The sequence below is a fragment of the Carcharhinus amblyrhynchos genome, chromosome 16 (assembly GCF_965287045.1).
Source record: "Carcharhinus amblyrhynchos chromosome 16, sCarAmb.v2.hapA, whole genome shotgun sequence".
Taxonomy (NCBI): domain Eukaryota; kingdom Metazoa; phylum Chordata; class Chondrichthyes; order Carcharhiniformes; family Carcharhinidae; genus Carcharhinus; species Carcharhinus amblyrhynchos.
Window position 1 is genome coordinate 66,866,746 of NC_137339.1, and position 127,050 is coordinate 66,993,795.

The 127,050-nt window shown below is 49.9% G+C and overlaps 1 protein-coding gene across 1 annotated transcript; it reads left to right on the top strand.

Annotated features, from left to right (window-relative positions):
* The first annotated feature begins 35,283 nt into the window (after positions 1-35,283).
* Positions 35,284-121,273, top strand: LOC145353751 (rho guanine nucleotide exchange factor 12-like). Its single transcript, XM_080204525.1, has 14 exons — positions 35,284-35,362; positions 67,819-67,929; positions 71,397-71,489; positions 80,096-80,209; positions 81,853-81,951; positions 83,014-83,056; positions 86,226-86,331; positions 92,472-92,612; positions 106,942-106,965; positions 113,313-113,418; positions 116,399-116,510; positions 117,997-118,020; positions 119,527-119,694; positions 120,516-121,273. The coding sequence occupies exons 1-14, from the start codon at positions 35,306-35,308 to the stop codon at positions 120,659-120,661; spliced, it is 1,344 nt and encodes a 447-aa protein (XP_080060651.1). The 5' UTR covers positions 35,284-35,305; the 3' UTR covers positions 120,662-121,273.
* Positions 121,274-127,050: the final 5,777 nt, after the last annotated feature.

The window sequence follows — 127,050 nt, forward strand, 5'->3', positions numbered from 1 at the left end:
ACAGGTACAGCATGGGGTTAGACACAGGGTAATCTCCCTCTACACTGTCCCCATCAAACACTCCCCGGACAGGTACAGCACGGGGTTAGATACAGAGTAAAGCTCCCTCTACACTGTCCCCATCAAACACTCCCAGGACAGGTACAGCACGGGGTTAGATACAGAGTAATCTCCCTCTACATGACCCCATCAAACACTCCCAGGACAGGTACAGCACGGGGTTAGATACGGAGTAATCTCCCTCTACACTGTCCCCATCAAACATTCCCAGGACAGGTACAGCACGGGGTTAGATACAGAGTAAAGCTCCCTCTACACTGTCCCCATCAAACACTCCCAGGACAGGTACAGCACGGGGTTAGATACAGAGTAATCTCCCTCTACATGTCCCCATCAAACACTCCCAGGACAGGTACAGCACGGGGTTAGATACGGAGTAATCTCCCTCTACACTGTCCCCATCAAACATTCCCAGGACAGGTACAGCACGGGGTTAGATACAGAGTAAAGCTCCCTCTACACTGTCCCCATCAAACACTCCCAGGACAGGTACAGCACGGAGTTAGATACAGGGTAAAGCTCCCTCTACACTGTCCCCATCAAACACTCCCAGGACAGGTACAGCATGGAGTTAGATACAGAGTAAAACTCCCTCTACACTGTCCCCATCAAACACTCCCAGGACAGGGACAGCACGGGGTTAGATACAGAGTAAAGCTCCCTCTACACTGTCCCCCATGAAACCTGGTGTTGTCAGGCTTTTTACTGCGTTTACCCCAGTCCAACGCCGGCATATCCACATCATGCCCATCAAACACTCCCAGGACAGGTACAGCACAGGATTAGGTACAGAGTAAAGCTGCCTCTACGCTGTCCCCATCAAACACTCCCAGGACAGGTACAACACAGGATTAGATACAGAGTAAAGCTCCCTCTACACTGTCCCCCATGAAACCTGGTGTTGTCAGACTTTTTACTGTGTTTACCCCAGTCCAACGCCGGCATATCCACATCATGCCCATCAAACACTCCCAGGACAGGTACAACACAGGATTAGATACAGAGTAAAGCTCCCTCTACACTGTCCCCATCAAACACTCCCAGGACAGGTACAGCACAGGATTAGATAGAGAGTAAAGCTCCCTCTACACTGTCCCCATAAAACACTCCCAGGACAGGTTTAGCACAGGGTTAGTTACAGAGTAAAGCTCCCTCTTGCAAATGGAATGCTGGCCTTTATAGCGAAGGGATAGAATATAAGAGTACGGAGGTCTTGCTGCAACTGCATAGGGTACTGGTGAGGCCGCAGCTGGAGTACTGTGTGCAGTTTCGGTCGCTGCACTTGCGCAAGGATATTTTGGCCTTGGAGGGAGTGCAGAGGAGGTTCACTAGGCTGATAGCGGAGGTGAGGGGGTTGGACTATGATGAGAGACTAAATAGACTGGGTCTGTACTCGTTGGAGTTTAGAAGGATGAGGGGGGATCTTATAGCGACGTATAAGATAATGAAAGGGATGGATAGGGTAGAGGTAGAGAGATTCTTCCCACTTAGAAAGGATAGCAGGACTAGAGGGCACAGCCTCAAGATAAGAGGGGGACAGTTTAGATTGGAGTGAGGAGGAACTTCTTCACTCAAAGGGTGGTGAATCTCTGGAATTCTCTGCCCGTTGAAGTGGTGGAGGCTACCTCGCTGAATATATTTAAGTCACGGGTAGATAGGTTTTTGATAGACAAGGGAATTAAGGGTTATGGGGAGAAAGCGGGAAATTGGAACTGATCCACTTCAGATCAGCCATGATCTTATTGAATGGCGGGGCAGGCTCGAAGGGCTAGGTGGCCTACTCCTGCTCCTATTTCTTATGTTCTTATGTTCTCTGCACTGTCCCCATCAAACACTCCCAGGACAGGTACAGCACAGGGTTAGATACAGCGTAAACCTCCCTCTACATTTTCCCCATCAAATACTCCCAGGACAGGTACAGCACAGGATTAGACACAGAGGAAAGCTCCCTCTACATTGTCCCTCCTTCAAACACTCCCAGTACAGGTACAGCATGGGGTTAGATACAGAGTAAAGCTCCCTCTACACTGTCCCCATCAAACACTGTAAGAAGTCTCACAACACCAGGTTAGAGTCCAACCAATTTATTTGATAGTAATCTCACAAGCTTTTGGAAACGGTGTTCCTTCGTCAGGTGTGTGAAAGGTTCCACTCACCTGACGAAGGATCACCGTTTCCGAAAGCTCGTGGGTTTACTATCAGATAAACTGGTTGGACTCTAACCTAGCGTTGTGAGACTTCTTACTGTGATTTATCCCAGTCCAACACCAGCATCTCTACATCATGCCCATCAAACACTCCCAGGACAGGTACAGCATGGGGTTAGATACAGAGTAAAGCTCCCTCTACACTGTCCCCATCAAACACTCCCAGGACATGTACAGCATGGGGTTAGATACAGAGTAAAGCTCCCTCTACACTGTCCCCATCAAACACTCCCAGGACAGGTACAGCACAGGATTAGACACAGAGGAAAGCTCCCTCTACATTGTCCCTCCTTCAAACACTCCCAGTACAGGTACAGCACGGGGTTAGATACAGAGTAAAGCTCCCTCTACACTGTTCCCATCAAACACTCCCAGGACATGTACAGTACGGGGTTAGATACAGAGTAAAGCTCCCTCTACACTGTTCCCATCAAACACTCCCAGGACAGGTACAGCACGGGGTTAGATACAGAGTAAAGCTCCCTCTACACTGTCCCCATCAAACACTCCCAGGACAGGTACAGTACGGGGTTAGATACAGAGTAAAGCTCCCTCTACACTGTCCCCATCAAACACTCCCAGGACAGGTACAGCACGGGGTTAGATACAGAGTAAAGGTCCCTCTACACTGTGCAAGTGATGGGATCCTGCTGTCCTCTTTGCTTTGTGCTTTGAGTTGCCAAACTGGCAGCTGGGGATTTTGGCAGTGAGCAGTAACCCGGGCCCACGTGACCCAGGCTGAGCTGAGAGGAAGTTTGGGGGCAGCCCGATCTCCGGAAATTTGCAGCAAGTCGCTCTGTTTCCTGCTGCTACTGGTGAATGTGGTTTGTCTGGGAGCTGTGAAAACCCGGAGCAGGCTGGAGACAGGCAGCACGAGGTAAGCCCGGAGTTCTCATGTCTCAATCGGGAGGCGGGGGTTATGAGGTTATGGGGGTGTGGGGAGTAGGGGGAACCGGGAGTACAGAGAGAGAGAGCCAGCGAGGGCCAGGACATTGCCAGGGCTGGGAGAGCAAGCGGAAATGCTGCCTGTTTGATGCTTCTGTTAGTCTAAACTGTGCACTGCAAAAGGAAGCTGGGGTCTGGGAACTTCCCTGGGTTTCTGTTATTGTGGCGCTAAGTGGGTAGAAGTGGTGTCAGTGTTTGGGGATGATGGGGCACATGGCCCAGGGGGGCAAGAATGGTATCTAGTTCTATTGGGCTCTGCATCTGGGAGGACAGAAAGGGTTAGTTTGTGAGATTGAGATTGAGATAGAGATCTGTGTGCTACTTAGAAACCCCTTGTCCACCCCTCATTTCACCGTCCCCTTCTCCTCACCGAAGGTGGCAACTCAAACACTCACTCTCTGTCCTCGACTCACAGTCAGCTGGGATTTCCTCCCTTTGTCACCCTCTTTGTGCACCTTTGCTCCCTCACGGTGCTGGCTCTACCTGCAGCTCACACCCCGTGCACTACAACCTGCTTGTCATATTCAGAGCAAGGCCTCACTCACCACCTTAGCAGGCATGTGGCTCACGCAGCCCCCCTTGGACAGTCAGCAGCACCCAAGGTCACATTCTGTTAGAGGCAAATGGGCATCACAATCTGAAATCCCCTCTTTCCTTCTGTCTCAGTTTCTCTCTATGTCTCTCTCATTCTTTTGCCCCTTGCTGCATCTATTTTTCTCTCCACTTTTCTCTCTCTCTCACACACTGACTCTCTCTCTCTCTCTCTGTCTCTGTCTTTGTATCTCTCTCACATGCTGTCTCTCTGTCTCTGTATGTCTCTCTCCCTGGGCCTTTCTCTCTTTCAATCACTGTCTCTCTCTCTCTCTCTATCTGTTTCCGTCTTTGTCTCTCTCTCTCTCATACACTATCTCTCTCCCTCTGTCTTTGTCTCTCTCACATACTGACACTCTGTCTCTGTGTGTGTCTCTCCCTCTGCCTTTCTTTCTCTATCTCTCTCTCTCCTTCTGCCTCTCTCTATCTCTGTCTCTCCCTCACACACACTGTCTCCTCTCTCGGTGTTTCTCCCTCCCTCTCTTCTCTCTCTCCCACTCTCTCATACACTCTGTCTCTCTCTTAAAACAAGCTAGGTACAGGAAAGGCAGAAACAGAGGGAGAGGCTTAGGGCAGTGAGAGAGCATAAACAGAGAGTGGGAGGAAAAGAAAGGGAGTGGGAGTGTGAGAGACAGAGGCAGCATGGGAGGGAGAGAAAAGAGAAAGTGGGAGGGAGAGAGCAGCAGAGAGGAGAGAGCAAAGTAGTAGAAAGAAAGGAAGAGAGAGCAAAATGGGAGAGAGAGAGAAAAAGTACTCTTTCTGAAAAGTTGAGTAAGATTCCAATGATTCTGTGAAATTAAAGTTGGTTTTTGAGATCTAGATTTTTGATGGAAAAATGCTATCTCATTCAACAAAATCAAATCTTGATCAAACAGTAACCCACACATGCAGACATAAAGACGGAATGGAATGAGTGTCATTCATGAGAACGTGTTCCACCACACTGACTCTCACTGGGGTACAGGTCCCACACACACACTGACTCTCACTGGGGTACAGGTCCCACACACACACTGACTCTCACTGGGGTACAGGTCCCACACACACACTGACTCTCACTGGGGTACAGGTCCCACACACACACTGACTCTCACTGGGGTACGGGTTCCACACACACACTGACTCTCACTGGGGTACAGGTCCCACACACACACTGACTCTCACTGGGGTACAGGTCCCACACACACACTGACTCTCACTGGAGTACGGGTTCCACACACACACTGACTCTCACTGGGGTATGGGTTCCACACACACACTGACTCTCACTGGGGTATGGGTTCCACACACACTGACTCTCACTGGGGTACGGGTTCCACACACACTGACTCTCACTGGGGTACGGGTTCCACACACACACTGACTCTCACTGGGGTACGGGTTCCACACACACTGACTCTCACTGGAGTACAGGTTCCACACACACACTGACTCTCACTGGGGTATGGGTTCCACACACACTGACACTCACTGGGTTACGGGTTCCACACACACACTGACACTCACTGGGTTACGGGTTCCACACACACACTGACTCTCACTGGGGTACGGGTTCCACACACACTGACTCTCACTGGGGTATGGGTTCCACACACACTGACTCTCACTGGGGTACGGGTTCCACACACACTGACTCTCACTGGGGTACGGGTTCCACACACACTGACTCTCACTGGGGTACGGGTTCCATACACACTGACTCTCACTGGGGTACGGGTCCCACACACACACTGACTCTCACTGGGTTACGGGTTCCACACATGCTGACTCTCACTGTGTTACGGGTTCCATACACACTGACTCTCACTGTGTTACGGGTCCCACACACACTGACTCTCACTGGGTTACGGGTCCCACACAAATGGGTTGGTGCACCTATAAATGTTTTACTAGTTCATCCAGTCTCAGACATATCTTTTGAAGTAAAATCTATTGACTTTTCCAGATTGTTTGTAATTACGTTGTTGCTTGGTGAAGGTGTTTTGGACATTTACTTGTGCACATATACAATGATGTCTAGGTAAAATATCTCCATGTACCTTTTTAGACAGAGTGAACATGTAATGTTATAAGTACTATTGGTGATTAATGCATCATGGTTACCTGATCGCAGTCAGTGAGCAGGTCCATGCTTCTGATCACTATGTCTCACAACACCAGGTTAACATCCAACATATTTGGAAACATGAGCTTTCAGAGCACTGCTCCTTCACCTTGGTGTTGTGAGACTTCTTACTGTGCCTGCTCCAATCCAACATCCTCATCTCCACATCATGGCTACCTCTGAGCACTGTGTGACTGGGCCGGTGTATCTGTCTGTACCTAAGGCTGTGTGTCTGTTTTCTCAAACTTCTCTTACAGTCGCTGGCTGGGCCCAGCGTTCATTGCCCATCCCTAGTTGCCCCTTGAGAAGGTGGTGCTGAGTCGCCTTCTTGAACCGCTGTAGTCCATGAGGTGTAGATACACTCTTAATGCTGTTAGGGGGGGAATTCCAGGATTTTGACCCAGTGACAGCGATGGAAAGGCCAATATATTTCGAAGTCAGAGTGGTGAGTGACTTGGAGGGGAATTTCCAGGTGGTATTTCCAAGTGTCTGCTGCTTTAGTCCTTCAAGATGGCAGTGGTCGTGGGTTTGGAAGGTGCTGCCTACAGAACCTTGGTGAGTTACTGCAATGCATCTTGTAGATGGTACACACGGCTGTCACTGCATCGGTGGCAGAGGGAGTAAATGTTTGTGGATGTGGTGCCAACCAAGTGGGTTGCTTTGTTCTGGATAGTGTTGAATTTCTTGAATGTTGTTGGACATGCACCCACCCAGGCAAGGGGAGAATATCCACCACCATCCTGATTTGTGCCTAAGAGATGGTGTACAGGCTTTTGGGAGCCAAGAGGTGAGTCACTTCTGCCCAGTTCCCAGCCTCTGGTGTGTGCATGCATGTGTGTAAAAATGTACGCTGGTTCTTTTGAAGAGGTGTCCAGTAAGTGCCACCCTCCTGTACTAAAAGGCAGTTACTGCGGATGCTGGAGTCGGAAATAACTGTAGAAAATGCTGGATAGACCCAGCAAGCCTGGCTGCACCAGTGGAGAGAGAAGCACAGTTAATGTTTCGAGTCAGTGTAACTCTTCTTCAGAGCTGGGAGAGGTTGAAATGCGATGGGTTTTATGCTGTTGTACGGAGGGAGTGAAGCAAAGTGGGGAAAGGTGGGGAGTGTGGAGAAATTGGACAAAGAATACATGGAAGACAAAACTAAGTGAGTGTGAATGTGAGCGTTCAAACTAAAGGGGGTGTCTGTGCAAATTTGTGCCGAACCCTTTTGAAGAACAATCCAGTTAGTCCCACTTTCCGGCTGTTTTCACCCTCACTCCTGCAATTCTTGTTTCAAGTCTTCATCTGGCAAGGTGGCGCAGTGGTTAGCATCGCTGCCTCACAGTGCCAGGGACCCAAGTTCAATTCCTGGTTTTGAGTGACTGTGTGGAGTTTTCACATTGTCTGCGTGGGTTTCCTCCACGTGCTAAATTGGCCCTTCATGTGCAAAGGTGTATAGGTTAGATGCCCATGATAAATGTGTTGGGTTACAGGGGGAGGGCCTGGGTAAGATGATCTTTCGGAGAATCAGTACAGGCTTGAAGGGATGAATGGCCTCCTTTTGTGCTGTTGGAATTCAATGGCTGCTTTCTTTATGAAAGCTGTTATCCATCCTTCCTATCCCACCCTATCAGGCAGTGCATTCCTAAACACTCGCTGAATTCAAAAATGTTTCCTCACGTCATCTCTGGTTCTTGCGCCGATTGTCTTAACTCTATGACTTCTGGGTCATCGACCCTTCAACCACTGCGAATAGAGTCTCTCCTTTTACTTGATCAAAACCCAACACAGTGTTGAACACATCGATCCCATCTCCTCCTCCCCTGTGCCCTGTGGTGAACCTTTGGAAGAACCATAATAATCTCTGTCAGTGCGGATGGTGGGGGGATCGGTTCCTGCTCATGAAAGAATCGAGGACCAGAGGGCACAAGTCTGAAATGACTTGCAAAAAGAGCAAATGTGATCTGACTCTTTTTCACAGAATAAGCGATTGGAGTCTGGAATGCACTACCTGGAAGTGTGATGGAAGCAGGTTCAAGCGAGACATTTGAGAGAGCGTTATATGATTATTTGAACAGAAACAGTGTACAGTGATAGGGGGAAAAGGCAGGAGAACGTCATTAAGTCACAATGCTTGCTTGGAGAGCCGGTGCAGACATGATGGGCCAAATGGCCTCCTTCTGCTCCATAACACTCATGTGATTCCTAAGAATCTTTGAGTCATAGAATCCCTACGGTGCAGAAGGAGGCCATTTGGCCCATCAAGCCTGCATCAACAACAATCCCACCCAGGTCCCATCCCCGTAATCCCACATTTTTACCCTCCTAATCTCCCAGACACTAAGGGGCAAGTTATAGAACAAAGAATAAAAACAACGCGGGAAACAGGCCCTTAGGCCCAACGAGCCCGCGCCGCCATTTTAACATTACCAGTCCCCCCTCCACCCATGACCCTTATCTATGATTATGGCATTCCACATTGAGGGAAACTAATTTAGGGACAATTCATTACTGCCAATCAGCCTAATAGCACATCTTTGGGGTGTGGGAGGAAACCGGAGCACCCGGAGAAAACCCACGCAAGCACGGGGAGAATGCGCAAACTCCCACAGACACTGGCCCAAATCCATGGGTCTGCACAGCAAACAATGATATTCATGGCCAATCAACAGGACCTACACATCTTTGGTGTGTGGGAGGAAACAGGAGGAAACTCACGCAGTCAAGGGGAGAAGGTGTCGACTCCACATAGACAGTGATCCAAGCCAGGAATCGAACCAGGGTCCCTGGCATTGTGAGGTAGCAATGCTAACCACTGTGCCACCGAATCTCTTCTGTCCCTTTACCGAAGCCTCTATGTCCTTCCTCCAATGTGGAGTCCAGTACTGGACAGAATACTCTGACTGTGCTCCAGCAAGCTTTCTCTCTTAGAAAAGGTTTGGCATCATTTCCTAGCTTTGGTGCTCCAAGTTTCTATTTATAAAGCTCAACGTCCCGTCTGCTTCATGAAGGCTTTGTCCTTTGTTCAAAGGATGCTCATTCTGTTGAGTCTACGCTGCGTGTCCTTTGTGTGCACCTTCCACTACCCTTGTCAAGCAGAGAGCTCAAACCAGGAGCGTGTAAGTGCTCAGCGTAACTTTACCCTCACTCTTACACAAATCTCCGTGGGGTAACCATCTGGGCTGGGAATTTGTTAAGAGGAGGTGGTAAGCGGAGGTTACAATTGGGGGCAGACATCTGAGGTGTGGGCTTTACTTTCAAGCCACTGAATAGATTCTGTTGACAAACATGAGTTGCTGCTTTAATCCAGCCGTAGTCAGTCGAGCCAAATGGTCTCTCTGCACTGCATGTCATTTGTACATTGACTCATGAGGATGTAGGTGTTGCCCATCTCTTAATTACCTCTTGAACTGAGTAACTCACTCAGCCATTCCAGGGGAGCAGTTCAGAGTTGACCACTTTACTGTGTGGCCACGGAGTCACTAGATTAGGACGGCAGATTTCCTTCCCCAGTGGACACCAGTGAAACAGATGTGTTTGTCCCATATGGATTTTTATAACAGCCAAGAACAGTTCTACGGTCACCGTCCGGGGCAGTTGCAGCTGAAGTGGTAATATCACTGCATGAGTAATCCAAAGGCCCCTCTAACCTAATGGTCTGTGAACACGGGTTCAAATCCCAACACAACAACTGGGGGAATATAATTCAATTCATAAAAACTGGAATTCTAAAGCCAGACTACCTAATGGTGAAAATAATTACCACAGATTGTTGAAGTAAAAGCAATCAGGTTCACTCTGATACTGCAGCACTCCCTCAGTACTGACCTTCTGACACTGCAGCACTCCCTCAGTACTGACCCTCTGACAGTGCAGCACTCCCTCAGTACTGACCCTCTGACAGTGCAGCGCTCCCTCAGTACTGACCCTCTGACAGTGCAGCGCTCCCTCAGTACTGACCCTCTGACAGTGCAGCGCTCCCTCAGTACTGACCCTCTGACAGTGCAGCGCTCCCTCAGTACTGACCTTCTGACACTGCAGCACTCCCTCAGTACTGACCCTCTGACAGTGCAGCGCTCCCTCAGTACTGACCCTCTGACAGTGCAGCACTCCCTCAGTACTGACCCTCTGACAGTGCAGCGCTCCCTCAGTACTGACCCTCTGACAGTGCGGCACTCCCTCAGTACTGACCCTCTGACACTGCAGCACTCCCTCAGCACTGACCCTCTAACAGTGCAGCACTCCCTCAGTACTGACCCTCTGACAGTGCACTGCTTCCTCAGTACTGACCCTCTGACACTGCAGCACTCCCTCAGTACTGACCCTCTGACAGTGCAGCACTCCCTCAGTACTGACCCTCTGACAGTGCAGCGCTCCCTCAGTACTGACCCTCTGACAGTGCAGCGCTCCCTCAGTACTGACCATCTGACAGTGCACTGCTCCCTCAGTACTGACCCTCTGACAGTGCGGCACTCCCTCAGTACTGACCCTCTGACAGTGCAACGTTCCATCAGTACTGACCCTCTGACAGTGCGGCACTCCCTCAGTACTGACCCTCTGACAGTGCGGCGCTCCCTCAGTACTGACCCTCTGACAGTGCAACGTTCCCTCAGTACTGACCCTCTGACAGTGCAGCGCTCCCTCAGTACTGACCCTCTGACAGTGCAGCGCTCCCTCAACACTTACCGTCTGACAGTGCAACACTCCCTCAGTACTGACCCTCTGACAGTGCAGCGCTCCCTCAGCACTGACCCTCTGACAGTGCAGCGCTCCCTCAGTACTGACCCTCTGACAGTGCAGCACTCCCTCAGTACTGACCCTCTGACATTGCAGCACTCCCTCAGTACTGACCCTCTGACAGTGCAGCACTCCCTCAGCACTGACCCTCTGACAATGCACTGCTCCCTCAGTACTGACCCTCTGACAGTGCAGCACTCCCTCAGCACTGACTCTCTGACAGTGCGGCACTCCCTCAGTACTGACCCTCTGACAGTGCAACGTTCCATCAGTACTGACCCTCTGACAGTGCGGCACTCCCTCAGTACTGACCCTCTGACAGTGCAGCGCTCCCTCAGTACTGACCCTCTGACAGTGCAGCGCTCCCTCGGCACTGACCCTCTGACAGTGCAGCGCTCCCTCAGTACTGACCCTCTGACAGTGCACTGCTCCCTCAGTACTGACCCTCTGACAGTGCGGCACTCCCTCAGTACTGACCCTCTGACAGTGCAACGTTCCATCAGTACTGACCCTCTGACAGTGCGGCACTCCCTCAGTACTGACCCTCTGACAGTGCGGCGCTCCCTCAGTACTGACCCTCTGACAGTGCAACGTTCCCTCAGTACTGACCCTCTGACAGTGCAGCGCTCCCTCGGCACTGACCCTCTGACCGTGCAGCACTCCCTCAGTACTGACCCTCTGACAGTGCAGCACTCCCTCAGCACTGACCCTCTGACAGTGCAGCACTCCCTCAGTACTGACCCTCTGACAGTGCAGCACTCCCTCAGCACTGACCCTCTGACAGTGCAGCACTCCCTCAGTCCTGACCCTCTGACAGTGTATCATTCCCTCAGTACTGACCCTCTGACAGTGCACTGCTCCCTCAGTACTGACCCTCTGACAGTGCGGCACTCCCTCAGTACTGACCCTCTGACAGTGCAGCGCTCCCTCAGTACTGACCCTCTGACAGTGCAGCGCTCCCTCGGCACTGACCCTCTGACAGTGCAGCGCTCCCTCAGTACTGACCCTCTGACAGTGCACTGCTCCCTCAGTACTGACCCTCTGACAGTGCAGCGCTCCCTCAGTACTGACCCTCTGACAGTGCACTGCTCCCTCAGTACTGACCCTCTGACAGTGCGGCGCTCCCTCAGTACTGACCCTCTGACAGTGCAACGTTCCATCAGTACTGACCCTCTGACAGTGCGGCACTCCCTCAGTACTGACCCTCTGACAGTGCGGCGCTCCCTCAGTACTGACCCTCTGACAGTGCAACGTTCCCTCAGTACTGACCCTCTGACAGTGCAGCGCTCCCTCGGCACTGACCCTCTGACCGTGCAGCACTCCCTCAGTACTGACCCTCTGACAGTGCAGCACTCCCTCAGCACTGACCCTCTGACAGTGCAGCACTCCCTCAGTACTGACCCTCTGACAGTGCAGCACTCCCTCAGCACTGACCCTCTGACAGTGCAGCACTCCCTCAGTCCTGACCCTCTGACAGTGTATCATTCCCTCAGTACTGACCCTCTGACAGTGCACTGCTCCCTCAGTACTGACCCTCTGACAGTGCGGCACTCCCTCAGTACTGACCCTCTGACAGTGCAACGTTCCATCAGTACTGACCCTCTGACAGTGCGGCACTCCCTCAGTACTGACCCTCTGACAGTGCGGCGCTCCCTCAGTACTGACCCTCTGACAGTGCAACGTTCCCTCAGTACTGACCCTCTGACAGTGCAACGTTCCCTCAGTACTGACCCTCTGACAGTGCAGCGCTCCCTCAGTACTGACCCTCTGACAGTGCAGCGCTCCCTCAACATTTACCGTCTGACAGTGCAACACTCCCTCAGTACTGACCCTCTGACAGTGCAGCACTCCCTCAGTACTGACCCTCTGACAGTGCAGCGCTCCCTCAGTACTGACCCTCTGACAGTGCAGCACTCCCTCAGTACTGACCCTCTGACAGTGCAGCGCTCCCTCGGCACTGACCCTCTGACAGTGCAGCGCTCCCTCAGTACTGACCCTCTGACAGTGTGGCACTCCCTCAGTACTGACCCTCTGACAGTGCAGCACTCCCTCAGCACTGACCCTCTGACAGTGCAGCACTCCCTCAGCCCTGACCCTCTGACAGTGTATCATTCCCTCAGTACTGACCCTCTGACAGTGCGGCACTCCCTCAGTCCTGACCCTCTGACAGTGCAGCACTCCCTCAGCACTGACCCTCTGACAGTGCGGCACTCCCTCAGTACTGACCCGCTGACAGAAGGAGAGGTGCAGAAAAGGAGGCGCAAAGACCAAGAGATGGAGAGAGGAGATGGGAGTAAAATTCAGAGGGGAGCTGAGGTGGAGAAAAGCATGGGACTGACAGAGAAGGAATGACTGACAGTGAATGGGATTAAAAGGGAAATATCAATAAAATGAAAGGCAGGACAGGGAGATGAGGTAGAGGGTTATTGTCATCTAGACATTGTCACATATGCAGAGATAGAGTGGTAGATAATGATGAGAATGTTGCAGGACGTATGTGCTGCTGTAAAAGATGTGAGGGTTTGTGGTCCGAAAACCTAAGCAGCCTCAATGTTGGTGACCTCGTATTCCTCAATGCCTCCTCTGTCACTGCTGTCCTTAACATGGAGTTTTTGAAATGTATTTTGAGACAAATGAGGGAACAACTGTAAAATGACCATAAGCACTACTGTCGATGAGCGGCTAATGGAGCAATCGAGGATCACTGATTGGAAGCCCAAGCTTATAGGCCGAAGCCTTTATTTGAGTGGTTGGAGCGCAGGGGGAGCAGTCAAATTGTCTCAACGTGCAGACTGTCTGTGAAATGGCACTGAACTCTAAACAACAAACAGGAAATGACTGTTCCGTTCTGAGACGGAAGTCACTTTGTTGTGTGCTAGCACAGCAAATCTCACTGGGAGTCACTCTGCAACAAGTGAGCTTCGGGCAGTGGCAGCAGTGGGTGCTCTCAGCTGGGGCCTGAGGTGTGATCACCTTGGGATCTGTCATGAGGCAAATCCTCTCAGCATTAGATCCTGCACTGGATTCTTCTCATTAGATCCAGTCTGAGACTCAACAATATTCCAATCTGAGATCCTGCCAGCGTTAGATTCAGTCTGAGATCCTCTCGCTATTAGATCCAGTCTCAAGTCCCCCCGCAATTAGATCCAATCCAACATCTCTTCAGCATTGGAACTATTCCAAAATCCTCTCAATAGATCCTGTCCTGGAACTCCTCAGTGTTAAAGGCCCTTCACCTGCTCCAGAATGAGATCCCTTCAGTATTCGATCCAAACTGTAATTTCCTCAGTGTTAGATCTAGTCTGAGGTTCCCTCAGTATTTGATCAAGCCAAGATCCTCAAGGTATTTGATCCAGTCTTAGATCCCCTTGTGTGATCCAGTTTGCATTATTAGATCCAGCCTGGGATCCCCTCAGGATCAGATCCAGCCTGAGATCCCCGCAGTGTCGGATCCAAACTGAGATCCCATTAGTATTAGATCATAAGAACATAAGAAATAGGAGCAGGAGTAGGCCATCTAGCCCTTCGAGCCTGCCCCGCCATTCAATAAGATCATGGCTGATCTGTCGTGGCTCAGTTCCACTTTCCCGCCCTCTCCCCATAACCCTTAATCCCCTCTCCTATCAAAAACCCATCAACCCGCGTCTTAAAAATATTTAGCGAGGCAGCCTCCACCACTTCAACGGGCAGAGAATTCCAGAGATTCACCACCCTTTGAGTGAAGAAGTTCCTCCTCAACTCCGTTCTAAACCGCCCCCCTTTTATCTTGAGGCTGTGCCCCCTAGTCCTACTGTCTTTTTTGAGCGGGAAGAGTCTTTCCACCTCTATCCTATCCATCCCATTCATCATCTTATACGTCTCAATGAGATCTCCCCTCATTCTTCTAAACTCTAACGAGTACAAGCCCAGTTTCTTCAGCCTCTCCTCATAGCTCAACCCCCTCAACTCCGGTATGAGCCTAGTAAACCTCCTCTGCACTCCCTCCAAGGCCAAAATATCTTTGCGCAGGTGCGGCGCCCAAAACTGCACACAGTACTCCAGCTGCGGCCTCACCAATGCCCTATACAGCTGCAGCAAGACCTCTCTACTTTTATATTCAATCCCCCTCGCCATGAAGGCCAGCATCCCATTCGCCTTCCTGACCACCTGCTGCACCTGCAAGCTGGGTTTTTGCGACTCATGCACAAGGACCCCGAGGTCCCTCTGCACCGTCGCCTGCTGCAGTTTTTCGCCCCGTAAGTAATAGTCCTTCCTACCAGTCTTCCTACCAAAGTGGACCACCTCACACTTGCCAACATTAAATTCCATTTGCCATTTCCTGGCCCATTCGCCCAGCCTATCTAGATCCTTCTGCAGACTCTCCACACCCTCCGCACAATTTGCCGTTCCCCCAATCTTGGTGTCATCAGCAAATTTCGACACTCTACACTCGGTTCCCTCCTCCAGATCATCTATATAAATGGTAAAAAGCTGAGGCCCCAGCACCGACCCCTGGGGCACTCCACTAGTCACCATCCGCCAATCCGAATAGCACCCATTGACCCCCACTCTCTGCCTCCTATTTGACAACCAATCCTCTATCCACGTTAACACCCTACCCCCAACTCCATGTCCCTCGACCTTCTGCAATAACCTCTTGTGAGGCACTTCGTCAAACGCCTTCTGAAAATCTAGAAAGACCACATCCACCGGCTCTCCTCTATCCACTGCCCTAGACACCTCCTCATAGAACTCCAGTAAATTTGTCAGACACGACTTCCCTTTCATGAAACCGTGCTGCGTCTGCTCTATCAAGCAATTCCCTTCAAGATGCCTCGCAATTTCCTCCTTAATGACAGATTCTAACATTTTACCTACCACAGACGTTAAACTAACCGGCCTATAATTCCCCGCCTTTTGCCTGGCACCCTTCTTAAACAACGGCGTAACATTAGCCGTTTTCCAATCTTCCGGCACTTCCCCGGAATCCAGCGACGTTTGGAAAATAACCACCAAGGCATCCACTATCACCTCCGCAATTTCTTTCAGAACCCTGGGATGCATTCCATCCGGTCCTGGGGACTTGTCCACAATCAGCCCCTCCAGTCTGTCGAGCACCGCCTCTCTAGTAACAGTAATGTCATTAAGACCCTCCAGTCCTACCACCTTTCCATCGCTAACACCTGGCAAATTATTCACGTCCTCCTCCGTGAAGACAGAAACAAAAAAGTTATTCAATACCTTAGCCATATCCCCATCCCCTACCACTAGGACCCCTTTCTCATCCTCTAAAGGACCAACATTCACCCTAGCCAGCCTCTTCCTTTTTATATATTTATAAAAACTCTTGCTATCCTTTTTTATATTAAGCGCTAGCCCAGCTTCATAGTTTCTCCTACCCTTCTTTATCAACTTCTTTGTCAATCTTTGTTGATATTTAAACCTCTCCCAATCCTCTTCTCGCCCACTACTCTACGCTACTGCATTAGATCCAGTTTGACATTTCCTCAGTATTAGATCCATTCTGGGATCTCCTCATTGTTAGTTCCAATCTGAGGTCTCCTCAGTAGCTTTTGGATAATCTGTCTACCCGAATCTGCTCCCCAGAGCAAGAAATGCCCTGGACACCATATTGATGAAGAGCAAGACAGCGTTCTCCCCGTTGGCACCGAATCCCAACCCACCTCCACCCTCTCCAATCCCACAACCAACAACAGACAATCTGGACAGCTGTCATATAACCATTTGTGGGAGATTGCTGTGCAATTAGTGGAAGTATCCCTGCACTATTGCAGTGTGTTTACCATGGAAATAGGTTGTTGGTAGTGATGTGTTCCAGGCTGTGTTATGATATAAGGGGCCACTACAATGTAAGAAACCATGGTCACTGATGTGAGGATGTGGAGATGCAGGTGTTGGACTGGGGTAAACGCAGTAAGAAGTCTGACACTGTTGTAAGGTCAGAACAATGTCAGCCAATTAATTTACCCAGTGCAAGATCTCACTAACAGGAGAATAATAATTACGGGCTTTTGTGATGCTGATAAAAAGGGGCTAGGACACCATGCATAATTCCCCTTCAACAATGCAGCACTCTCTCAGCACTGACCCTCTGACAGTGCAGCACTCCCTCAGCACCGACCCTCTGACAGTGCGGCACCCCCTCAGCACTGACCCTCTGACAGTGCGGCACTCCCTCAGTACTGACCCTCTGACAGTGCGGCGCCCCCTTAGCACTGACCCTCTGACAGTGCGGCGCCCCCTTAGCACTGACCCTCTGACAGTGCGGCACTCCCTCAGCACTGACCCTCTGACGGTGCGGCGCTCTGTCAGCACTGACCCTCTGACACTGCGGCGCTCCCTCAGTACTGACCTTCTGACAATGCGGCACTCCCTCAGTACTGACCCTCTGACATTGCGGCACTCCCTCAGTACTGACCTTCTGACAGCGCAGAGCTCCCTCTGTACTGACCCTCTGACAGTGCAGCAGTCCCTCAGTACTGATCCTCTGACAATGCAGCACTCCCTCAGTACTGACCTTCGACAGTACAGCACTCCCTCAGCACTGACCCTCTGACATTGCAGCACCCCCTCAGCACTGACCCTGGGACAGTGCAGCACTCCCTCAGTACGGACCCTACGACAGTGCAGCACTCCCTTAGCACTGACCCTCTGACAATGCAGCTTTCTCTCAGTACTGACCCTCTGACAGTGCGGCACTCCCTCAGTACTGACCCTACGACAGTGCAGTGCTGTCTCTCAATATGATCACTTTGCTGTTTGTGAGATCTCACTGTGTGAGCACTGAACTGGTGACATTTACTTCCACTAGTAAACACACTTATAAAATGAATTAAAGATGAATGAAGCCAGAAGCAGTGCTGTTATATTGTAATTCCTGGATAGCTGTTCTATATTGATTTCTGACTGAATGATGAGTGGCTGTGTGGGGAGGCTGCATTCAGTGTACTGACGCTTTGATTGATTTGCAGCCCCTCCAGTGGCAGGCTCCAAGCCAATCCCACAGCTCATCCAGCTCTGCTTCCCTTTCCTATCATTTCCTTCTTGGAGTAAAAGAAAAACTTTTCAATGGCTTGCAGGTAGCGGAGGTGAGGGAAAGAGAGATCTCTCACTTTCTTGCTGCTGCCCAACTCAACAAGGGGTTCAGCTGAATGAGATAGAGATCGAGAGAGAGAGAGAGAGAGAGAGAGAGAAAAAGAGACCAGCACACAAAGAACAGACAGACACAGGGAGAGCATGCACATACATACGCACACTCAGACACACGGGGGAAGGGCAGACGCACACTCAGACACACGGGGGAAGGGCAGACGCACACTCAGACACACGGGGGAAGGGCAGACGCACACTCAGACACACGGGGGAAGGGCAGGCGCACACTCAGACACACGGGGGAAGGGCAGGCGCACACTCAGACACACGGGGGAAGGGCAGACGCACACTCAGACACACGGGGGAAGGGCAGACGCACACTCAGACACACGGGGGAAGGGCAGACGCACACTCAGACACACGGGGGAAGGGCAGACGCACACTCAGACACACGGGGGAAGGGCAGACGCACACTCAGACACACGGGGGAAGGGCAGACGCACACTCAGACACACGGGGGAAGGGCAGACGCACACTCAGACACACGGGGGAAGGGCAGACGCACACTCAGACACACGGGGGAAGGGCAGACGCACACTCAGACACACGGGGGAAGGGCAGACGCACACTCAGACACAGAGGCAGGGCAGACATAAACACAGACACAGGGAGAGTGAATACATGCACAAACAGACACGGGAAGAGCAGACACACACTCAGACATAGGGAGGGCAGACAGGTTCAGGGAAGTAGACAGACACAGGGAGGGCAGACACACACACACAGATACAGGGAGAGTAGTCAGACACAGGGAGGGCAGACACATACACACAGATACAGGGAGAGTAATCAGACACAGGGAGGGCAGACACATACACGCAGATACAGGGAGAGTAATCAGACACAGGGAGGGCAGACACATACACACAGATACAGGGAGAGTAGTCAGACACAGGGAGGGCAGACACATACACACAGATACAGGGAGAGTAATCAGACACAGGGAGGGCAGACACACACACAGATACAGGGAGAGTAGTCAGACACAGGGAGGGCAGACACACACACAGATACAGGGAGAGTAGTCAGACACAGGGAGGGCAGACACACACACAGATACAGGGAGAGTAGTCAGACACATACATACAGATACAGAAAAATAGACAGACGGACAGGAAGCTGCTGTCAGCTGCTCAGGGGACACTGTCGGCCGGAACGGTGTGAGCGGCTCCGCCCGGGAAGTAAGTTAAGGACGGAGCGGGGAAGAGATTAAGGGACGGACTTTTCCCAGGAAGGAGCCAAAGGGAGTGAACCAGGTGAGAAAGAGTGGGAATGAAAATGAAAATGGGGATTGGGGGAGAATCAGAGGCTTGAGAAATAAAGTGAAAACTGGGAAGAAAGTGGGAATTGGTGATAAAGTGTAAATTGGATAAGAAACTGGGGATTGGGAGAGAAAGTGGGGATTTGGCTATGGGGATGAGAGTTAGACACTCCTGACCCTCCCTGGGGGGACAATTTTGTCTGTGGTTGACAAGCCAGTTGAGTTGGCCTGTGGTCTCCAGAGTCTTTCTGTGAACAGAGTAATCAGAAGGACATTCAAAAATTTCTTCACTTTCAATGGACATTTCTCCTTGATGGCTATAAATGTAAATCGTGTTGGAAATGGGGCAAAAGAAGCGGCAGTTTGGCTGACAGGCAAGCGTCACTCGATTGGTTAATGTGTATTTTTTGCTTTTTGATTGGCTTGGAAGGCACAACTCAAGTGTGGATCTGTTGAAGCTGATCAGAGGCTGGAGATGTGACAAGTCATGTGATTGAACCTCCCTGAATAAATTTAATCATACTTAGCACCCCTAGTCCTGGGAATGTTTTATGGGGATAGTGTGAAGGGAGCTTTACTTTGAATCTAACCCATTGCTGTACCTGACCTGGGATTGTTTAATGGACATGATGTGGAGATGCCGGCATTGGAGTCGTTGAGCAGAGACTGATAGCCAAGTTCCGCACACATGAGGACGGTCTCAACAGGGATCCTGGGCTCATGTCGCACTATCTGTAACCCCCGTGACTTGCCTGGGTTTGCAAAACCTCACTTACTGTACTGTCTGGAGACAATACACATCTCTTTCACCTGTGCTTAGTGCTCCTTCCAGTCATATTGTTAGCCACTTTAAGACTTGAATAGCAGGTTAGGTGTAAAGATTTGCATTCTAATCAGTAATCTGTAAACTGTCTGTGCTGTTATATGCTCAGTCCGAGGCCAGAACTCTCCATTCACCTGACGAAGAGGGAAACCTCAAAAGCTTGTGGGTTTACTATCAAATAAACCGGTTGGACTTAAACCTGGTGTTGTCAGACTTCTTACATTGTTTAATGGAGAAAGTGTAGAGGATGCTTCACTCTATATCTGACTCTGTGCTGTACCTGACCTGGGATTGTTTGATGGGGACAGTGTAAGGGAGGTTACTCTGTATCTAACCCCATGCTGTACCTGTCCTGGGAATGATTGATGGGAACAGTGCACAGTCAGAGGTTTACAACATAGAAACGGGCCCCTTCGGCCCAACTTGTCCATGCCATCTTTTTTTTAACCACTAAGCTACTCTGGATTGTTTGTGTTTGGTCCATATCCCCCTTACTCATGTTACCCATGTAAGTGTCTAAATGCTTCTTAAAAGACAAAATTGTACCCACCTCTATTACTACCTCTGGCAGTTTGTAACAGACATTCAATACCTTCTGTGTGAAAACATTGCCCCTTTGGACCTTTTTGTATCAAACTCCATGCCTTACCTGTCTTGGGAGTGTTTGATATCAGCAGTGTAGAGGAAGCTTTACTCTGTATCTCATTGCATGCTGTATCTGTCCTGGGAGTATATGATGGGGGCTGTGTTGAGGAGCTTTACTGTTTTTAACCCCATGTTGTGTGTGTCCTGGGAGTGTTTGATAGGCACAGAGTAGAGGGAGCATCCAGTTTAATTGTTTTGAGAAGAAATCAGAGCAAAATGTTCATCATTTTAATGTTTTGTGCCGTTAATGAAATATTTTGATCATAGGTGTTTTGGTACCTGCTTTTGCCAGCCATCACATTTATTACTTTTGCAAATCACTTTGAATCTGTGCTGTCTCATTCTTGATCCTTTTACAAGTGGGAACAGTGAGTACGATCCTTTCAAACAAAGATGAGGAGGAATTTCTTCACAGTAAGAAGTCTCACAACACCAGGTTAAAATCCAACAGATTTATAGATTTATTTGCTGGCACAAGCCACTGGATTTCTTCAGCTAGGGAGTGGTGAATCTGTGAAACTCTTTGCCGCACATGGCTGTGAAGGTCAGGTTGTTGCATATCTTTAAGACAGAGATAGATAGTTTCTTGATTAATAAGGGGATCAGGGATTATGGGGAAAAGGCAGGAGAATGGGGATGAGAAAAATATCAACCATGATTGCATGGCGCAGCTGGACTGGCTGAATTCCGTCTTATGGTCTTCTGGTCTCCCTGTCCACTCTATCCAGCCCCCGCGTGATTTGGAAAATTTCTGTCATCTGTTAGCTGCCATCTTTCCAAAGGGAACAGTCCCAACCTCTCCAAACTGTCCTCATAATTGAAGTTTCTCATTCCTGGAACCTCTCTTATTTTCTCTCCAGTGCGTTCACATCCTTGCTATCCTTGGAATTGGCAGGTTGACATTTATTTATGCCTCCTTCAGGCATTGCATTCCAGATTCCTGCTACTTCTGGGTGAAAACATCCTGACTTCTCTCTCATCTTTGGAGCAATTAACTGAAATTTGTGACTCCCTGCTTACTCCCCCCTCTGTTGAGAAAAAGGGTTCCTTTATGTCCACTTAAGCTTAGCCTTCATTATTTCATAAGGTTGAAGAAAGTCTACCCACGCTCTAGTCTGCTCTGTTTCTGAAGAAAACAGCCCCGTATTTTCCCCAGATCTGCAGTCTGGGCAGCATCCTCTGTAAACCTCTCTTCTACCCTCTCTTCGGTCTGACCACATCCTTCCTGTAACGTGGTGAGCAGAGCTGTGCGCGTTACGCTGACTGTGGACTGACTGATACCCCAATGTCCTTTTCTCTGTCTTACTCGGTATCCTACCACCTTGTCTTGCTTGCCTTTGGCGAATCTTCGAATCTCTACAGTGCAGAAGGAAGCCATTCAGCCCATCGAGACTGCACCAAAGTTCCAACAGAGCATCTTACCCAGGCCCACTCTCTGCCCTAACCCCATAACCCCTGGCATTTATGCCACTAATCCCTCTAACTTAAGGGCAATTTAGCATGGCCAATCCCCCTAACCTACACATTTTTGGACTGTGGGAGGAAACCAGAGCATCCCGAGGAAACCCACACTGGCACGAGCAGAAAGCGCAAACTCCACACAAACAGTGACTCGAGTCTGGAATTGAGTCCAGGACCCTGGTGTTGTGAGGCAACGGTGCTAACCACTGTGCATTCCCTCCCATGTCTCACTACATTTCCAGCCACGTCTCTGTTTTTCAAAAGCTTTTGCTGCCAATGGAGTGTACGTGCAGTCACTGCATTGGTGACATGCCCTGGTGAAATGCTGTCGTGTTTATAGTGGGGCACACAATGTGTAGAAGGGTATGTGCGCGCCCATGGCTGGCAGCAGGAGAAAGGAACGTTTCCGTCTTGCAAACAAAAATCTTTTCTTTGCCGGGTATTTGACTGCAGTCACACTGAAAGACGTGCTGGTTAGGTACATTGGCCAAGCTAACGTTTCCCTCAGTGTACCTGAACAGGCACCGGAACGTAGCAACTAGGGGATTTTCACCCTTCATTGCAGTGTTAATATAAGCCTACTTATGACACTAATAAACTTTAAACCTTAAACAAACTCTGTCTCATGATTCCCCGTCACAGTGAGTCAATGACTATAATGCCTCCATGTTTGCAAATCAACAATATTAGTTAACAAATCCTTCCCTCCCTTTTCAGCTAGTCATCATGTTCCAGGCTGTAGGTTCCAGCAATGTCACGATTGGATTTTGGCTCATACTGGGATAGGTGTCAGTGGCCATATTGTGTGGGCAGGAGACTACAAACAAAATGTGTTGAAAATGGCAGACAGTTGGGATGGGGATGAAAGAACATTAACAAAGGGCGGCTGATACTCAGAGCAGAGAAACATAAAGCGATTCACTTTAGCATGAAAATTGCAGAAATGCTGCATAAAATTAGAGGGTACAGTTTGAAAAGGGCGAAAAGGACAGAAGGACCTGGGTGTGCATGAATCATTGAAGGTGGGAGGACTGTGGTTAATACAGCAGATAGTATCCTAGGCTATATTAATAGCGTTGCAAAGTACAGATTCTCCTAAACCTTTAAAAAACACAGGTTCAGCCTCAGCTGGAGTGTTGTGTCCTGTTCTGAGGGTAGCAGTTTTCGACAGTTGTAAAGTGACCAGTCCCAGTAAGTGGAGACAGGCCTGTCACTGTATAACACTGGGATACAGTACTGGTGGTGAGAGCCCTATTGCTATAACACTGGGGTTCAGTACTAGTGGGGATGGGTCTGTCCCTGTATAACACTGGGATACTGTACTGTTGGGGACAGGTCTGTCACTATCAGACTGGGATACAGTACTGGTGGAGACAGGCCTGTCATTGTTTAACAGTGGGATACAGTACTGGTGGTGAGAGCCCTGTCACTATAACACTGTGGTACAGTACTGTTGGGGATGGGTCTGTCACTGTATAACACTGGGATACAACACCAGTGGAGACGGGTCTGTTACTATATAGCATGGGGGTACAGTACTGGTAGTGAGAGCTCTATCACTGTAACACTGTGGTACGGTACTGGTGGATACAGGTCTGTCACTGTATAATACTGGGGTACAGTACTGGTGGGGATGCATCTGTCATTGTGTAACACTGGGACACAGTATGGGTGGGGACGGGTCTGTCATTGTATAACACTGGGACACAATACTCGTGGGCAGAGCTCTGTCACTATAATACTGGGATAAGTACTGGTGGGGATGGTCTGTCACTATAACACTGGGATACAGTAACGATGGGGACAGGTCTGTTGCTGTATCATACTGGGATACAGTAATGGTGGTGAAAGGACTGTCATTATATAGCATGGGTACAGTACTGATGGAGATAGGTTTGTCACTGTAATGCTGGGGTATAATACTGTAAACATGGATCTGTTACTGTATAACACTGGAGCACAGTACTGGTGGGGAGAGCTCTGTTATTATAGCACTGGGATACAGTACTGATGGGGATGGGTCTGTCATTGTATAATACAGGATACAGTACGAGCAGGGAGAGCTCTGTCACTGGAACACTGGATACAGTACTGATGGGGACGGGTCTGTCATTTTCTAACACTGGGGTACGGTACTAGTGGGGAGAGCTCCGTCACTATAGTGCTGGGATACAGTACGGATGGGGACAGGTCTGTCACTCTCTAACACTGGGGTACAGAACTGGTGGGAACGGTCTGTCATTATAACACTGAGATAGAGTACTGGTCGGGGCAGGTCAATCACTGCATAACACCGAGATACAGTACCGGTGGGATGGGACTGTCACTGTATAATACCGGGATACAGTAACGGCAGGGACGGGGCTGTCACTGTATAACACTGGGGTACAGTACTGGTGGGGTCAGGTCTGTCACTAATGTGGATACAGTACTGTTGGGGACAGGTCCTCTGCTGTGACTAAATTGGTGTAATTGGATTTTCGAAAAGGATTTGATCAGGTACTGAATAAGAGATTACTTAATAAGATAAGAGCCCATGGTATTAGGGATAGTACATTAGCATGGATGGATTATTAGCTAAACGATAGAAGTCAGAGCAGTCACGAACAGGGAGCAGACATGCACCCCTGCTTGCCCGGTGTGTGCGTGCCTATCCCATGTGTTGCACTGTATTGTGTGTGCGCGCTTGTGTTGCGGTGCATGTGTTGTGGGATGTGTCCATGTTTGTTGCAGTGTGTGTGTGTGCATCTAACAGGATTGGCCTCAGCCTTGAAAGTGTGCCACATGATCACACCCTAACCTGACCCGTGGTTCCTTCTTCCCTGGGCAGACTGGCCGATTTGGATGCCAGAGAGCAGCAGGTGCCCATGGGAGCTGAACGACTCGAATGAGCTGCCATGAAAGAGCTGGGGATGAGTGAGATGTAGGGGTGGGGGAGAAAATTTGCTGATGACACCAAGATTGGGGGAACGGCAAATTGCGCGGAGGGTGTGGAGAGTCTGCAGAAGGATCTAGATAGGCTGGGCGAATGGGCCAGGAAATGGCAAATGGAATTTAATGTTGGCAAGTGTGAGGTGGTCCACTTTGGTAGGAATAATGGTAGGAAGGACTATTTCTTACGTGGCGAAAAACTGCAGCAGGCGACGGTGCAGAGGGACCTCGGGGTCCTTGTGCATGAGTCGCAAAAACCCAGCCTGCAGGTGCAGCAGGTGGTCAGGAAGGCTAATGGGATGCTGGCCTTCATAGCGAGGGGGATTGAATATAAAAGTAGGGAGGTCTTGCTGCGGCTGTATAGGGCATTGGTGAGGCCGCAGCTGAAGTACTGTGTGCAGTTTTGGTCGCCGCACTTACGCAAGGATATTTTGGCCTTGGAGGGAGTGCAGAGGAGGTTTACTAGGCTGATACTGGAGTTGAGGGGGTTGAGCTATGAGGAGAGGCTGAATAAACTAGGCTTGTACTCGTTACAGTTTAGAAGAATGGGGGGAGATCTCATTGAGACGTATAAGATGATGAATGGGATGGATAGGATAGAGGTGGAGAGACTCTTCCCGCTCAGAAAGGACAGTAGGACTAGGGGGCACAGCCTCAAGATAAAGGGGGGGTGGTTTAGAACGGAGTTGAGGAGGAACTTCTTCACTCAAAGGGTGGTGAATCTCTGAAATTCTCTGCCCATTGAGGTGGTGGAGGCTGCCTCGCTAAATATTTTTAAGACGCGGGTTGATGGGTTTTTGATAAGCGAGGGGATTAAGGGTTATGGGGAGAGGGCGGGAATGTGGAACTGAGCCACGACAGATCAGCCATGATCTTATTGAATGGCAGGGCAGGCTCGAAGGGCTAGATGGCCTACTCCTGCTCCTATTTCTTATGTTCTTATGTTAACCCCAATCTGATCCTCACCACGTGACTGCAGCCTGCAGCATGTGGCTGAGTGGTTCACTGAGCCTATGATGTGGTAGAGGGCGTTGTGGGGCAGGAAGCCCCTCTTTTCAGAGTGAGAGGCTCGAAGGCCCTAAGCAGTTCCCCAGCAGGACCTCAGTTCCCGTTGAACAGGCAGTTGTTGTGGGGCGTGTGTTTGAGAGACTGTAGAGAAGTCGTTAAGGCAGACAGTGCAATTGTTATGCAGTTAGGAGGTTCGAGATCTCCAAGGATAGTGCTCAATTAAGGCCCCATTTGCAGACTAAGTGCTTGACGCACCATTACCACAAGACTCCCTGGGGGAGGGGATCAGTCAAGCCCTGAGTAATCGGCATGCCCCTCAGGCCAACAGCACTGGCTAAATGGGCTGGGTAAGAAGTCTCATAACACCAGGTTGAAGTCCAACAGGCTTATTTGGTAGCATCTCTTTATTTGACACATCTCTTTAACCTATGCTTAACCCTGTCTCCGTTCACATTGTCTGTAACTTTGAGACTTGATTACCTGTAAAGACTCGCATTCCAACCATTATCTTGTAAATTTAGTTTGTGTCTTTATATGCCCTGTTTGCGAACACAACTCCCACTCACCTGAAAAAGGGGCAGCGCTCTGAAAGCTGGTGGCTTTTGCCACCAAGTGAGCCTGTTGGACTTTAACTTGATGTTGTGAGACTTCTTACTGTGCTTATCCCAGTCCAACACTGGCATCTCCACATCATAAATGGGCTGGGTTACAGGTCTCTTGAGATGTGACAGTGAGCTGGTGCTGGAATTTATGTTTGAAGGGGGTTGAATCTGTCATGGGCAGTCATGCATTGGATTGACAGAAGGAGGGTGGCAGAAGGTCAGTACAGAGAGAGCGCTGCTCTCTCAGAGGGTCAGTACTGAGGGAGCGCTGCACCGTCAAATGGTCAGTACTGAGGGAGTGCTGCATTGTCAGAAGGTCAGTACTGAGGGAGTGCTGTGGTGTTGGAGGGGCACTACTGAGGTAGTGCCGCACTGTTTAAGGGTCAGTACTGAGGGAGCGCTGCAGTGTTGAAAGTGCAGTACTTAGGTAAGGAGATCAGAGCTGTACACAGTCACAGAGGCACGGCTTCACTTACATGGTGATGCATGAATGTGGCCTGTTTTGCTCAGTGCCCTACGTTGACTGCTGTGCCGTTCAGACCTAGCTCTCAGTGTTTGTGTTTCATGGTTAGATATGTTTAATGGGCCAGTTATCCTGGATCCCTTGAGTTCCTACCGGCATTCCCTCCTGAGCTGTGCAGGAATTGGGAATATGCCGGGCTGGGGACAATGCCATGTGGAGCACTTGCGCCCACACTCTTTTCAACACTCAACAGCCAGGCTTAGGAAAGTGAGAGCAAATGAAAGGAGATAGGAGTCTCTTGGCTATTTGTGCCCTGCCAGGAACTTCAATCTGAACCGGTTTCATCCACTGCTAATCCTTCCTACTACTAATTCCTCCCCACATTACTGCTCTTTTGACAGAACCTCCTACCCTGCCACCAGGGTGAAGGCCATTCAGCTCCTTGGCCAGTCAGTGAGATCACAGTTGCTGTTTTATCTTGACTCCACCAGGGCCTGATTTCTCAATTCCTTTTGCTTTTAAAAATCAACCAATCAATCACGGCCTGGAATATAGTCATCAACTGAATATTCGCAGTCCCCTGAAGTAGAGAATTCCAAAGAATCACAACTTTCGGAGTAAAGTAATTTCTCTTTATCGCTGTCCAAGATGGCTGACCGCTTGTCCTGAGAATGTGGCCTCAGGTTTTGTCCACTTCAGCCAGCGCAGCAAAACCCTTCAGCTCTGACCCTCTCGAATCCTCCAAGTATCTGTTTCAAGCGATTGCATCTCATTCATCAAAATCGCAGAGAATAAAGCCTATTCCTCACAAAATTAGATTTTGGCGGGCCTCTGCCACAGCTTCAGGCTTTGTAGTTTGTGCTAGAATGTGCTGTCTGGGAGGGTGGTAAAGGCAGGTTGATTTGCATCCTTTAAAAAGTATCTGGATGACACTTGGCATGTGATAACATCCTGGACCAAGTGTTGGCAGATGAAGTTAAGTGGTGTTTTTCGAGTGTTGATGTAGGCTGAGGAACGTCTTCTGCACTGTATGATTCTATGATTTACACTCTTTTGAGCAGTTATGGGCAATCTGCAGCCCGGGGTGGGGCCACATGCAGCCCATCTGGAGTTTGAGTACGGGTCATGAGATGTTAACGTTTGTCCACATGAAGGATTTGCCACATTCTTTCAAAGTTTTAAGTTTATTTATTAGTGTCACAAGGAGGCGTACATTAACACTGCAGTGAAGTTTGTGAAAATCCCCTAATTGCCACACTCCAGCACCTGTTTGGATACACTGAGGGAGAAGTTAGCATTCAGCTGATTTCTGTCTATGTAGCTTTTTTCATACTGGTATCACTGAAGTGATTTGCAAGTAAAGCAAGGGCAAGTGAAGTGAGATGCATGCTGATTCCTCACAACATTAACTGTGAGAACTGTGCTCTGTGTCCAAAGTCTAAATATTCATTTTGCTTTTACCATTTGAAATTGGTGGTAGCTCTATTAATATATGAATGATCAAGCAAGTATGACCAATCAAATTAAATTATGGAAACTAAGGGATATATCAGGAATGTAACCCCTTCAAGAGACATTGCATCAAACAAAACATCACAAAGGGAACTTAAAACATGAAATTGAAATGTGATTAACAGGTGATATAACATCCCAGTCCCTGCAGTGCTCAGTGGGCATGGCATGCACCTTGCATTTATTTAGTGCCCTCACTTGGCAAAGCGACAGGAGCATAACTGGGCAAAAGGTGAGGCTGTGTCACATCAGGAGATATTAGGGCAGGTGACCAAAAGCTTGGACTGAGAGAAGGATTTGAAGGAGCATCTTAAAGAGATTTGGAAGAGGGAACTAAATGTGTTATCTCCAAATTTGCAGATGATGCAAAGTTGAGTGGGAGGGTGATCTTTGAGGAGAATGCAGAGATGTGTCTGAATGAGATTGAGAGGCAGTACATTGGAGTGGTTTAGAAAGAAGTTCTGCACTCTGGAATCCCATGTAGCAGTTAAGCTTGTATGTCTGTGTCTCTGCTGGAAGAAATGGTGCCTTCATTAGGGCAGAAGTTGTCATTACAGTGTGACCTGTTTATATAGGTATTTTAGAATGGACTGTTGCCCACAAAGAAGTGGCATTTGGGGTTTGTTATACTTACCCAGACTTTCTGTGGGCCTTTGCACTGGGGTTTCCTGTCAGCCAGCCACCCATAAAAATGCGGCATCTGGGAGACCCCTCAGAACAGGACAGGCAATGTTTAAAAACCAGACTCGAGAATTATTACTGAGCAATGCAAAATTTGTATCAGGAAGTGTTTGTTGGAGTATTTAGATCAACATCAAGCCTGGTATAAAAGTTGAAATGAAGAGAGAAAAAGATGGGATTGAGGTTGAAAAATATGTAAAACATTTGAATCTTTTACTGTTTTGAAATCAATAATAATTGAAATCAGATGGAATGAGGCTCTATGCTTGTTAACACTTCAACGTCAGAGAGGTTGCTTGGCAATATTTGAGACTTATCATGCTGTTAGATTGAGATGGGTGAGATCTCAGTCTCTTTGGTGAGTTTTTTGATTATCAGATATATCTGCAGCAACTTCCCAATGTCCCTTGTATTTTGAATGCTAAGTCTCTGGATACAGTCCTAATATTGTGCAGATTCTGAAGTAGCATGGCAACTTGGACTGTACTCTTCTGATTTTTACTTTTCACTGCGAAGGGGCGGATACTGGAAGCTGCTGCCTAATTTAGAATTGCAGAATTACATCGCCCAGAAATAAGTCATTTGTCCTTTCATGGCTGTGCTGGCTCTTTGAAGCAGCTATCCAATTCATCCCAGCTCTTTTCCCTGGAATAGTTTGCCTTTTGAACCATTGAATCAGTTTCCTTTTGAAAGTTGTTGAATCTACCACTACTGCCTTTTCAAACAATTAACTGCATTGCCTGAAAAACTTCTCCACATTCCCACACACACACATACCATGTTGTTTTTCCCCAATTATTTCAGATCTGTATCCCCTCTGGTTACTGGCCCTCCTGACACTGTAGTAGTTTCTCCATATTTGCTCTTTCAAAGCCAGTGGTGGACAACTTGCAGCCCAGTGTGGGGTCGCAGGCAGCCCAGCACGGGACCGCAGGCGGCCAAGAGGACATTTTCTTGACTGTTGTCCATGTGCAGAGTTGTCACGTTCTGCTGATTTCCACCTACATCATTTCATTTTTATCAGTGCAGCAGGGTGGAACGCTGGCACAGTGGTTAGCACTGCTGCCTCAGTGCCAGGGACCTGGGTTTGATACCTGGCTTGGGTCACTGTGTGGAGTCTGCACATTCTCCCCATGTCTTTGACTGCAACACTATATTCTGCACTTCCTCATTTTCTTCTCGATGAACCTTATGCTTTGCATAGCGTACAAGAAACAATACTTTTCATTGTATGTGTGATAATAATAAATCAAAGTCTGTGTTGGTTTCCTCCAGGTGCTCCAGTTTCCTCACACCGTCCAAAGGACATGCTAGTTAGGTGCATTGGCCACGCTAAATTCTTTTTCTGTGTATCCGAACAGGGGATTTTCATAGTAACTTCATTGCAGTGTTAATGTAAGCCTACTTGTAACACTAATAAAAAAATAAACAAGACAAGTGATTTGCACATAAAGCAAGGGCAAGTGAAATGAGGCGTGTGATGATTGCTCACAACATTGACAGAGCTGTGTCCAAAGTATAAATATTTCTATTGTTTTTGCCCTTTGAAGTTGATAGCAGTTCTGTTAATATTTGAATGATTAAGCATTTTCTGTAGCTCGTTCTGAAATATTCAGCGTGTATTAAATGTATTTAATCTTATTTGTGGGGTCTTGGTTAGTGAACAAACCCGATTTCAATCATGCAGCCCACTGAGAAGAAGGAGGGCCACTTGTGCAGCCTAATCACTGATTGAAGCCCTATTGCATTTTCAGCACCTCTGCCAAATTTTCCCTGTGACCTTCTCTACTCCAAGGAGAACAATCCCAGCTTTTTGAGTCTCTTCCACACAAAGTCCCTTGCCCTGGAACCATTTTGGTTAATCTCCCTTGCGTCACTCTTCCCAAGACCGTGCATCCTCCCCAGATGTGCGCTGGGGGACGAATGTGAACTTGGAGAACAGCTTGCCTCACCTTTGTTTCTTCTTGTGAAACTGACACCATTGCAAAATGTGGGGCTGGAACTTATCAGGAGGACATTACCAGAGACATTTATTGATGTCAGTGGAAACCTCGAGCAATGAGCTTGGTGGCCGTTTTAACAGCCGCCAACCCTTGGATTGGGTAAAATGGAAGTTGTTGTCCACTCAACTTGTTGGGTTCCTCGAGCATGGGCTGATGAATCCCATAATTTCCAGGCAGCCACAGGGAAGAAATGACCAGGATCAGCTCTCCTGAAAGAGGCCAGCCCCCATCCCAGCCCAGAAGCTACTCAGTGTTCTATTTTGGATGCTCCAAGATCATGGATCCTTCAGAATGCAATTCTGCCCATTGTACTGATGCTGGATCTTTGAAAAATCTGTTCGATTAGTTCCCCTATGCCTCCTCCCACCCTGCCTTCCTTTTCCTCCATTAGACTGCACTAGGAATACTGTGTGCAAGTTTTGGTGTCCTTACCTCAGAAGGATATTATCGCCACAGAGGGAATGCAATGAAGGTTCACCGAACTTGCTCTGGGGATGGTTGGTCTGTCTTACAAAGAGATATTGGGCCTCTAGTCTCTAGTGTTTCAAAGAATGAGAGGTGATCCCACTGGAACATACAAAATACTCAAAGGAATAGAATTATAGAATCCCTACGGTGCATAAGCAGGCCATTCTGTCCATCCAGCGTGCACTGACCCACAATCTCGCCCAAGCCCTATTCCCGTAACCCCCCCCCCCTTATTTACCCTACTAATCCCCTGACACTAGGGTCAATTTAGCATAGCCAATCAACCTAACCCCCACATCTTTGGACTGTGAGAGGAAACCAGAGCACCTAGAGGAAACCTATGCTGATACTGGAAGAATGTGCAGACTCCCCTGTCCACGCAGACCCGAGGCTCGATATGAGCCTTGGTCCCTGGCGTTGTGACGCAGCAGTGCTAATCACTGTACCACCGTGTCACCCCATGGGAGTTGTCAGGGTAGATGTAGGCATGATGTCTGGGGAGTCTAGAACCAGAAGCATAATTTCAAAATAAGGGAGAAGCCACTGGAGCCAAGATGAGGAGAAATGGGGTTCTATAACGAGGGGACCTCCAGTGATGCACACTCAGAGGAGTGAATGTCGCTTCGTATCCGAAATGGGCAAAAGCCCCAGACAGCAGAAGCAGGGAGAAAGCCATCCGTGAGACGGGCAGCAAACTTGAGAGTGCGGATTCAAGGTGATTTGCTGAGAGCAGCAATGGTGTTGTGGGGGAGAAGCTTCAAGATGTGGAGTTCAACCCCAGGGTACGGTGACGGGAAGGTTCACTTGAGGCTATCAAGTGGGAATTGGATAAAGACATGGAATGGAGGTTTTAAAAGAAAAGTGCAGGGAGTGGAGGGGAATGGGATGAGCTGAAGTACTCTTGCAGCGAGCCAGTATAGATATGTTGGGCCTAATGGCCTCCTTCAGTGTTGTAACTGTTCTATGATCTCCCCCTCTGGTTCCTTTCCCAATCTCTTCAATCTGTGTTCCCCTCCATTTACCCATCCTCTAGCCACTGGAAGCACTTCCTCCTCATTAACTCTATCCAAGCTCCCCTCGTAAATTTAAAAACCTCGATTCAATCCATCCCTAAACCCTCTCTGCTCTGAGGAGAACAATCCCCTCCCCCGGAGTCCAGAGTCAGACATAATCCTCTCGCTGGGACGTGCACTGTTTTTAAAAGCAATTGTATGACTTTCTAGTTTTTTTTTCTGTTCTGGTGCCTCTATTTACGAAGCCCTGGATACCATTTGCCATTTTAACAGCCTTCTCCACCTCTGTACTACCACCCTCGGAGCCTTGCGTAAGTGACTCTTGGGGTGTCTCGGTTCCTGCATCCACATAAACTGCACCATTCTAAGTCACAGTTGGACGTCGTGCTTTGAGGGTACAAGAGCTAAGTTTAAACATGCAGCGTTACAGTTGGCCGGGGCTGCTGTTTCTCACGCTGACGCCTCCTCATTTCCAGTGTCCCTTGACATTAAACCTCTGTCTTCAGTTCAGCCTGCCTGTGACTGGTGAGCAGCGTTATCGCTCCAACATGCATTGCTCTCTGCATTCCACTGCCCTGCTGTCCACTCTCCCCAAGTCAGTTCGCAGAGCCAAGCAATGCTGAGACATTCTCACGTACATCATTGGCTTGCTTCAATCCTGTGAATCTTAACTCCATCCTGTACCTGCTCTGGGAGTGTTTGATGGGGACAATGTCGAGGGAGCTTTACTCTGTATCTAACCCCGTGCTGCACCTGTCCCGGGAGTGTTTGATGGGGACAGTGTAGAGGGAGCTTTACTCTGTATCTAACCCCGTGCTGTACCTGTCCTGGGAGTGTTTGATGGAGACAGTGTCGAGGGACTTTTACTCTGTATCTAACCCCGTACTGTATGTCTTTGGAGTGTTTGATGGGGACAGTGTAGAGGGAGCGTTAGTGACTGGAGGCGGTTACAATGATAGTGAGGGTTGTTGGGGCTGGAGGAGGTTACAGAGATAGTGAGGGTTGTTGGGGCTGAAGGAAGTTATAGAGATAGTGAGGGTTGTAGGGACTTCAGAAGGTTACAGAGAAAGGGAGGGTTGTAGGGGCTGGAGGAGGTTACAGAGATGGAGAAGGCAGGATCTGGAGGGATATGAAAATGAGAATAATAAGACTGAGGCGTCGCTGGGCAGTCTGAAAATAGACAGTCTATTTAAAGGAGCTTCTCAGTTTTTTTATTGTGTCATTTCCGCCTCTATTTGTTATGTGGGAAAAGTGCAGCATGCAGCCGTGCTGCGAATACCTGGAGCTGGGGGCTCACAGCTCACCCGAGCAGGGTGACGAGTTCAGAATGGAATCTGAAACAGCTCTTTCCCAGGGCCCAGTCCAGGACTGGGTGGCTTTGAGCCTCACACAAGCTGGTCAGGGCTCGGTTACATATCTCTCCATCTCTCCTGGGTTAACGAGTGGGGTGGCTAGGGGAGCAGGGCTGGAGAGTCTTTCCATCTTGCACGGAGGCAGTTCTGTGCCCCCTCCATAGTCAGCAAGCCCCCTCGATGTGTCTCACTGAACTGTGCTGCATAGGCTGTACTCACATTGGGATGAAAGGGCTGTGGGGTCCCTACACCAGAGAAGCTGCAGATTGGAAGCTGGTTTTTGTTGCTACAAACCAGTGGGCAGCAACAATTCTCTCTCCCCCCTCCCCCCACCGGTCTCCCCTCCCCTCCCCTCCCCTCCCTCCCCTCCCCTCCCCTCCCCTCCCAATCTCCACCCCACCCCCCCGGCCGATCTTCCGACCTCCCCTCCCCATTCCCCCCCGACCCGCCCCCCCCCCCCTGCGCCCCCGCCCCCCCCCCCCGGGTGAGATGGTCGGGGGGGGGGGGGCCGCTGAGCCGGATGGACGGGGGGAACCGGGTGAGACAGACAGACAAGGTGGTGGTGGTGGTGGTGGGGGCGAGACAGAGGGATGGGGTGTAGCGGGGTAGATGGGGGTAATGGTGGGCCAGACGGGGGCGGGCGAGAAGAATAGGAGTGAAGAGAGCGAAGGTGAGACAGGAGGACAGGAGAGAGTGTTTACCAATTAAAGGTATTGGGGCTTGTGGGGACAGAGTGTGAAAATGCCATTGATGTGGAAGATCACCGTCGGGCTGGATAGAGTTCGAGGGGCCGATTGGCCTGTGGTGGGGAAATTCGGAGAGCTCTCCTTACAGCTGAATGAAGCTGTGCAGGATGAGACAGGCCTGGGAATTCCTTCCGTTCCCCCTCCCCCCAGGCCCTGAGCAACAGCTCCGCCAGCTGCTGGTTTGGGCTGTGTCGGAGCTGCACAGAAATCCAGCTGCACAGGCTCAGAGTGTGGTGTGGTGGGCAGGGGGGAGCCAGCAAACGGGGGCGGAGTGTTGTCTGAAAACACTGCCCGTGAGGACTGTACCAAGGGGGAGGGAGGAGGGAGTGCAGGGGAGGGAGGGCGAGACAGGATCGAACCGTGAAGGAGAGAGGAGAGGAGGAGGCAGTCGGAGAGAGAGGGTGGCTGGAACATCAGGCTAGGACGGGCACCATGCGGCCGGCGTGTTAGTGCCGGGGAGGCGGGTGCAGTGCCACTGGCTGGGCTCCCCCTTTGCCCTCCCTTCCTGTCAACTCCAGACAGCTCCCCCCCCTCACCCCCTCCTCCCCCCTCTCCTTCATGCCGGAATCTCAACATCAACCTCCTGCTTCCTGGCATGCAGAGGAACTTACAAAGGTAGGAGCCGGGACGGGACGGGGTAAGAAAACAATCCAGGAGCCTTTTCGAGGGATGGTGGGGGGAGAAGGGGAAGGGGGCTGTTTAATTTTATTGATCAAGGGAGTGTGTGGGAATGCGAGGGGGGGGGGTTGCGGTGTGTTGGGTGATGGGGGTGCTGTACACGAGAAAGAAAGAGAGAAAGGCAAGCAGGTTTGGTATGGTAGGAAGTTGATCTGAGTGCCAGTACCTGATGGGGCGGGGGGGGGTGGTGGTGGTGTCGGGGGTGGAGGTCTGTTCTGCCTCTCCGCAGCCACAGAAGGCAGCTCAGGAATTTGCAGGGAGCTCTGCGACGCTCTTAGACAAACAGCAGCTGGCCCAACAGAGGGGAAGAGTTGTTTCTACTGTATGTGTGTGTGTATGTATGGGTGGTGTTTTGCAGCCCAAATAAAGTCAGTTCAAAAAATGGAGAATTTTCAAAGGCCACCCGTGGGGAGGGGTGGGGGCCGTAACTGCAGCAAAGTCCACACAGTCTCAAAAGCAAACTTGAAACCCCCCCCAGAGAAACGAAAAGTACTGAAGTGGACGGGAGCGGGGTTGAGGGGAAGGGGGGGAAGCTTTTGTTTTTGTCAGCTGGGGTGGGGGGGGAATTGAGCCAGCACTCGTGAGGGAGGCTGGGGAGAGGCAGGTAGCAGAGAGTGAAGGAGGGAAGAGGCCTGGAAAGGCAGACAGGGAGAGAAAGGGAGGGAGGCACTCTGGTAGGGGAGAGGGAATGAGCAAGGCTGAGATGAAGGAGGGAGGCTGGAAGAGAGAGGTAGGGGAGAAGGAGCATGTGAGGCTGAGAAGAGGAAGGGAGGGAGGCTGGAAGAGGCAGGTAGGGATGAAGGAGAGGGGCTGGGAAGAGGCAGGTTGGGAGGAGGAGGGGAGGCTGGGAGAAGGCAGGTGGAGAGGGAGGAGGAGGCTGGGAAGAGGCAATAGAAATGAGGGGGGCTAGGAAGAGGCAGGTAGGGATGAGGGAGTGGGGCTGGGAAGAGGCAGATTGGGGAGGAGGAGGGAGGCTGGAAGAGGCAGTAGGTGTGAGGCAGGGAGGCTGGGAAGAGATTGACAGATTTGACTGAGCAGCATCCCTGAGTATTTGCTGCGGCGCTCACTGATGGCCACTCATAGAATTTTCAGTTACAGCAAGAGGCAATTGTGCTTAGGGAATCTTCAACTGATGAAAGTCCCCAATTATCACCCAAAGGCAATGATTGAGTCTCTGCTCCCTTCCCCCCCACCCCCACTCCTCCACCGCCCATCTCCCCTACCGCCCATCTCCCCTGCACCAAACCTAACAACAAGAACCAAAAGCGACCTGCATTTCTGCAGCACTGTATTACCACTTCGGGGAACATCCTCCCCGGTGCCTCTGCCAGTCATACAGAGCATTTGGAAAGCAGGAAAAACAGAGTCGCTTGTTGGTGCACAGTAAGATCCCACAAAACCGCAAGGCCACCATGCATGATATGATGCTGCTCAAGGCCTCAATGCGGACCCAGGAATTTGTAATATGTGAAAATGCTCTGAACCATCTGGGATTCAGTCGGCTGGAGTGGTGGAAAAAAACCAAATCGCCCTGTAAATTGCCAGGCCGAAAGGGTTTGACTTATTTGGGTCTCTGTTGGTTTTGTGACTGTTGTTCTTCTGCCTGGGATGCTCTGTGATATCCGCCTGGGGCTCTCATGGTGTGTTAGATCATCCTTTGTATTGTGTTCATTCTTTCTTGTGTCCGTCTCCCCTGCCTTTCACACTTCAGTATTGAAAATGTGATTGCTGGCAGGCAGTTTGACTATGGGTAGAATCAGGGATGAGTCTATCTTCACCCTTTCTTAAATATGCGATTGGTGTGAGGATTGATTTCAGGCATCCTGGCCGATATTTTTGTTTCACCCTTCCCACCCAACACCTGTTTCCCTATTAAGCCCAGTAAAAAGCCTGGTTTAAGTCCAACCGATTTATTTGAGAGTAATTCACTAGCTTTCGAGGTTACCCTCTTCGTCAGGTGAATGGAGAGCTCTGAACTCTCCATTCACCTGACGAAGAGGGTAACCTCGAAAGCTAGTGAATTTACTCTCAAATAATCGGCTTGGACTTAAACCCGGTGTTGTCAGACTTTTTACTGTGTTTACCCCAGTCCAACGCCGGCATATCCACATCATCCCTATTAAGCCCACAGGCACAGATTGTATTATGCCACGTACTGCCACACGTGCTAAGCTAAGCCACTGGACATACGGTCCAGAGACCTGAAGTGTTCCGTGTGGCTCAGAACCTTTTCATGTTTCCTACCAGACAGTGATGGGATGCAGATCGCTGACCCTCTGGCAATGCGGCGCTCCCTCAGCGCTAGCAGTTAGAATATTGGGCTCAGCTATCTGGAGTAGGGCTCAAGTGCATGACTTCTTGACTCCAAGGCCGGAGCTAGCACCTGTCCAATGGTCCAAGAGGGGAAATGATGATGATTTATCTCGTGGTCGAACTATTAGTCTTTGTGACAGTAATGCATCGTGTGTGTAATGCAGTACTGTTCCCAGTTTGTCACACTTTGCTGGTGATTTGGTCCTGTCTCGTGTGACCGGACTGTCCTCTACCTGTGGCAGGAGCAGGCAGGTTTGGAGAGTGGGGCAGTGTTGTGTGTGATGGGGCGCGGGGAATAGCAGGCAGCCCGCTCAGGTTAGCCAAATCAGCGCTGAGAACACAAGCTCAATTGTGTGGACATTGTCGGGACTGGCATGGTGTCCCTGCCAGTTCTGGGCACACCTGGCATCGGGAGTAGAAAGCCTGGCCCCATTGCGTCTGCTCGATTGCCTGTGTTTTGTAAACAACGAAACCCAGCAACACCCCCGAGCTCCACGTCCCTACATTGTCCTTCTCCAGTGTTGTGTGTAGATCAAGTGTGCTTCGGTCCCTGTTGCCCAACCCCACCCCATTGTTCTGAGCGCTGTTGATCTCTAGTTTCTTTTCTTGGGGGTTTTCAGTAACTTTCTTGAATTGCAGTGCTGCACTGTCAGAAGGTCAGCACTAATGCAGTGCTGCACTGCCAGAGGATCACCGACCTGCATCCCATCACTGCGTAGTAGGAAACAGGAAAAGATTCTGAGCCATTTTGTAGTTTAGTTTGCAGTTTTGTTGAAATGTCCCGTAGAATTTGAAGTGCAGTGGTGTCTGATGGGTCAGTGAGGCCAGTGGATTGAGCGGGTCTGAGAGGCTGACTGTCCCTGTGTGAGAAAGGCAATGGCTTTCGTCTTAACACAGGACACTGGTGAACCCACAGCCTGTCCACATATCTGCCCTCCCCCATTTTCTGGCCTCTTGAGCATCTTCAGTTTAACCTCTCTGCTGTTGGCTGCCATGTGGTAAGCTGCCCAGGCCCTGAGCACAGTTAATTCCTTCTCTTATCTCCAGCTGTGTCTATCCTGCTTTCAGATGCTCCTTAAAACAACCTCTTGGACTAAATTTGGTCACCTGTCCTCTGCTTACATGGCTCAGTGTTGATAGTTGTTTCTAAGAAGGACCTTGGGATATTTTGCAATGAAAATGCGGTTATGTCGATGGAAGTTGTTATCATACACCAGGTACGTGTGCGTGAGGAAGTTGGCTTCTAAATGATTTCTCTACCCGTTGTAAACTTTTCATCCCTGTTCTGAGGATATGAACACTCATTCGGGCTCTTAATGCATGTGTTGTCCTTTTGGGTCAGGTCTCATTGCCCCACGGTTGAAAGACTGGTGGAGAGTAGGAGGTAATGAAGGGATGTTGGAATAGAATGGACTTATCAGATTCAGATATAGTATGTCTGTATTTGCATGTGCGTGTCAATGCATGCATGTCTGTGTGCGTGTGTATGCATCTGTGTGCACGCGCCTGGGCCTGTGTGTTTGTGATCTGAACTGCACTCTCCTCGTCCAGAGGAAGTTTACTGGATTGGGTGGATTGTTTTATGAGGAAAGGTTGGAGAGGCTGGGCTTGTTTCCATAGGAGTTTAAAAGAGTGAGGGGTAATTTCGTTGAAGAGTATAAGATCCTGAATGGTTTTGACAAGGTGGACGTGGAAAGGATGTTTCCTCTTGTGGTTGAGTCCAAATCTGGGGTGGGGACAGTGTTTTAAAATGAGAGGTTGGTCTTATAGGACGGAGGTGAGGACAATTTTTCTGAGAGTTGTGTGACTTTGGAACACTGTGTCTCAGAAGACGGTCAGGGCAAGGTCACTGAGTATTTTTCAGGCAGAGGAAGATAGATTCTCATTAGGCAAGGGATTAATCGTGAGTGACAATTGGATTCCTGATCTGTGACATGGACCCCTCCCAGGAATTGCTTTGTGTAAACAAGCCAATGCCCATGTCAGTTGGGCACAGCTGTGATGCACCTTGCTGTCAAATAGCTGTCCAACTCATTTTTAACTTTTGACCCATTTGGTGTGGGCGAGTTGCAAACATGGAGGTGAGACTGGGTTGAAAGGCAGGAAGGAGAATGGCTGGTTATTATCAGCACTGCCCTCGCTGTTTCCTGCTGGGCCCTGCTTTTGGGTAGCCCAGAATACTGGGAGTGACTGGTCCCAGACAACAGGCACAGCGGTATCATGGTCTGCTGACTCGAGGCTTACTTCACAAAATGCTTTTCCTGCTGAGATACAGTGATAAGCTGTAATTAGTGTCGAGGTTGTGGGAGTGACCAAGATAAAGCGAGAGGCAGAGAGTGGGACAGCAGGGAGAGAGATGCAGAGAGTGGGGAGGCAGGGAGGTGGCAAGATGCAAGGGGTGGGGGGGAGGGAGGTAAAGGTGCAGGGGAGAGGGAGGGAGGGAGGTAAAGGTGCAGGGGAGAGGGGGGGAGGGAGGTAAAGGTGCAGGGGAGAGGGAGGGAGGGAGGTAAAGGTGCAGGGGAGAGGGAGGGAGGGAGGTAAAGGTGCAGGGGAGAGGGAGGGAGGGAGGTAAAGGTGCAGGGGAGAGGGAGGGAGGGAGGTAAAGGTGCAGGGGAGAGGGAGGGAGGTAAAGGTGCAGGGGAGAGGGAGGGAGGTAAAGGTGCAGGGGAGAGGGAGGGAGGGAGGTAAAGGTGCAGGGGAGAGGGAGGGAGGGAGGTAAAGGTGCAGGGGAGAGGGAGGGAGGGAGGTAAAGGTGCAGGGGAGAGGGAGGGAGGGAGGTAAAGGTGCAGGGGAGAGGGAGGGAGGGAGGTAAAGGTGCAGGGGAGAGGGAGGGAGGGAGGTAAAGGTGCAGGGGAGAGGGAGGGAGGGAGGTAAAGGTGCAGGGGAGAGGGAGGGAGGGAGGTAAAGGTGCAGGGGAGAGGGAGGGAGGGAGGTAAAGGTGCAGGGAGAGGGAGGGAGGGAGGTAAAGGTGCAGGGGAGAGGGAGGGAGGGAGGTAAAGGTGCAGGGGAGAGGGAGGGAGGGAGGTAAAGGTGCAGGGGAGAGGGAGGGAGGGAGGTAAAGGTGCAGGGGAGAGGGAGAAGTAGAGGGAGGACAGAGAGGCGCAGGGGAGGGGGAGAAGTAGAGGGAGGACAGAGAGGCGCAGGGGAGTAAAGAGGGAGAGAGACGCAGAAGGAAGGGGGATGTCAGAGGAGGAATGGGAGGCATGCATTGCCAGAGAGAGAATGCATGGGGGAAGAGTGCGACCCAGATGGAGACAGAGACACAAAGTGGGAGAATCACATGGCGAGTGAGCGAATTATTGGGGGTGGGACGGGGTGGGGGAAGCACGAGATAGAGAACGGCAGACAAAAACAGGGTTGTGTAGATGTTGCTGAAACTCTCCAGTTGTGTTTGAGTTTTGTGTATACAGAGTGCTGCAGATTGAAGGAAATTCCAAAGGCCCACTTCCTGCGAATTTCCACCGAATAGATAGCTAGTAACATGGAAAGCCCGATGAACAGGGCAGTGACTCTGGGTGGGAATTGGCCGGACAAAGTGAAAACAGGAGTTTGTGGCAAACAGTTGTTCTTCAGATTGGAGGGGAGTGTAGAGTTCCCCTGAGATCTCTGATGTGTATTAATGACCTGGGTGTGCAAAGCATGGTTCCAGAGTTTGAAGATGATACAAACCTCAGGAAAGAATGAGACAGACAGTAGGAGGAGGATGTAGGAGGACTGGGCCAACACATGGCAGATGCCATTTAGCACACTGAGGTGTGAACCGATAGACTTTGGGAGGGGAGAATGTGGACAGACAATATAAACTCAGTGGTACAATTCCAGAAAGGGAGTGGGGGTTATGGTGGTGCAATTTAGATATAGAGAGATTTGGGGGAGGAGTTACGTAAATCATTGAAACTGGGTGTGTAAGTACACAAGTCATTGAAGCTGACAGGACCCTGAGGAAAAACCCCTCTTTATTCATTCCAACCAAAACTAAATGGATTACAGAAAAAACAAACATCAAAGCGGGAACCTCGATTTGATTAATCAGGGCACAGATACAACATGGAAATGATGATAAACTTTTATAAAGCCCCCAGTTAGGCCTCAGCTAAAGGCCTCTTTCTCTCTCTCTTTCTCCCACTTTAAGAAGGAGGTCAAGGGGAAGGCAGTGGGTGGAGATTTCCCTAGCATGCTCCCAGAGATGAGGAAGTTCAAAGGATGTGGTGAGACTGGGTGGCACAGTGGCACACTGGTTAGCACTGCTGCCTCACAATGGCACAGTATTAGCGCTGCTGCCTCACAGTACCAGAGACCTGGGTTCAATTCCGGCCTTGGGAGACTGCATGGAGTTTGCACCTTCTCCCCATGTCTGTGTGGGTTTCCCCCTACGGTCCGAAGATGTGCAGGTTTGGATTGGCCATGGTAAGAGCGTGGGGTTATGGGGGGAGGGAGGAACGGAGAGACTGGGTAAGATGCTCTTTCGCAGAGATAGTGGACGGCTTCCTTTGGCACGTGATTCTAATGCTGGAATTGTTCTATTTGGAACAAAGGTTTGGTGGGGGGAGGGAGTGTGATTTAATCAAGTTATTCAAGGTCATGAAAGGTTTTGGATGGAATGAATAAGGAGAAAGTGGCAGGAGGGCCACAGATTGAAGAGAATCAGTAAAGCCCAGAAGGGGAGGTTTGGAGATGAAGACACAATGTGTTTCTGCAGTGCGTTGTTGTGATCTGGGATGAGTTGCCTAAAAGTGTGCTGGAAGCAGTAAATTTGGGAGGGAATTGGACAAATGCCTGAAGAGAGGGATGACGCAGGTTTGTGAGGAAAGAGCAGGGGTGAACGGGATAGAGGTGTCGAAGATAGGCCGATCGGCCTTCTCTTGCACTGTATCAACCCATGATCTCGTTGCCGCCTTGTCCATTAACGACTCAAACAACTTGCATTACTGTAGTGCCTTTTCATGTTGCAGACATCCTGAGGCTCATGCAAGTGGGCAAACAATCGAGCTGTACATTAAATCCAGTTTCTAAATGCTTGGTCAAAAGCATTGGCTTTAAGCAGCACCTTGAAGGATGACGGCCACGAGGTTTGGGGAGGGAATCCCAAGGTTTTGCGGACAACAAAGCTGAAGGTATATCTGGCAGTGTATGAATGACAAAAACGGGGGATGCTTCGGAGAGCAGATTGTTGGAGCAAAGAGACCTCAGCATGTTGGGGGGTGGGGAGTGGCATGACATGGTGCCAGTGGGCGAGGCCATGTGGAGGGAATGGAGAGCAGGGATGAGAATTTTAAAGGAGCTAGTGCCAGGTCAGTGAACACAGGGCAATGGGTGAGCAGGGCTTGGTGCACATAAGGAGGCCAATTGGATGACCTCAAGTTTACAGAAAAGAGAATGGGATTGGCTGGCTGGGCATATTTTAGAAGCATCAATCCAGTGGTAGCAAAGAACTCACGTGAGAAGGCCCTGGTGAATAAATTTCAAAAAGCAAGCTCAGCAGGTCATTGGGAAGGCAAGTGGAATTTGGCCTTCATTTCAAAGGGAATGGAATATGAAATAGTAAAGTCTTGCTCAAACTATACAAGGTTCGACCACACCTGGAATACTGTGAACAGTTCTGGTCTCCTTATCTAAAGAAAGACATACTGGTATTGGAGGCAGCCTAGAGAAGTTCTATTAGGTTGACCCTTGGTATGGAGGGATTTTCTTATGAGGAGAGATTGAGTAGGTTGGGCCTGTGTTCATTAGAGTTTAGAAGAATGAGAGGCAACCTTATTGAAACATCTAGGGTTCTGGGGGATTTGACATGCTGGAAGGTTGTTTTCCCCTTGTGGGAGAGTCTAGGACCAGAGGGCATAATCTCAGAGTAAGGAGCCACCCATTTAAGACAGAGATGAGGAGGAATTTCTTCTCCCGGAGGGTAGTGAATCTGTGGAATTCTTTACTGCAGAGGGCTGTAGAGGCTGGGTCATTAAATATGTTCAAGGTTGAGGTGGACAGATTTTTAATCAGTCACGGAATCAAAGGGGTAAGGCAGGAAAGTGGAGTTGAGGATTATCAAATCCAATCAGTCATGATCTCATTGAATGACAGAGCAGGCCCTATGGGCTGAATGGCTGACTTCTGCATCTATCCTTGCCAAGTCATTTAAGAACTTTGAAAGTTTCAGTGAGATCATTGCTCATTCTTCTAAACTTCAGAGAATGCAGGCCCAGTCTCCTCAAATGCTCCTCTTCAGACAGTCCTGCTATCCTGCTGAACCTCTTGCTGCATTCCCTCCATGGCACATACATCCTTCCTCAGGTGAGGGGACCAAAACTGTGCACAGTGCTCCAGGTGTGGGCTCACCGGGATTCTATACAATTGAATCAAGGCATCTTTACTCCTGTACTCACATCCTCTTACGAAGAAGGCCAACATACCATTCGCCTTCCTAATTGCTTGCTGCAATCTACTTGTTAGCTTTCAGCAATTTATGAACAAGGACATGCAGGTTCCTTTGGACAGCAGCGAGCCAATCTCGTACTGTTGAAAAGATACTCTGCACACAGACCATCCTCTTGAGAACGTTACCCTGTACATACCCCATGATCAAAAATCAAAACGCTGGAACATCCAAAGATTTACAGTTTTCAGGCATGGCCTGCCTAGGTATCCCCACACCACCAGCCTGCTAAGCAGTGTGTCCTGTTGGGTGTCTTATCAGTCTCTCTCACCTCGGAAGACGCTCACCCGAGTCAGCTGTTGGTTCAACAAGCAGCAGTTTATTCAATACGATCTTCATAAAGTGGAAAGCTCGCTTGGAACGATCTATAAAAGATGATTCTGAAATGTACAGTTTTCATCAGTTATTTATACCCCCTTCGTGATACTTCGTCACTAACTTGCAAAGTTCTTGTACGTCTAATTCAGTACGTCTGCAGTTACAGATGAATTTGCAAAACAGTCGGGAAATGACCTGACCTTTAAACTGTGTCAGTGAATCACGACCTTTGCTTTATCTATTCTGACGATTCACTCCTTTGTCCAGTCACACTCTCGTTTTGGCCTCACCCTGAATTCTGAGTTTCACCGACAGGTTACGTTCCTTCCTGCATCTGACTCTAGTGGGTTTTCATTTTTAAATTGCAACCATTTTTCAAACTTCCATTGGCGATTGGGTCAAACCTGCCGTGGCTACATTCGGGGTCAGGTGTCTCAAGCAAAGGAACCCCTGGAGTCATAGAACAACAGGCCCTTGGGCCCAACCAGTCCATAACCGACCATGCTGCCCTCCCAGCTAGTCCCAATTGCTCGTGGTTGGCCCATATCCATCTAATCCTTCCCATCCATAAACTCAACCAAATGCTTTTTAAATGTTGCTATTGAACCTGCCCCAATTGCTTTCTTGGGCAACTCATTCCATATGCACACCACTCTGTGTGAAGAAGTTGCCCCTCAGGTCCCTTTTAAATCTTTCCCTTCTCGCCTTAAACCTATGCCCTCTAGTTTTCAATTCCCCTTCCCTGGGGAAAAGATGATGTGCATTCATCCTATCTATGCCCCTCACGATTTCACACCGTCAGGTTTTCTGTGCTGTGTAGATCCGTGGGGGGCTGGGATGCCTTATTGATGCTCTTAATCACGTTTTGATTTGATGTTTCACTGATGATTTGCTCTTTTTGGCACACAGTCCCTCTTTAAGGGGCTGCCCTTTTAATTTCTCCCTCTATTAATTCAATTTGTTCTAATTGGTGAATTGATTTGTCACAAATTAGGGTAATCCCAGCTTGCACCACTTCACAACCCCGAGGCCAATGTTTGAACTGGAACAGATCTTGCTGATGAACCTCTGTATGTATGTGCTACTCTGATGCTGTTCCAAACAAACATTTCCCATTTAGGAAGAACTCTGGGATGTCCACATTTAAAAACCACCCACCTTCCAGCCCATCCTTCACCAACGCCAATTGAAGCTTTTTTCCAACTGCCAAGAGATTCATGCTTCCAAAAGTCCAAAGCAGTGTAGAGAGTGCAGCGGTGAAGGTAATAGCGGAATCAGGAAAGCACAGAGAGGGTTTCAAAAGCGTTGGCAAATAAAATCGAGGAAAAACCCAAAGGCATTTTATAAAAACGTGAGGAAAGAGAAGATGACGGAGGAGGAAAGAATAAGGGCGATGAGAGACCCAAGGAGGTGCGTGGAGATGAAAGGCATGGGTTTGGTCCTGAACGAATACTTTGCCTCTGTCTTCATCAGTGAGGGAGGATGGCACAGATGTGACGGGCCAGAGGGCCGCCTCCTGCGATTTAAATTTTTGACATTCCCCCATGGGTGCGTGGTTACTGTGCTGACAAGGCCTCGGGCCTACTTGTCAGGGGCTCTTTTGCAGTGTATAGTAGCAATCCTGGGATAAGTCAGTCTTATTTTCTCCAGCGTTTAATGGCAGATGAAGCATAAGGGTGGGAGAATTGGGCAGGGAAGATGAAGGGAGTGTGTGCGATCATGCTGACTTGGAGGGAATTGTGGAGCAATCTTTTAGCTGTAATGGCACATCTCGTCACATCCCCAAGACATCATTACCAAGTCTCAGTCTTTGCTTACAAAACTGTGAGGTCAGTTCAAAACTCAACGACTCCTTGTGAAGTGCATCCTGGTAATGTGAGGCCACCAGTTCATCAGTTTTTTATGGATGACTTGGGAGTCATTTAACAGGATTCTGGTATTCCCAACCCCACTCCCAGGGTTTTCAGCAGGCTGGTTTGGGTCAAAAGCCCATCCGTTGCATTCCCAATCTGGCAAGCTCTAGTGTAGACATGTCCGAGTCTTCCATAACTTACATACAGTTGGATCAGCTTTTCAATGAATTGTGGTTCACACACCTAAAAGGTGGAATGAACTGTAGCCTGCATGGGCGTCTTTTTCAGCAGACCCTCTCCATGTCCTTGATGCCAAAGTATGCCCCCCAAATAAGCATGCCCTGCACCCATCTTTACTCAGAGGGTAGTAAGGGTGTGGAATGCCCTGCCTGCAGCAGTTGTGGACTGACCAACTTTAAGGATGTTCAAATGGTCAGTGGATAGGCATATGGATAACATTAGAATAGTTTAGGTTAGAGGGCCATTAGATTGGTTCCACTGGTTGACGCAACATCGAGGGCCGAAGGGCCTGTACTGTGCTGTAATGTTCTATATTCTATCTCTATACCATAGAAATGTTTGAGGCATGCCTCCTAGTTTGCCTTCCTCCCCTACTGGGATCTTTGTTTTTAACTTCTTCCTGTCCCCTCCCTCTCTTTTTATCCTCTCCCTCTCTAGCTCCTCCCAAACTTTCTGTGCCTTTTCTTGACTTTTCGCCCTTCTGTGCAGGCTCAGGGGCCTTTGTCTTCAGCTCCAAGTCCCGTTGGCTTTGCATGTTGGAGGACTTCAAGAGGTCTCTGCCGCCCTCTGAGATTTTGTGGAGTTGGAAATTGTCTCCTTACCATTGTACGGTTGCCAATCTCACTCTGACCTGGCAAATGGGAGAGATTAAGCAGCAGACTGTGGACCCGACAGTGTCGCCTGAATGGTGCATGGCCTCACACAGGCCGAATTATTAACCGAAGGTTGCAGAGAGGCCGGCCTTGTAATCCCTGGGGTCGAGAGATTAAGGGGTGATGTAATTGGAGTATTTAAAATGATTAAGTGATTTGATGGAATAGATAGAGAAAAAGTATTTCCTCTGGTGGGAGTGGTGAGGGTGGGGGTGGTGAGGGAGTGTAGAACAAGAGGGTAGAGCCTTAAAATGAAAGCCATGCTGTTCGTGGGTGCTGAAGAAGCACTTCTCACACAAAATAAATCTGGAACTATCTCCCCTCCCCCAATCTCCACAAAAACCTTTCGAGCTGGGGGTGGGGGGGGGGCGGTGCGTGGTGTGGTTTTAATTGAATATTTCAAAACTGGGGTTGATAAATCATTCTCAGGTTTAAGGAATGTGCATTTACCAAGGTAGGGCATTAGATGGAGATCAGCCACATTCTAACCAAATGATGGAACGGACAAAGAACTAAGAAAATTGCAGCATAGGAACATGCCGTTTGGCCCTCCAAACCTGCACCAACCACGCTGCCTGACTTAACTAAAACCACCTACCCTTCCGGGGACCATATCCCTCTATTCCCATCCTATTTATGTATTTGTCAATACGCCCCTTAAAAGTCATTACCGTATCCACTTCCACTACCTCTCACGGCAACAAGTTCCAGGCACCCACTACTCTCTGTGTAAAGAGTCTGCTTCGCACATCTCCTTTAAACCTTGCCCCTCACACCTTAAACCTGTGCCCCTAGTAATTGAACTTGGACTCGAGAGGGGCAGAATGGCCTTCTGCTGTTCCTACCTTCTGATGTGGTGAGGGGTTGGAGGATGGTGTGTGAGCAAGGGACAGGACCTTGGAAGAGGTCTCTTCCAAGTGTTAAAATTGAGTTAGGGTAGCACAGCAGTTAGTACTGCTGTCTCACAACACCAGGGACCTCAGTTCGATTCCCAGCTTAGGTCATTGTTTGTCTCCCCGTGTCTGCATAGTTTTCCTCTGGGTGCCCCAGTTTCCTCCCACATTCTGAAAGATGTGCTGGTGAGGTGTACTGACCCAAACAGGCGCCAACCTGTGGCGGCGAGGGGAATTTCACAGTAACTTCGTTGCAGTGTTAATGTGAGCCTTACTTGTGATTAAAAAATAAACTTTTACTTTAGGTGTTTGGGTCTGTTAGCCAATGCCGTACAATAAGATTTTTACAAAAGAAAAGGATTTGTGTTTCTACAGTGCCTTGCACAGCTTCCGGACAACAGGAAGTTGTTTATGTCCAATGAGGTACTGCTGTGTCATGGCAAAGTCAAAACAAGGCAACCAATGTGTGCACAGGAAGCCCTCTCAAACAGCAGTGTCATTGTAATCCCAACTGCTTTTCTTAGTCATATTAGTTGAGTGATAAATATTAGCCCTGTAACACTGGGGAGAACTTGGCAGCTCTCCTTGCAACCGTAGCTATGGGGTCTTTTCAGTTCGCTTAAGGGGTTTAGCATCCCATCTGAAAGATGCTACCTCTGACAGTGCAGCACTCCCCCAGTGCCGGCCAACTGACAGTGCAGCACTCCCCCAGTGCCGGCCAACTGACAGTGCAGCACTCCCCCAGTGCCGGCCAACTGACAGTGCAGCACTCCCCCAGTGCCGGCCAACTGACAGTGCAGCACTCCCCCAGTGCCGGCCAACTGACAGTGCAGCACTCCCCCAGTGCCGGCCAACTGACAGTGCAGCACTCCCCCAGTGCCGGCCAACTGACAGTGCAGCACTCCCCCAGTGCCGGCCAACTGACAGTGCAGCACTCCCCCAGTGCCGGCCAACTGACAGTGCAGCACTCCCCCAGTGCCGGCCAACTGACAGTGCAGCACTCCCCCAGTGCCGGCCAACTGACAGTGCAGCACTCCCCCAGTGCCGGCCAACTGACAGTGCAGCACTCCCCCAGTGCCGGCCAACTGACAGTGCAGCACTCCCCCAGTGCCGGCCAACTGACAGTGCAGCACTCCCCCAGTGCCGGCCAACTGACAGTGCAGCACTCCCCCAGTGCCGGCCAACTGACAGTGCAGCACTCCCCCAGTGCCGGCCAACTGACAGTGCAGCACTCCCCCAGTGCCGGCCAACTGACAGTGCAGCACTCCCCCAGTGCCGGCCAACTGACAGTGCAGCACTCCCCCAGTGCCGGCCAACTGACAGTGCAGCACTCCCCCAGTGCCGGCCAACTGACAGTGCAGCACTCCCCCAGTGCCGGCCAACTGACAGTGCAGCACTCCCCCAGTGCCGGCCAACTGACAGTGCAGCACTCCCCCAGTGCCGGCCAACTGACAGTGCAGCACTCCCCCAGTGCCGGCCAACTGACAGTGCAGCACTCCCCCAGTGCCGGCCAACTGACAGTGCAGCACTCCCCCAGTGCCGGCCAACTGACAGTGCAGCACTCCCCCAGTGCCGGCCAACTGACAGTGCAGCACTCCCCCAGTGCCGGCCAACTGACAGTGCAGCACTCCCCCAGTGCCGGCCAACTGACAGTGCAGCACTCCCCCAGTGCCGGCCAACTGACAGTGCAGCACTCCCCCAGTGCCGGCCAACTGACAGTGCAGCACTCCCCCAGTGCCGGCCAACTGACAGTGCAGCACTCCCCCAGTGCCGGCCAACTGACAGTGCAGCACTCCCCCAGTGCCGGCCAACTGACAGTGCAGCACTCCCCCAGTGCCGGCCAACTGACAGTGCAGCACTCCCCCAGTGCCGGCCAACTGACAGTGCAGCACTCCCCCAGTGCCGGCCAACTGACAGTGCAGCACTCCCCCAGTGCCGGCCAACTGACAGTGCAGCACTCCCCCAGTGCCGGCCAACTGACAGTGCAGCACTCCCCCAGTGCCGGCCAACTGACAGTGCAGCACTCCCCCAGTGCCGGCCAACTGACAGTGCAGCACTCCCCCAGTGCCGGCCAACTGACAGTGCAGCACTCCCCCAGTGCCGGCCAACTGACAGTGCAGCACTCCCCCAGTGCCGGCCAACTGACAGTGCAGCACTCCCCCAGTGCCGGCCAACTGACAGTGCAGCACTCCCCCAGTGCCGGCCAACTGACAGTGCAGCACTCCCCCAGTGCCGGCCAACTGACAGTGCAGCACTCCCCCAGTGCCGGCCAACTGACAGTGCAGCACTCCCCCAGTGCCGGCCAACTGACAGTGCAGCACTCCCCCAGTGCCGGCCAACTGACAGTGCAGCACTCCCCCAGTGCCGGCCAACTGACAGTGCAGCACTCCCCCAGTGCCGGCCAACTGACAGTGCAGCACTCCCCCAGTGCCGGCCAACTGACAGTGCAGCACTCCCCCAGTGCCGGCCAACTGACAGTGCAGCACTCCCCCAGTGCCGGCCAACTGACAGTGCAGCACTCCCCCAGTGCCGGCCAACTGACAGTGCAGCACTCCCCCAGTGCCGGCCAACTGACAGTGCAGCACTCCCCCAGTGCCGGCCAACTGACAGTGCAGCACTCCCCCAGTGCCGGCCAACTGACAGTGCAGCACTCCCCCAGTGCCGGCCAACTGACAGTGCAGCACTCCCCCAGTGCCGGCCAACTGACAGTGCAGCACTCCCCCAGTGCCGGCCAACTGACAGTGCAGCACTCCCCCAGTGCCGGCCAACTGACAGTGCAGCACTCCCCCAGTGCCGGCCAACTGACAGTGCAGCACTCCCCCAGTGCCGGCCAACTGACAGTGCAGCACTCCCCCAGTGCCGGCCAACTGACAGTGCAGCACTCCCCCAGTGCCGGCCAACTGACAGTGCAGCACTCCCCCAGTGCCGGCCAACTGACAGTGCAGCACTCCCCCAGTGCCGGCCAACTGACAGTGCAGCACTCCCCCAGTGCCGGCCAACTGACAGTGCAGCACTCCCCCAGTGCCGGCCAACTGACAGTGCAGCACTCCCCCAGTGCCGGCCAACTGACAGTGCAGCACTCCCCCAGTGCCGGCCAACTGACAGTGCAGCACTCCCCCAGTGCCGGCCAACTGACAGTGCAGCACTCCCCCAGTGCCGGCCAACTGACAGTGCAGCACTCCCCCAGTGCCGGCCAACTGACAGTGCAGCACTCCCCCAGTGCCGGCCAACTGACAGTGCAGCACTCCCCCAGTGCCGGCCAACTGACAGTGCAGCACTCCCCCAGTGCCGGCCAACTGACAGTGCAGCACTCCCCCAGTGCCGGCCAACTGACAGTGCAGCACTCCCCCAGTGCCGGCCAACTGACAGTGCAGCACTCCCCCAGTGCCGGCCAACTGACAGTGCAGCACTCCCCCAGTGCCGGCCAACTGACAGTGCAGCACTCCCCCAGTGCCGGCCAACTGACAGTGCAGCACTCCCCCAGTGCCGGCCAACTGACAGTGCAGCACTCCCCCAGTGCCGGCCAACTGACAGTGCAGCACTCCCCCAGTGCCGGCCAACTGACAGTGCAGCACTCCCCCAGTGCCGGCCAACTGACAGTGCAGCACTCCCCCAGTGCCGGCCAACTGACAGTGCAGCACTCCCCCAGTGCCGGCCAACTGACAGTGCAGCACTCCCCCAGTGCCGGCCAACTGACAGTGCAGCACTCCCCCAGTGCCGGCCAACTGACAGTGCAGCACTCCCCCAGTGCCGGCCAACTGACAGTGCAGCACTCCCCCAGTGCCGGCCAACTGACAGTGCAGCACTCCCCCAGTGCCGGCCAACTGACAGTGCAGCACTCCCCCAGTGCCGGCCAACTGACAGTGCAGCACTCCCCCAGTGCCGGCCAACTGACAGTGCAGCACTCCCCCAGTGCCGGCCAACTGACAGTGCAGCACTCCCCCAGTGCCGGCCAACTGACAGTGCAGCACTCCCCCAGTGCCGGCCAACTGACAGTGCAGCACTCCCCCAGTGCCGGCCAACTGACAGTGCAGCACTCCCCCAGTGCCGGCCAACTGACAGTGCAGCACTCCCCCAGTGCCGGCCAACTGACAGTGCAGCACTCCCCCAGTGCCGGCCAACTGACAGTGCAGCACTCCCCCAGTGCCGGCCAACTGACAGTGCAGCACTCCCCCAGTGCCGGCCAACTGACAGTGCAGCACTCCCCCAGTGCCGGCCAACTGACAGTGCAGGTTAGAGGCCCAATCCCCTGGAACAATTCCTGAAATCGCTATCTGCTTACCCATGGCAGGAATGAATCCCAGAGAGCCAGGACCGGCAGCAAAGGGAAGAAAACCATCCATCACCATTATGCTTTTCCATCTGGTGTGGTTGTATAATGATCAGGTGCTAGATGCCTCTCTCCCTCAACCAGGGGCTAAAGGTGCCTGATTGAAATCCTTACCCTCCCTCCTCACCAGCCCCTGGTGCAGTACGGAACAGTGAAATAATGACTATTTTAATTATTCATTTCATATGCCTTGCCCTTCCTGGTTCTGTCAAAACAGGTGTTGACAGCTTGCTTTTGACCCTGGCCAGACCTGGCACAGTCAAAGACCAACTGAGAGAGCTGACCCATCGATGGGGAGGTAATGGAGAAGGCGGAAGGGATGTTATGTCATGGAGAATGTGGATTTATTTTTGTTGTGATTTTCTGATATGCTTGTGCTATCTGCCAGGCCCTCAATGCGATCCTTGTTTCAGGATTTGAATAATATGGGTTTGAGGGTACAATTGACCTCTGTATTTAAGCTCACACCCTCCCTCCCTAACCCTTTCATTATCAGACTGTGCAGAGAAGCAGATATTTTAATAAACATTTTGTTTTGCATGCCTCACCCCTCCTTCTTTTGCTAGTCTCTTCTGTTTGTGCGTGCCTGTTTAGACACATCCCAGTGGCACCCCATTAGTCTGCAACCTTCCTCACAGGGCTCTGTTCAAGTCCAGCTGCTGTTACTGTGTACTTGACCATCACTTGCCACAGATCGGTTGGCGGAGGAGTCTGGTGTCTGTGTCCGGGGAGGGGGGTGAGTTGGCAGTGTGGCACACCCCATTGCAATGTTGACGAGATGGTGGGTGGGCAGGGATTATTTGGCAATGGGGCAGGGTGGGGTGTGTTTTGAGAATTTGTGTGTCCCATGTGCCCTGAGGGTAGGGGGGAGGGGTTCCCGTGTGTTATGAGAGAGGTCTCTGTGATTTTTTGAGAGGATTTTGTTTCTCCCACTCCTGCCCTGTGTATTATGAAGGATCCCATGTGTTACTGGGAGGATCTTTTCTTAATGCCTGGTATTGGAGGTAGGGTCAGGAAGAGGGTGTACCACTATGTTCAGTGGGATCCCACATCAGTTTGGGAGGTGGGATCTCCACATTTTTGAGGGAGGGCTTGTTTTGAGGATCACAGTGTGTTTGGATAGGGGATTCTGGTGTTTTATGTTGGATAGGGAATGGGGATGATTCTGATGTGTTTCGGACTCACTAAGTGTTCAGGAGATGCGAGGTTCAGGACAGTGCTGAGGGAGCGCTGCGCTGTCAGAGGGTCAGCGCTGAGGGAGCGCTGCGCTGTCAGAGGGTCAGCGCTGAGGGAGCGCTGCGCTGTCAGAGGGTCAGCGCTGAGGGAGCGCTGCGCTGTCAGAGGGTCAGCGCTGAGGGAGCACTGCGCTGTCAGAGGGTCAGCGCTGAGGGAGCGCTGCGCTGTCAGAGGGTCAGCGCTGAGGGAGCGCTGCGCTGTCAGAGGGTCAGCGCTGAGGGAGCGCTGCGCTGTCAGAGGGTCAGCGCTGAGGGAGCGCTGTGCTGACCAGTCCATTGAGACATTAAACTGATGCCTTGCTTGCCCTCGTAAATGATGGTAAAAGACTCCACCATTGGATGAAGAGCAGAGTATCCCCAATGTCCTGGGCCAATATTGATGTTTTAACAAAATCATTCAATGGATTGTGGGATACGTGTTCAGAGTGCTGTACATGGACGCTTGCTGTGCCCAAATTAGCTGCTGCTTTCTGGATTTGAAAAGTGACCACACTTCAGAATTGCTTAATTGGCAGTCTGCCCTGTAGTCATGAATAGCCCTGCACAAATACATGTCTCCTCCTTCTAAATAGTCAATAATAGGCTGACAAACATGTTTAATTGGTATTTTCTGTGTATCGTCTGTCCTTTGTGTGTTTACTATGAGGTAGTGCATGTGTGTGTATATACATGAGTGTACGTTTGTGTGTCTCTCTCTATAAAGACATATTAGTGTGTGTATTGATGTGTTGCTGTGTATTTTCTGTCATGTGTGTATATATCTGTGTATATACATGCATATATTTGTATATGTGCATGTTTACACATGTATTAGTATATATTTATATGGTGTGTGTGTATATATATATATATATATATATATATACTTGTGTATACTAGTGTGTGTCATATTTGTACGCACTTGTGTGTATGCATGTACTGGTGTGTGTGCACTTATGATTGTGTGTATGCATCTGTTCATGTCCATACATGTGTGTACATGTTAGTGTCTGTTTATAATTGTGTGTGTGCCTGACATGTGTTTTTGTGTCTGGTTGTACAGTACAAGACAAGAGTGTGCAGTGAGAGTGGAGCCTAGCTAGGGAGCTGTCCTTTATAGCCCCCTGTGTGTAATTGTCTCCGACTCTGTCTCAGTGCTCACCTTTGTGTAAGAAGTCTGTGTGTGTGTGTGTGTCTCCTGCGAGTACAGTGAGCATAGTGTGGGCGCTAGCTGCTCCAATAGGTGGGACTGGCTCAGGAGATTCCAGTGGGTTTTTTAACGTTTTACTGAGCACTGATGTCATACTTTCCTTGGCCTGGTAGACTGTCCTCAACAACTCCAGTGAACACTGCCTCCTTTCATTATACCCTCTTCCCAACCTCCTATCCACTCCTGCACTGCAGAAAAGAAAACCTTTGTCACATCAGAGTTGTTGGGGTGGGCGGGCGGAGATGGCATTAGAGGGAGGGTACACCTTTAGCAATTGAGTCAGCATCTCTGATCTCTCGCACTGATCCCTGAACAGCTGCCGGCAACTGTGGACGTGTGGTGTGTGTGTGTGTGTTGGAGGGGGGGATTGCGGAGTGTATGGACTTGGAAGGAAAGGGAAGAGAGGTGAGGCAGACAGGACACATGGTGCGCTGGAGATGAGAGTGACTTGTCCTGGGGAATCGCTTGCAATGGGGTCACCTTTTTTGTTTTGAGGCCAGGGGTGAGTGGAGCGTCTAATCTCGGTGGGAGAGGATGAGAGGTGGCGAAGTGACCCCCCCTCCCCCTCTTCATGTGGTCGGCAGGAGGGTGAGTGGGTGGGTTGGGGGGGGGAGGGGGGAGGGAGTTTTATAAGGGTGAGGTACGTCTGCATGACAAGCAGGAGGCAGGATTGCATCCCTGCCAAACTTTGACAGTGAGCCGGCGAGAGATCTTTATCCGGGTGTACTGTAGTTTAGTTGGTGGACTGACTCCTGTTCTTAACTGTTTTTTTGCCAAAAAAATGAAAGTTTGGATGAAACCAGCAATGAATTACTGGGTGAGTGATTGGACTCAGTATCTGGCCAGTGCTGGAGCTTTGTTTTTCTTTTGGTACAGCCTGATTTGCTTTTGAGTGGCCCGCTCCCCCAGTGGCTGAGCTTTGAGTGGCCCGCTCCCCCAGTGGCTGAGCTTTGCGCGGCCCGCTCCCCCAGTGGCTGAGCTTTGCGCGGCCCGCTCCCCCAGTGGCTGAGCTTTGCGCGGCCCGCTCCCCCAGTGGCTGAGCTTTGCGCGGCCCGCTCCCCCAGTGGCTGAGCTTTGCGCGGCCCGCTCCCCCAGTGGCTGAGCTTTGCGCGGCCCGCTCCCCCAGTGGCTGAGCTTTGCGCGGCCCGCTCCCCCAGTGGCTGAGCTTTGCGCGGCCCGCTCCCCCAGTGGCTGAGCTTTGCGCGGCCCGCTCCCCCAGTGGCTGAGCTTTGCGCGGCCCGCTCCCCCAGTGGCTGAGCTTTGCGCGGCCCGCTCCCCCAGTGGCTGAGCTTTGCGCGGCCCGCTCCCCCAGTGGCTGAGCTTTGCGCGGCCCGCTCCCCCAGTGGCTGAGCTTTGCGCGGCCCGCTCCCCCAGTGGCTGAGCTTTGCGCGGCCCGCTCCCCCAGTGGCTGAGCTTTGCGCGGCCCGCTCCCCCAGTGGCTGAGCTTTGCGCGGCCCGCTCCCCCAGTGGCTGAGCTTTGCGCGGCCCGCTCCCCCCTCCATTGACGTTGGTGGGAGCTTCCTGTGTGCTTATCAGTGCCACATTCCCCACATTGCAGGGGTTGAATGGCCTTTTGAAGCTGGGTGATTGACTAAACCACAACGTCCTCATTTGTCCTTATCTTTCCTGTCACATCAGCTGCACAGGTTCCTCATTTCAGAGAAAATGTGAACAGGGTAATAGATTTTAGTGTGGCACCAAACCGATGAAGAAATGTCACAATAGATTACTGAGGGCAGGCTGCCAAATACTCTGCATCTCTTACTCTCTCTCCCTTCTTGCTTCACTATCTCTCTTTCTCCCTTTCTGTCGATCCCTCCCTGCTTGCTCTCTTCTCTACTCTCCTCTCTCTCTCTCTCTCTCTCTCTCTCTTCCCCTCTCTCTCTCTCTCTCTCTCTCTTCCCCCCCCCCCTCTCTCTCTCTCTCTCTCTCTCTTCCCCTCCCCCCCCCTCTCTTCTCTTCTCCCCCCCCCCCGTGTCCAAGGATGTGCGGGCGAGGGTGATTGGCCATGGGAAATGTGTAGGGTTATGGGAATAGGGCTTGGATGAGATGTTCTGTTGGAGACTTGGTATAGACCTGATGCTCTGAATGGCCGCCTCCTGCATTGCAGGAATCCTGTGAACCTGAGTCCCTGGTGCTGTGTGGCAGCAGTGTCAGCCACTATGCTACCCTCTGCTACCCCTCTTCTCCTGGAATCACTGCAGTTGGTGCGGTGAAGAGGGTGTAAGCTTTAAGGTGTGAACCCAGTGGTGCTCATCATTTGTCGTGGTCAGTATGGTGGGGCTTTAGAGGTGTTGCTCTGGTCTTGGGGCTGGGAGATGCTGCTGAAGTAAGTTCGACGAACAACACAACATGGCTTCCTGTAGATTTGACTTCCTGCAGCTCCTGTGGTGGAGTGGGAGGATATTACAAAGGTGATTGAGTACAACTTGCAGCCAGTTGACTGTGGGCCTCATTTACCTGTGGTTCTCATGTGCGCCTTGTGGTTACGAGCTTGTGCCAAAACCACCCTTCAGCTAAATGCTGCCTCGCACCTCGCCCAGTTCTCTTTGAATAAAACCCTATACGTTGCTGCATCTGGAATATATCAGAAAAAATACTCTGCTGTGTTTATACTTCCTGTCTGCAAAAAGCTCACTTCCTGTTGTCACCTTGCAAGACCGTTCTCAATTCCTGAGCCCCCGTTACTACGGGCAGCTAGCTCTGTCAACTTAGAGTGTGACGGAGGCCATTCAGCCCCTTGAGCCTGCTGCACAGGAACAGAAGGAGGCCATTTAGCCCCTCAAGCTGATTGCGCAATGACAGTCAGAGGCCAGTCAGCCTCACAAACCTGTTATACAGGAACAGGAGGAGGCCATTCAGCCTTTGACCCTGTCACATTGGAACATGAGCAGCCCCATTTAGCCCCTTCAAACCAATTCATAGGAACAGGAGGAAGCCATTCACTTCCTCAAGCCAGTTATAGACAAACAGGCCATTCAGCCCCTCAAGTTGGTTTCAGAGGAACAACAGGAGGCCCATTCACTCCCTCGCGGCTGTCACACACGATCTAGCTTAATGACAGAATAGGAGGAGGCCATTCAGCCCATCTAATGCTTTGCCATTCAGCTAGACCATGGCTGATCTGTATCTTCACTTCATTTACCCTCCTTAGTTTGCTTGTCCTGAACACCATTACCTCCCCTCAAAAAAGCTACCAGTCTCACTTCTGACATTTCCAACTCGCACCTCAGCCTCATCGGCACTTTTTTATAGGTAAGGGTGGTGTGGAAAGTTTGAGATTTCCACTGCTCTTTCGCAGGAAGCAGCCTGATCTTGTATTTAAACCTGCCGGAGGAAATGATTCCTCGCTCACTTCTCTGTCAAATCCTTTAATGGTCTTATGCATCTCAGTTGGATCATCCCTTAATCTTGTAGACTGAAAGAACATGGAAACCTGTCTGCACCACCAATTTAACTACTTCGGCCCTGGTGCCATTCTGGTTAACTGCCTACTGCAGTTGTACCAACTTGCTTGTGTCATCACATTGATGCTGGGCCTCAGGCGGCACGGTGACACAATGGTTAGCACTGCTGCCTCACGGCGCCAGGGTCCCGGGTTTGATTCTGGCCTTGGGTCACTGTCTGTGCGGAATTTGCACATTCTCCCCTTGTCTGTGTGGGTTTCGTCCAGTTTCCGCCCATAGAAAAAAGATGCACAGATTAGGTGGATTAGCCGTGCTAAGTTACCTCTTGGTGTGCAACAAATTGAGTTTGATGAATTAGCCATGGAAAACAGGTTACGGTGATCGGGTGTGGGATGGGGCCTGGGCAGATTGTGGTCAGTACAGACTCGGTGGGCCGAATAGCTTCCTTTTGCACTGTGGGGATCCCACATAGGGATTCTCCGAGTTCCATCGCCAGTGTCTTGGAGGGTGGCGGGGGTTGGGGCACCGAGATTCCACCCCAGCCCCCAGATTGTTTAGAGTCTACAGTGCAGAAGGAGGCCGTTTGATTCATCGAATCTGCACCAGTAACAATCCCACCAGGCCCTATCCCCATAACCCGACATATTTACCTCCCAATCCCTCGACACTAAGAGGCAACTTATCATGGCCAATCCACCTAGCCCGCACATCTTTGGAGCCCAAATTTCCAGCAGTTTCCTTATTTAACTGCAGGGGAGAAAGTGATTCGTGTTCTCTCAGTGTCAGGACTGAGGAAGTGCCGCAATGCTTTATGCATGTAATATTTAAAACCCCCCGCCTCCACCCTCTTCCTGGCCTGTCAGTTCAATGTACGAATGTACATACGTCCAAACTAGGAGCAGGAATAGGCCACTAGGCCCCTCAAGTCTGTTCTGCCATTCAATAAGATCATGGCTGATCTGATTGTAACCTCAACCCCACATTTCTACCTAATCCCTGATAATCTGCTGCCCTGTTCTCCCCCCATAGAAACTAGAAGCAAGAGGAGGCCATTCAGCTCTTTGAGCCTGCACTGCCATTCATTTTGATCATGGTTGATCATCAAATTCAGTATCCTGATTTCTGTGCACCCCCCCCTCCCCCATCCCTTGATCCCTTTAGCCCCAACAGCTACATGCATAGAAATATAGGAATGAGAGTGTGAAATTGGAGTGAGTTGTTGGGGGGAGGGTGACAGACTGGATGCCAGTGTGGGTCAGCATGGGAGGGTGACGTGAGTAGGGAATGATGTGGGTGAGAGCCTGCAATTCTGAAGGAACTGCCATTGATTAACTTGTGAGTTATGAGCATTGCTGGTTACACCAGCAGTTATTGCCCATCCCTAACTGCCCCTTGAGAAGGTGGTGGTGAGCCCCCTTCTTGAACTGCTGCAGTCTTTCAGGTGTAGATACGCCCATAGAGCTGTTAGGGAGGGAGTTCCAGAATTTTTGACCCAGCGACAGTGAAGGAACGACCGATATATTTCCGAGTCAGGATGGTGATCAGCTTGGAGGAGGACCTCCAGATGATGGTGTTCCCAGGTACCTGCTGCACTTGTCCTTTTAGATGGTAGCGGTGGTGGGTTTAAGAGGTGCTGCCTAAGGACCCTTGATAAGTTGCTGCGGTGCATTTTGTAGAGAGGACATACTGTGTGTCAGTGGTGCATATTGTGAAAGTTGAGGGTGGTGGATAGGATAGCAATCAAGCGGGGCTGCTTTGTCCTGGACGGTGTTGAGCTTCTTGAGTTTTGAGGTGAGGAGAAATTTCTTTCCCCAGGAGGTGGTGAATGTGTGGAATTCACTACCACAGAAAGTAGTTGAGGCCAAAATGTTATCTGAGTTCAAGGAGAAATTAGATATAGCTATTGGACAAAAGGGATCAAGGGATATGGGGGGAAGGGGATCAGGATATTGAATTCAATGAACAGTCATAATCAAAATGAATGGTGGAGTAGACGCGAAGGGCTGAATGGCCTACTCCTGCTTCTAGTTTATCAGAGCTGCACTTATCCAGGCAAGGGGAGTGCATTCCATCACACTCTTGTGTGCCTTATAGATAATGGACAGGCTTTTGGAAGTAGGGAGGAGTCATTTGCTGCAGTGTTCTCAGGATAGGGGGATGGGGAATTCTTGTTTGGGGCTTTTGGTGAAGGTGTAGGTGTTAGACGGCTATGATGGATTTTTGGTACATCCTGAGGTGATAAAGGCAGTATGGCAGTATTTAAATCAACGTATTTTGTTATTGGGAAATTCAGGATGTTCAGGACTCAGTGAGCTGTAGGGATATTGAAAACCCTTTCACCAGCCTGCATTGGCATGGCCAGGCATTGCCTCGCCACCACTACCACCCTTCTCTCTCTCTCTGTCTCTCTCTCTCTCTCTCTCTCTCTCTCTCTTCCTCCCCCTCCTCGGGGTGGCAGCAGCTGTTTGTGTGCTTGCTGCCTTGCCTGCCTGCTGACAGCCCTGGGCCTGTATATATCTTGCTGGCCCGCGCTGTGGCCATCATGCCAACCCCTCTGCCTGCCGTGCCCAGCCAGGCAGGAAATGGGCAGCTTTCTTCCAAAATTGATTCTGTGCAAGAAATATCAGCTTGATGTGTGAGAGAGAGAGAACCTCCCAGTGACTGCCTTTTCGTCTGGGGTTTTCTCTCAGTGAAAGTACCTCTGCCTTTCTCCCACTTTCAGTATTAACATGTAACACATATCTCTCTCCTCCCTCCTTATTTCTGTCACTTTATCTCTCTATTTATCCTCTATCTCTTTCTGCCAGCCCACCCCCAGCCCCCCTCCCCCCCCTTCAGCCTCAGCTTCTTCCCCCTCCTGCTCCACCCCCGTCCCGTTCCACCCCTGTCCCACTCCACCCTCCCTCCTGTTCCATCCCCACTCCTGCTCCCCTTTGGGACAGGTCTGTCACTGTAACATTGGGCTACAGTAATAGGTGGGGACAAGTCTGTCAAAGTGTAACACTGGAGTACAGTACTGGCAGGAATGGGTCTGTCTCTGTGTAACACTGGGGTACAGTACTAGTGGGGATGGGTCTGTCACTGTATAACATTGGGGTACAGTACTGGTGGGGAAAGGTCTGTCACTGTGTAACACTGGGATACAGTACTGGTGGGGACACATCTCTCATTGCATAACACTGGAGCAAAGTACAGGTAGATGCAGCATCTAGGAGTATTCCGTATTTGGGAAGGACAGTCAAAATGGGAAAGGCATTGGAGTTACATTACTGGTTAAAGAGGAAATTATCCATGTTAAGGGAGGGTGTTAACTTGAACAATGTGGAATCTATAAGGGTAGAGCTAAGAAACACCAAAGAACATTATTAGAGTTTGTATATAAACACCCAAACTGCAGGAAGGTGAATGGGATGCTGGCCTTCATAGCGAGGGGGATTGAATATAAAAGTAGGGAGGTCTTGCTGCAACGGTACAGGGCACTGGTGAGGCTGCAGCTGGAGTACTGTGTGCAGTTTTGGGCGCCGCACTTACGCAAGGATATTTTGGCCTTGGAGGGAGTGCAGAGGAGGTTTACTAGGCTGATACCGGAGTTGAGGGGGTTGAACTATGAGGAGAGGCTGAATAAACTAGGCTTGTACTCGTTAGAATTTAGAAGAATGAGGGGAGATCTCATTGAGACATATAAGATGATGAATGCGATGGATAGGATAGAGGTGGAGAGGCTCTCCCCGCTCAGAAAGGACAGTAGGACTAGAGGGCACAGCCTCAAGATAAGGGGGGGGCAGTTTAGAACGGAGTTGAGGAGGAACTTCTTCACTCAAAGGGTGGTGAATCTCTGGAATTCTCTGCCCGTTGAAGTGGTGGAGGCTGCCTCGCTAAATATATTTAAGATGCGGGTGGATAGGTTTTTGATAGGCAAGGGGATTAAGGGTTATGGGGAGAGGGTGGGAAAGTGGAACTGAGCCACGACAGATCAGCCACGATCTTATTGAATGGCGGGGTAGGCTTGAAGGGCTAGATGGCCTACTCCTGCTTCTATTTCTTATGTTGGAAATGATATTGACCAGGAAATTAGAGGTGCATGTGATAAAGAAACATCTGTAATTCTAGGTGATCTTAAGCTGCATACAAATTGGATAAATAAATGAGGCGCAATACTTTAGAGGAAAAATTCCTGGAGTGTATGTGGGATAATATCTTGGACCAATACACTGAAGAGCCAACTCGAGAGCAGGCCATTCTAGACTGGGTATTGTGTAATAAGAAAGGAATAATTGGCAGTTGAGTTGTGCGAGATCCCTTGGGAATGAGCGACCATAACATGATAGAATTCTTCATCAAGATGGAGATTGACGTATTTGACTCTGAGACTAGTGTCCTGCAGGTTTATGATGGTATGAGGCACGAGTTGGCTATGATAGATAGGGAAACATTACTGGACAGACCATGGCAAGTATTCAAAGGAGCGCTTGGGTGAACTGCAACTATAGCTTATTTCTGTCTGACGCAAAAGTAAAATTGGCCAAAAAACAGCAGACCTGAGGATTGTAAGCAATTTAGAATTCAGCAAAGGAGGACCAAGGGACTGCTGAAGAAGGGGAAAAAACATGAGAGAAAGCTTGCGGGAACATAAAAACTGGCTGTAAAAGTTTTTGTAGGTATATGAGGAGAAAAACATTGGTAAAAACATTGGTGAAAACATTTCTTCCCGCACTCAAAAGATGTGCGGGTTAGGTTAAAATGCAAAGGTCAGGGGTCTAGCAGGGTAGATACATGGGGTTCTGGGGATAGGGCCTGCCTGGGTGGGATTGTTGTTGGTGCTGGCTCGATGGCCTCCTTCTGCACTGTAAGATTTCTATGAGTCTATGAAATGCAAGTCCCTTTGCAGTCAGAAGCAGGGAATATATAATTGGGAAGGAAAAAATGACCAAGCAACTGAATACATACTTTGGTTCTGCCTTCACAGAGGAGGACACAAATAAGATGCCAGAAATATTGGGGAGCACAGGGTTTGTGAGAGGGAGGAACTGAAGGAGAGCAGAATGAGTAGAGAAAAGATGTTGGGAGAAACTGATGGGATTGAAGGCCAAGTACCCACTACCTGATAATCTACATCCTGGAATACTTAAGGAAGTGGCCTGAGAATTAGTGGATGCATTGACGGTCACCTTCCAAGATTCACTGACTCTGGAATAGTCCCTGCAGATTGGAGGGCAACTAATGTCACCCTACTATTTCCTAAAAAGGAAGCTTGAGAGAGAACAGGGAATTATAGACCAGTCATCCTGGCATCGTTAGTGAGGAAAATTATGAAATCCTTGATCAAAGATTTTGTAGCAAAGCACTTGGAAAACAGTGGCAGAATTGGACAGAAACAGCATGGATTATGACCAGTAGAGTTGATGAGGGGAAGCCAGTGGATGTGGCTTATGCGGGTTTTCGGAAGGCTTTCAACAAAGTCCCCACACAAGATGCAAGTGTATAAAATTAAAGCGCAGGGGATTGGGGGAAGTGTATTGAGATGGATAGAAAACTGATTGGCAGACAGGAAACAAAGAGGAGCCATAAATAGGTCTTTTTCCAAATGGCAGGCAGTAACTAGTGGGGTGCTGCGGGGATCAGCACTGGAACCCCAGCTATTCACGATAAACATTAGTGATTTAGATGAGGGAACACAATGTAAAATCTCCAAATTTGCAGATGACACAACACTGGTTGGGGAGTGAGCTGTGAGGAGGATGCAAAGATGCTTCAGCGTGATTTGGACAAGTTGAGTAAGTGGGCATGATGGCAGATGCAGGATAATTTGGATAAATGTGAGGTTATCCACTATGGTGGCAAAAATGGGAAGGCAGATTACTAACTGACTGGCTATAAATTAGGAGGAAATGTGCAACATGACTTGCACGTCCTCGGACACAAGTCACTGAAGGTAAGCACGCAAGTGCAGCAGGCAGTAAAGGCAAATGGTTTGTTGGCCTTCACAGCAAGAGGATTCGAGTACACAAGCGGGGATGTCTTGCTGCACTTCTATAGGGCCTTGGTGAGGCCACACCGGGAATATTATGTTTTGGTCTCCTTATCTAAGGAAAGATTTTCTTGTTCTAGAGAGAGTGCAGAGAACGTTTTACCAGACATTCCTGGGATGGCAGGACTGACGTATGAGGAGAGATTGAATTGATTAGGATTGTATTTACTGGAATTCAGAAGAATGAGGGGGAATTCTTATAGAAACGTATAAAGTTCTAACAGCACTGGACAGGGAGATGCAGGTAAGATGTTCCCAATGGTGGGGGTGTCCAGAACCAGGAGTCACTGTCTGAGGATACAGGGTAGACCGTTTAGGATAGAGATCAGGAGATATTTCTTCAGCCGCTGTGTGGATGCAAGAGTCACGTGATAAATTCTGGGCTGAATCCTGACCGTGCCTTCCTGGGTGGGCAAAGGACTCTGAATTTTCTCGGAGCTGGGCCTTTGACTGCCAAACTCCTCAGCTCTGGAATTTCGTCCCTGAACCTTGTCAACTCACTTTCTTCTCTGTTTGTCCCTCTTTCCTTGAACTTCTGACCAGATGTGTGCAGTGATTTTGTGTCAGATGTGTCTGCTACCCTCTGCTCGAGCTATTTTACTAAGTTAAAGCACGATGGAAATACAGGTTGTCACATTCCAGAGAATATAAACCTCACTTCTGTGAACTCCTCTCACTGTCTCGCACTTAGAACTCTGGCAATGTTCTACCAAAAATGAAGATAAGAACCATTAATTTGTACCCCCCAATGTGCCAGGTGTTGTTCAGTGCAGCAGCATAGAGATTAATCTTTAATCCCTGACAAACAAAAACGAAATATAGGCAACTCTGGGCTGAATTTTCCAGGCATGATTCACAGCTCCAGCTAAAGGGGTTTTAACCCGCCAAAGATTGACTTAGATTTGTTCCACAGCTTGTCCACTAAGGTCAAGAAAATACCCCCACCCCCCACCCCCTTTCCTTCCACCACAATCCCCTGGCAAAGTGACCTGAGTCCAGCCTGATACTCACTTTACCAGTCCAAGATGATCCTGTGACCCACACACTCTGCCAGTTGGTATTGGCCAGTTGGTATTGTGTGTTCACTACGTGTAAAGGGACTTGTCCCACAGCCAGGTCCATAGCTGCATGTTTATCCTTGAAATTGTATACAGACCTAGATAGATACGGGGTCTTAGAGGAAGGTTTGCTTTGTATTAACCCTACCCTGCATTCAGAAAGTCCAGTGAAACCTACTGTGAACATACCAGGACGCTTTTCAGTAAACCCATCCCTCACTCATGGGGATACTGTTCTGTAAATATTGACACTGTACACACATATACTGTGTATTAAACCCTTACACTGAATACACAGGGATACTGTGTATTAAACCCTTACATTTAATACACAGGGATACTGTGTATTAAACCCTTACATTTAATGCACAGCAATACTGTGTATTAAACCCTTACACTGAATACACAGGAATACTGTGTATTAAACCCTTACACTGAATACACAGGAATACTGTGTATTAAACCCTTACACTGAATACACAGGAATACTGTGTATTAAACCCTTACACTGAATACACAGGAATACTGTGTATTAAGCCCTTACACTGAATACACAGGAATACTGTGTATTAAACCCTTACACTGAATACACAGGAATACTGTGTATTAAACCCTTACACTGAATACACAGGAATACTGTGTATTAAACCCTTACACTGAATACACAGGAATACTGTGTATTAAACCCTTACACTGAATACACAGGAATACTGTGTATTAAACCCTTACACTGAATACACAGGGATAGGGTCATAAGATCATAGAGGTTTACAGCATAGAAACAGGCCCGTCGGCCCAACTTGTCCATGATGCTTTTTGTTTTAAATCCCTAAACTAGTCCCAATTGCCCATATTTGGCCCATATCCCTCTATACCCATCTTATCCACGTAACTAAATGCTTTTTAAAAGATACAATTGTACCCATCTCTACTACTACCTCTGGCAGCTTGTTCCAGACACTCACCACTCCCTGAAAAAAATTGCCCCTCTGGACACTTTTGTATCTCTCCCTTCTCACCATAAACCTATGCCCTCTAGTTTTAGATTCCCTACCGTTGGGAAAAGATATTGATTATCTAGCTGACCTGTGCCCCTCAGTATTTTATAGACCTCCAGAAGGGCTACTCCAGAGAAAAAAGTTCCAGTCTATCCAGTCTCTCCTTATAACTGAATCCATCACGTCCCGGTTGCATCCTATTAAATCTTTTCTGCACTCTTTGGTTTAATAATATTCTTTCTACAGTAGGGTAACCAAAACTGTACAGTGTTCAAAGTGTGACCTTACCAATGTCTTGTACAACTTCAACAAGACATTCCAACTCCTGTATTCAATGTTCTGACCGATGAAACCAAGCATGCCGAATGCCTTCTTCACCACTCTGTGCACCTGTGTCTCCTCTTTCAAGGAGCTATGAACTTGTTCTGTAACTCTCCACAGTGTCCTACCATTAACTGAGTAAGTCCTGCCCTTGTTCAGTCTACCAAAATGCATCACTTTGCATTTATCTAAATTAAACTCCATCTGCCATTTGTCAGCCTACTGGCCCAATTGATCAAGATCCTGTTGCAATTGGAGAAACTTTCTTCACTGTCCACCATGCCACCAATCTTGGTGTCATCTGCAAACTTAAATACTGTGTGTTAAACCCTTATACTGAAAACTCAGATACTGTGTTAAACCCCTTACACTAAATACACAGGAATGCTGTGTATTAAACCCTGGCACTGAATATACATAGATACTGTGTTTTAAACCCTTATACTACACAGGGATTCTGTGTTAAATCCTTACACTGAATACACAGGTCAGTGTGATAATGTTGGTCAGTGTGTATGTATGTGTGTGTGCGCGCATGTGAGATACTGGAAGATGTTGCTAGTAGTGTGTATGAGATACTGGAGGATGTTGCTAGTTCTGTGTGAGAGGTTCTGGACGATACTGTTCAGTGTGTACATTCGTGAAGAACATTTTCTCATCCTACAGTCTGTGCAGTCATAGCCATGTGTAAACCTGCTTGTTGATACTGATCAGTGCACTGCTGCTCCTGCTGTACCTTGTGAGGATATGCAGGGCTGTTTAATGCAACACTAAACCTTTCCAAATTCAAGTTACGCCCACGTCCTCTGATGAATCTGCATTCATCTGAAGTTTCACACAGACCTATATCTGCAGGGATCGCATCAATAATTGAGAGTCTCGGTCTTTCTCACGGCTTGGTTGAATGCACAGGGTGAACTGTCATGTGGTTGTGCCTTGTTGGATGTTTGAATAGGGGGGGCCCGGGCTTTCACAGGCAGGCAGCATTGGTGCTCTCCAGTAGTCTAAACTGGGATGGAAGCAGCCACTTCCTTTGACTCACATTGTCAGTGTTCTGCGTCGTCTTCAACACAGGCGCAGGAAGTGGTTCATCTGTGTCTCACGGCTCTTTTGATCTCTCTCTTCTGCAGGCTCGTCACCCAGAGTCGAGTGCACAGCGCGGGAGAACCGGCACAGACCCCTCGCTCAGGGGCGCCCAGCGGCCATCTGCAACCATGGACCTGGATGACGGCCACGATGTGGTGAGTACCGAGACCCTGCCGACAGGTCAGAGGTCACGAGAGTGGTCATGAAGAACTGAGGCTGGAGTAGGCCCTTCAGCCCTTTGCAATCTGCTTTGCCCTTTGCCAAGATTATAGCTGACTTACCTTGACAGCACCTTCCTACCCCTCACCGCACCATACAGTTCCCTCAAGTGCCCGAGACTCTCTTTCTCTGTGTTCTCCATGACTGCCCTCCTTGATGGAAGACTGCAAAGACTCACAGCCTTATGAGTGAAGAAAGTTTCTCCTTATCTCGGTCAGGAACAATTTGACTCCTTATCCCGGGGCTGTGACCCCAGACTCTAAACTGTGCAGCCAGCAAGAAGTACGTTGTCAGCAACGACTCTGTTAAGGCTGCTAAGAATTTTACATTTCAGTTAGATCACCTCTCAATCTTCTAGGGCTTAGTCTACTCAAACCTCCCCTTACAGGATCATCCCTCGCCCCAGGAACCAATCTGGTGAACTTTCGTTGTGCTGTCTCTCTTGGGCAAGTAGGTCTTCCCTTTGCATTTGGAGTCCCAAATGGCTGCACTCACTGTCTTGGATGACTGTGTCTCTAGTAACACTCAAAAACAGGGATGGGCAGCCTAGGTTGGTGAGTGGGCTGCATGAGTGGTCCTCCTTTGTGGGCCGCGAAGATTGAAATCGGGCTTGTTCACTAAATGTGATCCCACAAATAAGATTAAATACATTTAAAACACACTGAATATTTCATAATGAGTTGCAGAAAAAGCTTAATTGTTCAAATATTTACAGAATGGGCGGCATGGTAGCACAGTGGTTAGCACTGCTGCTTCACAGCTCCAGGGACCTGGGTTTGATTCCTGGCTCGGGTCACTCTCTGTGTGGAGTTTGCATGTTCTCCCCGTGTCTGCATGGGTTTCCTCCAGGTGCTCTGGTTTCCTCCCACAGTCCAAAGATGTGCGGGTTAGGTTGATTGGCCATGCTTAAATTGCCCCTTAGTGTCCTGAGATGTGTAGGTTAGAGAAATTAGCAGATAAATATGTAGGGATATGGAGATAGGGCCTGGATGGGATTGTGGCCGGTGCACACTTGATGGGTCAAACGGCCTCTGTCTGCACTGTAGGATTTCTATGAGAACGGCGACCAACTTCAAAAGGTGAAAACAATAGAAATGTTTAGAGTTCGGACACAGGGGGAGCGCATGGCTTTCACAGTCCATAGCAATCAGCACACACCTCATTCCACTTGCCCTCGCTTTACCTGCAAATCGCTCCAATCTAACCCATAGGAAAAAAATTGACGTGACAGAGATCAGTGGAATGTGGCAATCCTGCGCATGGTCAACAGACTGTCTCGGGGGCTACACTCACAACCCATTCTTGTGGTCCCCAGGCTGCAAGTTGCCCAGCTTCAGAAGCTTGACATTGTCCAGGACAAAACAGCTCCGCTTGATCGGTGCCCCATCCACCCCCTTAGACATCCACTCCCTCTACCACTGCTGACTCCAAGTGGCAGCCTGGTGCACTATCCACAAGATGCTCCGCAGGACCGCGAAGGCTCCTTCAACCGGACCCCTGACCGTCACCACCCAGAAAGGTGGGGGGCACTGCCCAGCTGCAGGTTTGCCCACCTAGTCACATGCCACCCTGTCAGATACTGGCTGTTTCTTTCCCCTGTGGGACTGCAGTCAGTCAAGGGTGTGCCATCATTTTGGACAAGACCAAATGGTGTGGGTAGGGGGAGTAATAAATGAAGTGACTCTGCCGTCAGGGATATAGTTCCAGGGTTATGAAGAATGGCCTTTTGATGCCAATTCAGGCGTAGCTTGGCGGAGAGCTGGTGAATGGGTGCTGTTCCCATGTGTCCTCTGCATGCTCAAGATCGTGGCATTGAGAGGAGCAGCCTTTTTGCTTGGCTACAACGACTTCCTCCTTTGAGGAGGATCCAGAAGGTGAACAGAGAGATTTTCAGCAGAGTGAGTGAGGAAGGAAGACCCTGGGAAGGGGATTCCATCCCAGAGGGCCTTGGATGAGCTGATTGGGAATGTTGTGTTTGAACGCTCAGTGAGCTCATTGTCGAAGGACCAAAGATTTGCGATTAAAACAGAAAATTCAGGAAATAGCAGCAAGCCAGACAGCAGCTGTGGAGCAAGAGGTGTTATGAACGGGAGGTCCTGATGAAGGCCATTTTTGGTTTTAATCTCAAATCCTTGGTCCCTCGACAATGAGCTCACTGAGCGTTCAAACGCAACATTCCCAACCAGCTCATCCAAGGCCCTCTGGGATGGAATCCCCTTCCCAGGGTCTTCTTTCCTCACTCACTCTGCTGAAAATCTCTCTGTTCACCTTCTGGATCCTCCTCAAAGGACAAAGTCGTTGTAGCCAAGCGAAAAGGCTGCTCCTTTCAAAGCCACGATCTTGAGCATGCAGCAGAAACATTCACGCAGTTACTCTCCCCACGGACGCTGACCGACCTGCTGAGTATTTCGAGGTTTCATTTCAGACTCCAGCACCCGCCTCAGGCCTGGATTTTCAGCTCATTGTTGAGACAGGGCAGGAGTGGATGAGTAGATGGATTGTGACGCACAGAATCTGGCAACTGAAACAATACGACATGACCTTTGAAAGGGAAGTGGGGCAATCTTTGCCAAGGAAGATCCAAGGGGATGTGAGAGGATGATGGAAGGAGGTGTCTCAGGGAGCTGCCAGAGATGTGGTGGGTGGAATGGCAGTCCTGAGGGTTGGTGGAATCATACATCCTTCATAACAACAGGGAATGTTTGAAAACCTCCACTTGTCTGGCTTCCATATTTCAACATGTCACCCTCCCTCCCCACTCACCTTCCCTCCCACTGTCCTCTCTCTCCCTCCCCCGGTCTCCTTCCCTCCCACCCTCCTGCGCTCCCACTTCCAACCACGTTGCCGCTCTCCCTCCTACCCACCCACCCTCATATTCTTCCCCCTTGCACCTTCCCGCTCTCCCCCCCCTTCCCTCCCTTTTTCTCCCCCCCCTTCCCTCCCTTTTTCTCCCCCCCCTTCCCTCCCTTTTTCTCCCCCCCCCTTCCCTCCCTTTTTCTCCCCCCCCCTTCCCTCCCTTTTTCTCCCCCCCCCTTCCCTCCCTTTTTCTCCCCCCCCTTCCCTCCCTTTTTCTCCCCCCCCTTCCCTCCCTTTTTCTCCCCCCCCTTCCCTCCCTTTTTCTCCCCCCCCCCTTCCCTCCCTTTTTCTCCCCCCCGCTTCCCTCCCTTTTTCTCCCCCCCGCTTCCCTCCCTTTTTCTCCCCCCCCTTCCCTCCCTTTTTCCTGGCCTCAGTATTGTGTAATGAGTTAAACAGTGAAATTTGCTTGTCTGACTGACTGACGTGTGTTCGGCTCAAGTTATTTTAGGCAACAGCCTACATGGGGCCCTTTATTGTTCAGCCTGGCTTCATTTGACTAAACAAATGTGCCCCCTTTGCATACTGATTCTTTCTCCTCTTGTTTCAGCGCTTGCCGTTTGGAAGGTCTCAGGGGTCCAACAATCCTGCCATGCTCATCATTGGGGCCGAGGACGAAGAGTTTGAGAATGACATCGATCCGGTAGGTTGCTAATGAGAAGTGGAGGGGAAATCAGGGGATCCCGTCCATGAGCCGAGATGTTCGCTGTGTCTTTTAGTGGGTAGCAGCTCCTGTTCAGAATCCCGCTCCTGAGACTTCAGCCCCAAATCTATACCCTTGCCCTCTATGCCAGCTCTGAGCAGTGCCCTCCTTTGAATAAGACATTAAGACCATAAGATATTGTAATAGAATTGGGCCACTCAGCCTGTTGAGTCTGCTCTGCCATTCAATCATGGCTGATATGTTTCTCAATTCTATTCTCCAATTTCCCTGTAACCTTTATCCCCTTACCAATCAAGAACCTATCTATCTCTCTATTGCATACAGTCAATGACTTGGCCTCCACAGCCTTCTGTGGCAATGAATTCCATTGATTCACCACCCTCTGGCTGAAGACATTACTTCTCATCTCAGTTTTAAAGGGATGTCCCTTTACCCTGCGGCTGTGCCCTCAGGTTCTCGTCTCTCCTACTGCAGCCTTCCCACATGCACTTTATTGTGGGAGGTCAGAAAGGAAGTTGTGGGTCCCCTACAAGAGATATTTGAATCATCGATAGTCACAGGTGAGGTGCCTGAAGATTGGAGGGTGGCAAATGTTGTGCCTTTGTTTAAAAAGAGCTGCAGTGAAAAGCCTGGGAACTACAGGCCAGTGAGCCGCACATCTGTCGTGGGTAAGTTATCGGAAGGTATTTTGAGAGACAGGATTTACAGGCATTTAGAGACACTAGGATTGGCTAAGGGCAGTCAGCATGGCTTTGAGAGTGGAAAATCATGTCTCACAAATTTGATTGAGTTTTTCGAAGGGGTAACCAAGAAGGTAGATGAAGGCAGTGCAGTTGATGTTGTCTACGTGGACTTTAGCAAGGCCTTTGACAAGGTACTGCATGGTAGGTTATTGCATAAGGTTAAATCTCAGTGGTTCCAGGGTGTGGTAGCTAAATGGATACAAAATTGGCTTGATGACAGAAGCCAGAGGGTGGTTTTAGATGGTTGTTTTTCAAACTGGAGACCTGTGAACAACCTTGTGTCTCAGGGATCGGTGCTGGTCCACTGTTACTTGTCATTTATATTGATGATTTGGATGACAATATAGGAGGCATGGTTAGTAAGTTTGCAGATGACATCAAGATTGGTGGCATTGTGGACAGTAAAGAAAGAAGGAATTTTCAGGCGGTGATTGGATAGGCACATGGAGTACGCCAGAATGATAGGGAGTGGGATAGCTTGACCTTGAGTTCGGACATAGCTCGGCACAACATCGAGTGCTGAAGGGCCTGTACTGTGCTGTACTGTTCTATGTTCTAAAGTTATCTCCAATTACAGCGGGACCTTGATCAATTGGGCCAGTTGACAAATGGCAGATGGAGTTTAATTTAGATAAACACAAGATGATGCATTTTGGTATACTGAACCAGGGCAGGACTTACTCAGTTAATGGTAGGGTGTTGGGGAGAGTTACAGAACAAAGAGATCTAGGGGTACAGGTTCATAGCTCGTTGAAAGTGGAGTCACAGGTGCACAAAGTGGTGAAGAAGGCATTCAGCATACTTAGTTTCATTGGTCAGAACATTGAATACAGGAGTTGGGACGTGTTGTTGAAGTTGTACAAGACATTGATAAGGCCACACTGGAATACTGTGTACAGTTCTGGTCACCCTATTATAGAAAGGATATTATTTAACTAGAAAGAGTGCAGAAGAGATTTACTAGGATGCTACCGGGACCTGATGGTTTGAATTATAAGGAGATGCTGGATAGACTGGAACTTTTTTCTCTGGAGCGTAGAAGGCTGAAGGGTGACCTTATAGAGGTCTACAAAATAATGAGGGGCATAGATCAGCTAAATAGTCAATATCTTTTCCCAAAGGTAGGGGAGTCTAAAACTAGAGGGCATAGGTTTAAGCTGAGAGGGGAAAGATACAAAAGTATCCAGAGGGACAAGTTTCACATAGAGGGTAGTGAGTGTCTGGAACAAGCTGCCAGCAGTAATAGAGGCGGGTACAATTTTGTCTTTTAAAAGTGTTTAGACAGTTACGTAGGTGAGATGGGTGTAGAAGGATTTGGGCCAAATGTGGGCAATTGGGACTCGCTTAGGGGTTTAAACAAAAAGGGCAGTATGGACAAGTTGGGCCCAAGGGTCTGTTTCCATGCTGTAAAATTCTATGACTCTATCTCGGCCTCTCAGTATTCTTTACGTTTCAGTGAGATTTCCCGCCCCCCCCCCCCCCCCCCCCCCCCCCCCCCATTCTTTTAAACTCCATTCTTTTAAACTCCATTCTTCTAAACTCCATCGAGTACAGACTCAGGATGTTCAAATGCTCCTCATTCCTGGGATCATTCTTGTGAACCTCATCTGGACCCCCTCCAAGGCCAGCACATCCTTTCTTACATACAGGGCCCAAAATTGCTCTCAATATTCCAAACATGGTCTAACCAGAGGCTTATAAAACTTCAGCAGCACATTGAGGAAGACCAATATTAGAGAAATGGTGCTGGAAAAGGTAATGGATTGAAGGTGGATAAATCCTCAGGGCTTGATAATCTACATTGTAGAGCACTTCAGGAAGTGGCTGTAGAAATAGTGGATGCATTGGTGGCCATCTTCCAGGATTCTGTATAGACTCTGGAACAACCCCTACAGATTGGAGGGTAGCGAATGTTACTCCAATGTTCAAAAAGGGAGGTAGAGAGAAAACAGGGACTTACAGACTAGGAAGCTTGACATTGGTAGTGGGGAAAATTCTTGAATCCATTATCAAGGATTTTATAGCAGAGCATTTAGAAAGCAGTTGCACGATCAGACAGAGACAGCATGGATTTATGAAGTGAAATCATGCTTGACAAATCTGTTGGAATTCTTTGAAGATATAACTAGTAGAGTTGACAAGGGGAACCAGTCAATGTGATATATATGGACTTTCAGGAAGCGTTTGACAAAGTCCCACACAAGAGATTATTGTGCAAGATTAAAGCGTATGGGATTGGAGGGAGTGTATTAAGGTGATGGAAAACTGATTGGCAGAGAGAAAACAAAGAGTTGGAATTAAAGGGTGCTTTTCGAATTGGCAGGCAATAACTGGGTGCCACAGGGACCGGTGCCAGGACCGCAGCTATTCACAATATATATTAATGATTTGGATGAAAGAAGTGTAGCATCTCAAAGTTTGCAGATGACACCAAGTTGGGTGGGAGGATTATCTGTGACGAGGATGCAGAGATCCACAATGATCTGGACAGGTTGGGTGAGTGGGCTAATCAGTGGCAAATGAGTATAATTTGGATAAGTGTGAGGTTATTCATTTTGGAAGCAAAAACAAAAAGACAGATTATTACCTGAATGGCTGTAAATTGGGAGAGGGGAGTGTGCAGCAGGACTGGGTGTCCTTGTGCACCTGTCACTGAAGGTAAGCATGCAGGTGTAGCAGGCGGTAAAGAAGGCAAATGGTATGTTAGCCTACATTGCGAGAGCTTTTAGGTACAGGAACAGGGACATGTTGTTCCAATTATGCAGGGTCTTGGTGAAGCCACACCTAGAGTATTGTGTGCAGTTTTGGTCCCCTTTTCTGAGGAAGGATGTTCTTGCTCTTGAGGGAGTGCAGCGAAGGTTTACCAGGCTGATTCTGGAGATGGCAGGACTGATGTATGAGGAGAGATTAACTAGATTAGGATTGTTTTCACTGAAGTTAGATAGATGCAGGGAGAGACTTATAAAATTCTAACAGGTCTAGACAGGATAGATGCAGGGAAGATGTTCCCGATGGTGGGGTCACATTCTTAGGATTCAGGGTAGACCATTTAGGACGGAATTGAGGAGGCATTTCTTCAACCAAAGGGTGGTGAGCCTTTAGACTTCATTACCACGGGAAGTAATTGATGCCAAAATATTGAATGCATTCAAGAGGCGACTGGATATAGCACTTGGGGCAAATGGGATCAAAGGTTATGGGAGAAAGCAGGATTAGGTATTGAGTTGGATGATCAGCCATGATTATAATAAATGGTGGAGCAGGCTCGAAGGGCCAAATAGCCTTCTCCTGCTCCTATCTTCTATGTTTATCCCTGCTTTTGTATTCTAGTCCCCTCGAAGTTAATGCTATCATTGCATTTGTCTTCCTAAGTCCCAACTCAACCTGCAAGTTAACCTTAAGGGAATCCTGAACTAAGACTCCCAAGTTCTTATGAGCTTCTGATTTCTGAATTCTCTCCCCATTTAGAAAATAGTCTATGACTCTATTTTTTCTACCAAACTACGCAACCTCACACTTCCCATTATTAAACTGAGGCTCTTGCTGCACCCAGGGCCGCTATCCGGAGAGGAACCAGAGGAATTCTCTTCAGTGTCTGACAACCAATATTGATGGAACCCCAGAATAATTGTAGCACAGGAGGCAGCTATTCTGCCCATTGTCTCTGCGCTGGCTCGCTGCAAGATCAACCCTCCCCTACACTCTCCCTGTAACCCTGCAATTTTATCCTCTTCAGACAATGATCTGGATCCCTTTTGAAAACCTTGATTGAATCAGCCACACTCTCTCAGGCAGTGCGTTTCGGATCCGAATCGCTCACTGTGTGAAGTGTTTCTCCTCATATCTCCATTGTTTCTTTTGCCAAGCGCCTTCTATCTGTGCCCACTCATTCTCAACCCTTCCTACCCATGGGAACACAGTTTCTCCCTGCCTACTCCCTATCCTGTGTGGTTTTGAATACAACCATAGATCCCCTTGTAGGGATTCAACCCATCAGGTATCCAGTGACTACCTGAAAGAACATCTTACCCAGACCATGCCCTCCATCCTATCCCCGCAACCCCGTGCATTTACTCTGCTAATTCACCTAACCTACTAAGAGAGACTAAGATGCGATGTGGCATGGCCAATCCACTTAACCTACACATTTTGGGATGTTGGAGGAAACTGGAGCATTTGGAGGAAACCCACGCAGTCACAGGGAGAACATGCAAACTCCACACAGCCTGCCACCCAAGGCTGGAATTGAACCTGAGTCCCTGGCGCTGTGAGGGAGCAGTGTCAACCACTTCTGTTAGATCTGCTCTCAACCTTCTCTTCTCCGAGGAGAACTGTCCCAATAACGTAATGGCATTGTCGCTGAATTGGTAGTCCTGAGAGCTAGGGTAATTCTCTGGGGATCAGGGTTCGATTCTCACCATGGGAACAGCACCACCTGGAATTTCTTCTCAAGTCACTCACTATCCTGACTTGGGAATATATTGCTGTTTCTTCCCTATTGCTGGGTCAAAATCCTGGAACTCCCATCCTGACAGCACTGTGGGTGTACCTACACAACAGGAACTGCAGAGGCCAGAAACTCCACTCATCTGACGAAGGGGCAAACCCTGAAAGCTTGTGGGTTTACTATCAAATAAACCTGTTGGACTTTAACCTGGTATTGTGAGATTTCTTACGAGATTGCAGAAGGCAGCTCACCATCAGCAGTTCAAGGAGCAATTAGGGACAGGCACTACACACTGGCCTAGCCAGTGACACCCACGTCCAAATCAGGAAATTAATTTAAAAAAAGGCAACTGTACCTCAGAATATTTTCCAAAAATTAGCCCTATACCCGGTTTGGACTGAATAGCTTGCTCGGGCAATCCTCTTTTTAAACAATATTTAGCAGTGCTCAGGCAACGCAACTGTTGCTGGTGACTTTTGGAAAATCCTGGGATACAATTTATCTGTGCCTAGATATTCAGATTCTTTCAAACATGCAAAACCTTGCAATGTTCCTCCCTCACTATATTTATCCCGTATAAGATTTTTCAGACTCCCACTTATTTGCAGTGCATCGTTTCCCCTCCCCCAGTTCTGTGATTATGGGCACGAAGCATTCATTCAGAGCTGTGTCCATGCCTTCCGCCTCCATGCAAGGGGAGCCAGTGGTGCCTTAACATGAGAACATAAGACATAGGAGCAGGAGTAGGCCATCTAGCCCCTCGAGCCTGCCCCTCCATTCAATAAGATCATGGCTGATCTCAAGTGGATCAGTTCCACTTACCCGCCTGCTCCCCATAACCCTTAATTCCCTTATTGATCAGAAATCTATCTACCTGTGACTTAAACATATTCAACGAGGTAGACTCCACCACGTCAATGGGCAGAGAATTCCAGAGATTCACTACCCCCTGAGAAAAGAAGTTACTTCTCAACACTGTTCTAAGTTGACCCCCCCTTATTTTGAGGCTGTGTCCTCTAGTTCTTGTTTCCTTTCTAAGTGGAAAGAATCTCTCTGCCTCTACCCTGTCTGGCCCCTTCATTATGTTATATGTCTCTATAAGATCACCCCTCAGTCTTCTAAACTCCAAGGAGTACAGGCTCAATCTCTCCTCATAATTTAATCCCCTCATCTCCGGTATCAGCTTGGTGAACCTTCTCTGTACTCCCTCCAAGGCCAACATATCTTTTCGCAGTCTTGACTGGACTAATAATGTAGAGTTCCAGGTTTGCATCCCACCCAGGGCAAATGGTGAAATTTGAATTCAGCCTAATGATGGTCATTAAACCATTGTTGCGAAAGAAACGTCCAGTTCACTGATGCCCTTCAGGGAAGGAAATCTACAGACCTTACCTACTCTGACCTTCATCTGACTCCAGATTCACAGCAGTGTGGTCAACTCTTATTTAACTGTTCTCTCTTAAATAGATTAGACTATCCTTTGTACTTTAGACTCCTCTTGTACTCTTTCTTTAGAAAACACTTTTGGACTTTCTTCGATTTTGCCTGTCTATGTTTCTCAGGCCTTCTCTTTACTAACTTTCCTAAGTAACATTTTAGTTTTGCCTGTATGTTTCTGTGCTCCCTCCTAAGGCTTCCAGTCATATTGAGTGTGTGTGACACGAGCTCCCCTTGTCCTAACCCATTGGCTTCTTGACATCTGAAGGGCCCTAGATTTGTGAATCACACCCCTTTTTCCCCCTTTGTGGGAAGGTGCTTGTGCTGAAACTCTCAGGACCTCATCCTTCCCACTGCTTTGACATATTGATCTTCAAGTGGTTGCTTCCAATCCCCTCTTGTCCCTCTCCTGAACCATATCTGGTTGCAGTGGCATTCTGTTCCTTCGTGAAGGTGACCCTTTCTTGCATGGTGTCGTCCCTGCTGTCTCATTTGGACGTCCCTATGGAACCCAATGGCAGTGCTGCATTGCTTTGCTCAGTTCAGGCAAGGCAGAATTGTCTGGTATTTTTGAACTTTTTTTTGTTGCATGCTCCCTCTATTAGAACCATGGAACCCCTGTGGGGCAGAAAGAGGCCAACCATTCCATTGAGTCTGCACTGATTCTCCGAAAGAGCATCTTACCCATGGTCATGCCCTTCCCCACCATCTCCATAACCCCATGCGTTTACTGTGACCAATTCACCTAAACTGCTTGGACAGTGGGAGGAAACTGGAGCACCCGGAGGAAACCCATGCAGACACAGGGAGAATATGCAAATTCCACACAGACAGTGACCTGAGGCTAGAATTGAACCTGGGTCCTTAGCGCTGTGAGGCAGCAATGCTAATCATTGTATTCTTTTCTGTTCGAAGAGAATGAGGCCATTCCTTGAGATTGGTCTCAGGGTAGCTCTTTCTCTCCCAGTCAGTAGTGCGCCTGCCACGTTTCTTCAAGGATGCCTTCAAAATTCCTTGAACCTCGATGTCTGCTTATCCTGCAGGCAGTTTATAAGTTTAACTTGTGACGTGACCTGCCCTTAAGAACTTTGTCCTTAGTCATACGTACTACACATCCAATCCATCTGGTGCAAAATGGTGAATGATTTAATTCCAGCTCCTACACCCCTTCCTATCTCTGTAACCTCCTCCAGCCCCTACAACCATCCTGATCTCTGTAACCTCCTCCAGCCTCCACAACCCTCCCTATCTCTGTAACATCTCCAGTCACTACAACCCTCGCTATCTCTATAACCTCCTCCAGCCCCTACGACCCTCTATATTGTGTAACCTCCTATTTCCTACAGTCCTCTTATTTTATCTGTGGGGGACCAGTCTACTTGATCTGCCCTCTTATTGCCCCTCTGTGTAGACTAAGCATGTCCAACCTGTCCCCTGGCTGTTCATTTTCTTCCTGGTCCCTCATTCTGACTCTCAGGTCATTACAGTAAGCATTCGTTGAATCACAGAAACATAGAATTCCTACAGGGCAGAAGGAGGCCATTCAGCCCATCAAGCCTGCACCAACAACAATTCCACCGAGGCCCTTTCCCCGTAACCCACTATACTTACTCTGTTAATCCCCTGACAGTAAAACATCAATTTAGCCTGATCAATCCACCTAACCCACACACCTTTCAACTGTGGGAGGAAACTGAAGCATCCAGAGGAAACCCGCACAGACACGGGGAGAACCTGAAAACTCCACACAGGCAGTCACCTGAGGCTGGAATTGGACCCAGTTCCCTGGGGCTGTGAGGCAGCAGTGTTAACCACTGTGCCATCCACTGAGTCCCTGAATGATCGAGAGTCTTGTCAAGAAGCCCCCTTGAAATGCTGCAGTGCAGTCTGGGGAGATAGAGGCCCCTTTAGGGCGGAAGTGTCGGTTCCTCCCTCACCAATGCTTTTCTATCTTTCAGACCGTTGATGATAACTGCAGCCACTTCCAGTGCATTGACCTACTGAAGGATCGACCAACCTGCCTCATTGTCTTCCTCCATCATGTCATCCTGCAGTTTGATGCAGCATATGTGGTGAGTGCGACATCTGCTTGTCTTCTGACAAAGGAAACGCCCCTCCCCCTCCCTTGTATCACTGGTTTGCAGCCATGCCCCACGCCCAGTGCCACTTACTGCACACAGGAGCCAGAAATCTGGGGTGTATTGCATTGATAGAGGTGCCATCCTGCCCAAGTGATGAGAAAGCAAGGTCACATCTACTTCCTCAGACGGATATTAAAGACTTTACTGTTACAAGCTGACTATTAGAAGAACGGCAAGAGTTCTTCCCTGGGCAATATTTGCCCTTGAACCTACCAGTTGGCAGCAAATGGTCTGGAGATTAATACCGTTGCTGATTGTGGGTCCTTGCTGTGTCCAGTTGCTGCCAGATGACTGGCAGGGCAGCAGTGATGGTGGTGAATCTTGGAGGGGTGTTATTTAATGGACACTTTCTCTCATTTGAGGTAATTAATTGGGAGAGGCTATTTGAAGGAAACCCTGTCTTTGGGTGGAGGATTAGATGGGGACTGAGTTTTGGCTGGGGTATTTGGTGGACAGTGTGCCTCAGGAGGCGGGGAGTGGTGGTGGTGAGGGTTATACAATGGAGAGAATGCTCAGGGAGTATTGATGGGGAATGTGTGTCGGAGCATTTAATGGGGAATGTATCATGGAGTCCTTGATGTGGTTTGTGTTTCCGGGGGTATTTGAATGGGAACGTGTCGGGGGGGTATTTGAATGGGAACGTGTCGGGGGGGTATTTGAATGGGAACGTGTCGGGGGGGTATTTGAATGGGAACGTGTCGGGGGGGTATTTGAATGGGAACGTGTCGGGGGGGTATTTGAATGGGAACGTGTCGGGGGGGTATTTGAATGGGAACGTGTCGGGGGGGTATTTGAATGGGAACGTGTCGGGGGGGTATTTGAATGGGAACGTGTCGGGGGGGTATTTGAATGGGAACGTGTCGGGGGGGTATTTGAATGGGAACGTGTCGGGGGGGTATTTGAATGGGAACGTGTCGGGGGGGTATTTGAATGGGAACGCGTCGGGGGGGTATTTGAATGGGGAACGTGTCGGGGGGGTATTTGAATGGGGAACGCGTCGGGGGGTATTTGAATGGGGAACGCGTCGGGGGGGTATTTGAATGGGGAACGCGTCGGGGGGGTATTTGAATGGGGAACGCGTCGGGGGGGTATTTGAATGGGGAACGCGTCTCGGAGGGGGGTAGTTGAATGGGGAACGCGTCTCGGAGGGGGGTAGTTGAATGGGGAACGCGTCTCGGAGGGGGGTAGTTGAATGGGGAACGCGTCTCGGTGGGGGGGTGTTGAATGGGGAACGTGTCTCGGGGGGGGTTTTTGAATGGGGAACGTGTCTCGGGGGGGGGTATTGAATGGGGAACGTGTCTCGGGGGGGGGGTATTGAATGGGGAACGTGTCTCGGGGGGGGTATTGAATGGGGAACGTGTCTCGGGGGGGGTATTGAATGGGGAACGTGTCTCGGGGGGGGGTATTGAATGGGGAACGTGTCTCGGGGGGGTCTTTAGATGGGGAGCGTGTCTCGGGGGTGTATTTGTTGGGGAACGTGTCTTGGCGGGGTGTTTGATGGGGAATGTGTGATAATATGATTGAGACTTGGTACCCTGGGCCCTAGACTTCAGCCTGCCTCACTATTTTTACAGCTGTGTTATCTTCACGGGGAGTTATTTAAAGGAGCTAATCTGAAAGATACTCGCAGGCTGTTTGTGGATTACTTCCATACCTTCCTGGACAGAGCTGCGGTAAGTTTGCTTTCAAAATCTTTCAACTCACTACCCATCCTGCGAAGCACGATCACCTCTCCCCATTTTGCATTACCACATTGTCCGTTTTCCGTGGTTCATTGAGCAACCTTTACTCTGTATCTGATCCCATGCTGTACCTATCCTGGGAGTGTTTGATGGGGGCAGTGTAGAGGGAGCTTTACTCTGTATCTAACCCCGTGCTGTACCTGTCCTGGGAGTGTTTGATGGGCATGATATGAAGATGCTGGTGTTGGACTGGGGTAAACACAGTAAGAAGTCTGACAACACCAGATTAAAGTCCAACAGGTTTTTTTGGTAGCAAAAGCTAATAGCTTTCGGGACTCTGACCCTTCCTCAGGTGAGTGGAAAGACTTTAACCTGGTGTTGTGAGACTTCTTACAGTGTTTGATGGGAACAGCTTTACTCTGCATGTAACCTTGTGCTGTATCTGCAAGTTTGATGAGAGTAGCAATCTGAAATTATTTTGGAGAGCTCCAACTGAGAGCTGGTAGATCATCAGTGGACCAAATGTCCTCTTCATGCAGGTGCTCCACTTTCCTCCCATAGTTTGAAAGACATGTTGGTTAGGATGCATTGGTCATGCTAAATTTTCCCTTAGTGCACCTGAACAAGCACTGAAATGTGTCCACTAGGGAATTTCCACTGTAACTTCAGTGTAGTGTTAATGTAGGTGTACTTGTGACGATAATAAATAAACTTAAACATAAGATACAGAGAGCTGTGGTGGCCAGCCGCCAGCTGTTGTTCACCTCCTGGTTGCCCTTTCAGGAGTGGCTTGTGCGTGAACATTAACCCAGGAGTCTCACTTTGTGAAGCTTTGGCACTGGTTAGTACAACATGGAGCTTTCAGTCATGTTCTTACAGCTGGAGTGCGGATGCTGCCCCTCCCCACCCAGAGAGAGAGAGAGAAAGACACACACACACACACACACACACACACACACACACACACACACACACACACACACACACACACCCCCCCTCCCCCCCCAATCTCCTGGGCACCCTTTGACACTGTGTCCTTTGATTTTGTTTCAGCTCCTCAAAGTGCCGGTACCACTGGAAATCTCTTTTGAACTGGGTAAGTGTGTTCGTCACAGAGTGAGGAGGTTTCTAACACTGGTTAGAGCTCAGCTGGAACATTGTGTACAGTTCTGAGAGCTACACTATAAGAAGGATGTGAATGCATTGGAGAGATTGAAGATGATGTTGCGAGATCGGTTCCAGGGATGAGAAACTTAATAAGAAGATAGATTGGAGAGGTTAGGACTGTTCTCCTTGGAACCAAGAAGGCTGAGAGGAGATTCAGTAGAGGTGCTCAAAATCATGAGGGGGCTGGATAGAGCAGGAAGGATTGAGAACAATAGGGCACAGATTTAAAGTGAGTCGCCAAAGAAGCAAATGTGATGTGAGAAAACTCTGGGTCTGGAATGCATGCCCTGGAAGTGTGGTGGAGGCAGGTTCATAAGAACATAACATAAGAAATAGGAGCAGGAGTGGGCCATCTAGCCCATTGAGCCTGCCCCGCCATTCAATAAGATCATGGCTGATCTAAAGCGGATCAATTTCACTCACCCGCCTGCTCCCCCTAACCCTTAATTCCCTTATCGATCAGAAATCTATCTACCCCTGACTTAAACATATTCAACGAGGTAGCCTCCACCATGTCAATGGGCAGAGAATTCCAGAGATTCACCACTCTCTGAGAGAAGAAGTACCTCCTCAACTCTGTTCTAAGCTGACCCCAGCTTATTTTGAGGCTGTGCCTCTAGTTCTGGTTTCCTTTCTAAGTGGAAAGAATCTCTCTACCTCTATCCTATCTAGCCCCTTCATTATCTTACATGTCTCTATAAGATCTCCCCTCAGCCTTCTAAACTCCAACGAGTACAGGCCCGATCTACTCAATCTCTTCTCATAAGCTAACTCCCTCATCTCTGGTTTCAGCTTGGTGAACCTTCTCTGTACTCCCTCCAGGGCCAGTATACCCTTTCGCAAATAAGGGGGCCAAAATTGTGCACAGTACGCTAGTTGCGGCCTCACAGTGCCTTGTACAGTTGCAACAAGACCTCCCTGCTTTTATATTCTATCCCCCTCGCTATAAAGGCCAACATTCCATTCGCCTTCTTGATCACCTGCTAGACTGAGTTTTTGCGATTCATGCACAAGAACCCCCCCCCGGTCCCTGTGCACAGTAGCATGTTGTAATTTTTTACCATTTAAATAATCCATTTTACTATTATTTCTTCCAAAGTGGATAACCTCACTTTTGCCAACGTTATACTCCGTCTGCCAGATCCTCGCCCACTCACTCGGCCTATCCAAATCTCTCTGCAGACTTCTCGCATCCTCCACGCAATTTGCTTTCCTGCTCATCTTTGTGTCATCAGCGAACTTTGTTACCCGACACTCAATCCCCTCCTCCAGATCGTCTATGTATATGGTAAACAGTTGAGGCCCCAGCACCAATCCCTGCGGCACGTCACTAGTCACCAACTGCCAACCAGAAAAGTACCCATTTATTCCAACTCTCTGCTTCCTGTTAGATAGCCAATCTTCAATCCACGCTAACACTTTGCCCCCAGCTCCGTGTACCCTAATCTTCTGCAGCAACCTTTTGTGAGGCAACTTATCGAACGTTCAATCAAGGGCATTAGATGATTATTTGAATAGAAGCAATATGCAGGGGCCCAGGGAAAAGGCAGGAGAATGGCATTAAGTCACGATGTTCGCTTGGAGAGCTGGAACAGATGTTTCTTCAGAAGGAACTCTTCAAATGCAGACAATAAAAATATAACAAAGCTTACTCCAACTTATAAATCAAAGAAACTTCATTACTTCAAACTTGGGACCTTGCCCTGAGCTATTCCAAATCCCCACAGTTCCCAACAGGTTCTTATTTATAGTGAGTCAACCAGTCAGTTGGCCATCACATTCTGTGGTTTTCTGGGTCTGCTGACCTTTGTAGCTTGTTACCATTAGTCACATATGGTGACCAATGCAAAGTTGTCACTGGTTACATTCTAACAACAAACACGGTGAACCGAATGGCCTCTTCCTTCTCCATAACAATTACGTAGCTGTGCAGTCTGTGTGGGGCATAGACTGGGAACTGGCTGCATGCAGAGGAAGTGCCCATATGGTCGGGCAGAAGGAGGTGGGGATTGTGGGGGGAGAACTCGATGGGCATTGACCTATGTCCATATGGCCTGGGAATATTTTCTCATTAGTGATGGGCTGGAACTGTGGGAGGGACCAGAGAACCAGAAGTCTAGGTAGGGGTTCATCTGCTGAGATCTCAGAAGCCTGGCAGAAGATTGTTATGATCGTTGGGTTGGGTTGGGGACATTGTTGAATAGCAAGTGGGGAGGTAACTGATAGTCGTCCAGAGCTCTGCTTATACCCCCCCCCTCGAGTCTACACTGACTCTCTGAAAGAACATTCCCTCCCAGGCCCTCCCCTCCATCCTATCCCCATAACCCTGCACATCCACTATGGCCAGCCCAGCTTACCTTACGCACCTTTTGGACTGTGGGAGGAAACCGGAACACCCGGAGGAAATCCACACAGACGTGGGGAGAACGTGCAGACTCCGCACAGACAGTGACCCAAGGTCAGAATTGAAGCCAGGTGCTGTGAGGCAGCAGTGCTAATCACTGTGCCGCTCCAACGGAGATGTGGTGAAGATCCACCGGAACTGAAGGGGTTAAATTACAAGTTCAGGTTGCAGAGACTCGGCTTGTTCTTGTCTCCCATTTCGAAGATTAAGGGGAGATCTAATGGTGTTTAAGATGGTTAAAAGAGTCGATGGGGTCATTCAAGAGAAAGAGTTTCCTCTGATGGTTATGAGAGTCCAGGGAGATGAGAGTGGGTTACAGAGTCCAGAGCGATAATCCAGAACCTGTGAAGTTTGAGCCAGGCTGTTGGAACTGGTGTGGATTCTGGGTTCAAGTCTGCGACCAGTAAAGTACTGATAGGTCAGGAGAATATGGAGCAAGTGTCAGGTAAAAGGAATTAAGATGCAGGCCAACCACAATCTTATCAAATGATTGGCAGTCTGAATGGTCTCCTCCTGCACCTATGTAATAGGCTTGAGAGACTGAATGACCCCCTGTTCCTGTGTAACAGGCTCAAGAGGGGCTTAATGGCCTCCTGTTGCCATGTAACAGGCTGGAGAAGAGACTGAATGCCCTCTCTCTGTGTTTTTGTAAATCTGCACTGTCCTGATCAGGATGTGTGTGTTTGTGTTAAAGATCGGTGCCGGCCTGATATGGTTTGTGAAGAAGGTGTGAAGAACATTGTGAAAGGCATGCAGAAATCTCTGACTCGGGAGATATATGGCCAGCTGGAAGATTTCAGGTAAAAACTCCTCCCTCGTGAAAGGCCATTGGTCTATCGCTGATGGACACTCATAGAAATACAAAAAATAGGAGCAGGAGAAGGCCATTTGGCCCTTCGAGCCAGATCCACCTTTCATTATGATCATGGCTGATCATCCAAATCAGTATCCTGATCCTGCCTCTCCCACTCCGCCATGTCCTTTGATCCCCTTCTCCCCAAGTGCTATATTTATCTGCTTCTTGAAAACAAACAATGTTTTGGCCCCAGCTGCTTTCTGATAATCAAATCCACAAGCTGACCACTGTCTGAAGAAATTTCTCCTCATTTCTGTCCTTAATGGTCTACCCTGTATCTTCAGACTGTGGCCCTTGGTTCCAGATAACCCACCGCCGGGAACATCTATCCTGTCTAGTCCTGCTAGAGCTTTCTAAATTTCTGAGACTCCCCCCCCTCATTTTTCTAAACTTCATCAAATAGAATCGCAACCAACTCAATTTCTCCTCACACATCAGTCCTGCCATCCCAAGAATCAATCTGGTAAACCTTCTCTGCACTCCCACCAGAGCAAAAGACTCCTTCCATGGATAAGACCAAAATTCCATACAGTATTCCAGATGTGGCCTCACCAAGGTCCTGTATAACTGCAGCAAGACATCCCTGCTCCTCTTCTTGAATCCTCTTGCTATGAAGGCCAACATACCATTGGCCTTTAATGCCTTCTGCACCTGCGTGCTTGCCTTCAGTGACTGGTGTACGAGGATACCCAGGTCTTGTTGCTCATTCCCCGCACCCATTTGTGGCCATTCAGATAGTTACTGGCCTTCCCGTTTTTGCTACCAAAATGAATAACCTCACATTTATCCACATTATAGTGCATTTGCCTCAACCCGTCCAAATCACACTGCTGACCCTTCCACCCAGCTTATGTCATCTGCAAATGTGGGGATACTATTATTGAGTTCTCTCATCTACATCATTAATGAAGATAGTGAATAGCTGGGGTTTCAGCACAGATCCCTGAGGCACCCCCAGCAGCCACTGACTGCCATCTGGAAGTCTCTTAACATCAGGTTAAGTCCAACAGGTTTATTTGGTAGCACAAACTTTTGGAGTGCTGCCCCTTGATCAGGTGACTCACCCACTTGATGAAGGGGCAGTGCTGCAAAAGCTCTGTTGGACTTTAACCTGGTGTTGTGAGACTTCTTACTGTGCCTACCCCAGCACAAGCATCTCCACATCATGCCATTTGTAAAAACTCAGGTTTATTCCTAATTTTTGTTTCCCGTCTGCCAATCAGTTTTCTATCCATCTCAATACACTGCCCTCAATCCCACGCGCTTTAATTTTAACACGCCTTCTGAAAGTCCAAATAAACCACTCCAACTGGCTCCCCTCATCAGCTTTACCAGTTACATCTCAAAAATTTCCACTAGACTTTGCCAAGCATGATTTCCCTTTCATAAATCCATACTGTGTCTGATTCTGCAACCAGTCTTCAAGTGCTTTGCTATAAAATCTTTGATAATAGAACATAGAACAGTACAGCACAGTACAGGCCCTTCGGCCCTCAGTGTTGTGCTGAGCTATATCCGAACCCAAATCAATCTCACTCCCTATCATTCTGGTGTGTTCCATGTGCCTATCCAGTAATTGCATGAAAGTTCCTAAAGTGTCCAACTCCACTATCACAGCAGGCAGTGTATTCCACACCCCAGCCACTCTGAGTAAAAAATCTACCTCGGACATCCCTCCTATATCACCCACCATGAACCTTGATAGTTATGCCCCCTAGTAACAGCTACATCCACCCGAGGAAATAGTCTCTGAATGTCCACTCTATCTATCCTCCTCATCATCTTATAAACCTCTATTAAGTCACCTCTCATCCTCCTCCATTTTAAAGAGAAAAGCCTCAGCTCACTCAACCCTTATAAGACCTACTCTCCAAACAAGGCAGCATCCTGGTAAATCTCCTCTGCTCTCTGTCCAATGTTTCCACATCCTCCTTCTAGTGAGGTGACTAGAACCGCACACAGTGTTCCAAATGTGGTCTCACCAAGGTCCTGTATAGTTGCAGCATAACCCCACGACTCTTAAACTCAAACCCCCTGTTAATAAACGCTGACACACTATAAGCCTTCTTCACGCCTCTATCCACTTGAGTGGCAACCTTCAGAGATCTGTGGACATAAACCCCAAGATCTCTCTGTTCCTCCACATTCTTCAGAACCCTACTGTTGACCCTGTAATCCGCATTCAAGTTTGTCCTACCAAAATGAACCACCTCGCCCTTATCAGTGTTTAACTCCATCTGCCACTTTTTGGCCCTGCTCTGCATCCTGTCAGTGTCTCTTTGCAGCCTACAAGAGCCCTCCACCTCATCCACTACTCCATCAATTTTGGTGTCATCAGCAAATTTACTAACTCACCCATCAGCCCCTGTTCCAAGTCATTGATAAAAATCACAAATAGCAGAGGACCCAGCACTGATCCCTGCGGTACACCGCTGCTAACTGGCCTCCAGTCTGAAAATTTTCCCTCAACCACCACCTTCTGTCTTCCATGAGACAGCCAGTTACTTATCCAATCGGCCAAATTTCCTTCTATCCCACACCTCCTTACTTTCTTCATGAGCCTACTATGGGGAACCTTATCAAATGCCTTACTAAAATCCATGTATACAGCATCAACTGCTCTACCTTTGTCTACACACTAATTACCTCCTTAAAGAATTTAGTCAAATTTGTGAGGCAAGTCTTACCCTCATGAAACTATGCTGGCTATACCGGATTAAGCTGCATCTTTCCAAATGGTCATAAACCCTATCCCTCCGGACTTTTTCCATTAACTTACTGACCTCCGAAATAAGATTAACTGGCCTATAATTACCAGGGTCATTCCTGTTTCCTTTTTTTGAAGAGAGGAACAACATTTGCCACTCTCCAGTCCTCTGGCACAATCCCTGTGGACATTGGAGCTAAAGGCTCTGTAATCTCATCCCTTATCTCCCAAAGTATCCTAGGATATATCCCATCTGGTCCAGGGGACTTATCAACCCTCAGGTTTTCAAAATTTCAAATACATCTTCCCTCAGAACATCTACCTCCTCCATCTTATCAGCCTGTATCACACACACATCCTCAAAAACATGACCCTTCTACGTGAACATTGAAGAAAAGTATTCATTCTACGCCTCACCTATCTCTTCTGACTCCATGCACAAGTTCCCACCACTATCCTTGACTGGCCCTAACCTCATCCTGGTGATTCTTTTATTTCTCACATCAGAGTAAAAAGCCTTGGGGCTTTCCTTGATCCAATCTGCCAAGGACTTCTCATGCCCTCTCCTGGCTCTCCTAAGCCCTTTTTTTAAACTCATTCTTAGCTACCTTGTAACCCTCAAGCGACCCAACTGAACCTTGTTTTCTCATCCTTACATACGCTTCCTTTTCCCTCTTGACAGGACATTCAACCTCCTTTGTGAACCATGGTTCCCTCACTCGGCCATTTCCTCCCTGCCTGACAGGCACATACCCATCAAGGACACGCAGTATTTGTTCCTTGAACAAGCTCCACTCTTTGTTTGTGTCCTTACCTAACAGTTTCTGTTCCCATCTTATGCTCCCTAATTCTTGCCTAATCGCACCATAATTACCCCTTCCCCAATTGTCACTTGGCAGGGCAAGGTTTATTCTATCCCTCTCCATTACAATAATGAAAGACACTAAATTGTGGTCACTATCTCCAAAGTGCTCTCCCACAAACAAATCTAACACTCGGCCCGGTTCATTACTCAGGACCAAGTCCAATGTGGCCCCACCTCTTGTCTGCTTATCCACATAGTGTGTCAGGAAATCCTCCAGCACACACTGTACAAAAAGTGACCCATCCGAACTATTCAACCTATAAAGGTTCCAATCAATATTTGGAAAGTTAAAGTCGCCCATGATAACTACCCTGTGACCTCTACACCTATCCATAATCTGCTTTGCTATTTCCTCCTCCACATCTCTATTACTATTTGGGGGCCTATAGAAAACTCCTAACAACGTGACTGCTCCTTTCCTATTTCTAACTTCAGCTCATATTACCTCAGTAGGCAGATCGCCGTCGAAATGCCTTTCAGCAGCCGTTAAACTATCCTTGATTAACAATCTACTCCTCCACCTCTTTTACCACATTCCCTACTCTCAGTGAAACATCTATACCCCGGAACTGCCAACAACCATTCCTTTCCCTGTTCTAACCATATCTCCGTAATGGCCATAACATCATAGTCCCATATAGATTCTAGAATCTTCCCTACACCCGAGGGAATTCCCTCCCTTTTTAAATAGTGGGGCTATGTTAACTACACTCCAGTGGGTTTCAGACACTCTAGAATTCTGGAATATGACCCCCAATGCACCCACTATTTCTCAGGCCACTTCCTTAAATACCACGGGATGAGGATGATCAGGCCCTGGGATTTAAAAGCCTTCTATCTCATTGGTTTCCCCAATACCATTTTTCTAATCATACGCTCTCTTTCAGTTCCTCCCTTTCACTAAACTCTGTGCTCCCAAACATTTCTGGTACCTTATTTGTGTCCTCTTTGTGAAGACAGAACCAAAGTACCTATTCAGTTGGTCAGCCATTTCTTTGTTCCGTATTATAAATTCTCCTCTTTCTGACTGTAAGGGACCTCAGTTTGTCTTCACCAATGTTTTTGTCTTCACTTTTACAGTCAGTTTTATACTCTATTTTCCCCTTCTTAATCAATCCCTTTGTCCTCCTTTGCTGAATTGTAAACTTCTCCCAGTCCTCAGCTCTGTTGTTTTTCTCAGCCAATTTGCATGCCTCTCCCTTGGATCTAATACTATCTCTAATTTCCCGTGTAAGTCATAATTTGGCCACCCTTCCAGTTTGACTTTTGTGCCAGACAGAAATAAACAGATGTGCAGTTCACCCATGCGCTCCTTGAATGTTTGCCATTGCTTGTCCACCATTTGTCCAAACGTTTAAGTAACGTTTCCCTATCTATCACAGCCAATCATCATAGTTTCCTTTATTAAGATGTAGGACACTAGTCTCAGAACCAAATATGTCACACTCCATCTTCATGAAGAATTCTATCATGTTTTGGCCTCTCGTTCTCAAGGGATCTCACACAATGCGATTGCCAATTATTCCTTTCTCATTACGCAATACCCAGTCCAGAATGGCCTGCTGTCGAGTTGGCTTCTCAATGTATTGGTCCAAAAAACCATCCCGTATACACTCCAGATATTCCTGCTCTATGGTATTGTGACTCATTGATTTCCCAATCTATATGCAGATTAAAATCACCCATAATTACAGATGTTCCTTTATCACATGCGTCTCCAATTTCCTGTTTAATGTCATTCCCAACAGTTTGCAGTCTATTTACAACCCCTACTAACATTTCCTGCCCCTTGTTGTTCCTCAGATCTACCCTTATAGATTCCGCATTATATTCTTCCTCAGTATGATGTTACTTTCCTCTTTAACCAGTAATGCAATTCCACCACCTTTCCCTTTTTGTCTTTCCTTCCCAAATACTGAATATCCCTGGATGTCCAGTTCTCATCCTGGCTATGTCTCTGTAACCCTGACTACATCATACCCGTTTATATCCGTTTGTACAATTAATTCAGTTGCTCTATTGCGAATAGTCAGCGCGCTAAGGCACAAAGCCTTTAAGTTTGTCTTTGTAATGTTACTGGTCTCGTTCCCACTATTTCTCACCGAGGCCCTGTTTGAATTTGGTCCTTGGTTTCTCTGTCTAATACTTTTCCTATTCCTCTTTCTGTCTTTGGTTTTCGTCCTTGACTGCCCCTCCTCTGACTCCTTGCATTGATTCCCAACACCTCTCTCTCTCTCTCTCTCTCTCTTCCCCCCCCCCCCCCGCCATTTTATTTAAACCCTACCCAATCACTCTAACGAATCGGGAGCTTTACTCTGTATCTAACCTCATGCTGCACCTGTCCTGGGAGTGTTTGATGGGGACAGTGTAGAGGGAGATTTACTCTGTATCTGACCTGTAATGCATGTGACCTGTCGCTGGAACATATGGCACTTTTGTCCCCTTGACCTCTTGTACCTAAATGAGAAATAGTGACTTGTGTTGAAAGCTAACTGTTGGCTTTTGGAATTAGGAACAAGCGGATGATGGGAATGACCATCGGTGAACGGGAATTGTTGGACCTGGATGCGGAAAGGCTGATTGACCAGGCATCATTTGAAACCAAAGAAAAGATGCTGGCTGAGCAACTATTACCCAAGATTGAAGAAGCCACGTAAGTGACATTTCTTTGTAGAACCCAGGGGAATGCTGGAGGCCTGACAGTGAACTGGAAATATGGAGCAGTGGCTGAGTGCGATTTGTCCGTGGGGCACAACGCGATTTGCCCGCAAGGCACAGTGCGATTTACCCACAAGGTGCAGTGCAGTGTGACGTGGTGCTCAGTTATGTTCACAGTGCCATGGAGCTGTGAGATTGCAGGGAACATGGAGAGGATATGGAGGAATTACCGATGCTGTAGTGACTGAGCATTAACTCGAGAGTTGACCCCCACAGAATGGGGAAATGGCTGGCGGGAGGCCATGAGACACATTGGTGGAATCTATAATTTGAAGCTTTTTTTTTAAACCATCAGCTGGAATTGAGTCCATTTCTGGATCTCGCACTTCAGGAAGGATGTGGGAGGGAGGGGACATGTGCAAAATCGAGGAGGTTTTCGATGAGAGTTGATTAAGGGAAACTGTTTCCAGTGGCAGGGGGGTTGGTATCCAGGCAACACAGTGTTAAGATGAGTGTCAAAAATGAGTTGAATTGAGGCAAGAATTCACAGGTAGTGGGATGCGTTGGGTGGCACAGTTATTAGCAACACTGCCTCACAGCGCCAGGGTTCCGGGTTCAATTCCAGCTTCAGGTCACTGTCTGTGTGGGGTTTGCACATTTCTCCCCATTGTCTGCATGGGTTTCCTCCCACAGTCCAAAGATGTGCGGGCTAGGTTGATTGGCCGTGTTAAATTGATCCTAGTGTCAGGGGGGTTAGCAGGGTAAATATGTGGGGTTGCAGGAATAGGGCCTGGGTTGTATTGTTGGTGCAGACTCGATGGGCCAAATGGCCTCCTTGTGCACTGGAGGGCTTGTATGATTGAGTTCTCAAGGCTGCTGAAGAGAAGTATTCAGGATCCTGGGCTTTGTCAGTTGAGGTGCAGAATACAAAAGCAGCAAAGTAAGGCAAAACATCCTTTCAAATCATTAGCTGAGGCACAGCTGGAGTATTGTGTTCGATTCTTTAGGAAGGATGTCAAGGCCCGGGACAGAGGGCGAGCAGCAGATTTACTAGAATGCTTCGTTGCATGGAGGGAAGCTGGGATCATTTTCCTTGGAGCAGACACAGTTCAGGGATGGGTGATTTTTATCAAGGCATTAAAATCATGAGGGGTTTTCAATCGAGTCAGTCAGGAAAAAATTGTCCCCGTGGGTGGGGGTGGGGGGGAGGTGGGGCTGGTGAAGGAGGGGGAGTTTTGAGGGGGGGGGGGGGGGTCAGTAACCAGAGTGACAACGGTGAAAGAGAATTGGCAAAAGAAGCAGGGAGGACGCTGAGAGATTTCTTTTAAACACGGACAGATGTTGCGATCTGGAAGGCGCTGCCTGAAAGGGTGGTGAGGGTAGATTCATTATTCTGGCAACTTGGCCACAAAAAAAAAACAGACAAGTAAGTTGTGATGTTGAATCTTTACTTATAAAACTATTGAAATACAGTATAATTTGAACCCTGAACTGGAGGCAGCTAGCACACAGGTCCCCCGTGGTAAGATTAAACCCATGTTACTGAAGATGTCACTCACGCATGTTCATACCCACTAAATTTAATTTAAATAGGAAGAAGTTTACAGTAATGCTCCCCGACCCCCTTAATTTGAATCCCCTTTAAGAACAGAAACATGATGAAATTCATATATCAACTTACCTGTCAGTGATAAGTGATAACGACAGTGTGATCTGTGCAGTACCACTGGTGATTCCGTAGTTACAATGGACTGAAATCTTGGCTTGGAGGAAGGGGGATCAAGATACGCAATTTGATGATCAGCCACGATCAAGATAAATGGCGAAGCAGGCTCGAAGGGCCGAATGGCCTACTCCTGCTTCGAGTTTCTATGTTTCTTACCCATCAGTAATTCAGCTGGTGAGAGTTCTGTTGTTGTTGTTTATGGCATGATACAATACTGGAATAAGAAGCATGAGAGCTTGTTTCACAAGGTATCACTCACTCTGCTGAACCATCGAAGCTGCTGAAAAGGTGCAGTGAGCAAATGGCATATTCCATTCCTTTGTACAAACTCTTGGAACAAATCACTCGCAAATGCTAAACTGTTATCAGGAACCAGAGAAATGGTCAACTATGAGTTGCAAAAACTTAACGTAGCTTCTCTATTGTAATGGGAGCTAAAGTAAAGTTCATTTATTAGTCGCAATAATAAAGGCATATATTAACACTGCAATGAAGTTCCTGTGAAATTCCTCTAGTTGCCACACTCCTGCGCCTGTTTGGGTTAATACATCTAATCAGCACATCTTTCAGACTGTGGGAAGAAACTGGAGCATCCGGAGGAAACCCACGCAGATACAGGGAGAATGTGCAAACTCCACAGAAACAATGACCCAAGCTGAGAATCGAACCCACACCCCTGGCGCTGTGAGGCAGCAATGCTAGCAACTGTACTGCTATAAAGTTGCTCATGGCCTGTTCTTCTAACCACTTAGAATGCACGCCCAGAATGACTTTATTGTAATGGGAGCTGCAAGGTTGCTCATGGCATTATTTCTAATCACTTAGAATTCACATCCACAATGACTAGAAACATATGACCCATAAAAGGACCTTCAAAATCCACATGAAGTCTAGACCAGTGGTTCCTCACCTTTTTATATGTCTTGGCACACCTCCATGCTACATTTTAAAAAAAAATTGAGGCACACCTATTTTCTCTGAACTGCCCTCTAGCTAAAGATTTTTTTCAGCCCTCATTGTCAGGGAGAACAGCGACGAGAGCAACGAATCTGGAACAAATCGGGAAACCCGGGTTTTCCGGTTTTACTGTGCATTTGTGGGTGCCAAAAATCTGATTTCTCCATAATAATGCTGAGTACTGGTAGCAAAAACAGGAAGACAGATAACTCTCTGGCCAAGTAAGGAGAGGGGAATGTGCAACGAGACCTTGGTGTCCTCGTGCCCCAGTCACTGAAGGTAAGCATGCAGGTGTAGCAGGCAATAAAAAAGGCAAATGGTATGATGGCCTTCAGAGCAAGAGGATTCGAGTACAGGAGCAGGGGTGCCTTGCCTCAATTATACAGGATCTTGGTGAGGCCACACCTTGAATATTGTGTGCACTTTTGGTCTCCTTATCTGAGAAAGGATGATCTTGCTTTAGAGGAGGTACAGCGAAGGTTTGCCAGGTTGATTCCTGGAATGGCAGGTCTCATGTATGTGGAGAGATTGAGTCAGGATTGTGTTTGCTGGATTTCAGAAGAATGAGGAGGGGGGATCTCATAGAAACCCATAAAATTCTAATGAGACTGGACTGAGTAGATGCAGGAAAGAAGTTCCCGATTGTGGGGAGTGTCCAGAACTAGAGGGTGAAGGGGATCAACTGATATGGGGGTCAGGTTTTTGAGTTGACTGATCACCATGAGCATGATGAATGCCAGAGCAGGCTGGAAAGGCCGAACAGCCTCCTCCTATTTTCTATATTTTGATATTAAGTTTCTGCGATAGCTTCAGTTCCAGCGATCTCAAAACCTGGGCAATTGACTTGGAAAACTGGAAGTAATACATTATAAATTATGAATTGTATAAAGGGAACCTTGATGTCCATCACAATGCAGTTCGCAAGTAATTTATACAGTTTGTGAAAGATATTTTAAAACAGTCGTCAACATGAATGTTGACTGTTTCTCTCCACAGATGCTGCCCGATTATCTGAGCTTTTCCACGAGCTGTCTTGTGTCAGATTTCCAGCATCTGCAGTATTTTGGTTTTGTGTTATTATTTGTGTACTATTAAGTTAGGAAGAAAAATGAAGTGTGAGAAAGAAGTGGTAACGGTAATCATAAACGAGAGAGCTGAAGTGTAGGACAGGAGTCTCAGAATAATCCTAATCTCATATCTGTGTATTAGCTAAAAGTAACTACAGATCATTGTTATTGGCATGGGTTCAATGTTGTGATTTTTCAGAAAAGCAGAGGCCATTTTTTACCTCTGTCTCTCACTTCTCCCAGGGTTATGGAAGTATTGGTAAAGTTTATGTATGAGTCACAAGTAGGCTTACATTAACACTGCAGTGAAGTTATTGTGAAAATCCTCCTGTTGCCATACTCCGGCACCTGTTCGGGTACACTGAGGGAGAATTTAGCCTGGCCAATGCACCTAACCATTCGGACTGTGGGAGGAATCCGGAGCACTGGGGGGAAACCCACGCAGACACGGGGAGAATGTGCAGACTCTACACCAGACAGTGACCTAAGCTGGGAATTGAACCCAGGTCCCTGGTGCTGTGAGACAGCAGTGCTAACCATGGTGCCACCAAACGCCCTTTCTGAATTTTTGTTTGGGGACTTTGTCTTCAGCTCCAAGTCCCGTTGGCCATGCATGTGGGTGTGATCAGTGTAAAACATCAACCTCTTTCCTGGTTTCATTGGAGATGCTGACCATAGAGTTGAATATAAATGTTACTTTCAATTTAATTACATGACTTTTAAATGATTCTGAACCATTTCTTGCAGGGTCGGTGGGGGGGGGGCCTCTACATAAGAGGCAGAGACCATCGCTTGGGGCATTAGAGGTGGACATTGCATGTAACAGCCAAGAAACAAGAGCTTGGTAAAAGGGTCTAGTTCACTAGGGCGTGACTGGCTCAGTAAAGTTCCATTGAACAAGGGTGAGGTTAAGCACATTACAAGTGGATGTCATTCAGAAATGTCCTGAGGTTTTGAAAGAGGAACTGGGTGCATTGCGTGGCATTACAGGCAATTTGTTCATAGATCTTCAGGCTACTCCTCGCTTGTTCAAACCCAGGCCAACATCCTATACCATGAAAGGGAAAATGGAGGAAGAGTTAGAGCAGTTGCAGAGGCCTGAAATCATTGAGTCCATTCAGTTCTCTCATTGGGCAGCTCCAATTGTTACTGTTCTTTAAAGTGATGGTGCTGTGTGCACATGGGGGATTACAAAGTCACCACTAATCAGACCTCCAAGCTGGACACTTATCCTTTGCTGCGGGTGCAAGATCTGGTTTTCAACCCTTGCAGGAGCAAAACGATCCCAAAACTTGACATGAGCCAAGTCTAATAGCAGCTTTTGTTGGAGGAGGACTCAAAACAGTACATCACAATCAGCACTCACAAAGGTTTGTTCAAATACCATCTGGGTTTTGGAGTGCCCTTCAACTAGCGATCTTTAGAGGATAATGGACAACCTGTTGCAGGGATTCTTCATGTAGCAGCTTATTTGGATGGTATCCTGGTCATAGGGAAATCAGAGAAGGAGCACCTCAGCAACCTGGATCAGACGTTAGAGTTTCTCAGAGACAGTGCTGTGCCGGAGCCGTAGCAAGTGCACCTTCCAGGCATAGAGTATGGAATTATTGGGTCACAAAATCACAGTGTAGGGTCTGTCCCTGATGAAAGACAAAATCAGAGCTACCAAGGAAGCTCAAAGCCTCTGTAGTGTGTCCGAGCTCAGGTCATGGTGAGTTACTGCGGGAGGTTTCTGTCAGACCTTTCAAAGGTGCTGAAAGAATGATGAACTGAGGCCGCAAGCAAAGCAGGAAGATGAGTGTGCGCAGGATGGTTGTATCCTTGCGGGATCCAGAGTGGTTCAGCCCATCCCCTGGTTGTTCACAAGCCTTGGATGAAGTTCATGAAGCTCAGTCGGGTGCCTCCCGAATGAAAAGTCGAGCCAGGTTGTATGTTTGGTGGCCTAACATGGAGAACAAGGTGGGGAATCCTCTTATGTGTGTCAGCTCAACCAGAAGATGGGAATGGCCTGATCATCAGTCTAGATCATTGGTTCCCAGCTGGGAACCACTGATCTAGACTGACGATTAGGTGCACTTGCTACGGCTCCAGCACAGTGCTATCTCCGAGAAACTCTAACGTCTGATCCAGGTTGCTGAGGTGCCCCTTCTCTGATTTTCCTATGACCAGGATACTATCCAAATAAGCTGCTACATGAAGAATCCCTGCAACAGGTTGTCCATTATCCTCTGAAAGATCACCAGTTGAAGGGCACTCCAAAACCCAGATTGTATTTGAACAAACCTTTGTGAGTGCTGATTGTGATGTACTGTTTTGCATTCTCCTCCAACAAAAGCTGCTATTAGACCTGGCTCATGTCAAGTTTTGCTCCTGCAAGGGTTGAAAACCAGATCTTGCACCCGCAGCAAAGGATAAGTGTCCAGCTTGGAGGTCTGATTAGTGGTGACTTTGTAATCCCCCATGTGCACACAGCGCCATCACTTTAAAGAACAGTAACAATTGGAGCTGCCCAATGAGAGAACTGAATGGACTCAATGATTTCAGGCCTCTGCAGCTGCTCTAACTCTTCCTCCATTTTCCCTTTCATGGTATCGGATGTTGGCCTGGGTTTGAACAAGCGAGGAGTAGCCTGAGGATCTATGAACAAATTGCCTGTCATGCCACGCAATGTACCCAGTTCCTCTTTCAAAACCTCAGGACATTTCTGAATGACATCCATAATGAACTACACCCTTACCCTTTTACCACTGAGTCATGCTCTTGTTTCTTGGTTGTTGCATGCAATGTCCACCTCTAATGCCCCAAGCAATCATCTCCGCCTCTGGCGTGTGTTGGATCCCTGCCTGAATAAGGGCTGACGACCACTTAAGACCCCAAGACTTCCTGTAGGTCTCCTTACTAATTACAGATGCAGAGGATCCTGAGTCCATCTCCATCTTAATTCTTATATTTTCATTTTGGGACATGGGCAGCATTGGCTGGGCCAGCATTTATTACCCATCCCTAGTTGCCCTTGAAACTGAGTGGGTCGCTGGGCCATTGCAGTGGGCAGTTTAGAGTCAGCCACATTGCTGTGGCTCTGGAGTCACATCTGTGCCAGACCAGGTAAAGACAGTCTTAAAGATTTCCTTACCTAAAAAACATTAGTGAACCAGATAGGTTTTTCTGACAATTGACAATGGTTTCACGGTCATCAGTAGATTCTTAATTCAGATTTTTTTTATTGAATTCAAATTTGACCATCTGCCATGGCGTGATTTGAACTCGGGTCCCTGAACATCAGCTGAGTTTCTGGATTAACAGTCTAACGACAATACCACTATGTCATTGCCTCCCCTCAGTACCCCATCGTGGTAAGACTAAACCCACAACAACTCACGTCAGTCATTCCTGCATGTCATACCCTCCCTGTTGATGATGTGTCTATACATTCAAATAGGAAGATGTTTTCTATAACACTCTTCAACAATTAGAAATATTCAAATGGGGAATCGGACAAATGCTTGGAAAGATCAAATTTGAAGGGTGAGAGGGAAAGCACAGGGGTATGGGATGAATTGAATAGCTCTTTCAAAGGGCTGGCATAGGCACAATGGGCTGAATGGCCTTCTCCTGTGCTGTGAGGTTCTGGGAGGGGGAGCGCCAGGTCAACGTTTACCTTTTGACCAATAAACGCTTCAGAAAATTATTGTCCGGTTGCATATCATGTTGCTGTTTGTGGGATCTTGCTGTGTGCGGCCTGGCTTCCTTGGTAACGAGAGGTGAGAAGTGTGCTGCGCTGCCTGTGAGGTGCTCAGGGATAGGGATACCCGCAGGTGGGCAGAGTTAGTCTGGGCTACGGGCCTAGTGTTGCAGAGTTAGCCTGGGCTAGGGCCTGGTGTGGCAGAGTTAGCCTGCGGTACGGGCCTGGTGTGACATGGCTGGGCCAATCGCCGAATGACAGGAAAAGACAGTGTAACAGATCGTGGGATTTTCAGCACAAATTCCACCAACTGCAAACCACATTAACTCAGCCTTTGGCTCCAGTTTTCGATATGTTGGCCTGGAAACTGACCCCATCCGCTAAACCAGATTTTTTTCTGTTCTTGCCAGCCTTTCACAGACGTGGCAGTCTGCCCAGTAACAGGGCCGGTGAAGCATTCTGATTGGCTGCCCTCTGAGACCAGCAGCACCACTTCACAAGCTGTCTGAGATTTTCAGAAATGATGCAAGGTTCAGCGTCCTGCTGATAACTGTAAACCTGTTTCCTATTATTACACAAGACCACTGGGGAAGTCTCGACTCTAATGAGAAAGAGGCATGTTAGTGCAGCAGATGCTTAACTAAATGTCAAACACTCCCAGCGTAGGCAGAGCACAGGGTTAGATACAGAAAAAGCTCCCTCTACACTGTCCCCATCAAACACTCCCAGGACAGGTACAGCACAAGATTAGATACAGAAAAAGCTCCCTCTACACTGTCCCCATCAAACACTCCCAGGTCAGATATAGAGTAAAGTCTGCATGAAATGAGCCAAGCTGTGAGTCTGGTTCCTTTCCCAATCTGCAAACTCACTGTAGAAATCATGGAGAGTAACTCTTCTAAAAAGTTGACAGACTATTTCTACTTGTGGTTGGTTTTTCAACACTTGGCAGGGCTCTGGATGGAGATGACAGCTGCCCTTTGTTCAAAGGGTGGATCAGATTGTGGAGAAGCTGCTGATTATAATTGTGGTGGGTGCGAGAGTGCTTAGTGCTTTAAGAAACAAGTCCTCCATCAGCCTTCATCTTGTGTGCACCCTGGAGTGCACATTGAGCAGGGAAATCCTCGGGGTCATTGGAAGCAAGTCTGCAAATGGGTTCGACTCGCCTTGCTGTCTGTACAATCATAGAACATAGAACATTACAGCGCAGAACAGGCCCTTCGGCCCACGATGTTGCGCCGACCAGCTTTTAAAAAAAAACAACACTAACCCACTAATCTAAACCAATCCCATTTCGTCCATAACCCTATCCACAGATCTCTTAAACGCCCCCAAACTAGGCGCATTTACAACTGCAGCTGGCAGGGCATTCCAGTCCCTCACCACCCTCTGGGTAAAGAACCTACCCCTGACATCCGTCCTATAACTACCCCCCCTTAATTTAAAGCTGTGCCCCCTCGTGCTAGCTTTCCCCATCCTAGGAAAAAGGCTATCACTATCCACCCTGTCTAAACCTCTAATCATCTTATATGTTTCAATAAGGTCCCCTCTTAGCTGCCTTCTTTCCAGTGAAAACAACCCCAAATCTCTCAGTCTCTCCTCATAGGATCTCCTCTCCATACCAGGCAACATCCTGGTAAACCTCCTCTGCACCCTCTCCAAAGCCTCTACATCCTTCCTGTAATGTGGGGACCAGAACTGCACACAATACTCCAAGTGCGGCCGCACCAGAGTTGTGTACAGTTGCATCATGACGCTGCAACTCCTAAATTCAATCCCCCTACCAATAAACGCCAAGACACCGTATGCCTTCTTAACAACCTTATCTACTTGATTCCCAACTTTCAGGGATCTATGTACACATACACCTAGATCCCTCTGCTCCTCCACACTATTCAAAGTCCTCCCGTTAGCCCTATACTCAACACATCTGTTATTCCTACCGAAATGAATTACCTCACACTTCTCCACATTAAAACTCCATCCGCCACCTCGCGGCCCAGCTCTGCAACCTTTCTAAGTCACCCTGCAAACTATGACACCCTTCCTCACAATCTACCACACCTCCGACTTTGGTGTCATCAGCAAACTTACTAATCCACCCAACTATACCCTCATCCAGATCATTAATAAAAATTACAAACAGCAGTGGCCCCAAAACAGATCCCTGAGGCACACCACTCGTAACCGAACTCCATGACGAATATTTACCATCAACCACCACCCTCTGTCTCCTATCTGCTAGCCAATTCCTGATCCAATTACCTAGATCACCCCCAATCCCATACATCTGCATTTTCTGCAGAAGCCTACCATGGTGAACCTTATCAAACGCCTTACTAAAATCCATATACACCACGTCAACTGCCTTACCCCTATCCACCTCTTTGGTCACTTTCTCAAAGAACTCGATAAGGTTAGTAAGGCACGACCTACCCGCTACAAAACCATGCTGACTGTCTCTAATCAATTCATTACTCTCCAAATAACTATAAATCCTGTCTCTAATAATCCTTTCCAAAACCTTACCCACCACAGAAGTAAGACTCACCGGTCTATAATTCCCAGGGAAGTCTCTGCTCCCCTTCTTAAACAATGGGACAACATTTGCTGTCCTCCAATCTTCCGGTACTATACCAGAGACCAACGACGACCTGAAGATCAGAGCCAGAGGCTCCGCAATCACCTCTCTTGCCTCCCAGAGAATCCTAGGGTAAATCCCATCCGGACCAGGGGACTTATCTATTTTCAAACCCTCTAGAATATCCAGCACATCCCCCGTATCAATTGCAATACTATCTATTTTACACCCCTGCACCCCAGTGTCCTCCTCAGCTACATTCATGTCCCTTTGCGTGAACACCGAAGAGAAATATTGGTTCAACGCCTCTCCAATCTCCTCCGGTTCCACACACAACTTCCCTCTACTGTCTGTAACTGGCCCTAATCTTGCCCTAACCAACCTTCTGTTCTTGACATACCTGTAAAATGCCTTAGGGTTCTCCTTAATCCTATCAGCCAAAGTCATCTCATGTCCTCTTTTAGCCCTTCTTAACTCCCTCTTCAACTCCCTCCTAGCCAATCTAAAACTTTCTAATGCACTACCTGAGCCCTCAAGCCTCATCCGAACATAAGCCTCCTTTTTCTTCCTAACCAACGAATCAACTTTTTTAGTGCACCACGGTTCCCTGGGCCTACCAAATCCTCCTTGCCTGACAGGGATATACCTATCACAGACCCGCAGTAGCTGCTCCTTGAAAAATCTCCACATCTCGGACGTTCCCAGTCCCTGTAATCTCCTAGTCCAACCAATGCTTCCTAATTCTCTCCTAATAGCCTCATAATTACCCTTCCCCCAGCTGAAACTACTGACCCGAGGTTCATGCCTATCCCTTTCCATCACTAAGGTGAACGTAATCGAATTGTGGTCACTATCCCCAAAATGCACACCAACTTCCAAGTCTAGCACCTGGTCTGGCTCATTACCCAGCACCAAATCCAATATAGCCTCACCTCTGGTCGGCCTTTCTACATACTGAGTCAAAAAACCTTCCTGCACACTTTGAACAAAAACTGACCCCTCTAACGAGCTAGAGCTATAGCAATTCCAATCAACATGAGTAAAGTTAAAGTCCCCAGAAAGTTAAAATCCCCTAACCCTTAGCCATTCAGCAGCACGCTGAGAAACGCAGCTTCATGACAGAGCGCCTCCATCTGGAGAAGCTCAGTTAAATCGCAGAGAGAGAACATCCCTGCCATAACATGGACTGTCTTCATCGTTCCACACAGATGCAACAGTCCGTTCTTCAAGCCCCCATTGCGCCTTTGCCTCACACCAAGTTATTGCCACTAGTGACCGAATAATTCAAAACTGACCTGGATCCCAACTGGTCTGGATGAGTTACTGACCCTCATGGACCTGGAGTCTGCCTGGTCTGGGTGTTACTGACCATCACTGCCCTGGAATGCAACTGGTCTGGGTGTGTTACTGACTCTCATCAACCATCGCTGACCTGGTGTCTAACTGGTCTGGGTGTGTTACTGACCTGGATTCTGACTGGGCTGGGTGTGTTACTGACCCTCATTGACCATCACTGACCTGGTGTCTCACTGGTCTGGGTGTGTTACTGACCCTCACTGACCTGGATTCTGACTGGTCTGGGTGTGTTACTGACCCTCATTGACCATCACTGACCTGGTGTCTCACTGGTCTGGGTGTGTTACTGACCCTCACTGACCATCACTGACCTGGATTCTGACTGGTCTGGGTGTGTTACTGACCCTCATTGACCATCACTGACCTGGTGTCTGACTGGTCTGGGTGTGTTACTGACCCTCATTGACCATCACTGACCTGGATTCTGACTGGTCTGGGTGTGTTACTGACCCTCATTGACCATCACTGACCTGGTGTCTGACTGGTCTGGGTGTGTTACTGACCCTCATTGACCATCACTGACCTGGTGTCTGACTGGTCTGGGTGTGTTACTGACCCTCATTGACCATCACTGACCTGGATTCTGACTGGTCTGGGTGTGTTACTGACCATCGCTGACCTGGTGTCTGACTGGTCTGGGTGTGTTACTGACCTTCATTGACCATCACTGACCTGGATTCTGACTGGTCTGGGTGTGTTACTGACCCTCAATTGACCATCACTAACCTGGATTCTGACTGGTCTGGGTGTGTTACTGACCATCGCTGACCTGGTGTCTCACTGGTCTGGGTGTGTTACTGACCCTCACTGACCTGGATTCTGACTGGTCTGGGTGTGTTACTGACCATCGCTGACCTGGTGTTTGACTGGTCTGGGTGTGTTACTGACCATCGCTGACCTGGTGTTTGACTGGTCTGGGTGTGTTACTGACCATCGCTGACCTGGTGTTTGACTGGTCTGGGTGTGTTGCTGACCTGGTGTCTGACTGGTCTGGGTGTGTTGCTGACCTGGTGTCTGACTGGTCTGGGTGTGTTACTGACCATCGCTGACCTGGATTCTGACTGGTCTGGGTGTGTTACTGACCCTCACTGACCTGGAGTCTGATTGGTCTGGGTGGGTTACTGACCATCGGTGATCTCAGTTGAACTCATCCTGAGTCACTAGAGTAACAAAAGAAAGAGAGCTTTGGATTTCGAGAGCTCCTTCCACCACCTCAGGAAGCCCCAGTGAGAAGTGTGTTCAGTCATGTCATGTAGGAAATTGAGCAGCCAGTTCGCACACGGCAGCCGCGCTCCCTCAGCACCGACCCTCTGACGGCGCGGCGCTCCCTCAGCACCGACCGTCTGACGGCGCGGCGCTCCCTCAGCACCGACCGTCTGACGGCGCGGCGCTCCCTCAGCACCGACCGTCTGACGGCGCGGCGCTCCCTCAGCACCGACCGTCTGACGGCGCGGCGCTCCCTCAGCACCGACCCTCTGACGGCGCGGCGCTCCCTCAGCACCGACCCTCTGACGGCGCGGCGCTCCCTCAGCACCGACCCTCTGACGGCGCGGCGCTCCCTCAGCACCGACCCTCTGACGGCGCGGCGCTCCCTCAGCACCGACCCTCTGACGGCGCGGCGCTCCCTCAGCACCGACCCTCTGACGGCGCGGCACTCCCTCAGCACCGACCCGGGGCTAAGTGCAGGGGGAGAGAGAGGGAGAAAGCTGTTGTTTAGAAGAAGTGCGCAGGGGCAAGGTGGTGGCGAGAGAGCAAAAATAGCGTGAGCGAAGGAGCAGCTCTCACACAATTTCACAACGTGCACACTCTCAGACACAAACTCATACACACACATCCAAACTCTGAGACACACACACACACACATAGGCGCATACTTGCACTCTCAGGCTTACACATGCACACTTGGGTGTAGATGCGCATACTCAGGCGCACACTCAAACTCACGCATGCAGGCACGCACTGTTGGACACATGTACACACTCTCTTTCAGGTGCACGCACTGTTGGACACGTGTACACACACTCGGACATGAACACGCACACACGCGCTTTCTGAGACATGCGCCCGCATTCTGAGACAGGCAGACGCGCGCTCTCTCGGGCGTGCATGTTTTCTCAGACTCTCAAACACTCACACACACATATACATACACATACACACACACACACACACACACACACACACACACACACACACACACACACACAAAAGCAGGAAACAGGAGGAAGATTTTCTCCTTGGGAGTAAGAGACTCCAGCTGAGTGACTTCATAGTCTCGGTGATTGAATGGCTAGTCTGTGATGCTGATCCCTCAGGGCTGGCTGGGCGGTGGGGAGTGGTGGTGGGGGGGGAATGTGTGGAAGAGAGAGAAAAAAATCAATGAAGTCAGCTTCCTGACAGCTTATTGGCTGATGGTCCCAGGGCCTCCTGATTGGACACGGCTGTCCGGCTCCCCCTTCCTAACCCCAACAACCCAACCCTTTTAAAAAGATCCAGAGGGGAAAGGAGCAAAGTTGTTGCATCATTTGCAAGGCACAGCGAGAGAGAAAAGGGGTTGTTTTTTTTTGCCTGCCAGTCACTCATTCTTCAGGCATTCAAAGACAGAGTCGGACTCTCTCTCCCAGCACTCTTCCCTCAGATCATGCACAAGCAGCCAGCCAAGGCCTCAAACTACACGGTAGCACTGGCAATCTGGCAGGATGATCTTCCATTGGTGAGTCTGTATCTGGTCACCAGCTCTGTTTAGTCCAGCGGGCAGTGAGGAAAGCCTCAAGCCTGGGTCGTGTCAGTGTGAGATGGTATCCACACTTTATCTCCTTCCTGTTTGACCTCCCTCCCTCCTTCCTTCCCATGGTCACAGCTGAGGCTTGGTTCTGTCAAGTTGACTCCTCTGACCTGTCCCCTCAGTTTAAATGTCTGCTGTTTCACCAAATTCCTTCTGTTTTTCTCTTTCAGTTCCAATACAGACGACGAGAGAAGGTAAGGATATCAGCAGTTTTTCTATGTCTCTCCTCTCTCTATCATTTTCCCTGTGTGTGTGTGGGTGTGACCTTCTGAGACTCTGTCTCTCCCTGCAACTGTGGGTGTCTTTCTGTCTGTCTCTTTCTGTGTGCGTCTTCTTCTGCATCTCTGTGAGACTCTGTTTCTCCCCGCGTCTGTGTGTGTTTCTCTCTTGATCACTCTGATCTTTCTGTCTGTCCCTCTCTCTCTCTCTCTCTCTCTCTGTCTGTCTCACACTCTGTACGTCTCTCTCTCCCTCTCTCTCTGCCTGTCTTGTAATGCTGTCTGAGCCTCTTCCTTTTGTCTGTCATTTCATCTTTGTGTTGTTTTGGTATGTATGGTGTGTATGTGCTGCATGTGCCACTCTGTCTCTGCATGTGTACACCTGTGTTAGTGTACCCGTATTTTTGTGCAAGTGTGCACCTGTACCAGTGTGTGCCTGTCGATGGGCAGGCGGGGTTCTGTCCCCGACTGTGTTTTTCGACAGTTTCTGGTTCTGTGCTATATTTATGTTGAATGTTGGGGTTTGGGGCTGGAATCTGCATCTGCTGGCTTGCACTGGGGGCACTGTTCTGTGAAGCTCGTCTGATCTGTAACGTTGTACGACAGGTTTCACTTCGGCTGTGATTCAGTAGACCCAAGAGGAGCTTTTATAAAAACAAAGTTTTATTAACAATATTGTTGCCGTGTATAATAAGACAATTAGCAAGAATTTTTAACAGTTACAAATAAGAAACAGAACAATCACGATAGTGTAAAACTCTTGAGGAATACCTCGAACCAAAACCAACATCCAATACATAACGCCCTTCAAATTAACACAATACAGCAGAGGTTAGTGCCCACTTGTTGCAAGAATCCACCTCCAGGGTTGAATGCTGAAAATCCCATTTATTAAATGATTTATTCCAACTGACCCTGTCTCCCAGTTGTGGAGAGCTATTTTGCAAACCCTTGAATCTCAGCATAAATCATCGTTGCCTATGAGAACTGCACTAGACGTAGATCTCCCACACAGAAAGACTAACCTCTCTATCAAGACTGCATCCCTGTGCACAAACAAGCAAATAATCAGCTGCGCCTGCACACATACAACTGGGGCTAACATTCATAATAACACCCCGAATGCTGCATTCAACCCACTATTAGGTGCACATGCCAACACCAGCCCACTAACCACTCAGATACCCATACACGCACTCCAGCCACTGCAGCGTACACACCCTCATCCATCATACATGAACGTAACCTCTGCCACACCAGTAGGCCACCTCGTTTGAGCATGCTGCCAGGCATGCCCCTATGTGCTCGTGGGAAGCCCATACACACACTCAACCCTACCCCCCAGTCGTGTGCATGTGTCCCTCCTCCCGCCACCTGAGCACTCACAAAGAATGCTTCCCCAACCCACGCGCACCCCTCCCCGCTCACGTGCGCGCGCGCGCACACCCCTCCCTGCCCATGTGCGCGCACACCCCTCCCCGCCCCACCTCTCTGGTGGGGAGTGGTGTGTGCAAATATACACTCTCACAATCACACTCACACACTCTCAAATTCATGCACACTCTCACACAAACACACACTCATGCATGCACTCTGACGCACACGCTCTCAGGCGTGCACTCCCCTTAACCCTCATCTTCTGTTAAATGGGTGTGGGAGTGAGAGGCGAATGAAATAATCAAGTCTGGTAAAATCCCACCCCTCCCTTTTCTCCTCCACCACCCCATCCACCCAGATTGTACTAGCAAGGGGGGTGGGGTGGGTGAGTGCGGAGACAGGGAGCAGTAAACTGAAGAGTCCAGTTAGGGTTGAAGGTGGGGGTAAGTAGCGTGAGGGATGTTCTGTGAATGGGAGAGGTTTGATTCAGCATTAGAGCAGAGAGAGAGAGAGAGATTGGGCTGGGGGAGGCTGTACAACTGAGCTGAGGGTGAAAGTGCTGCTGAGGTCATGATTCATTGACGTGTGTCTGCTTTTGTTTTCTATCCCAGCTGCCCACTGGGCACTCCCCACTCTGCCAGCGTGGCAGTCCCAGCTACTCTGGGGCGGAGCTGAGTTTCCCCGAACAGAAACTCCCCGCCCCCCCTCCTCTTTGAGGGGAGGCTAATTGTAGACGTGTTCTTCCCCTCCCCCCCTCCATCCACCATCAGAGGTCAACCACGGAAAGGAAGGAGGCGGGGAAAGGGAGGTGCTTGCAGCTTGCTGATGTAATCTCTGTGCAAGAACAAACTGTGGAAAGAAAATAGTAAGAAGTCTCACAACACCAGGTTAAAATCCAACAGGTTTATTTGGTAGTAAACGCCATGAACAGTTCAGTCTGGTGTTGTGAGACTTCTTACTGTGTTTACCCCAATCCAACACCAGCATCTCCACATCATGACTACGAAAGAAAATAACAGAGAGGGAGAGAGAGAGTGAAATGCAGAGGGGGAGAGAGAGAGAGAGTGAAATGCAGAGGGGGGGAGAGAGAGAGAGTGAAATGCAGAGGGAGAGAGAGAGAGAGTGAAATGCAGAGGGAGAGAGAGAGAGAGAGAGAAATGCAGAGGGAGAGAGAGAGAGTGAAATGCAGAGGGGGGGAGAGAGAGAGAGTGAAATGCAGAGTGGGGGAGAGAGAGAGAGTGAAATGCAGAGGGGGGGAGAGAGAGAGAGTGAAATGCAGAGGGGGGGAGAGAGAGAGAGTGAAATGCAGAGGGGGGAGAGAGAGAGAGTGAAATGCAGAGGGGGGAGAGAGAGAGAGTGAAATGCAGAGGGGGAGAGAGAGAGAGTGAAATGCAGAAGGGGAGAGAGAGAGAGTGAAATGCAGAGGGGGAGAGAGAGAGAGTGAAATGCAGAGGGGGAGAGAGAGAGAGTGAAATGCAGAGGGGGAGAGAGAGAGAGTGAAATGCAGAGGGGGAGAGAGAGAGAGTGAAATGCAGAGGGGGAGAGAGAGAGAGTGAAATGCAGAGGGGGAGAGAGAGAGAGTGAAATGCAGAGGGGGAGAGAGAGAGAGTGAAATGCAGAGGGGGAGAGAGAGAGAGTGAAATGCAGAGGGGGAGAGAGAGAGAGTGAAATGCAGAGGGGGAGAGAGAGAGAGTGAAATGCAGAGGGGGAGAGAGAGAGAGTGAAATGCAGAGGGGGAGAGAGAGAGAGTGAAATGCAGAGGGGGAGAGAGAGAGAGTGAAATGCAGAGGGGGAGAGAGAGAGAGTGAAATGCAGAGGGGGAGAGAGAGAGAGTGAAATGCAGAGGGGGAGAGAGAGAGAGTGAAATGCAGAGGGGGAGAGAGAGAGAGTGAAATGCAGAGGGGGAGAGAGAGAGAGTGAAATGCAGAGGGGGAGAGAGAGAGAGTGAAATGCAGAGGGGGAGAGAGAGAGAGTGAAATGCAGAGGGGGAGAGAGAGAGAGTGAAATGCAGAGGGGGAGAGAGAGAGAGTGAAATGCAGAGGGGGAGAGAGAGAGAGTGAAATGCAGAGGGGGAGAGAGAGAGAGTGAAATGCAGAGGGGGAGAGAGAGAGAGTGAAATGCAGAGGGGGAGAGAGAGAGAGTGAAATGCAGAGGGGGAGAGAGAGAGAGTGAAATGCAGAGGGGGAGAGAGAGAGAGTGAAATGCAGAGGGGGAGAGAGAGAGAGTGAAATGCAGAGGGGGAGAGAGAGAGAGTGAAATGCAGAGGGGGGGAGAGAGAGAGAGTGAAATGCAGAGGGGGAGAGAGAGAGAGTGAAATGCAGAGGGGGAGAGAGAGAGAGTGAAATGCAGAGGGGGAGAGAGAGAGAGTGAAATGCAGAGGGGGAGAGAGAGAGTGAAATGCAGAGGGGGAGAGAGCGAGAGTGAAATGCAGAGGGGGAGAGAGCGAGAGAGAGTGAAATGCAGAGGGGGAGAGAGCGAGAGAGAGTGAAATGCAGAGGGGGAGAGAGAGAGAGTGAAATGCAGAGGGGGAGAGAGCGAGAGAGAGTGAAATGCAGGGGGGGAGAGAGCGAGAGAGAGTGAAATGCAGGGGGGGAGAGAGAGAGAGAGAGTGAAATGCAGGGGGGGAGAGAGAGAGAGAGAGTGAAATGCAGAGGGGGAGAGAGAGAGTGAAATGCAGAGGGAGAGAGAGAGAGTGAAATGCAGAGGGAGAGAGAGAGAGTGAAATGCCGAGGGGGGGAGAGAGAGAGAGAGAGTGAAATGCAGAGGGGGAGAGAGAGAGTGAAATGCAGAGGGAGAGAGAGAGAGTGAAATGCAGAGGGAGAGAGAGAGAGTGAAATGCAGAGGGAGAGAGAGAGAGTGAAATGCAGAGGGAGAGAGAGAGAGTGAAATGCAGAGGGAGAGAGAGAGAGTGAAATGCAGAGAGGGGGAGAGAGAGTGCTTCAATAGCAACATTCAAAACACATTTGGATAAGTACATCGATGGAAAGGATTGGAGGGATATGGGCCAAACGCAGGCAATTGGAATTGGAAGAGCAGCAATGGATCAGTTGGCTGAAAGACCTGTTTTCATGCTGTTTGCAGAGAGACTGAAACACGGGGAGAGAGAGAGAGATGTACAGAGGGACAAAGAGAGAATGAGACACAAGGGAAAAGATTGACGCATCGGGTGAAAGAGAGTGAGATACAGAGGGAGAAAGAAAGGGAATGACAGAGTGGAGGGAAAGAGAGTGAGTTACACAGGAAGAAAGAGGGAGTGACACGGAGGGAGAGAGGGAGCGAGTGGCGCGGAGGGAGCGAGTGATGCGGAGGGGGAGAGCAAGAGAGACGCTGACTGAGGGGGAGAGGTGGAGAGAGAGGGAGCGGTGGAGGGGGAGAGGGATAGGCAGGGGAGGTGGGCAGAGTGGAATGGAAGGAGCGGTGGAGGGAGGGAGACTGAGGCAGATGGACAGAAGTAGAGCGAGCAAGGCAGATAGTCAGGGAGGAAGAGGGAGGGGGGAGAGAGGCAAACAAATGGAGTGGCAAAGGAACGAGGCAGACCACCGAAGGGTGGGCGGAGGGAGGGAGAACATCATCCATGTCTGAGTGAATGACTGAGGAAGGGGCAGTCATTCCATTGGACACAGCAACTGAATGCTGCTGCCATCTCTCTGAGCACCACTGAGATCTCAGAGAGTCCAGCATTCACATTCCCACACTCAGGCCTCTCTCCATATCTTCCAACCAGCCACATGGGACAAGGCTGTGGGAGAATATGTGTTTCTGCTCCCGTCCCCTGGGGCCCCAGGCTTCTTCCAGGAAAGCAATTTCCCAAATAAACTGCTGCTTTGCCACAGATGGCTCGCTGCTGCTCGCTGTGATTGCAGGGGAGGGGGAATGGGTGGGGGATGATCCCACCGGGGGAAACAAAGATTATACAGATTCCCAAACTTCTTACTGCCTGCTCCCACTCCTGCCCCATTCCCAAAGTGCGACTCCAATAGTGCCTCAATGCTCAGCAGCACACAACAAACCCGACCCCACAAAACCCCCTGGCCCCGACCCCACACTCGACCCCACGAGAAGACGGCCCCCCGCACAAGAACCCCGGCAAACCAAGGAATTCCAGCCAGGAAAGAAACTTATAAGAGGTGCCCATCCCTTCCAATTAGGAGAGAGGAGCAGATATTGAGACTGATCACTGCTCCTGCTGCATGGGTTAGATACAGAGTAAAGCTCCCTCTACACTGTCTCCATCAAACACTCTCAGGACAGGTACAGCACGGGGTTAGATACAGAGTAAAGCTCCCTCTACACTGTCCCCATCAAACACCCCCAGGACAGGTACAGCACGTGGTTAGATACAGAGTAAAGCTCCCTCTGCACTGTCTCCATCAAACACTCCCAGGACAGATACAGCACGGGGTTGGATACATTGTAAAGCTCCCTCTACACTGTCCCCATCAAACACTCCCAGGACATTACAGCACGACGTTAGATACAGAGTAAAGCTCCCTCTGCACTGTTCCCATCAAACACTCCCAGGACAGGTACAGCACGGGGTTAGATACAGAGTAAAGCTCCCTCTGCACTGTTCCCATCAAACACTCCCAGGACAGGTACAGCACGGGGTTAGATATAGAGTAAAGCTCCCTCTGCCTTTCTGCAAAGCCTTTGCTTCCCCACCCTACTCCATTAGCAGTGCCTAACCCTGCCCCCAGTGTATGTTGACAGCTGTGTGATCCCGAGCAGCCTGATGTTTTGATAGGTGATGAATGCTGGGTGCTGATTGACCTGACTATGGTTCCCTCAGGCTGCGGGCAGTGAAGGCAAGCGGAATTATTTCACATTGACTGCAGCTCTGACGCTGCTTTTCCAGCAGCTAAAAACACTCAGCGACTAAGGGCTTTGACTGACTGAATTCTGTTCTTTCTCTCCTCCTCGTTGCGACTGTGCCCGCTCCTCTGCAGCACCACCCTCTACAATGCTGTGGTGACGTATATGAAGCACCTGGGGGTGAAGACCAAGGAGCCGCGGATACTTGAGAAGAAGCGACACTTCTTGATGCGCAGAAAGGTGACTGGTGGTTTGGCCCTGGTGCAAGGGTTGCCTGGTGGGTGTGGGGGGTATTGGTGGGGCACCGAGACCCCCAAGGCTGCCTGCTCACTCAAGGAGATGGCACTGCGGTTCTGAGAATAGCGCATACTGGCATCATTGCCAACCCTAACATGGCAGTCAGCCAAAGCCAGCTTCTGTTCTCCTCCACTCCAAGTCCTGTTCAGGTGTCTCCTTGCCCTCAGAACCATTATGGGGGTGGGGGCAGGGGGTGTGACATTAGGCACAATTTGTGCTGTGTATTATTGTTTTGTCTCTCCTCACCCTGCACTGCAGGGGTGGGGGGCTGCGGCGAGGGGTGTCCTCCAGACCTGTGATGCTTTCACAGCCAATTAGCCAGTGTGATGGTGGGTGCAGTTGAAGGGGTTTTGCTGAGGGAGCTCTGGGAGTGCGGCCGATGCCTGTGGAACCCGGAATGTCTGCACTTTCAATCAGACCAGGAAGTAGTTCGCAGGTTCGGTGAAGATTTCCGCTGTTCCATTGAGTTGGAAGCGCTGCTTTGACCCAGAGCTCTGTGAGAGTCTCAAACTAATCCCACTGACCCACTCCCATCCCATAGCCCTGTGTCAATCCCAAACTAATCCCATAGCCCTGTGTCAATCCCAAACTAATCCCATAGCCCTGTGTCAATCCCAAACTAATCCCATAGCCCTGTGTCAATCCCAAACTAATCCCACTGACCCGCTCCCTCCCCATAGCTCTGTATCAATTCCAAACTAATCCCACTGCCCCATTCCCTCCCCATAGCCCTGTGTCAATCCCACTAATCCCACTGCCCCACTCTCTTCCCATAGCCCTGGATCAATCCCCCCACCTACCCCCTGTCCCAGTTGGATCAGTGCGCTGTAGCAGAGATGAACCAAACCTCCTCCCCTATAAACACCTTCACCCCCTCCCTCAAACCCAAGGGTCATGATCATGGAGCTCCTGGTGCTAAATGGGAATTAGGTGGGATTGCGATGTCTCTGGGCTGAATATCACATTTCTTTTCCCACTGGTGGCATGGCCACTTTGATGAGCTGTGGTTGGAGAGGGAGAATGAGCCAGCGCCCAATGGGAGGAGCTGGGGGCTCAGTGATTCGCCATTGCCAAGCTACCCAACAGCCAATCCCGCATTAATATCACCAAGAGCGTCACCATTGTCTCCAATCCCGACAGTAACCTCCCTCCCTTCATCATGGCACCAACCCTCTCCCTGTTATCTACTCTTTAACCACATTTCCGTTTGATGTTTTAAGTTTCCTTTCTACTTTGTGTTTTGTTTCAGGCAGTTGCCTCCTGTTTGGGGGCTGTCCCTTTCAATTTGTTCCTCAGTTAATTTGATTTAGTTTGATTGGCTGTTGACTATATTCAGAGGTTGAACCAAACTTGTCCCAAACTCAGGCTGTCGACATGTCAAACACTTCATCCCTGACATCACCCTCCTACCACAAGATCTCCATTACCAAGACCGCCTACTTTCACCTCCATAACATCACTCCTCTCAGCTATTCTGCCACCAAAGCTCTCGCCCCCAACTTTTCTTTTACCGCCAGCGTGGTCTACTCTGTTGAACTTCTGCCTGGTGTCTCAGATTCTGCCCTGTGTGAACAACAGTACAGCTGAGCCTCTGCTGCTGTGCATCTTGTGGCTTCAACACAGCCGTGTGCTTCCTGAGCTGCAATGCCTTCCCAGTCCAAGAGCATTTCAATGTTCAAATTCTCAATGTTCAAATCACACCATGGCCTCCCATCTCAAACCCCGTCCAGCCCCTACAATCCTCCCTATCTGTAACCTCCTCCAGCCCCTACAATCCTCCTATCTCTGCCTTCTCCAGTCCTTACATCCCTCCCAGTTTCTGTAACCTCCTCCAGCCCTTACAACCCTCCCTATCTCTGTAACCTCCTCCAGCCCCTACATCCCTCCCTGTCACTAACCTCCTCCAGCCCCTACAACCCTCCCTGTCTCTAACCTCCTCCAGCACCTACATCCCTCCCTGTCTCTAACCTCCTCCAGCCCCTACAACCCTCCCTGTCCCTGTAACCTCCTCCAGCCCCTACAATCCTCCCTATCTATAACCTCCTCCAGCCCCTACAACCCTCCTATCTCTGCCTTCTCCAGTCCTTACATCCCTCCCAGTTTCTGTAACCTCCTCCAGCCCTTACAACCCTCCCTGTCTCTGTAACCTCCTCCAGCCCCTACAACCCTCCCTGTCTCTGTAACCTCCTCCAGCCCCTACAACCCTCCCTGTCTCTGTAACCTCCTCCAGCCCCGACAACCCTCCCTGTCTCTGTAACCTCCTCCAGCCCCTACAACCCTCCCTGCCTCGGACCTCCTCCAGCCCCTACAACCCTCCCTGCCTCGAACCTCCTCCAGCCCCTACATCCCTCCCTGTCTCTAACCTCCTCCAGCCCCTACATCCCTCCCTGTCTCTAACCTCCTCCAGCCCCTACATCCCCCCCTGTCTCTAACCTCCTCCAGCCCCTACATCCCCCCCGTCTCTAACCTCCTCCAGCCCCTACATCCCCCCCTGTCTCTAACCTCCTCCAGCCCCTACATCCCTCCCTGTCTCTAACCTCCTCCAGCCCCTACATCCCTCCCTGTCTCTGCGATGCTCCGATTTTGGCTCTTTGAGCTTTCTCTGATTTCCATCGCTCCAGCATTGCCATCCATGGCTTTAGCTGGTTGGAAAGCAACTAAGCTCTAGAATTGCCCCCATAAAACTCTGTGCTCCCCTCTCTCCCTCTCCCCCCTTTTAGATGACCCATAAACCTGAGAACAGTGACTGAGCTGATGCTAAAAGGTCTCCTGTTGGTTTCAGTGTCAGCGTTGTGCCACCTGAATATTCCTGTGAGCGACTTGGGGGAGTTCACTCTGCACTAGGTGCTGTTTCTTTGTACGTGTTCTTGCTGACTGACTGTGTGCTGAGCTGTACTGAGCTCTGCTGTGCTGTGCTGTTCAGGGACCCACACCGAAGAAGGACAGTGAGCCAGTGAAGGCAGATGAGAAGAAACGCAAGGGGATTGGCAGCATTTTGGACCTGAGGCGACAGCCCCGGAACGAGGCCAGCAGCAGTGAGTGGCGGGCGTGTAATCCATCCTCTGCAGTGAGGGGGCAGGGACAGTATGGACCACCTGGGGAGTGGGGAGGGGGATCACAGACCCTCTGCACTGGGGAGGGAGGAGCGGGGGCCCTCTGCACTGGGGAGGGAGGAGCGGGGGCCCTCTGCACTGGGGAGGGAGGAGCGGGGACCCTCTGCACTGGGGAGAGGGGGGGATCGGGGACTTTCTGCACTGGGGAGGGAATTGGGCATCCTATATACTGGGGAAGGGGTTCGGGTTGGATGGCACTGTGGGTAGCACTGCTGCCTGAGAGTGCCAGTGACCCAGGTTCAATTCTGGCCTAGGGTGACTGTGGAGTCTGCACCCTCTCCCCATTGCTGCATGGGCTTCCTCTGGATGCTCCAGTTTCCTCCCACAGAACAAAAATGTGCCAGTTAGGTGGATTGGCCATGCTAAATTGCCCATTAGTGTCCAAAGATGTGTAGGTTAAATGGATTAGCCACGGGAAATGTGCGGGGCTACGTGAGAGAATGAGGGTGAGGGCTGTGGTAAGATATTCTGTTCGAGAGTCGGTGAGGACGTGATGGGCCAAATGGTCTCCTCCTGCACTGTAGAGATTCAATGATTCTACAGTAGGACTGATCTCACCAAGGCAGCGTCAGCGGGAGTGGAGACATCTGCTGCCCTCTGCTGCCTGTGTCTGTAAGCTACAGAATTGTCCGCAGCAGTACAGGACTGTTGCCACTAGATGGTGGTGCCCTCCACAGAAAAGACCCAGGCATTGGCCAAGGAAAGCAGGAGTGAGTGAAAGAGCGAGCGATGGCCGGTATGGGACAGAGCAGGAGTCAAGCAGTTCACAGGAATCCATAACCTCCTGCAGCAACTGTAAAGTGAGGGGATGCGAGGGTTGGGGAGGCTAAGGAGGGCTGGGGTTATGCCTCCTATAGGTGGATAGCCTACAATCCTCATGAAAACAGGCAGGATGGACTAACCTGTCTTACCCACTGCTGGAGCAGTGTGCCTCCCCTCAGGGAAAGTGTATCTGTCTCGATGGCCCCATCCTCCCCCATGACCATCCTCCACCTTGTGTCTCCTCCTCTCTTTCTCCCCCCCGCCCCCCACAACTCGCTGTCCAAACCAGATATTTAATGATTTGGGGTGACACGGTGGTTAGCATTGCAGCCTCACAGTGCCAGGGACCTGGGTTCAATTCCTGACTTGGGTCACTGTCTGCGCTGAGTCTGCATGTTCTCCCCATGTCTGCATGGGTTTCCTCCAGATGCTCCAGCTTCCTCCCACACTCCAAAAATGTACAGGTTAGGTGGATTGGCCATGCTAAATTATCCATTAGTGTCAGGGGGACTAACTAGGGTAAATGCATGGGGTTATGGGGATAGGGTCTGATCAGATTGTGGTTGGTGCAGACTCGATGGGCTGAATGGTCTCCTTATGCACTGTAGGGATTCTATGATTCTAATGCTCCGTTCTTGTTTTTCAGATGCTGACCAGCGACCAGAAGGAGGTAAGATTTTTGCATGTATGTGTTTCTTCCTGGGTGTGTGTCTGGTTAGTATATTCCTGGGACGAGGGCCCTCGCTGCGGGCTGGAGGGGGCGTGGGTGGGTGTGTGGGTGGGCAGGCGGGCTGGAGAGTGTGGGATGTGCGTGCGCGCGTGTTACACCGTGCTCAGTGGAACCAGTTAGCCGTGGAGGGAGTGGTGCAAGGGTTCAGAGTCAGCGACACATCCTCTCTCCCATTGAGCAGCTGAGGTGGGTCACAGAATGAGAGCCGTTCTTACTCCCACACTCTGCATAAGACCCTTGCTTGGGAGACCCAGCATCTCCCGGTCTCCATAGGCTGGCCCATTTCGCAACCCCCCCCCACCCCCCCCATCCCAGTGCGGAAGGTCCCCTGCTCCCCGTCCCCGGCGCAGAGGGTCCCCTGCTCCCCGGCGCAGAGGGTCCCCTGCTCCCCGGCGCAGAGGGTCCCCCGCTCCCCCTCCCTGGTGCGGAGGGGGTTGCACACACAGTCTGACCAGTCAGGATCATCGTGAATGACGCACAGGCTTGAAGGGCTGAATGGACAACTCTTGCTGCTTGAGTCCAGTGTTTCTCTGTGTCCTGATCATTGCAGGCACTGGTTCCAGCACTCCCTGTTCATGGACGGCATTCCCAGTAACACATTCCCAGTCACCCCCTGACAGTGCAGCGCTCCCTCGGTACTGACCCTCTGACAGTTCAGCACTCCCTCAGCACTGACCCTCTGACAGTGCAGCACTCCCTCAGTACTGACCCTCTGACAGTGCGGCACTCCCTCAGTACTGACCCTCTGACAGTGCAGCGCTCCCTCAGCACTGACCCTCTGACAGTGCAGCACTCCCTCAGCACTGACCCTCTGACAGTGCAGCACTCCCTCAGTACTGACCCTCTGACAGTGCAGCACTCCCTCAGTACTGACCCTCTGACAGTGCAGCGCTCCCTCAGCACTGACCCCCTGACAGTGCAGCGCTCCCTCAGCACTGACCCCCTGACAGTGCAGCGCTCCCTCAGCACTGACCCCCTGACAGTGCAGCGCTCCCTCAGCACTGACCCTCTGACAGTGCAGCACTCCCTCAGTACTGACCCCCTGACAGTGCAGCACTCCCTCAGCACTGACCCCCTGACAGTGCAGCACTCCCTCAGTACTGACCCCCTGACAGTGCGGCACTCCCTCAGTACTGACCCTCTGACAGTGCAGCACTCCCTCAGTACTGACCCTCTGACAGTGCAGCACTCCCTCGGTACTGAATTAACTTCATCCGACTGTAATGTGCAGGAATGTTGTGGGAATCCTGCGATTGTATCATTAAGGGGAAGCTTTAGTATTTGATCTTTGACCCAGAGATGCATGCTGGGAATTAGCCTGCCTGACCCCTGGCGATTTGACATTGTCCTCTTCGGGTTTCACCTCCCCGTGCACCCCTAGACCAGCATGGCGTGAAAATCCCAGAGTCATTCAACTGACATTCCCCTTTCTCCTCCATCCCCAAGTGAAAATATCCATCGATCGGAAGAATTCCAGCCACACTGTCAAATCCCAGCTGGACACCGTGTCCGGTAGGCACAAGCCCAGTGGAACTGCTTCTGACGTGTCTGACGTCGGTGGGAATTCTGGGACAGGTCTGGTCCTCCCGAAGGAAGACTCGGAGTTGGAGGCTGGTAAGAAACAGAGTTACTGAGTAATGGTGTGATGGAGCTGGATTAACATCAGCACAGTTATAGTCAGTAACACAGGGTGCTGGGGGAGAGGGATTACTGAGTGACGGTGTGAGGGAGCTGGATTAACATCAGCACAGATACAGTCAGTAACACAGGGTGCTGGGGGAGAGGGGTTACTGAGTGACGGTGTGAGGGAGCTGGATTAACACCAGCGCAGATACAGTCAGTAACACAGGGTGCTGGGGGAGAAGGGTTACTGAGTGATGGTGTGAGGGAGCTGGATTAACATCAGTGCAGATACAGTCAGTAACACAGGGTGCTGGGGGAGAGGGATTACTGAGTGATGGTGTGAGGGAGCTGGATTAACATCACAGATACAGTCAGTAACACAGGGTGCTGGGGGGAGAGGGGTTACTGAGTGACAGTGTGAGGGAGCTGGATTAACATCAGCACAGATACAGTCAGTAACACAGGGTGCTGGGGGAGAGGGGTTACTGAGTGGCAGTGTGAGGGAGCTGGATTAACATCAGTGCAGATACAGTCAGTAACACAGGGTGCTGGGGGAGAGGGGTTACTGAGTGACAGTGTGAGGGAGCTGGATTAACATCAGTGCAGATACAGTCAGTAACACAGGGTGCTGGGGGAGAGGGGTTACTGAGTGACAGTGTGAGGGAGCTGGATTAACATCACAGATACAGTCAGTAACACAGGGTGCTGGGTCACTGGGTGGGTCAGAGTAGTTTAATGAGTGAGTGAGGGAGCTGGGTCAGCATTGGAGTGGATGCTATGTACTGTGAACATCCTCTCTCTGCCCGCCACAGGTCATCCCTCAAGCAGCTCGAGAGCCGGGAATGAGAACCAACCCTTTCCTGATTCCGGCGATGTCAGCCTGCGGATGGGATCCTCGAGTGAGCAGGTGTCCGGAGGAGAGCATGGACAGGAGGAGGGAGCAGAGAGCGAGAGGTGAGATTGCACAGTCGAATGGTGGACAATACATGGGGCTTTGCTGCCGCTGGTTTTTTTGTCAGCCCGTCTTTAACACCCTGTGCTCCTGTCGTGCCTGTGTCTGATTGTCCGCCAGCCTGCTCCGGGGTGGAACTGAGTTAGGCTGCTTCCTCAGATGGCTGCGTGCTCAACCATCTCACCCCTCTCTCCAGGACTGAGCCCCACCCGCAGAGCAGGGAATGCCCCAGGCTCCGAGCTGGGACTGTGCTGCTTCAGATGAACCTGAAACTGAGCCTCACTCCCTCGGCTTCTCTGTGTCGTTCGTGATTCGATCCAACCAAGAGAATATCGAGCTGCCCACCTGCAGAGAGCTGTGTTCTCAGTCAGGACTCTGGAACTGGCTGGGGTGAGAGAAACAGGGAGGTACCTCAGTGTGTGTCTTGCCCGTAATGTTGCAGATGATCCGAGGCTGGGAATTGACCCGGCTCCCTGGCATCCTCTGATTCCCACTCATCTGCTGCTACTGTGGCTCTGTCTCTCTCTGTCTCTCTCTGTCTCTCTCTGTCTCTCTCTGTCTCTCTCTGTCTCTCTCTGTCTCTCTCTGTCTCTCTCTGTCTCTCTCTGTCTCTCTCTGTCTCTCTCTGTCTCTCTCTGTCTCTCTCTGTCTCTCTCTGTCTCTCTCTTAGTTCTGTAGTCCATCAAAGCCTGCCCTTGCAGCTACCCTCTCCTGCCTCTGCCCTCCCCGATGCGCGTCCCGGATCCCACTCCCTGTCGCTGCCACTTCTGAGACTGGAAGGCGCTCTTTGTGGAACGAAGCAGCTCATGCATTGTGGGGTTGCGAGATTTTGTTCACTTCGTGCCATCGGAAAAGGGTCCGTGTGCAGAGTGACTGCAAACTTAGAGAGCAAGTGGAAAGAAAATCAGTGAATAAACCAAGCGAAACCCTGATTTTCACCTCGAGGAATGCACTGGGGCGGGAGTTATGCTGTAGCTGTACAGAGATCTGGTTAGACACACCACGCACCCTCCCTCTCTTCTGTACAGTTCTGGGCACTGCAACTCAAAAAAGATAATGTGACCTTGAAGGGGAGGGGGTGCCGTAAAGATTCCCTGGGATGAGGGGCTTGTACAGGCACATTTAGGAAGATTGAGGGCTGACCTTTTTACAGTGCTAAGGAGAAAGGTAACACAGGAGGAGGCCATTCAGTCTATCGCACCTGTCCTGCCCATCGATAGGATTGCGGCTGCTCTGATTGTGGCCTCAAATCCACTTTCCCCTCTGCTCTCGCCCTCCCCATAACCTCCCGACTTCTTTGTGTGTCAAAACACAGTCAGAGAACCACAGCCACCCAGGAGGGAGAATTTCACAACTCAACCGCCTGAAAAATAGTCCTCCTCATTTGTAATCCGTGTCCCCCTTGGTTCGCATCTGACTCACATCCACCTCCCCCTCACCCACACTCTCAGTCTTGTCAAGTCCCCTCAGATCTTATATGTTTCAGTAAGATCATCTCTTGCTCTTCTTAATGTGGTCCACCTTTTTTCCTTATTTATTGATGGGGGTGTGGCTGGGGCAGCATTTTCTGCCCACCCCTAATTACTCCTTTACCCATGTCTCTCACTCGGCCATTTCAGAGGACAGTTAAGGGTTGACCACATTTCTAAGGCTCTGGAGTCACATGTAGGCCAGACCGGGCAAGGACGGCAGATTTCCTTCCCTAGAGGACATTAGTGAACCACGTGGATTTTTCCGACAATGGTTTCATGGTCATCAATCGATCTTTTGTTTTTGGGTTTTAATTTTACCATCTGCCATGGCAGGATTCGAACCTGGGCCCCGCAGACCTTTATCCTGGGTCTCTGGATTCCTAGTCCAGCGTCAATGCCACTATGCCTCCTACCCCTTCCAATTTCTCTTCAACCTTTGCCTGTGTGGTGAACCATCCGTCCCAGCAAAGGATGGAGTGAGCCTTCTCGGAACTGCTTCTCATGAGGCTGTGGTATGTGGAGATGGAAACAGTGCAGGGTCCCCATCAAAACGACAACAGAACCCCCTGCCTTTGCTGTATCATTCCCCTCGTGACCATCGGGCAGTGAGCTGATTCAGGGGGTGGGTGGAGCGAGGAGCTGCTCCCTCTGGCGCAGCTGGCAGGGGAGGGAGGGGAACGGGCCGGGCTTAGTATTGGATCCAGGCCGCTTCCCAGGGCAGTGTCAGGAGACTGTAGTTGCCGAGGACCCCTTGTTGTTCAAAGGCCGTGATTGGCAGTAGTTGGAGATCAGAAAGAACTTGTTGCGACAAATAGTTGAGTAAAATTGCACAGCCAGGCTGGCTGGGGCTGGGCATGTGCTGGGTGAGGGACCATGCGGAGGTTAGCACGTTTTGGGTGGTGGGGGAGAAATGGGCAGGCGGGGTGCCTGTGGAGAGGCCCCAGCCCATTATGTGTGTGTTTGGGGGTGTGACGTGCCCTATCTGTGATTCTGCAGCAATGGGATTCCAGTGGGTTGGCTCCTCCTGCTTATTCCTGCACAAGATGTAGAGATGCTGGCGTTGGACTGGAGTAAACACAGTAAGAAATCTCACAACACCAAGTTAAAGTCCAACAGGTTTATTTGATAGTAAACCCACAAGCTTTTGGAAATGCTGTTCCTTTGTCAGGTGTGTGGAAAGTTCTGATCAGGGAAGGGCATATAAAGTCACACACGGTTTACAGAATACTGATTAGAATGTGAGTCTTTACAGCTAAACTGCTATTCAAGTCTTAAAGATGCAGACAATGTGAGTGGAGATAGCATTAGCGTAGTTAGAGATGTGTATTGTCTCCAGACAGGACAGTAAGTGAGATTTTACAAGCCCTGGCAAGTCACGGGGGGTTACAGATAGTGCGACATGAACCCAAGATCCCGGTTGAGACCGTCCACACGTGCGGAACTTGGCTATCAGTCTCTGCTCAGCGACTCTGCGCTGTCGTGTGTCGTGAAGGCCGCCTTGGGAGAATGCTTACCCGAAGATCAGAGACCAAGTGCCCGTGACCACTGAAGTGTTCGCCAACAGGAAGGGAACAATCTTGCCTGGTGATTGTCGAGCGATGTTCATTCGTCCGTTTTCATAGCGTCTGCAGGCGCGAACACTTCAGCAGTCACGGGCATTCAGTTTCTGATCTTCGGGTAAGCATTCTCCCAAGGCGGCCTTCACGACACACAACAGCGCAGAGTCACTGAGCAGAGACTGATAGCCAAGTTCCGCACACATGAGGACGGCCTCAACCGGGACCTTGGGTTCATGTCGCACTATCTGTAACCCCCCCGTGACTTGCCTGAACTTGTAAAGTCTCACTTACTGCCCTGTCTGGAAACAATACACATCTCTTTAACCTACGGTAATACTACTTCCACTCACATTGTCTGCATCTTTAAGACTTGAATAGCAGATTAGCTATAAAGACTCACATTCTAGTCAGTATCCTGTAAACTGTGTGTGTGCCTTTATATGCCCTGTTTCTGATCAGAACCTTCCGCACACCTGACGGAGGAACAGCGTTTCCGAGAGCTTGTGGAATTATAACAGATAAATTAGTTGGACTTGAACCTTGTGTTGTGAGGCTTCTTACTGTGTTTACTCCTGCACAAGTCAGGGTCAGACAGCATTACACCCTCTCCCCCCTCCCCTCCTCCCCCCGCCCTCTTCCCCACACCCATTTCCCCCCCCCCCCCCCCCCTCCCCACACTCATCCCCGGCCTGGCAGTGTGCCAGCTAAAACCAGTCGTGTGTGATGCCCAGCTTCCCCTTACCCAAGCCCCCCACCCTGGTCTTGTGTGCCCTTGCAGTGTCAGCTTTGTGTGCCGCCTTGTTGTAGAGTGTGATCTAACCCAATTAACATGGGGGCGGGGAGGAGGGTCCGGAGGATCGGACTGGGGGTGGAGGCGGTGTTGTGGTGGGAGGGGCTTTCGGAGAGAGCAGGGCCTCTCGTTGGGTTCGTGTAGGGAAAAGATGGGCATCGCTTGCGGTGGTCCGCAGTCACCTGGCAAGTGGTCACGGTGCTCTTCTCCCAGAGGGTGGGCAGCCCCCTTGCCCCGGGAATCCCGTCTTCCAATGAGTTAGCTAGCTGGAGAGAGCTGGGAGGAGAAGGCAGGCAGACTGTCCCGTCACTGCTGTGGATGCTGAGAGAGAGATGTGGCAGTGAGGATGGTGGCGGCACCTGGGTGGTAGAAACAGACACAGAGAGAATGCAAAGCGAGGGCCCCAAGCAAGAATGGTCACGCACGTCTGTGAGACCAGACCTTACATGAGTGGGTGTGAACAAATGTGTCCGAGTGCTTGCATGCATCTGCCTCTCTCTGTGTGGGTGGGCCTCTGGTCGTCAGAGTGTGGGCTTCTATGGGCATGAGGGGGCTTGGGTCTGTGGGCGTGGGGTGGCTCTGTCAATGTGGGTGTACCTGTTGGTGTGCGTGTGGGTGGTTGGGGTTTTGGCCATCGGTGGTTGTGTGGGTGTGCCTAGGGCATGCGTGTGGATGTGTGAGACTGTGTGTGTGCCTGCAAAGCCAGTCAGGGGAGAGGCTGGGCCAGGGGTCGGGTGCCTGGCATGGACATGTATGTATGTATGTATGTGTGTGTGTGTCTGTCTGTGTGAGAGAGACGGTGAGACAGTATGTCTGTGTGAGAGAGACGGTGAGACAGTATGTCTGTGTGAGAGAGACGGTGAGACAGTATGTCTGTGTGAGAGAGACGGTGAGACAGTATGTCTGTGTGAGAGAGACGGTGAGACAGTATGTCTGTGTGAGAGAGACGGTGAGACAGTATGTCTGTGTGAGAGAGACGGTGAGACAGTATGTCTGTGTGAGAGAGACGGTGAGACAGTATGTCTGTGTGAGAGAGACGGTGAGACAGTATGTCTGTGTGAGAGAGACGGTGAGACAGTATGTCTGCGTGCGTGTGTGTGTGTGTGTGGAGGCGGCGGTGTGTCTGGGCCTGAGTCTGGCCATGGGTGTGTGCAAACCTCCCCCCCCCACCCCGGGACCCGCTGTCGGGTTACCCTGAGATCCCTGGAAGCGAGCGATCCGCCTTTGGCTCCACCTCAACCCAGGAGTCACTGGGAAATCGGCGGAGAGGAGATTTAAAATGGACAAGTGTTTCTCCCTCCGCCTGTGACTGAGCTGCACAGATTGCCCTGGTCTCTCCCTCCTCCTCCACGCCTTCCTGCTCCTGTTGCCCCTCGCTCTCTCCCTCGCTCCCTCCCTCGGGTGTCCCAATATTAATGGCTGTCACTCCTCTGTTCACAGAAGGAAACTCAGGTTGGTGGTGGTGCATGTTTCTTCTTGGCGGGGGAGGCACTCGCGCTGTGCTGTAGTGGTGCAGAGAGCAGGTGACGTGACTCAATGTTTGATGTGTCGCGCAGGTCAGGATAAGTATGGCCGAGGTGGGTCCACCCAACCCCCCTGTGTCAGCATCCACCCCCTCCTCAAACCCCCCAGCAGACCCTCCACTCCCCCTCCCCCCCCCCCCCCCCCCAACTCTGCCCTGTGAAGCCTCGCACTGAGGGTACCATTTGGCTAACTCCGCATCGCTGTTCCAGCGAAGGGCCACTCTCGCCCGCACCCTATCCGGCCTAGCCCTGGCTGGGTACCCCCTGCGAGAGAGAGAGAGGGGGAGAGTCCCAGGGGGACTGTTCCTCCCCATTCCTCTGGGGGCACTCTCCTCCAGTACTCAGCCCTTCCCAACCCCACTGCTGCTGGCGCCCTGACATGCAAGGCAGTGCCCTTGGTGACTGGCAGCCCTCCCAATGGGTGAGTACTCAGCACCACTGCATCTCGATTTCCCCCCCACCGGGATGAGTTACGGCAACGGGAGGCCAGACCGGCTGTGATAGGCCAGAGCCTGTCAAGGGGCCTACCCGTGATCCACCGTGCCATCATCACCACCTTCCCAACATGGCTGGCCTGGCATTCGGGACGGTGTGGAGGGGATGGTACGCCATCACTCAGGGTTAGATTCACCTTTTTGGCCTGTTAGTCGCTCCGAGCCTGGCGCAATTTTGAGTCGGCATTGCTCGCCACGCCATCACTACAACTAGTGTACGCAACCAACACGCCAACGCTCTCCCCTTCGCCCGCTCACCCACCCTGTCCTCAGCACCATTCCTGCCCTTGTAGACTGCGCAGCGCTCTCTGTGTCTGTCTGTCACTCTCTCTTTTCCCAGCTTACCTCCTTCCTTCCACTATTTCCAACTCCCATTGCTTTCTCCCTTTGCTTGTTACTTCCATCTTTGCCTGTCATCCCCTTAACATTCCCCTTGTCTCTTTATCTCCCTCGCCTTCCCTCCCTCCCTCCCTCCCTCTCTCCCCCCTCGGCCCCTTCTCTTGCCCCCCCCCCCGCCCCCTCACCTCCCCCCCTCTCTCTCTCCCCCCCCATCGCCC

Bases quoted from the DNA above. Each gene is read 5' to 3' on its own strand.
- LOC145353751 (XM_080204525.1), top strand. From the start codon at position 35,306: ATGCCGGAATCTCAACATCAACCTCCTGCTTCCTGGCATGCAGAGGAA. The intron at 80,210-81,852 runs GTGAGTGCGACA...CTATTTTTACAG, and splicing joins AGTTTGATGCAGCATATGTG to CTGTGTTATCTTCACGGGGA. The intron at 81,952-83,013 runs GTAAGTTTGCTT...ATTTTGTTTCAG, and splicing joins CCTTCCTGGACAGAGCTGCG to CTCCTCAAAGTGCCGGTACC.